We start from the raw sequence: 130792 nt of genomic DNA on the forward strand, positions 1-130792 counted from the left end.
TTTGGATCCTTCCTTCATAGCGATGTGCTGAAGATTGCATGTCTTGTGCGGGAGTTGTCTATGCATGTTGTAGAGTGTTATTACGTGACAGCGTTAAGCTCCTGTTCAGCGAAGAAACCGTCGTAGTTGTTGGCGTTGGCGTAAGCGTTGGCATTGGGATGTCGAGAAAATCCCAATGGGTCGAGAAGGTTGTGACGTTATACGTTGAGCCGTGGAATGTGATTGATTAAAACTTGAATATCTTTACCAAGTAAACATATTAAAACTTTCGTTTGGCGCTTTGTGGCCTTAGTTGCCTATGTGCGATAAACCCCAACACAACAAAAAAATTGAGTTAAATTTTAAATCCGAGGTCCCAACATGACTAAAATGTCCTTATGACATGTAAGGATGTAAAGTAAATTAATTACGTTGAGAAGAAAACTGTTATAATTGTTTGGGAATCGCACCCATGACGTTCAGGTTGCGAGTCAAACACGCTGTCCATTGGCTATTGGTCAAAGGGAGACGTTGTGTGTCTTGTGGTTTATCACGTGGTTTAGTATGCCTGCTGATGCATGCAAATTAATTTTTGTAATTAGAAGGAGGTACTAATTGGGAAAGAAAGCGGCAAATAATCATTAACGCTGTCGCGTCATACACATAAGGCGGAGCTTAAGTGTCTTCCTTACTTTATTTACATGTAGTTCATACTGTTTGATTTTCTTGCGGTTAATATCTTAATTTTAGTCAGTAATTAATATATTAAATCAATAGCATACATATTATACGCTCTATTAGGTCTGCAGCGCTAACGCAACGTGCGATGACACTACGAAGAGCTGTTTTGCAAACAATCTTATTGAAGCAACCAATTCAAAGTGGCAGAAATGGGGGATTTTTTTTCGTGTCACATCTTTGCTTCGCTTTATTTTTTATTTCCCTGTTATGTGCGGGTCAGCCCCATTAAATACGCAAATGTCCTTTTTTTTGCGCGCGCTGAGCCACCGAATGTGCAGTAGCATCTCAGCAGCTATCATCGATAACAACCACAGGGATGTTGATGTGAGCGGTTTTACCTCACTTCGAAGCAAAACACGTGATACAGTTCCAGGTAAGGAGGTTGCTTCGAGCTCAGCAAACTAGCTGTTTACACGACGTCACAAAAATCGCTGCGGTTGGTATCAAGGAAAAAAAGATCCTTAATCGGTTTCTTTAAAAAAAAAACAATACAGCGTATCACACTGTTATCCTCCACGTTAAGAATACAGTGCCAGCCTCCGAACAGTACACTTCGTTCAAAAGACGGTGCCTCGTTTATCGGCATACTCCCATACCTCGAGCGAACACTGAATTTATATATAGAAGATGTACACCTCCTACAAACCGCACCTCGTGTTAATTCACGTTTGCAAACTAATTTTCTGAACATGACACCAGCGTACCGAAAGCAAACGAAGCAGGTGTTGAGTGAATATTAAAGAAAACTGTCCTCCCCGTGGCATACGTTTTCCTCCCATGTTTTGCATTTCGAAATTTCTCCGAAATTTCGCTCAACTTTTCTGTTTCGACAGTCGCTGTGCCACGGCACACGGACAAACAAGCAGTCCGCAGCACCTCTCAATCTTGTTGGCGTTCGACCTGCGCAGGCAAACTTCGCCGTTCTGGTGTTCACCATTCGCACCACGTGCCGCCTCTCCAAGCAGACAACGTCGGGTGTGCGACTCGAGACTGCAAGGCAAGCGAATCTCACCTGCGCCTAGCAAAAGATAAACATTTCCTAAGCATGCTGATGCAAAGTTCCCGCTGCATGCATGGATACCAGACGACGGAGGTGGCGGCGAATATGCGCACTCCGCTTGTCTGGATGGAAAGCTTCTTTATGCAAAAGCTTGGAAGCGAGGCGTCTCTTCTTTCAGCCCTGTTTATCTGCTCAGGCAAAGGCACGTGCCCAAGCTTTCTTGTCTACAGACTGATAAGAAAAAAATGAAATCAAACAAAAAGGGAGAACACCTCTTATGAAAATGGTCTAGGTATTTTCTATAGAATTCTTATAGACTATTGTCTTCCTATAGATATTTTCTTTTGTGTATTCACAGTCTACAGACTGTCTTTAGAAAAAGTCTACTAAAATATATCGCTATAATCTATTGACTGTCTATAAGTTTTGTATTGCCTATGGCTAGCCAACACTTATAAAATGGTCTGTAGACCATCAATAGACTTATTGTAGGATCTATTGCCTGCCTGCACATATTTCCTTTTGTCTATTCATAGTAAATATGCTGTCTACAGACAAAGATCTACTAAAGGTCTACGACCTAAATCTACAGATTGTCTATAGACTGTCTATAAGATTTGTATTGTCTATAACCCTCTCTATAGAAAGTGTATAGACTTTAGAGACAAAATGCATGCACAGTCTATAGACTAAAGTGTAAAGGTATAGGATGTCTTCAGAAAGTCGACGCCCGAACAGCAGTGTTCCAGGCTTTATAGACAAAAGTCTATGGACCTAAAGACTGTCTAAAGAAAGTTGTAAGGGATTGACTTGTAACGTTTCCTTCGACCCTCAGAACAGAAAACCGTCGTTGCTTGTAAATGCCTTTTTCTGGTGACTTGATAACATATCGTTTATCAATTATGCAACATTCGCGACGTCAACGACGAGCCCGAAGTTTGTGTTCGGGCACTTAGCTTCAGATATTAGAGAAACAGAATTTAGTGTTTCAGTACATTTAGCGTTCGCACTTCATGATGTATAGACGAGACGTTAAAACCCAGAGTACGATTACCTTCAGCGACTGGATTTGGCACGCCTTATTGTATCCCAAGTAAGGCGTGCGCTTGCACGAGCACAGCAAAATGGGGTCAAAGATAATCCCATTCTTGCAAAAACATGACAAATTAGCGTTTCAAATTCACTGGCACTGTTTTACCGTGCAAGGGAAATTTTCAGGAAAGTCCTAACGATCACGGCTGATTGCGATCATTGGCGACAGACGTTTTGAGCCGAAGAGTGCCAAAAATATGACTCACTAGAAAGCAAACTGCTGCTTCTCTTAATGGTTAGATCCAGGGCAGGTATAATGCTATGCGAGTCGGAAAAATTAAAAGCGATTCTTCATATCTCGGGTCAAATTGCTATGCGCCCCATGGTGACTATATAGTAACGCTTCTGTGTCATTAGGCTGCTCAGCATAAGTTCGCGATTTCGATCCCACCTCAGGCGGCTCAACGTGGATGGAGCAGAACGGAAAAACGTCACCGAATCGATATTTCATTGCAAGTTAAGGAGCAAAAGACATTACTGCGCGAAGCAAGCAGCTTAGATATTACAGACTTCAGCAGAATATATTGTCGGGCTCATATCCAAGAATTCTGGACAAAAGCATTTTTAAGCGGGAACCAGTTTATGAACGCATTTTTTTTTCATATATTGTAAGATTTCACAACAATCAATATATCCGCAGATCTCCCGTCGGCAGGCTTGCATCTTTTTTATTAGCGTTTTTGCTATTGTCAAAAGCATTCCCCATTGATTTTTTTGGCAGTCTTAATAGTTTGATTAGAGCTATGGAAACAATTCAAAAGTAAGATTATACTACACATCAGAAGAATAGACTATTACCTGAAATATTTCTATAACAGTAACGTACAACTTTCAAATATTGAAAATTTTGGTCCAAGAATGTTGGACATGAGTTGGTGTAATTCCTCGGACACGGTAAAGTTGAGCGAAAAGAACACACACAAGACGTCCCGTATGCTGCCTGGCGCGTGCTATTTTCGAGCAACTTTATTATGTCTGAAGAGATTATAGGCATTTATAGAGCGAGCTTTACACCCAAGGCTTAGGGAAGCAACTCTGTTTAGGCCCAAACTCTGGGAAGGAAAATAAATGTCGCAAGAGAAATAAAACGGTTTATTGGCATGTTGGATCACGTGTACATCCAAAACCAACCTCTCGAATGCATGTCGCTCGAATTACACCACCTCACGGAAACTGCCCGCATTCCCAGACGCTTCCTGGGACCCCTGGTGCAAGTGCAACTCGCGTCGGCGATCTTCACGCAATTCAATTACGTCGTTTACTCGGTCGGCCGTAAAGTGTCGCTCATGACTCTTATAGCAGAAACTCTCAGGCAGTCGTCGCACCTGCTTTCCTTTGGACGCCCAAGTTCACACGCGTTGCAGACTGGAACTTCACGGCCTTCCATTATCGTCCCGGGAATGCACATAATTTTTTTACGCTTCCCATAAACGCGGCTCTCGGCAGTTCTGAGTTGTGAAGACCACATGTATCGCGATGCCGTTCGTTGCATGTGTCCACACATACTGAAGGTCGATAAGAGAGGCTAAGAGAGAAATAAGAAGAAAAAAACGCAGTGCCTTCCAGAAACCCACGAGCGTAAGCGGCTTGTCGCACAGAAGAACGACTTATCGTCGCTTCTGCACAGCACTATGGCGGAGATCCGAACAGCGCCCACACAAAGCGCCCGTCAACATTCGTCGCCAGCCTCTCTTATCGGCTAGAGGTCGACATGTTTCTTTTTTTTTTACGGCGCGATCGGACAGCCTTTATTTTCTGTTTTCCTTAGCGAGCTATTCAGACGTACAAACAGTAAGGACGGGTGCCGTTGGCCGTTCAGGCGCGTCCATATCTTTCTATTGCCCGTGTGCTTTGCTTGCACTCGAAATCGCTACCCAGTGACTCCACCTAAGACCACACTGGCCGACAAACGCACAGTACTCTGGAGGACGTTATAGTTTGAATACGCCCTTACCATGGCGCCGTTCATTGGCCTTCGTAAGAAGAACTGATCTCTGACCGTTTGCTCAAGGGGCACTAAGGGTTGTGGTCAGCTCCCTGAACGCAAAACAGAGCACTCTGCGAGCCCCACTTTGCCAAGTGAGCTGTTGTCGTGCATGTTCGCTGAGCTCGTTAATCACCTGTGGGCGCTGTTTCTGCGATAATGCGATAACCGCCAACGTGATGAATCAGCTGTGGTGGTGGCTGTAATGTCTTGCTTTTCAAGCAACTAGCGTTGAGGCAGTGCTAAGCATAATAAACTGGCTTTTCATTCGAAAACCAATAGTATATGTCAAGCGCAAGAGCGGAACAAATACGTCCGGACTAGCGTGAGAACAGATTTCATCGCCATTTCCGCTCTTGCACAAAACTTTATTCGACAAAGCTGCGAGTGATTCCAAAAGTTTTGTTAAGATCTAATACACAAACTATTCCTCTGAAGACAAAGGTAATAAAGCCCTGCACAAAATGGCGAGTATTTGCCAAGAAACGCTGAAAATCACATTACTTGAATGTAGGGATCCCCTTTCTATGGAAGCGAAAGGCTTCAACGCCTATTTAAGTCTTGGTTTCGATTTGGAGATTTTGGCATGCGCTTCGGAACGCGAGATGGTCGAAGGAATTGCGAAACCCTCCGAGCTACGGCGTCTTCCAGAGCCTGCACTGCAAATACGGATCGTAAACATCGGTTGATTTCTTAGTGCACGTGGTCGAATAGAAGCCAATATGCAGGAGTATATTTATTCGCACCTGCCCAGGTAGCTTTAAATGCGGAGATCACAGGCGCGCGCCAATGATGTGGTCCCACCTTCTCTCAAACAGTTGTGTATACACTCAAGTGGCTGTTCAGTAAACTCCTTGCATACTATTGAGAAGGCGCTTGCGCTGCTGTATGCACGGCGAGTTGGGCGGTAAAGACAAAAAAAGCAGCAGCGCGATTTCACCTTTTTCGTGTAAAACAAGCCGGCACTGCCTCGTGATGTGGGCCAATAAAATCTGTTTAAGCTGGGTGATAAAAGTAGGCAGCGTAGAAATGTTTTACATGGTCGACACGTTATCGCGCGGGCTTCTATCGCTCCCCTTCCTCGCAGGCGTTGGATTAGGACGACGGTGATAATGCTGCCCCTGCTGGGACTCACGTGGCTGCCCGGATTTCTAATTCTGGACAGCAGGCCGGCATCCGTGGTCGCCGCGTACGCTTTCTGCATCCTGAACGCGTCACAGGCAAGTCTACAGACGGGCAGAGGAAGCGTGCAACCGCTTCTTTATCCATATGCCCTGCCAGCTGCATGTACTACTTTATTACAGCAGCTCCGTCACATCGCAAGCGAGTCGCGACTGTGCCGAGCTACTGTGCTACTTGCCAGTCAGATGCAAGCGCGGGGACTTCACTTCCGAGAACGGCGAAGTGGCGTAATCATTTGTGTCGCCGTCATGGCAGAGTACGACGAAGAAAACGAGAACTATATTTGCATAAAGTGGCTGCGTACGCAGAACTCGAGTCGAGAAAGCAGAACAGAAAGAAAAAAAAACTGTCTTGTCGTGTGTCTTCCTGACTGGCATGCTGAGTAGAAAAATAGCAGCATTTGTCCTCGTCGATAGCCGCGGTAATTTTCCAACGCCCCATGGCAGTTCCAGAAAACGATTCACGGAGCTTTTGGTTTGAACTGTGTCCGCTTTCGCATGCATTTATGTTTTTTGTCCAGTACACTTCGAATCAATTGTAACAAGTGGCACTGTTCCAGGGGTGCGCGTTATTTTTGTTCCACTGTGCCCTGAACCGGAGCGTCAGGCGAGTGGCGCTGAGGAAGCTCAAGTCAAGCCAGCTTTTCGACCGCTGCGTTCCAGTACGTCTTTCTCTACTCTCTCTCTCTTGTGGCATTCCTTGGGATTGTTGGTGCAGACTGCAATGTGCTTTAGTGTTAATTACGGATAGACTGCGCGCTGTAGGCCTCGTCAAGCAAAACAAAGAGGTCTGAAAACAGAAATAGACTAGTCTATTCCGTGGGCTAGAAACTTATCAGGTCTCACACCCACGGAATTAAACTGAATCAAGGTGTAGGCGCACGGAAAGCAGTGAAATGCATTACGAAAAATTCAAACAGCAGGGTAAGGCAAGAAATGATAGGACTGGGCACAAGACAAGAGCTTGTCTTGCCCAGCCGTGTCGTCCTTTGTCTTCTTCTGCGCTTGGAATTTTAATGAAACTTACGGGTTTTAGGAAGATCCAATTAATAATAATAATAATAATAATAATTGGTTTTTGGAGAACGGAAATGGCGCAGTGTCTGTCTCATATATCGTTGGACACCTGAACCGCGCCGTAAGGGAAGGGATAAAGGTGGGAGTGAAAGAAGAAAGGAAAAAAGAGGTGCCGTAGTGGAGGGCTCCGGAATAATTTCGACCACCTGGGGATCTTTAGCGTGCACTGACATCGCTCAGCACACGGGCGCATTAGTGTTTTGCCTCCATAAAAACGCAGCCGCCGGGGTCGGGTTCGAACCTGGGAACTCCGGATCAGTAGTCGAGCGCCCTAACCACTGAGCCACCACGGCGGGGGAAGATTCAATTGCATTGTCGGGATTTCGCGACGGTAGTCGTGGACCGGTCCGTTATCTCCTGTGAATTTTTCAAAAAAAAAACAAAAACAAACTTGCTTAGGTCTACTAGCCCCATGAAAGCTTACGTGACTGAAAGCCACGTAAGTCTGTGTTGTTTCTAAATTTCTACGCAACAAAATTTTAAAGAATCAAAGAGTGAGCGTAAAAAAAAAAAAAACACTTGCTCAAGATAAATACTCCGCGCTTCTTTCAGGCTATTTAGTGACTCGAGAAATACTAACTGAGTGCACTGTGTTTTGCCAGAAAATTCTGCACGGACAGGGGCTGCTGTTCTTCGCATGCCTGTACTTCCTGTGAAAGTGCAACTTCCCTCTTGAAGTTTAATTTTAAGCTGATGAGACTTTGTTTGCTGCTGCTTCTACTACTATGGCCTGCGCACACCTTCGTATTTCTCTGCCCGCAGGCACAATGGCGGCGAAACAGCAACGGGGAAGAACGATGCAGTTCGTCCACGGTGACGTCGGACAGCCGGGTGATCGCAACGATTTTCGGAAAACGCGGCAGCGCCTCATTCGCCTCCGGAGAAGCCGCAGTGCACGACCCCATGGCTGGGAAGTTCACGAGCACTATAAGCAGTTGTATAGGGAACGCGAACGGCGCTTACTGATTGCGAAATGCTCCGACAAGGCGCACTCAGGTCGGCTGCAGCCCCTCAGGGCTTCTCGCCAAATAAAAATGCGGTTCTATTGCGTTTGCGGAACTGTGTGAAAGAATATAAACAGGTGAAGTGCGGTAAACTGGCATAGCAATTAATCTTTTGCCGGGGTTCTGACTATGAGGAAACATACCGGCACTTGAGGCTTGAGGCGGGAGGTGACGACAGGAAAATAGTGAGCTGTCTGCTTGAGGTCTGACGCTTTTCCGGCGATTATGATGAAATTATAAAAAGGGATTCTAAGCAAGAAACTCCCTCTGCCCTTCCTGCACCTTAGATGGGATCAAATGACACAGAACGAGAACGGGATGATGTTTACAACGAGATGTTGGAGGCGACATATTTGCCTGCTGTATTTCACGAATAAAATGCAAATTCATGCAAACATTTCAGCTAAAAGGGGAGCCACAAACACACCTACGAAGAAAAAAGCAAAATTGTTTTCTTCATGTTACAAGGAAAAGCAAATACCAATGTTTAGATTTTGTTTTGTCTTCATCAACCACGGCACGCTTAGTACACAGTCTCCTTACTTTTAACAGAAATATCCTACACATTTACACCGCATTCAGCAGTGTCGTTATAGCTTGGTTTCACAGTAATTGGATGGCAGATGCAGGAGGACAGACTTCAGCAATAGGACAGCAGTCGGAATCTTGAGCGAGAAACTTCTCCCTGCCTCTACGCTCTGCGTGGCGTTCGCGTCCTTTCAGATTTATAAGAAAAAGATATATCTTTTACGCTTTAGCTGAGCTACAATCAGAAATTTCAGCAGACGACCTTGATAGAATCAGGCTTGTTTATTTGAAACAAACTGCTCTCATATATACTTAGCCAATAAACACCCAAGCGGCAGCGAAAATGTCCCACAGGAAGACTTTGAATCGCCTTATCAGTCGTCTCTTATTGGTCAACGAAACCCTAAGCCAAAGTAGTCTGTTGATTTCGCAGTAAACATGAAAGACAAAACCAATACGCGCAAATAAGTAGGTTTAGCAAGTATACACACTAGCTTCAATGCAGGCTAGGCAAACTGCTCCCAATACTGTCGCTCCTCGGAGAAAGTGTCACGGGAGTGTTCAGAGATGGCGCTTCATGCTCAGGTCCTGCTTTCGCTTCCAAGGCGCGCCGTTTTCGAATAGTAGGCCGTGTACCGACCATTCACATGGAACACCGCAAACTTGAGGACTGCTCGTATTTCTGGTCATTCAATCTATAAAGGTTTTAGTGTCTGCGCTTAATACGCCGTGTTATATACTTACGTTGTATATATGTTGTACGCACTTTCCAGGACCGATGCTATATAACTTATAAAAAACTGTCAGCCCTCACCAGTAGCAGCAGGCAGAAAATGTAACACATTTTTTTTTACCAAATAAAGAAATTAGGAACTACGGAAGTAAGCTGTTAGAAATGTTGATGAACTAGAGTCACTTGTTATAGGCACAGAATAAAATAGACTTTCTGTCTTTATTGCAACTCCTTGGCTCGTTTTTTTTATATATATTGCCTAAAGTGCACTACTTGATTAGTATCAGTAAGGATGGGGAGAACCAGGAATTAATTCTTTACTGTTCATTCTTTGTTAACCTTGTTAGATTGGAATACAGGTAGTAAACCCTCGTTTCCTCTGCCACCTTTTTTCGTCCGCAGCTGTTCTTCACAAACTACCTACATTATGCCTATGCATGTGCTTTTCTGTACAGGCTTCCCAAGAGTGACCCTGGATTTGTAGTGGTTGTTTGCTTGCCACAATCTATGAGATCATCAGAACTAGGGTACCAGTCACACAGCCCAGGAAAAGTGGTATGCCACAGAAGTCAATTGAAGCAAAAAAAAGGGAACTAGAAGAAGTTCACCACATTTGTAGCAAAAAAAAAGATCATGCTGAGCATTATCATGAACATTATCATTAACATTATCATTAAGATCATTAGGGTAAAGTCCGTTAATGCATTCGCTTCCATCTCAGGGTGCACAGGTAAATAAATACATGAGATGGATCAAGGCAGCAAATTTGGGTTGGTTGTCCGCCCTGTATTCGATGAATACAGTGCATACATACAACCACTGAACTGTCAACACTGATTAATTTTGAGCAGTTATAAGACTACTGTATCACAATGCAGGTTACAATGACTGCATTTTCTCTGAGACAAGTATGTTAAGCAAAGAAGGTCATCATATATTTTGTTCCTATCATAGAGAGCCTTGTATCTTTGTCATTTTGATTGTACATGTCACACCCTAAAGTGAACGAATTGAATAAATACCTGCGCGTTTTCTTATGCAATATGCTATAATTAGCAAAATCACCTCCTGGGTATATTATCTGGTGCGGCATCGCTTTCTGCCTGTCTCCACAGTGATACGTAGTTGAGGAGCAACAGGCAGCCTCTATTTTGAGTTCTTGGGCTGAAACTTCAAGATAACTGAATATATGCTGGAGTATAAGGTGACAGAGATATGGTAGGCAAATGCTTTGATAATGATGTAAACAGAGGCAGCAATCAGTTCCACGTGCATATAAAAATGGCACTCTTACTGCAGATTTAAAAAAAAAATGGCGCAGTAGAAGCATAAAAGCAGTTACATGTTTCATCAGCATTTTAATAAAAGCATAACATTAAAACAGTAATGGTATCCGGTTGAGTGCAATGCTGTTTTCGTACTGGGAGATTTATTTATGTTCGCAATGAAATATGTTACCCTTAAAATGTCAGCAGCGTACTGCTACATATGTACCGTATTCAATGTCATCTCAACATAACCAGTCGTGCATCAAATTCAAAAGTTATTTCTTCAGTTATATATCGGGCGTTTCAATTATACCAAAAGCTTATAAGTGCTGCACGTAGCCATCACTCTCAAAATCACCACAACCGCAGCTTTACTGGACTATATTACTTCCTCTTGGACTAACAGGTAGAACAAAGCACTTGCTTTGCTTTGCGGATATTTATTCCTGAACGTTTGCTCCCAAATATACTTTTTGATTTCATTTTAAAGTACAGAAGCCTTGACAGATTTTAACATCTCCTTATAACCCCAAGCTGTTAACACTTATTGTGCTCAAGGTTCATTCTACTCTTCATCGGCAAATGTAATTCCAATCAGTTACAATTGACATTTTTTTTTTACCGCGCAGCACCGAAAAAAATCTAAATGACACGCACTGTACAAAATTTCGCTGTTTGAAATAAATATGCCAGTGCGACAAGAGAGTAAGCGCCTAATATGGGGTGGGGGGGGGGGGGGGGGGGTTCCGTATTTCTTAGAGAGCACGAACAGTAAGCTCAACAATTTGACATCCTGTTGCATCGCGACTGCAGCACTGTGCACGTGTTGTTCCGGCAATGGCTAATTCTACGTTTAAGGTGCCATGTAGTGGAGCTCCCCGATTTCCCCCGGCATTGGTGGGAACCCCGATCAGAAAGCTTCCTTTTCTCCAGCGTGTGCAGTTCGGACTGCAATTTCGGCTTTGGACATCGATGAGTACAGAGTCAGTTTCAGAGCCATGTTCGGCGCGACTAGAGGATGGTATTCGACCGAGACTGTCGGGGAAATTGACAAAAAGCGTTCGCTGCTTAATAAAAAAGTCTATACCTAAGAAAAAAAAATGAATGAGTAAAATAAAAAAAATAATGATCCAAAAGGCAAATAAATGCCCGTGAAAGTTTCGCGGTACTCATCTGAAGGCACAAGAAACGAAGTCGTCCTGAGTACATCCTATCCTGAAGATGGAGCCACGAATAGTTTTTGGACCTCCAGAGTGCAAGCAGAGATAAAAGGTGCCCTTGGTCGTCGAGTAAAGCTTCGTAAGCTACCACACTTAATTGCAAAGCTCAGTGACAAGTCAGCTAGTATTGCCCTTCAAATACTTTCGAGCGTGTATCGCACTTGACGCCACAAACCAAGCCACGGTGACATCAGAATCACTCTACTTATTCAAACTGCATAAAATGCGATCCCTTCCATCGAGACTCCGCTCCCGGTGCATTGCAACCACACAAGATTTTGGTGCGCCGACTGCTTAATAAAAACACGAAACATTTTCCCGTGGTGTCAACGAGCGCTATACACTACTCTAAAGCAAAGCGTTCGCCGGGCTGCATACCGATGACGAGTGGAGTGCTTGCGAATTCTTGACCCAAGCGAAACATAAGGAATTAGAAGCTTTCATTTTGCTCCCGGCAACTATACCACCCAGTAAACCCAATAAACGGTACGAGAAGCATTTCGTGAATGGCATATACTTAAGTCAATCGATCTTCGAGATGGAGGTGAAAGTACTTCTATTCTTTGCATGAAGAATGAAGGAATGACAATGAAGGCTATTGCAAAAGGGTAATTAAAACCGTTTTGGGAGCACAGATGAAAGAATCTGAAGGATGAAAAATTACAGGATTGCACTTAAGTGTGCTGAAGAGCGGAAATGCGGAAGTCTTTCTCTTTCCTCTCTTTCTCCCTACATTTCTCTTTTATATTTTTATTTTTATTGCTTCAAATTTGTTTATATTTTTTTTATTTATTTGTTTTTATTTATTTTATTTTTATTTTATTTTCTTCTTTTTAGCTTATTTTACTTTTTATACTAAGTAAGCCTTCTGACGCATTTACATCGCTTTTCATCGAATTAGTCCCACAAAACCTGTTTCAAACAGCATTTGTTTTCACAAACTCATTTTAATTAACTAATAATAATCCATCAACAAAAATTTCCCATTTCAAGATATACTCACGCACTACCTAACACATTCAAAATTTTGCACATTTATCTCCACACGACGACATAATCGTGCGGACAAAATTTGCGGACACTTTTTGCTGACGTGACACAACTACTGTACAATGCTTTCGCATTAATAAGCCGGCTTTCAAATATGAGATTGCAGTAGCTGAGTTGGAGAATCACTTTTTTGCCTTAATTTAATCAGAAGCAAGACAGACGAAGGAATTTCCATAATTGTGAGGGTCGCATCGTACGAATATTTCGAAACGATTGAACAGGCTCGCCAATTCTGAATAAACTCGAAGACGCCAGTTAAAAGTTCGATACGTGTGCCATGTGAAATGTACGCAGCCAACCTTCGAGCCAAGCTGAAGTTTTGTGAAAAGTTAGTTTGAGCGAACTAGGCACTGATGAACGGTTGCCGTAAGTAACCAAGGATACAATTCGCTTGGTTATATATCTTATCGACATGCCACATTCGGCTACTGGCCAAATGAAGGCAAAGATAGTTCTGCCTACTAAAAACTGAAAGTACAATGTTGAGAAAAACTCGCTCGGGTTCTTGTTGCGAACTGAATGAAAGCGCGAATGTTCAAACGGTTGTTTACATGGAGTTGCCCCACACGTTGCTTACACTGAGCCAGCAAGGTTGCAACCTCCCAAAGAATAAAGCGCCCATGTTCCCTCGTACTCATATGGTTTTCATTGATCCTGTTGTCCAAAAATAAATTACTTTCCAGAATTCTGCATCCCGTAAGCGTTTGTTCATGAGTGTAGAGACATGGACAAACATTTTGCGGGATGCGGGCTCGGAGAAACAATATTCTGTGCGGTCAAGCGAAGCAGTTCAGTGAGAAGTACTGAATCAAAAGAGCACATGCGTGCTCAATTCACAGGAAAAACATCAGCTTCCCGACTAGCGAGGCCAGCCAGAAATAATTTTTTTCTAAGAATCCGCATCCGTGCAAACTTTTGTTCGTGACTGTACGTGTTGTGATTCAGTCCGCCTTTTTTTTGTGGGGCTGCAAAGGGGTCGTTGCGTTTCCTGGTGGAAGTATAGTGTCTCTGGCGTCATTGTTGTTGGTGCACTTTTCACTTCACCTCTCAAACTACAGCTACCACTCGGAAAACGGCCACAATTACGCAGCGGAAAGCCATTTTCGTACGTTGATGGTTACAACATGGAAGGCCCAATCTGTTGGGCGACTAAGTTGGACGACTAAGTTGATACTATAGGTTATACAGCTGTGCTGTTCTGCATAAGGCTTTGTGTGAAAAGAAGTTTGATAGGTTTAAAATACCGAAGAGTACCTTTTCCTGCATCCTGATTTTAATGTGCAACCAACGTTTGCTCAAGAGCTTAACCAATTACGATCAAGACGAAGCAAATAATATGGATGAATCGGTCCGAGTGCTAAGTTGGTCGAAATCCTTATCGCAGTTTGTTAACGCGCATTCATCGTCAAATAATCGGAAGTTAGATGGTAAAGCTTACAGCTGTCTTCTGGGGGCAATACCACGGTCGCTTCCACGGAGCTAGCTTGCAGAAAATAACACGTTGTTAAAGCACAAGCACCGCTGTTTTTCCGACGGCTTCTGCCCGCACTCAGCTTCTGCTCTCCCTTCTCGTTTTCTTTTTTTCTTGGGATGGGGGGGGGGGGGGGGGGGGAGGTTATCAGACCTTCCCCGGAAAAAAAGACTCAGTAGTACGATCGGCCGCCGGCAGTAGGTTGTTCGCTCGTAATCCCTCCTCCCAGCTGTCCAAAGAAGGAATTACTGCAGAAAGCAAGAAATTGCAAATTAAGGACAAGTAAACGTATTTAGCCTTGCCCCATAAGTGGCTTTATTCACCCGAGCAGAAGACGGGCGTCGAAGCCTATAAATACACATCGACGAAAAAGAAAGTGAGGGTGTCCCCTACGGTATCACAACAAAACAGATGAAGCTCAAATATATCGTAACCCGTTCCGTTCTTTAATGGAACCGTGTACGCTCCAGTTTCGCAACAGTTCCCATGCGGACGGGCTACAGAGGGAATAAAAATAAGAATAAAGAGGAGCGTCAGCAGGTTCGCAGTGCAGCGGCGTGTCGTTCTATTATAGCACTAAGGCAGTGGCACTGGACTGAAAGTGGGACGTTTAGAGCTCTGAGCGCTGATTTTCCGCTGGGATGGCGCGGTTAGCACGCAGTTAAGCGCTTCAATGAGCGCTCTGTGCTCCATTAGGTTCCCTATGATGCTCTACAATTTGGCGGAAATAGAGAAAAAAACATCGGCGTATCGAAGCCTCAGTGAAGCTTGGCTTGTGAACTCATCGCGTTCAACCTATAGATGTGCTTCTTAGCTTTCATCGCGTGGGGGCTCACATGCTGTTTATGGAGGCCTTAAGGCGACATTCTTCCATTCATATGTATCAGCAGCGCGAACACAAAAAGGAAGAAGACGGAGAAGATAGTACAGAGCGAAAGTACAGAGCGCTCTGTACTATCTTCTCCGTCTTCTTCCTTTTTGTGTTCGCGCTGCTGATACATATTGATCGCTTCCAACTAGCCCGGCAGATGGTGTTATTCTTCCATTGCGGCACTTTTGTTTTTTTGTCTGAGAGCGTTCATTCCTTTAGGCCTTACAACATGCAGAGTGCCGGAAGGGCAAGATAAGAGACAGTTCATGCAGTGTTCTCTGTCCGTGTTCTTGCAATGCGCATGCTGCATCTCGCCTTCGTCTGCATTCGGCCAGTAACTTAAGAAGGCGCTGTTACTCGTGTATTTTACAGCTAGAGCTTTTATACGAAGCCTTCCCCGGGCGGAGCTTCTGCGTGGCCCGGCGACACAGGTGCTGACAACAGACACCACAGTGAGGGTAACCCCACGGGGGGCAATCGCCCACAGGGCGGTGCAAAAGCGAGAGCGCAGAAAGCGCCATTGTGAGGCAACGTGAGCCAAGCTCGCATGACGTCAGAGGCCAGAAGGAGTGCGCAGAAGTTCTCGCACGCCGCCTCGTTCAACAGCGTGAATGCCATTGTTGTCGCAGATAAGAGCCTGCTGTGTGCGTTGCCAGCCCGTCGTCCGTTACAAAATGGTCTATAGACAGTCTATGCACTTCTTATACACTCTATTGCTTTCCTATAGATATTTTTGTCTGTTGATAGTCTATAGATTGCCTATCGACAAAAGTATGCTAGAATTGTAGGGTCATAAATCTCTAGATTGTCTGTAGAGAGTCTATAGGATTTGTATTGCCTATAGACTGTTCTCCAGGGATTGTCTATAGAAAGTCAATAGCCTTTATAGACTTTGTAAAGAAGTTTTTGTAAGGGGTGCTCACGCGGTGCGGGCTGGACAGTTTTATTTTTTTTAATCTTGCCCATTCTAGTTGTGGACACGACGAAGCATGGTGCATGAATGACGCTTTATTGAAGAAGGCGAGCGGTTATATAGGCAAGCGGTTAGATAACAGAAATGGGGGCTGCTTCTGTCCGGCTAGGCGCGTGTGCATGACTTGCACTACGTCACATCTCCTCTCTCTCTCTCTCTCTCTTTTTTTTTTAATCGTCGAATCAAGTAGAGTTTCAGAACTCAGGCGCCGGGTATCTTCGTGGTGGTTGGCGCTTCCGTTCACTCCTGCGGAGTTGTGTAGATTCGAATGTCCCTGTAGTGTCTGGGACTCTCACAGCTGGCAGCGGCGCGGGAGTCTTGTGGTCTGGAGACGAGGGAGGAGGAGCCGGATTGAGGTGTTCTCTTGTGCGCTGAAACTGTTGACACTCTTCCGTTTTGACGATGTAGGCACGAGGAGTCTCAGCCCGCTGTACGACCGTGACAGGGGACCATGATCTTGAGGGCACATTGTACATAGTTGCGGTCGAGCCAGTGCGAAGCTCTGGAAGAGGCCGTGTACCTCTGTTGTAGAAGCAGCGTTGCTTGCTCCTGATGTCTTCTAGCCTTCGTCGCACGGTCTTGGGTGGCACTGTTTGTGGCTGTAGGTGGCTGGTTGGTACAGGAAGCAGCATTCTTGTCTGTCGGCCCATGAGCCTCTGCACAGGGTACTTCAGAGAAGAGTCCCGAGGTGAATTTCGACACTCAAGCAATGCGGCACAAAACTCAGTGCTGCCGAAACGGAACCGCCTTAACAGCTTCTTAGCTTCCTGTACTGCTCTTTCTGCCATTCCATTCGAGCGGGGATAGTGCGGACTAGACCGGACGTGTTGCAGGCCAATCTTATCGGCGTAATCCTTGAACTGTTGGCTACTGAAGGGTGGTCCGTTGTCTGTGCAAAGTCGCCTTGGGAAGCCATGTGTTGCGAAGATGTCATTGCATGCTGCAATAACCTTGTTGGCTGACGGCGCTTGCACAAGCCTGATTTCAAAAAAGAAAGAGTAGAAGTCAACAACGACTAAGTACTCGGCACCGTTGTGATGACAAATATCAGCTCCTACTGACTCCCAGGGCAGAGTTGGTATCTCGTGACTTAACAGCGGTAGTCGCGCATTTCTTGATTTGTACTTTTGGCATGTTTGACAGCGTTGAGCGACTTCGTCAATATCGCTGTTTATACTTGGCCAGAAGACAACGGTTCGGGCGCGTGCCTTCATTTTTTCTGCTCCTGTGTGCGCAGCATGAAGAGAAGCCAGTACCTCACTGCGCAGTCTGGCAGGAATGATAAGGCGATTGCTCCGGAACACAAGGCCGGATTCAGTATGCAGCTCGTCGCGGAAGCTCCAGTAGCTGCGTAGCTCGGTAGTGACGTCAGCCTTGTCAATGGGCCACGCTGTGCTTGCATACTGGCGAAGTTTCCCCATGCTTGGGTCGCGGTCCGTCTCCCGCAGAACTTGCTCCAGGCGCCTGTCTGAAGCTTGAAGACAAGCGATAGTGTTAACGTGGAAATGCGCTCAATGTTCTACGAGCCGTGCTTTATTAGGAAAACGTGATAACGCGTCAGCGATGAACAGTTGTTTTCCCGGAGTATACTTGACATTTATATGGTATTTTTGTAGGTTTAGACGCATACGCTGCAGGCGGAGAGGGCACTGGCATAATGGCTTCTTGAAAATCATTTCGAGCGGCTTGTGATCAGATTCCACAATGACTTCTGGCTGCCCGAAAATGTAGTCGTTGAATTTTTCACAGCCGTGGACGATTGCTAGCATCTCTTTCTCTATCTGCGCGTACCTTTGCTGTGCTTCTGTCAGCGAGCGAGATGAGTAAGCTAAGGGGTGTCCATCCTGCATTATCACAGCGCCAATTCCGTTTTGGCTGGCGGCTACAGATAGGGTGATTGGTTTGCCCTTCTGGTAATATGCCAATATAGGAGCCGTTGCTAGTGCTTCGCGCAGTGCTTCAAAGCTTTTTTGATGTCTGTCTTCCCAAACCCATGCAGCATTCTTTTTTAAAAGTTCTCGGAGCGATGCTGTGAGCGTTGACATATTAGGAATGAAGCGGGAAACGAAGTTCACCATACCCAAGAATGTCTGTAGCTCTTTCCGGTTGCAAGGGGCCTGCACGTGGAAAATATCTTCCAGTCTCCCTGGATCCAGGCTCAACCCGTCGCGCGTCAACACGTGGCCTAGGTACTTGACGGATTCCTGCAAGAAGTTACACTTTGTTTTGTTCAATTTCAAGTTGTGCTCCTGACATCTTGTCAGCACATTGACAAGATTTGCGTCATGCTCTTCTTTAGTGCGACCCCAGACTAGAATGTCGTCCATTACGACTGCTGTGCCAGTGAGACCTTCTAGTACTTTGTGCATGGCGCGCTGAAATATTTCGGGAGCCGAAGAAATGCCGAAAGGCATACGTAGGAACCTGTAACGACCGTACGGAGTGCTCATTGTGCAAATTCTGGAGCTTTCCTCATCCAGTTTTATCTGCCAAAATCCCGTAGCGGCATCCAAAGTCGAAAAGTATTGTGCTCCACACAGAGACGGTGCAATGTCTTCTAGCGTTGGCATAGGATAATGTTCCCTCAGCAGCGCTTTGTTCAAATCAGATGGATCGAGACATATGCGTACCTTGTCGTTCTTTATGACGGTAACCATGTGGCTGGACCACTCGGTTGGCTCGGTCACCTTGGAAACTACTCCGGCTGCTTCCGTGCGGTCCAGTTCCGCTTTTACTCTGTCCTCGAGTGCGAACGGAATCCGGCGTGCTGCTTTGACCACTCCTTGGGAACCTGGCTTGAGCTTCAAGTGGTAGACGACACCCTTGAGCTCGCCTAATCCGGAGAAGACGTCTTCATACGGCTTGACTACGTCGTACAGCTCTTGGTGCTCCAGTGAAGCAATTCGGCGAATCAAGCCTAGCTTCTCGGCAACTGAGCCGCTAAGAGTCACGGGTATGTCGTCTTCCATTACGAAGAATGTCGTTTCAAATGTTCCCTCGGGTCCGGTCACATGAAGGTGACTACGTTTCGTTGCTTTTTTCTGAAAGCCAAAAAATGTGTTCAGCACGACAGCGCAGTTTTCGGGTTGCTTTTGAGTTATCTTCTGCAGCTGGCTGCGTGATATGACCGAGCAATTGGCTCCTGTATCAAGCTTGCAGGCAACGGGCGTTTCTTCTATTTTCACGATTGCAGTCCAGCGGTCGTCTTTCTTGCTGCTTGGCGATAAAGTTTGCAACCAGAAATTATCTGCCTGTCCGTCTGAATTTGCTTCCAGTGACGCCACTTTTTGCTCTTTCACGCAGAGGTTAGCGCTCTTCGTTTTGCACGCAGCTGCAAAATGATTTCTTTTGCCACATTTTAAGCACGTGCGTCCCTTTGCAGGGCATGTTTCACTGTTGTGAACACAAGCACATTTGTTACAGCGACTTTTCATTTGGAGGACCGCATTGACCTCCACTTGACAGTTCTTGCTGGAGTGTATTTCTTCACTTTGCTCTTTGCCGTGTTCCCCAGCTCGACACATTTCAACAGTTTTGGCCAAGGAAGCATTTTCAGAAAGAAGCGTTTCTTGAAGCTTCTTGTCTCTCATTCCCAGAATGATTCTGCTTCTTAGCATGCGTTCTTCCAGCTCACCGAATTCACAGCTTTTTGCTAGTACACGCAGCTCCGTTAACCAATCGTTAAAATGTTCGTCTTCCTTCTGGTCACGCTTTCCAAATCGAAACTCGTGATAAGCTAGGTTTAGTGCTGGTTTGTAGAACGCTTCAAACTTTCGCTTCAGTACAGCAATGTCGCTTTTATCCTCTCCAGCATCAAATACGAAAGTGCTGTACGTTTTGCGTGCGTCTTCTCCAATACTGATGAGAAAAGTGGCTGCCTGTACCTCTTTCGGTTGTTGGTCCAGGTAGGTTGCAGTTGAGAATAGCTCGAACTCTTGCTTCCATGCTTCCCAGCTATGCCAGACATCTCCCGTTGTATCCAGGGCCTTCGGTGGTGGCAGCAGCGAAGTGACGGGGGCGGCAGGCTGGGCGCGGTGCTGCTCGGCGTCTGTCATGGTTCTGGTCCGATGAAATTACCCGGGCCTCCGGGATTGCCGTGCTTCTGCCGTCGGTTACGTTGCCCGGTTGCGTTGCGCGATCGCTAACCGGCCACTCCTGACACCAGTCTTTGTGGGCATTGCCGAACAGGAAGCCGATCGACGATGAATCCAGACCGAGCACCGCCGGCAGACGAAGAGTGCGTATGAACGCAAATGAGTAAGTGACAGCGAGAGGAGGCGGCCTTGGCCATACCTGGGCCGTCGATGGCCCACTTGGGTGACTTGGACTGCACAGCGCGCAATTTAACAGCTCTCGCTGAAAAATGGGCTAAGCAGCTAGCTTAGCGGTGCTGAATTTTTTTTAGTGCGCTGTCCGCTCTCCTACTGCAACGAGACGAGATAACGGTAGCATTTTATATTTAACTGAGCAGAAAAATTCACCTCTGCTCAGCACCTGTCAGAAAAGATTGTGTAGGATTACACTAGGCATTGGTAGCTTTCGATCAGAGAATTCGGAAGCGCATTTAGTAGTTTGTCACATATTATGCGATATCCACGTCCTTAGTTTATAATTTGGCAGTTTCAAGTTCATAATCAGGGTACAGTCACAGAGCGAAAAGCACAGCGTGCACGTACCCAAAAACCAGACGCACACTGCGCTATCAACTGTTGAGTTTATTCAAGTCGTCATCAATTTATAGAATAATCACTGCATGACAAAGCCAAATCATGGTGGGGACAACGTACAAGATGGCCACCAGTTCACATGAAAACAAGAGATGTACAATCTATTTGATAGCTATTAAATTTCTATGTTTAAAAAAAAAGTAACGGATTGCAGCGGTGGCCTAGTCGTTTTAGCATCCGCCTCTCATGCGGGAGGTGCGGGGTTCGATCCCCAGTGCCGCCGGTTACCCACCGGTGATACAATGTAAGCTTTCATCTGTCTGGTGCTCTTCTTCTTTAGGGCGAGATGCTTGAGAAAAAGAAACAATAAAACATTGTGCCATAGCACTCATCGGACACACATTCATGAAATTCATCAAAAAAAAATATCTGACGGTTCACCGACACATGTATCATAGTGCATTGCAATATAGTAGGCTTCTTTTATCTCCTTCAGACATGGTAGTTGCGCGCAACACACACACACACACACACACACACACACACACACACACACACACACACACACACACACACACACACACACACACACACACACACACACACACACACACACACACACACACACACACACACACACACACACACACACACACACACACACACACACACACACACACATACACACACACACACACACACACACACACAAGACAGGGTACGGGACTAGCGCACCCTGTCTTTGTGTGTGTGCCTTGCGTACCCTGTCTTGTGTGTGTGCGTTTCGCGCAACTACCATGTCTGAAGTATTGAACCAACTAGCCCGACAACACGTTCTACTTAGTCATATTTCTTTTATCTCTATTGTATCCCGATAGATCTCAAATCTCGCGCATCTATGTAATTTCGTGACCTTTCTGTGTGTTCTCTTCATCATGATTTGATTTTGTCATGCAGTGATTGTAGTATAAATTGCCGACGTCTTGAATAAACTTATGAGTTGATAGTCAATGTTCTGTGCGTCCGTGTCTCGTGTCCGCGCTGTGACTACTTTTATTGTGAACAATAAACTGGCCCGAACGTGTACCCAAGTGTAAGGCCGGCACGGTTCCTTATTAATAATTTGCGGTGTTTTGCTTTACTCGAGTTGAAGGCTACACCCCAGTTTACGGTTGCGGAATATTTAACGCCAGCCAATACCGATATTAATTATGCACATAATTTTCTTTGGGAAAAGCCTACTCTGCATTTCATGTAACCGTACTCATCCAGCTCCTTGAGTTAACCCTTATAAAAATGGTCTATAGACAGTCTAGAGACTTGTTATAGACCGTATTGCCTTCCTGTAGATATTTCTTTTTATCTACTCATAGTCTTAGAATGTTTACAGACAAAAGTCTAATAAAAGTGTATGGCCATAAATCTATAGATCGTCTATAGAATGTCTATAGGATTCGTATTGCCTATAGACTGCTTTCTAGGGTTCGTTTATAAAGAGCGTATCGACTTTATAGACATAAGTTTATGGACAGTCTATAGACTGTCTAAAGAAGTTTTTGTAAGGGTTGACTCATTGAAGTCATGGTAAGCGTACATATATCACCCAGGTTTGCACGAAAAATTGCGCAGGTTAAAAAAGAAAGCAAGAAACAAACCTCAAAAGCCGTGATCTATGACAGGTATCGAAGGTAAAGCAAAGACGAGTTGACATTGAATTCAAGTACTCAGTGAATGAAAGCGGAAAAATGACTTCCCTCTTGCTTTCATGGCATCTCTTCAGCGCACATTTGTTTACTTCGTAAAAGGCGCGGATGCTTTCGAGGTTCAGACGGGGTATTTTGAGATATCTGGTGGTATCAATTTCGGGCGGGCACGAACAGCCTGGGGCGGAGACCGCAGCTACAGAACCGGTCGGACTCACTCCGGCATGCAGTTTCTTGCGCTACTGACCGCAAGCGCGGTTTCCGGTTCCATGGGCACCACTGAGGACCACTGAGTGTGTTGTGCATCGGCCCACACTGGACGTGCAGCGCACAACCGAGCTCCTGCATGCGGGAAAAAACGGCTGAGCTACAGACCACACATGAGCTGCGCTGGGTGGCGCTAGCCAGCTGTGGAACGTATCGCATGTGAAAGAATGTACTTAGTGGTCTTTCCCTTTTGGTTTCTCCTTGTGAGCGGCGAGTTAATTGCTAGCTATGTCTATGGCTGATTCCCACACGAAGATCAACGAGATAAGCGCGAGAAGTGGACAGTGTATCCGCCCTTGCCTTCCTGAAGGGCAGTGGAATAAAGCAGAGAATTAAATTTTCCTTTTCGAAGGTATGCCTTGGAGGCAAGTTCGCTGTGCGAAAAGCTAACGAGCTCTTGAGCGCCTGCATTAATGAAATGTCTCGTTTGCATCTCAGATAATGCTTACCTCTGTCAAAGTGTTAAAGCATGTTAAACTGGCGCCCATAGACAATGTTACACCGTCAGACTGCTATCCTTTTTTCAGTTAACATAATTTTTACTCGCCGCCATGAGGCTCTTATGGGGCGGTACATGTGTGGGGGCGGGAGTCGGCCGAGACGGGCTCGCATAAATCACTAAATACTAGTCCGCGATCTTTGTCTTTCGTTCCTTCTTTGTCGCCGCGTCTTTTACGCGTAATGGTTCTTGTAAGCCATCATCTAGATTCGATAGATAAAAACCACTGCATCAGGCAGATAAATTTCTTCTTTTACTCTGCCTACATGTTGTTCTCTCATTCATACGGTCACGGTCAGCGGTACGAATGAAATAAGGTCGCCCTTAAATTGTCCAACGGGCCACACGTCGCGCCGAACGGGCGATGGCGTTCCGTGTACTCCTCGACAACGCTGCGACACGCTATCGTATCTCACTCTTAAAGACGAAGCTTAAGCGTCCTTCAATCTTTTTATCATTTAGTTTGGATGTAGAAAATATTCAAAACGGTTGTTTACGTGTCACCCGCCTCGGTGGCTCAGTGGTTAGGGCGCTCGGCTACTGATCCGGAGTTCCCGGGCTCGAACCCGACCGCGGTGGCTGCGTTTTTATGGAGGCAAAACGCTAAGGCTCCCGTGTGCTGTGCGATGTCAGTGCACGTTAAAGATCCCCAGGTGGTCGAAATTATTCCGGAGCCCTCCACTACGGCACCTCTCTCTTCGTTTCGTCTTTCACTCCCTCCTTTATCCCTTCCCTTACGGCGCGGTTCAGGTGTCCAACGATATATGAGTCAGATACTGCGCCATTGCCTTTCCCCCAAGACCAATTATTATTATTATTGTTTACGTGCCCTTTAGAAGCAGCTCGTCAACGTCTCTGGCAAAGGACATTTCTTTCCTTGCTATGGAATTATTCAGCAGTAAGATGTACGCAGCTGTCAGCAGCGAGCTCTAGCGGCACCGTTCATATATATTTGTACGTTAGAACTTTGTCACATTCTTGTGATGTTCACAGTAATCGTCGCACTCCCAGCGTCGACAGATCTTCCACGAAGGCGCACTCGACACGATCGAAAGTGTGCCCACTGAAGCCACACGTCGTGGAGGGCTTCGGCTAACCTGCAGTATCGCTATCTGCATCGCTCACATTTGAATGCCGGACATGCCGGCGCTCGCCCTCCAAACGAAACCAGCGCGCGACACGTAACGCGCTCTACGGCTACGCATGCAGGCGGAGGGACGCCGAGGGGAAGGGGGAAAGGTGACGGCAACCTCGTGCGGGCGACGGCAACGACGGCGAAGACCCGCAAGAAGCGGGCGCCGCCGCATCGGCATCGAGGTGCACGTTGTTGGTCGGCCGACCGGCGCGCTGCCTACGGAGGAGAGCATCGGCAATGGCAGAGTGGGCCAGTCCTTCGGGAGATTGAGACTTCCGACGGCTGGGTCACGGGAACAGCCGGGGAAAGGACGTGGAGGTGCGGCCAGGTGTAGACGATGGGGCTGCGAGGAGGAGACACGGAGGAGAGAGAGAAGGAAAGAAAAGGGCGGCGGGCAGCCACCTCATTCCATAGGCTTTGAAGCGATCGCCTATGCACCGCTTGCAAAAGAGCTTCGAGGAAACTCAACATACGGCCGCGCCGGTCGGGCTTTTAGCACGGGCGAGCTGCGCTCCAGCTGCGCCTCTGGTAGACACGCACAAGAAACTTGCCGCACCTTGCGTTGAAGCCATGCTACCGTGTAGCTCAGGAACAGGCAGAATGTTTTGGGAAAACGATTAATTTCGGCGTGCGCCGCCCCGTTAGCCCGCCGGAGCCCGCGGTTCAGTCCAGGAAAAGGCCAGCCAGGACCTTCCCCGTGGTTCTGGATAGCGCGAACCGTCGACGTAATACGTGACATCACAGCGTCCGGAAGGCGTATACAGCTCGATTAAACGAAAATAACTCGAAGCAGGTCGCACACAGCGAAGCGCCTAGGGAGCCTTTTATGTGTCTTGCATTGGAAGCGAGAAAGGAACAGATTGCGGGCCGCGATAGTAGCAGGGCCAGGCGCTGGTCGGTGATTCCCTTTTTTCCGTGATGGGCGTTTGTGTTCCTTGGATCGGTTGCATAAGATACTTACGTGCGCTGGTGTGCTAGTTTCCGCAGTGCTTACAAGGGAGGACCGGGAGCGATGTAGTTACCAGACAGGTCATCTACTAAACTTGGCCCCACCTACTGTTCACGATAGAGAGCCTCAGCGGATAGACGTAGTTCCACAAGAAGCGTTGAAGCGATAAATTCCTATCTTGTGCCGGGCGTCAGTGCCCTTTGACATACGTCTTGCTTTTTGCAGCGAGAGTTTCATACAAAGAACGCCTCGGAGATTGTTTAACAGTACTGAGGATCGGCCTCAATTATATTATGAAGTTGAATTGTTTTCTGGCATGAATATGTAGCCTACGGAATTCCCCAAAATCAATGGGCTGTAGCGCATTGTGTTCGACAGGGAGGTGGTCTTGCGTGTTTCTGCGTGAGGTCCTGGCGCATGCACTATTTCGGTGACAACACGTCGATGCACTACAAGCATGTTATTGACTGCTTATGCAGTATAGTACATAGCCCTGTTGCCTAAAAGATGCGCCCCGTCCCCTTCCTTTGCATACTACAGAACATTCAAGCAAAAGTGTTTTGCGCAGGCCTTCCGCGCCGTGCGTCAACTACCCGTTAAGTAACAAAAACCCGCGCTTTCCTAACTGATGCATGCACAACACCCCTTTGTTCCTTCCAGATACTTACCCTGAGTGCTGGTTCTCAAGCACCATAGCAACTGTTTTTATCCCCCAGGCCTTGCTTCCACCGTCATATCTGTTGTCTCTCAAGCGCAGGAGATTTGTACGAGCCCTTTTAGTTTACACGGCTGCCACCATGTGCAGCGTGGCGCTGATTCTCAAAATCAGAGCAGGAATTTTGAATGCTCGGAACATCCCATTAATTTTCTATGGCCATCGGAAATGGTTGGTGTGAGTGCATGTAGGAAGCATTTTATAGGTCCGATTTGGCAGCGACAAGGATGAATCGGGCGTAATATTCACTGTGTTAGCGCAGAATCGCTCGGGACTCTCTAGTTTGCTCAAAATTACAAATTTAACATATTCGCATTCAGTTACGTGGTGTAGGCCACTGGAGGCCAACAGATGACGCTAGTTGATGAATGTCCGGAATGCTGGTTATGCCTTGAGAAATGCATAGACCATGGTGAGAATTAAAACAACGGGCGCTGAGAAGCCGCATATTTTACGCCTGGGTTCAAGCAGGTCATACTCGTGTTTTCCGATAATTCCACCACATCATCAGCCCCAACAACGGCTTTCGTAGTTTATGACACCGGTTTAGATTGACCTATATACAGACACCAGCGACTGCAGAACTTCGGAAGGCCATTGATTTCATGTGAACTAAGCCTACTGCATGTGAACGGTTTTCTCCCATTCCAAAACAGCGTTGTAAATCACAAAGAACAAAGCGGCTCCAATTATTTCCTAGCTCAAGTCACCACGGAGCTTCTTAGTCGTCCACACGGAAACGGCCATGAAATTTTTCTCCACTACCGCTTCCCGAGAGTATCAGAGCAGTGCTGCCTTGACTAGCAAATAACTTTAAAAGATGCGAAGGAGGCCTTGCTTAACCTCACTGAAGTGTGCATTTCGTTTATTAAACCAGACACAAAACCTTCGTCCTTTTTGACATGGGAAGTGCAACAAACTATTCGCCTCAGTGGGGCCATGCGAAGCTGCGCCTGCACGGGCTTGGCCTTGAAAGAAAGTTCAGGATACCAGGCAATGCAAAACCCAGTAAAGTAAGTTTGCTACGCAGGAAGTTCGTCTTGATGTAGTGTTAAATCGGCGGTGCGAACACTTCCTCGGTCACCTCCATGAATACAGATGTTGCCAGATGTTGTCAGGTGAGCTAGACCGCATAACTTGCACCATGCCCTACAAAAAACGTTAAGGAGGACACTTAAAAATACTTACGTGCTATGAATGCGAAAACAATGTTTTTTTATTATATTTCCTTTTAGTTCTATTATTTATTCATTTTTATTTTCATATTTAACATTCTCGAACAAAAATTCTGAAAATTGTAAAATTTTAAGACACTGTTATGAAAATATTTAAGGTAATGGTCTAGTCTTCTTATATGTAGCTAAATCTTTCTTTTAAAGTGTCTTCATAGATCGCATCAAACAGTTAAGAGTGCCATCGAAAACTAATGAGGAACGCTTTTAAAATATCAAAAATGTTAATAAAAAGAAGTACAAGACTGCCGTCGGGTGGCCTGCGGATATATTGATTGTTAAAGTGAAATCTTACATTACATGAAAAAATTGCATTCACAAACGGTTTCCCGCTCAAAAATGCCTTTGTCCAGAATTGTTGGGCATATTTTATCTGCTATTCTAATGACTGACCTACTCATTAGCATACAGTCGTAAGGCAACGCATATACCAGATTCACCTTTTTTCGCCAAGAAGCAACATGGTTTTGTGGCCTATGGCTTGAGTGCTCGGCTAACTATCTGAGGCTTCTGGGCTCAATTCTCCGCACCTTACCTCACCTAGTCTTAATCGTCTCGGTGACGTCCTCTGGCATTTTTCGGACCAGCGTTGCTGATCAACACCGACGCCATATAATGCTTTCGAATTAATATTTAGCACAGGCAGCACTTCCACTCTTCCCAGAATCACCCTCAATATACAAGGCAAGAAATAAGAGCCTTGCTGGGGTTTCTAAAGGACATTGTAATCGACTTGTGGCCTTTGAGGTACACCTGCGTTTTCTTAGCGTACATACTTACCTCACCACCTCACCTACCAGTCTTAATCGTCAGTCTTCATTTAATTACTTCTGACCACGTGGGCTCAGACGAACTTCCCTTATCTTTTCAATAAATTATCTCTTTCTTTCTCTTTTGGAAGAATAATCCTCAGTAAGTTAGTAAGTGACATTTGTGAAAATTGCAAACTAGCACAGCCGGACCAGAACGAGTTGCTTAGCGGTAAGCCCCCAGCCGCCATTTGACCCGAGCGAATAAATGCCAAAGCATTCGGCATTTGATCCGAGCGAATAAATGTTAAAGCATTCGGGCACACGTGAATGAAGATTCCCGACCGAAAAGAAACATTTTTGCGGCATATTTAAACACTGGACACAGCGCAAACAGAATGAATAAATTAACCACCAGTCGTTTTGCTCCTGTCTCCTGGGGCAAATCCACCGAGTTCCGACTACTATCAACTCTTATCCATTATTATCTCCACTGTTTCGTTCGCTAGTCATCAGTAATCAGTAATCATTTTCGTGGAACTTGTAGAAGCATAAAACGCACTTCAAAATGCACTTCCTCCTAGACGCTATAAGCTTTACAATGGTTCTGTCGGCAGGCGGTTTCATTGCCAGCAGACCCACTGTAACCCTTCTGTACATAAACTCTATACCACCACTACCACCGAACGCTGAAGGCACTGTTCTTGAACCACTTTGCTGTACTAAATATAAGTAACAACATTGTACGCTCTCCTTCATGGGACCGTCACGGCCGGCGTTATTCTCCGCATCTGCCTCGCAGTCAGCGTTAATTAAGGAGGTGAAAGCAGCGAGCCCGACAAGGCTGCACCCAGGTGCCCCGTGCAGCCCATTCCTTACCCGGGCCTCGCAAAAGCTTCACGACTTTGCGCAGCGCGCGGTAAGAGTCAGCTGCTGGCATATCAAAAAAGAAAGAGAACAGAAGGGGCCGAAACGTGCGAGGGCCGACTAGACGGCGACGTGCGTTGCGGTGCACACTAAATATAGAATCTTTGCGCAAGCACCGAACCGTGTTTCCTTGACGGCGGTATAGTGAAGGGAGGCTGCACAGCAAAAACAATGCGGTTACCTTCAGGCCGCTCTGCTGATATGCGACGGTCAAACTTCGCCTGCTTTGTTCCCACCCCGTAGCAACAAGAACGGAAAGCGTCCAGGACCACAATTAGCTCCTGAGACCGAAATTCGTTCTTGGGGGAAGAAATGTGTTTCAAAAGACTCCCTACAGACGTATCAGAAAATGGCAAGAATTCAGAGGAGGTTGCGTTCCCTTCGCGGGTTTATAAATGTGCGGTTCGCTTCCAAAACCCTAGAGACAGGCAGTTGTTGTCAAGTGGTGGGCTGCGCTATATATGTCGGACTTTACGGCTCAGCACAGATTGCTACTGAAGTGAAAAACGCAGTCGCAAGGCCGTAGCATAAAGCTCAGTGCACGTGATCAGATTTAGTTTCACTCGGAAAAAGGCAGCCGTTAAAGCTTAGCTTGCTCTTCTAGTCTCAATGTCCTTTCCTTAAAAAGGTAGCCCAGAACGCGACTCAGGAGTTCGACGTGTTTATTAAAGAACTGCCAGATTCTGCCTTTCTTTTTCCCACTTCCCGAAGCAAGATAATGAACGTGAGAAACGTGTTGGAGGCAGCCTGAGAAAGCCATGCGCTCCAAATGGGCGTATTCGTTTCGCGTAGCACTGAGTAACGCGGTACGAACTTATGTGCCTCGCTGTGTGGGCAAACGCGAAAAGATCGCGAGCAACGTGCTGTTCCAAAGGCAAATGCATGTTTCGTTTTGTTACCAGGAAATGACATACTTCGTACGAACTCACTCACAGTACGGAAATAGCTTTTGAAGGAACACGTGTTTTCGGAACCTTGAAAAACCTGGCCACCTGACTGTACAGCCTAGCGGCTGCATGGGAACATTGGACGTGCAGTTTTCAGACATATAATACAAGAAGGAAGACTAGCCATTACTGCAAATCAGAGTACACAATAGGTGGAATGTGCAAACGAAAAAAAAATAGCAGATGATTTAGCATGACTTAGCGCGGAATATCGTGCACTAGCACTAGTTAGAGTGAGTCCTTACGATCGGTACGTGCTGAAAAGATTTGACCTAAAGTCCTGCTACCTAATAGCCTTTACCCTAAAGGCCTTTTAGTAAAGACCTAGGTAAAGGCCTAAAGGCCTTCACCCATGTGAAGGCCCGCCATTTGCGCACACCTGATAGGTCCCGAAGCTGTTTACCATGAAAGTTTTCATCCTAAAGGCGTGCCAGGTGTGCACTCCTGGGTAGTTTACCCACAACCCGATGAGTAGATGGGCCGTCTGCCACAAAGCAAGCTTCAGTGCCGTACACACAGTCGCGAGTAAAAAAGGTTAGCCCTAGTGACGTGCCAGGGGAGCGGCAGACAGCAACGCTTGGCGCTGCGGTTACGAACACGCCGATAACAAAAGTGCGAGGTGCGAGGTATGTTCACACACAAATTACGGCGCCGTGTCAGCCGCGCGATGCGATTTTCACCACTCCGGTGGCGTCGTTGTGCTAATCGTTTTTACTCGCGGCTGCACGTACGCCCGAAATCGGAAAACCCACCTAGTAGTGCTACGGCGCTAATAGGCACACGAGCGAAGAGTAAAAGCCTCTTATTTGCCACCCGGGGCTCTGAGAACTTACGGGTATTTTATATCTTTGCTTCTAATCATGTCAACAGAACGCAAAAAAGAATTATGTTTAACAGTGACCTGATATTGTAGAGATTTAATAAATACCAACAACAACTAATTCTCGTTTCTACTGAATATATGTAAAAAAAAAAACAGAACTGTCTCTATGGCTGTAAATCTATGAGTGGAGATTTCCATATTTGACCAGAAGATACGTCAGTGGATGGAATTTAAAAAAAAATTAGAACTAATCACGAGATCACTATACAAGAAGATTTATTACCAAAGTTAGATTACTTGTATCCAGCACGCGTTTTTTAATGAATTCCTTATCTGAAATAATTTGTACATTCGACTGCCGCTGTCAAAGCTTGAAGCGACAGCGGTTCTGTGCTTTCACGTCTAGAAACAGAGTGTTCTTATTGGCTAGCCGGCATAACATAAATGTTGACTCTTCCTGCTACTTCTGTATGGAGTGATTCTATTTCTCGCATTTTAAGCTATAGGACTTGCATAGAGCGCCCCAATCGTCCACCGCGCATTGATGAGGTGGCGTCTATCCGCGCCTTAAGGGACTATGCCATGAATAAAAAGTCACTTGTAAATGTTTTCAATGCTTAGAAATTATGCTAAGAAGCATTCACACCAAGTATGAGTCTTCGGAACTGAGCCGACAATATATTATGAATTTGTGTGTTTTTTTTTAAATTCGCGGACCGATTGCTGTGCTCGTATTGACCGATTTTGGAACTAAAATCGTGAAAAAAGACGTCACTGTACCTATGACGTCGCCAGGCCACCACACGCTGTCATTCGCTGGAGCCACGGCAGCCTCGACGTCACGGGCACACTTCCGGTAGCCGCGAAAATCGTCTGCTCATGCCGCCGCGCGACCCTCTCGGGAAAGCGCGAGCCAGGGCATTGCCTTCGCGCATATGGTTTCAATTTTCCTCTGCCGGGAGTTCCGGAGCCACCCGCAGTGGCTCGCCGAGTCGCTACTGTCGTCGCTGGCGTTCAGCCGGTACGGCATGAACGCATAGGGGGCTCGATGCCCATCGCGGCCGTAAGAGCGAGCAGTCGCGCCTCGAGGTCCGGGTCCATTACTGCTAACTATAACAGACGACAAGCAAAGAAACCTGACTCGCGCCGCAGTCATGCCGCCGACGCTGCTGCGGGGTGCTAGGAGCGACAACCGGAAGTTGCAAAAGGAACATCAGCGGGTGAGGTATTCATAGGCGGGGCCCAGTCCCAGAGCTGTTTTCTTTATTTTTGTCTGGTGTCTCGCGTGTACGAGTTGAGGGGGGAGAGGAGGAGCGTAATTTTAAATCGTATATATCTTCGCTGTTATTGATGCTAGCTTAAAAATTCTTGCGTTGGGGTGACTAGTGATGAAATGCCTATCTCTCGTCTGCTTTACGTAAACTAAATTAATTTATTGCATAGTCCCCTTAATGTTCTAGGTCATGCGAGCACTGGACCACTGCTCCTGGGCGTGGGAACGCTTGGCTACAGTGAGAAGCTGACACGAGCACTGCCACGAGTCAACACGTTGGAGCAAATCAGGAGCGCACCGCCCGCAAGTGCAGGCAAGTGTTATACAGGCTTAACTAATGATTCCAATGACAACATGCCTTCATTGGACACACCGTGTTCACCAGTAACAGCTGCATTTTACGCCCCTCACTCCCCTTACGCCCCTTACGCCCCTCATGCCCTTCACACCCCTCACGCCCAAGGCAAGCTATGCTTAAGTCTACAGTCTGATATATCTAGCAGTCATTAAAGCCTTCTCTCTGCTCCCTTGGCTTGCCGCGAGCACAAGAAACAAAAGGAAAGTTGCTGCTTGATTTACAGCGATCATCAGGGGTCTCCATCCTATCATTAGAAGCGACTTCCTCCTCCTATAGAGAGACGCCGCGTAGTTCAGAGGGGCACTATCTTGCAATCATGCCGCGGTATACGACGAAGCCCGTACAGCCAACGTGAATTTTCACCCCGCGTAAGATGTGACCGCATAGGAAAGGAGCGCATACCGCCGCATTATTGCGCGGGCAATAACGAGCAAGGAAGAAATTAGTCCCTACTATATACGGCAAGTGCGAAGTAATCGCCACAGTGACCTGTTACGCACGATGACACGGAAGTTCATAGGCCACTGCTAGAAGAAAAAAAAAAGGCTCACCAATGCATGTCGGTCAGCTAGCACGCTCCGGAAGCGTGACAGTGCGACTGATTGTGTACGACGTGTCCGCCGAGCGTAATTTTCCTCTAAGAACAGGCTGCTCCATTGCGCGCAGACACAGAGCTCAAAGTTATCAGCATGCTTATGCCTTACTGCCTTATATAGAGCACAGAGCCTATGCTGGTGACGAGGGACAAGGTGGCGGCGGAGGACAACGAGATCCTGGAACAGGGAAGACCGACCACTGAAGCTCGAAATTTCTCTCTCCCCCACCCCCTACGCCTTACGTCTTCTCTTTCGAACTAAATGTTTTGACTACTGCGACTACTATATAAAACAAAAAATCAGCACAGACTCGGTTACCGCGACTCATCGCATTCACGACCTGCTAACCACTGTTTTACGTTTCAAGATACGTTCAGCAGAGTTACATGCGGCTCAATATTAAATTTCAAGTACATTTCGTTTTCATACTTACTTAAACACGCCATCTTTGTGCAAGTGTCTCGCTGCGTTCTACTGATGATATTACCTAGGAATCTTGTGAGATTGCCTGGCGAAGCAAGAACATTTAAGACAAAGAATTGGGCTAAGCTAGGCTTGGCCCATTGTTGTTGTTGGTCTCTGGTGGAGTGGCACATACCCTTATTCAGCGATGGCTGCTCTTGCATGTTTTGTAGCGATAGCAGCGATAGCTACGTTACGGTAGCTTTTCGAGCCTTCAGCGTGGCGGCGCCGCCACGCTGTCACGTGGTCGGTCACGTGGTATGGAGCAGCTTCCGGCGGCGCGGCGCCATGGCTGATCACGTGGTTCGTCACGTGGTTGGCCATGGGACCAGTTACGTGGTGCGGAGCGGCTGAAGCGCCGGCGAAACCGAGCTGCAACAGCTGTGCGCATGCGCCGTGTCAAGTGGGACGAAGATGAAGAAGGAACTCCCAGCGAAACGGAGTGGCGAAAAACTGACTTTGCAATTCAACTCAGCAAGTTCGACTTGTCTAGCTGTAGCTATCGCGTCACTCCAGGTTTAACGAGAGCTAAACCACCGCCACTTTTTTGTTCTTTTTCTACTTCTTTCTTTCTGCTTCTTCTAACTGAGGAACATGTTTTACCTCAGTTATGCTGGCTTCAGTGAGACGCATGGAAAATGTCACGTAAACAGCTTTTGTTGTAATACAAAATATTCACTGCAATAAAGACATTTGCATAATATGAGGTGGACGATTGAAAACGAACTTATTGCACTCTGTCTAGACACACCAGTTTGGTCTTCCTTGCTGCTTTAGGCCCCTAGTTGCGTTATTTTTTCTGCTTTTTTGCGTGGTAGCGTGACATTTGCCACCCATCGATGTGTTTATGGAATATCAGTTCATATTTTGTTGTCCAGAAGCCAACATGAAAACAGATGCTTTACCGTGGGCCGTTTCTTTTATTCTTTTGTTGCGCCCTCCTATACAGGCCGAGTAAAAGCAGTGGAAGCAGCGCATTTCGAGGAAATATTTTATTCTGCTAGGAAACATGTCACCAGCGATGGGCTGTGAAGAAGGGACAAGACAGAAAGTGAGCTGTATGTAGCGCGCAGAGGTGCACCCTTCGTCAAAAGTTCAGAGACCAGGAGGTTTTGCTCCTGCGCCACACCCTGTGGCTTGTAATGCATTCTTAGTGATCAAAATCTGTGGAAGGGCAGAAGATTTTTAGTCCTGTCCCCTTCAACAGGTAGGACTTCCACGAATGCAACAGAAGCCCACTACACTGCTTACAAGCAAACCCCACGAGCTCCAAACTTCTTGCGAAGATTGTACATAAGTCCTTATTAAAAGGCGTGTCATAACAAAGCGTATGCGTCGATACGATCCCGCAGTGACGCAAGCACAACGACATCGTTATGTGGGTTAACACGACAGGACCGAATCATCATAAAATTTATTCGTGCGTTGCTTGCTTTATTCAGCACTGGGCGGCACTCCCCCACTTCCCAGATTCTCTTATCACGCACCATTCCAAAGCAAAATAAGCAGAAAACGTCACGCGTTGCACTTGATCCAGAATTGCCACTGACCGCTCCTAATAACGACGTCGAATAAACAGCAGGAAACAGAGACAGCGAAGCACGAATTAATCAGGTACATCTGTCGCAATCCACGCTGGACCGTGGTTGGTAGAAGCGGATGATAACCAATAAATGGAGTGCTGGGTAGCAATCTACGCTCTGAACAGAAATGATTAAAATGAGTAAGCTGCCCTCTCACGCACTACCCTTTTATAAAAGGGAGTTTGCTAGAGGACAGTTTACTCCCTTTTAACTCCCATTTAGGTGTTTTCGTGATAAGAGGTTAGAGTTCTGCTCGCATGCACCTCGTCCCTTCCAGCGACACATATCTGCATTCAGGTTGGAGAATTACTGCAGTGGGGGTTGACATTTCTGGAACCATAACTCAGTACAAAAGAAAGATTTCATAGGTAACGCATGACACGTGGTAGTGGAGCAATGGATGGCTCCGGATTAATTTAGATCACCGAGGGTTGTTCGAAGGCTTCGAAATTCGCGAACATATCTGATCAGAAAAGAAAAGAAAACAAGAAAAAGATACGAGTGCAAATGTTTGCTTTGCATCAGCACGTCGACCAATTCTATTTGGGAGAGGGGCAAATTTGTGCTTAAATAACTTTCTCTTAAAGAATTCTGAGGATGCAACTTGATTATTTAATTTAACTCCTCCTCATAGTTGCCTACAGTACGGTGGCAGGACACAAGTCAAGAATGCTGGACATGAATTTTATTTCTGAATCAACTGCGGAATATTGCAAGGTACTCTTATGGAAATATGGAAGATAATAATATAATCTTCCGATGCTTAGCAAAACTTTTCTTTTCAAGTTTGTCCCTCGATCCCATTGAATAGTTATGACTGCCATAGAAAACCAAATATCTTTGACGATTGCAAAAACCTTAGTAGCAAAAAAAAAGGAAGCCTACCGAGATGAGATCTGTTGATATATTGATTATTAAAGTGGAATCAAACGATATATGAAATAGAATGCGCTTATAAACAATTTTCTAATGAAAATTGCATTCATCCAGAATTTCTTGGTATGCGTTTTTCTTAGCTACAGAGAATGTGGTCGCGTTTTAAGGAACGAGAAGCAAGTGTGAAAAGCAAGAAAAAAAGCAGGTTGTCCGAAACCGGTTACATATTCGTACGGTACCTTTCAAAACAAACTGCCACTGCCTGTGGCCGTTTCACGATTGGCACTGGAGTGGCAAGAACATTTCCACTGCGTTCTCTCACATCTAAACGCCCAAACGCGTGATCCCGAAAAGTAGGTAAAATAAAGAAACACGCGCTGCCCGAAGAAGCTTCATCCATTCACGCGTCCCGTGCGTGTTTAGGCATCATATAGATAGATACAAGCGATTGTCGTTATCGTTCTTTCTTCTCCGGTCACCGCCCGGTCGTTTCACGAAGGCAACCGGTCCCAACTGTGGAAGCGAGACAAGCGCGATGCACTTTTATGTGCGTGCGTGCGTGTTTCGTAACTCCGGGGCCCCTCTAGCAGGCAGGCGGCGGACCGTTCGGTAACTGTCCACCTTGGCTCCTTACGCCGTGAGGATCGCGCGCCGATATCAATATCGAGGTCAGCGAATAGCTTAGCTCGGCGGCAGCCGCTATTTCGGGATCCCCTTTTGAGCTCAGCCTTTCCCTGTCGTCGCCGTTGTCGCTGCCGCAGGAACTGGCGACAAAATTCGCTCTGCCGGCGGAGCCGCTGTTTTCCGCCAGCGGATGCACGGAACGCCGAGACGTCGCGTCGCCAACCGCGTGCGTCCTCGAGCTGGGAGCGCCATTCTCCGTTCTCGTCAGCGGACTCGGAACAAGCCGTAGTCTTCCGCACACTGTCGGTAGGCCGTCTGGTCTGCCAGTCGAGACGCACGCGAGGCACTCGAAGTTCTGAAGACGCGGAAGATATTGCACGTGCTTTTTCCGGCGTCAAGGCGAAATGTTCCAGGCCTCTGTCGGCAGCCCGGCGCGTCTATATGCACGTGAGGCGTCCGCAGTTCTGACCACACGGAACAGTACTTCACGCGCTCTTCCGGCGTTGACGGCGCTTCTCTCCATGTCACCGCGCACTGCTCGAGGACGTCCTCGTATGGGCGATCTCGGATCTCAGTGCAGACAGCCGCGAGTATACCGTGAGGCGTGAGCCAGACTTCCCTTCTATCCACCGCAGTGGGCTTTGGGGCCTCGAAGCCAACCCGAAGCCCTGTCCGGTGGTAGGCGAGCAACGCGCATGTTCGCGTGGCCGCCGTGTGATGAGCTTTCACTCATATCTTGCGGAACAGGTAAAGGAGAGAGCGTGAGCCTTTGCGACACTTTTCCGCTGCCCAGCAACGTGAAGAGAAGCGCGGAGGTACCGTACGTTATCGCCTTTCGATGATCTGACGTGCTCGAATGAGATGAATTGCGGAGGAGTTAGCGACAGTGCCGATCCATCTGCAGAGCACGAGAGGCGCTGACGCGGCTAATATGGAGAACAAAATTTCATGCGTTAGGACAATTGCAATCATGCTCTCTAAAGAATGAAATTTATTGGTGGTGGAATCAAGACAGGGCAGAGCGCAAAGCTTTCGGCGATGGCGATTAATGTTACTGTTTCCACGCTGCTGAAACCCTGTGCCATAACTACCTGACGGATTTAAGAAAGTTATGAAAGAGTTAATTTTAGTGGAAATCTCTTGAAGGGATAACGAGCTCAAAGTAGAAATTATATATATATATATATATATATATATATATATATATATATATATATATATATATATATATATATATATATATATATATATATATATATATATAGAGAGAGAGAGAGAGGAAAGAGCCCCGTTTTATAAAGATGCTGATCAGCTTAGTTATTTTATGGGCTCGTATAATGCATGCCAGGGATAATGCTGTTGTTTAAATAGGTAGGTTTAATCTATAGTTTCATATATATATATATATATATATATATATATATATATATATATATATATATATATATATATATATATATATATATATATATATATATATATATATATATATATATATATATATATATATATATATATAAGAGCCCCGTTTTATAAAGATGCTGATCAGCTTAGTTATTTTATGGGCTGGTATAATGCATGCCAGGGATAATGCTGTTGTTTAAATAGGTAGGTTTCATCTATAGCTGGTACGAGTGCACGGTTTTATCAACGAATTTCCCGTTAATATTTGTAGACATATATCATCGATCTATTATTGTGCAGGCGAGTCTGTGCCTATCCACTTAATCGGACGATGGCTGCATTCATAAATCATCTACATCAAACAGAAAACGATTGCCGTAAAACTGACAAGGAGACTGATATACAGACAGCGATGTAAGGGCACTTACCACTTCGGCCAAAAAGTGGACCAGCAGAATGCGGAGATAAACACGAAACGTAATTTCTTGAACAGTTATTTGACATCATATCTGCCCCAAAAACCGTTAAGCGCAGGCATTCAATTTGAAAGCAGGAAACTAAGCGACGTCAGCACTGCAAAACGTTCCACCTGTAACCAATGGCTCGAGAATATCTCAAGACAATGGGTCAAAGATGATCAGCAGGCTAGTGGCGCCAATGTCGCCTCCCTGATACGAGGTCTAAAACTCGCTTCGACGCCCAGGTTCATGCCCTGACACCCCACTTGTTCACGGTGGTGCGTTCTTTCTACTATTGCTACGGCTTTATTCACGCCCTACTTGTTGTCAGGGCAACACAACTCTCTCTCTTCCCATAATTTTCTCTTTCGCGCAGATCCCCGCCACTATCATGGCGAAAGCGAGCAAAGCTTTCGAGATCATTCGCAGCTGGGTCAGCCCGTTTGCATGCGTTTCAAAACAAAAGCCACTCCTCTTCTATCTGCTCGATTTTCTCAACACGGTTAATTCGGCGCGAGAGAGTGAACCCACGGGGGCCGCTCGACCGCCTTCCAGCGGCCTGAATCCGAAAGGGTTCGTCGCCTTCGAAGCGCCAAACCGCTGGCGCAACCAACGAGGGCCGCCGAATACACACACGCCGACAGCACGCTGGCGCAACCGAGGCGGACACCCATCGCCGAAGCACGCGTGCGAAACTCAAGGCCAGAGGATTCGACCGACGAGCTGCCACCGCCTCGGAAGCACTTTTCCTCGTTACCACGAAGCCGAGGGAGGCTAAGGAGGGAGGAGGAAGAGGAGTTAGAAGGAGGGGCAGGTATCGCTCGTTTTTGTCGCTTAGTTTCATATCCTGCACCGCGAACCCCACGCAAGGCGCTGGCGAACGTTGTGAAAGGAGCAGTCGCCACAGCAGCAGAAGCCTGTGGCACACTTCCGTTGCGCGGTCGTTGAACGGGGTCAGTGGTTCTTTGTACTCGACGCCGGCGAACGGCCTTCACACGAGCACGGGACGGCGGAACAAGTTCCGTCGGCAGCGTCGGCGAACCCGCCGCGTGCGCTGACCGCTCGCTATGCGTGTGCGAGTCCGGGGGGACTCGTTTCTCGCCCGCCGGGCTTGGTCGCTGCTGCACAAGCGATGCCGCGCCGTTCACTTCCGATGTAGAGCAGCGGTGGCAAGGAAAGGGGGCCGCCCGCCACGGACGCCTCGGGCACCGGCGAATTGCCCCGCAAACCCCGAGTCGCTGCCGCTGAACTGCAGCCCGAGATATACTTGCGTCCCCGTCGTCTAAGCGGCTTCTGATCGACTCGGTGCGAGGCATCTCGTGGTATAGACACACGGGTCCACTAAATCGATGGTTGCGCCATCTTTATCCGCGCGGAACGACTTGCTGGTTAAGAAATTCACCAGCGCACGAACTGGATCGCGATGTTTTGCGACACTTCAGTTAATGTGGCTGGCTCTGGTATTAGGTATATTGGTGCCGCGCGATGTGAACTTCATTCCCAAGCGGTTGTGTTTCCCTCCGATACAAAACGTTGAATTAGCGGCGGACTAAATCTTCCAGGCCGGGTTGTGTGCACGGCGAAGAAGCGAAAGCACACATGTGGAAGTCGAAAGTCGAGAGCAGAGTGTTTAAACATCGGTAATGCCCTTGCAGCTCGATAACATTAATCAAGCGGGACGACAGCAGCGTATAGCACCTCCTTGCCTGTTTTCCTTCAGCTAAAATGAAATTCGGAAAGGAAACCCAACGACGAAACTAAGCCACTGCACTGCAAGCACTGCATTCGTGATCCCCATCCGGGAAGTACACATGCAATGGAGAGAACCTTTGTTCACTTGCGTTGCGAGTATTGCTAGAAAAAAATTCCCATCTGAAACTGGTGCGTAAAAGGAAGTTCTGAGCGTTTTTAGGTAACGATTTAGTGTTATTTTAGTTTAATTAACACAATGAAGCTTAAAACATTTTAAATTTTATCCAAGAGGGAAAACATGCTATGGACTGTTCTCGTGCAACTCCAAATAAGAATGGCTTTACAGCCATTTATTTATTCTTAAATCCATGCGGTCATTGGAACCGCTGCTGAGGCGTCGGTGTCATATCGTTCGTTTCGAAACTGCAATGGGTAATTACTTAATTTCATTTGAATTATTCGGGTCCATTTAAAAGCAAATGTAGGAGACCAAAGCAAAAGCCGCTAATTCACAGGTTGAGTAGCCCCTGGTCCCTTGTACATGCAGCAATGAATCGTACACAACCCCGAAGGCATTGCACTCGTTAAACACTGTACAATTTCTCCGGAGTGCTCTGTTTCAGACCTTTTTTATTTGTTATAGACACGAACCGTGAACACAGAGATATGTTCAGTTTCAATTACCGGATCCGCAGAACTGCGTTGCATAAGATTCAGGGCTAGACTGGGCAGTAGCGATGCTTGCTACGATAGCGATGCTTGTTCCTCGCGATTCAATGCACGAATAGTAAAAGGAGAAATTTATTAACTAGCTTCAAGGCAAGGCCGGGCATGATACATGAAAAAAAAAAGTATTTTCGATACCGTTAGCCGTAACCTCAGCAATTCTATTCCCGGTACCGATACAAGCTAACGAGCCAGAATTCATTGCATACACGGACACTTGATACAGTATCGTCGATACTTCGATGCACCAATGAAATTGTCATTATTAATAAAACCGGTAATATGATTTGCTAAGTGAAGAACTTTCTCCATGGCTTCTGGAATTTTTAATGTATTTGATACAGCGCATTTTTTTTTAAATACTTAAACGAATCCGGCCGCACGGATTTCTTAAATCTCCGCTGACGGCGCAGCTGGCTTCGTTAAAACTTTGGCATTGGAATGAAGACGATGACGCTGAAACCATCACTTCCATAAGCAGCCTATCAAAATCAATTTTTCAAGCTAATTTTCTTCATGCGAACCGGTTTGCGAGCACTTGACTACATACGAACACACGTTAAGCTGTTTCTGATGCTCTTCGTTTGCTACTACAGTATTTACCAGTTGCCTCAGCATCTGCTCTGTGCTAAAAGGTGCAAGCTCCGTGTGCTTGGAAAATCCGAACAATTATTTCCCCAGCGCTACATTTAAAAGACGTTTGAACTTGAACATCATCATCAGCCTGACTACGTCCACTGTACTCAAGTAACACTTGTCACCGGGCTAGTTGGTGCATAGTTCTATGTGCAAACGTTAGCGCAAAATAAGACACGTTCACAAGAAAGGTGGACAAGACAAGGTGTCTTGACCACCTTTCTTGTGAACGTGTCTTATTTTGCGCTAACGTTTGTACATATAACGTTCACTGTACGACAACTGCCTCTCCCACACCCCTCCAATTAACCCTGTCATTTGCCAGCCGCGGCTACTTCAGTCTAGCAAACATCTTAATCTCATCCGCCCACCTAGCTTTCTGCTGCCCCCTTCTACGCTTGCCTTCTATTGGTATCCACTCCGTCACCCTTAACGACCTGCGGTTATCTTGCCTTCGCATTACATGCTCTGCCAGAGCCTATTTCTTCCCCTTGATTTTGACTAGGATGTCATTACGACGAGTTTGTTCCCTGACCCACTCTACCCTCTTCTTGTGTCTTAACATTACACCTATCATTTTCTTTTCCATAGCTAGCTGCATTAACCCTAACTTAAGTTCGACCGTTTTCGTTAGCATCCACGTTTCTGCCCCGTAGGTGAGTACCGGTGAGATATAGCTGTTATATACTTTTCTCTTGAGGGTTATTGAACTTGAACATCATTCACTGAAGGCTAGAGGGAGAACAGGAAAGAATAAATGGGCTAAAAGTTATCATTAGGCATAATATATCATGCTAATCTCTGTTATTTAGATCTTTTTTTATTTAACGGTAGTAACAGTATTTCTATCAACCACCGGTCCGAAAGAGCCCCGCGATGTGACCGTGCTTTAAGTGAAGCAAACGGCGAAAAAAAAAAGCCTGTATACAGGAGCACACGATCATTGTGCCAGGTTATTTAATGAATGTGCCTTTTATCAATAGAGCAGAGACATGTCGACTCGAGGATCTTCGTGATGTATAGTTAAGAAAATCAGTTTTCACTGGCGCCCTTTGAGGACGGCGTCTCGTTGTAGCATTGTTCCCCCAAATTCAAGAGATGCATCAGCTGATGCATTTTACGCTGCCGGCGCTGATGACTCCATTGACCCGCGTGTGGAAGCCTGCGTGACCTTTGTTGGGATTACAAAGTAAGCAAAAATTGTCCTGTTATCCTTGAGCATGAAGGCAAAACTCTTTCTTGTTTTGTTAACAACAATCGCGATTAGAAATGACGGTAAAGCGAGTATTGTTCGGGTGGGCCTCCCTCTGGTCCCTTCTGTCACCTAGTGTACAGAAGTGCAACATATTCACCGTCCATCTGTATCAAACAAAGAACGTAAGAGAAAGACGACTGACCGAGCCAACGGCATTTTCATTGTCTCTTCTTAATTATTTTCTTTATTAATTATTCTCTACCACCTGAGTGAGCACCGCCGGCGCAATGCCTGACTCATCGCAGCCTCAAAATCATGCTGCACGTGTTATTATTATTTGATTGCTGAGTATAGTAATATACACAAAATACTGTATTTTCGATAACGACACTCCGATACATCCTTTCTGGCAAATGGTACCTAATATTTATGCGCAAAATGCAGCGAGAGATAGTACCAAAGATACATGTATCTTCGATAATGCCCATATTAATTTCCTTCTTTAAGGATAGCAAGTTTCTTACAAGAATGGTTTTATTAAATGAGGTTAAGATGCAGCCTCCACCTGCACCACTGAGGTTTCGCAAGTTGACAGAAAGAGTGCAAAGCCGCAACATATGTAAAGTGGTCAAAGTGCTTAATAAAACAGCCTGAAAACTGCACATATAGGACCACAACAAAATTATAGCCCTAACCTACAAAGCTATACACAGGGAAGAAGATACTTTCCATAATAAAATTCTACCTGATTTCTATTTGTTAAGTCTATGTTAGGGTGCCCTAGCTCTATTGTGGCGTCGATAGAAGATCTTTGCTTTTCGCATTCATAGTGCAACATCTTAAGTAATGCCTACTCAAGCGGGGATTTTCCTCTATAGGAGGGATTATATGGCTCCTGCAGAAGAAATAGTTGACAATTATTTTTCTCGGGGACAAAACGACCTACATACCAGCGTTTCTCGCCACAAAACCATTCCAGCATTATTTTCCTACGGGCGTTTGGAATTACGAAAGTTCTTCGGTTGGAACCGGAAAGTCGAAAGCTATGTAAATCGCGTCTGGAATGCGATCGCGACGCTGCAGCTTTGCGAACACTCGCCAGAGAAACGTTTGCTTCTACTCAACGGCACCAAATCCGCACACGCTGTCCCCAGTAGGGCCTCGCTTCCAGTTCCTTATACTTTTAAAATACTGTGACGCACGTGTTGCATTTGTACGGAAATAACAGCTCATGGTACGCTCATCGCCGGCTAGCTCTCTTGAGACCCGTACGGGCAGAAAGAAATTGCTTTCGATTGAATAGCTCGCCACTCCACCATGCCTGGAAACGAGCGAACTGAGCGGATTGCAGTCGCGACCCACAACAACAGCACCGTACCGAGCACTTCTAGACAAAAGCCTTTTTTAACGGGAAAGAGTTTATTACTGCAATTTTTTCACATACTGTAAGATTTCACTATAGCAATCAATATACCTGGAGGTCACCTCTCGGCAGGTTTCCAATTTGTGGCTATGAACGTTCTCGCTGTCCTCAAAGACGTTCCCCATTGGTTTTCTATGGCAATCTTAAATACTCCAGGCGAGTGATGGAAAAAGTTTAAAAGAAATATATTGTTACAGATCGGAAGATTGGACCATTACCTTTAATGTTTTTATGCCAGTATACTTAAATATTCTAATATTAAAAATTTTTATCCAAGAAAGCTCGATATGATGTAGGTCACGCATACCGACAGTGCACTCCATCATCGCTTATTTGGATTTAGCATCTCTTAATTGGAAATCGAAACGCATGCTAAACCCTAACTCCAAAAATTGGCTCAGGAAATCCCGAGCGCCACACACCTAAAAAAAAAAACGGCTAAAAGTCGGCACTTTTGTTCACCATTGATCCACATTTAACATTCGCATCTACTCCTCATCTGGGACGTCTAGGGCGACTAATTCACTACTCTAATTTCTCCCATAGAATGAATTCCACAGATACTGCAACTTGCGCAAACGAATGCGACACAGAGGATGTCGTCCGTGCTTTTTGGTGAATGTTCCCGATACGAGAGGGAAAAAGTAATTGTGCGTGAGTTTCGCTGCAACTTCATACCCCTTTCACAGTAACACTTGGACCTCTACGGACAAAGGCTACAAAAGAAAATGAAGGTGATGGTGTGCACAATCCCCTGTGACCCGAAATTAAGAGCAAATGTTCAGAGCATACGTTCGGAACAAAAATTAGTTTAAAAGTTCCTCGCTAATATTTAGTTTAGCCCTTGCACTATTTTTCATTTCCCACTATTTTTGCCCCCTGAATTCTGGTACGCACAGTGGGCTTGCATATTTTGAACTTTTGTTCAGTAATTGGGTCCACAGACAACAGCCGCTGACGCAGGTAACGGCGGGCTTAATGCCTTGCGCATTAAACTCTACGGATAAAGAATAAAAATGGATCTAAAAGCTATTTTTAACAGGTTCCCCCTCCCCACAACCACATCACTTTTTTTTCTTTCCAAGCTATTTTTCTTTTTTTCTGACGCCGCCCGTCGGCTCTCGGAGCAAATGGTCGGACTCAACCTTTCTGCCCTGCGGCACCGCATCGCTTTCCGAGTCTCGCTGTCTGGATGCATGAGCTAACCCGGCCCTTTTCAATTTACCTGGCCACGCAATGCCGGCGCCTCTCGAAATGGAAGGAAGCTCTCCGTTCAGCCATCCCAGACCCGACACGCTTCCGGAAGCGCTGACTCAGTTCCGGCTTCCTGTTCCCGTTGCACAGTTTAGAGGTGATTCACCAGGCAAGTAGGTCTGGAGCAGGACCCGTCAAGAAAGCGAGTGCCCGTGTAAGCGTGTAGCGTGCGTGTAAAAAAGCGCTCTTTGTTGAGTGGCCTCTGTTGTAACGCGCGAGCGCGAACGGTGCTGCTGCGCAACCCGGTCGGGTCAGCCGCTGTCAGCGTGGCCAGAGAAAAAGGCACGGTCAGTTTTCTGAGTTCTTCCGCGGCCCAGCGACCTCGCTGCCTCGTCGCAGGTCAGCGGCACAGTGATGTGACAGTGACCTTCAGCGAAAGCACTGCATAATGTGTGCCTCGCAGTCAAAACGTCCATCTGCGAATGGGGCTGAGACATCTTTGGGAAAGCTAGTTTGGATCGTAACAGGCACTACGGCAAGGCCATTTTTTTTTTCACAAATGTAGTGCGTGGGGAACATTATCAGGGTAAACAGCCGCTGTCGGCGTAGTATTTCATAATAATAATAAAAAACTCCCTCGTGCAATCGCTGGTAACAGATAGTGTTAACGAGTTGAAGCCGGAAGTCGCCCTTCTTGATCGTGTGCCCTGCATGTGTACCCGTCTGGTCACGCGACTCAATCGAATAAAGCTGTGCTCCAGAAAAAAAGGGGAAATATCTGAAAACCTTTCATAATGAAGAGCATTTTTTTGTACAGCAATATTTCACAGTGATGTTGTATCGCACACGTGCGAGTGTGGTACTTACGCTGTAAGCCACTCTTAGTGCGTGCGATGATGCATGGGTGTTAGTCGCAAACGGGTACATGAAACGGTGTTAATTAGAGGTCTGACTAAGCTAGAAATAATTGTCGCCCTTCTTACAAGGAAGATAATGTTGCAAGTACAGCGGTGATCTATACGGGTACGAAAACAAGGTGATTCTGGCCTTGACAAACTTATGAGTCTAACAAAAAAGCATTTTAAAGCCGAGTATCATGTTCTACTGGAAGTTCCTGTGTTGTTTAGGTAGCATGGATTAGAACTGAAGTAGGAGGAGTGTCTAGAATCTCTTCATATGTCGCAAATCCCCGGGAACGTCAAAAGCGTATTCAGTAAGACCGAACCTTTTCGCCACAAACACTGCAATCGTGAAAACTAGGCTATTTCTTGGCTATTTCAGTGCAGCTACCTAGGCGAATAAACATCTCGTGCAAGTACATTAAAAACGTGGTGACTGACTTCTTTCCATACATGCAGTAACGTCTTCAGTGGGAGGCCAGCTGGTACAATATATATCTCTTCCGGGAAAGGGTTGTAGCGGCCAGAAGGACAACACATAGCAAGCGAGAGCAAGCTTACTGTGTTGCCCTTTTCAGCGCTACAACCCTTTTCTGGAAACATTCACCAACTAGCCTCCTAACAAGTATTACTTTTTTACAAGATAGCTCGTGGTCGCCCCATTCCCATGTCAGCCAATGTCAGTTAATCACTCCCTTTATTATTATTCTTAAAATTTTAAAATCAAAACACTCATCCCTTTTCTGTTCATGACGAAAAATTCACCGGTGTTATGCTCCCACGTGCTTTTCCTTTTTGTTAACTGCGTTCAGGTGAATAGCCACCCGATTCTTGGCCGATCCCCCAGTGTGGGTATGTGCCATCTTTTGATAGGCTAACAACAACAACAACAACAACAATGTCAGTCAACTGAAAACTGAGGCACGCACGCTCACCCTATGCTGTAGCTGTCACCTGAAACAGCCTGACAAACCTATGACAAGCCTGACAACCCTCTTCAGTATACAGTGAAGCACATCTCTATGTTTGTTTGGTTTTATGGGGTTTAACGTCCCAAAGCGACTCAGGCTTTGATGGACGCCGAAAGGGAGGGCTACGGATAATCTCGACCTCCTGGGGTTCTTTAACGTGCACGTACATCGCACAGCACACGGGCCTCCAGCATTCCGCCTCCATCGAAATTCGAGCGTCCCGGCTGCTATCGAACCCTTTTCTTTGGGGTCAGCAGCCGAGCACCATAATCACCGAGCCACGGCGGCGGCTTCTCTACGTACGTCTAAAACAGGCGAATCATGGTCTAGACTTCGAAGTACGACTATATCCGTCCGGCAAACATGCAACATGTGGACAGCATTATGAGCAATGCTTGCATGTTTATTGGAATCTGTCCCTGCTCTTGCGTCATAGTTCTACAGTTTCGCCCCGTAACTTTCGCAAGAGAAGCTCAGTGATCAAACCAGTCTGGTGTTCAGCCGAAAACTGTAACGTCTTGATCGCCCAAAAAGAAAACAGAACTTTTGCACCAAACATCGCGACCGCACGCGCTGCCTTCCACAGTCAGCGACCTATAAAGTTCATTGCACAACACCTTTCGGCGTTTCTTGACTGAATCTTACCAGAGCCAGAGGCCGCATAGCTGCTATCTCCTAAGACCCGCCGTGGCATACGATAAAGGAGTATACGGCGACCTCTCGCAATGAGCGGTGCTTGAGCGGCATTTCGTTCCGGCCGGACAGTGACGTAAACGGTTGCTGCACAGCGCACTTCGTATCTGAGTCAAGGCCTGGCCTCCTCTGATGACGACAGCGGGGCATGGGAGCACGCCGCATTGCTTGGGCGTACACGTATACCTGCGCCGTCCGCTATCACACGCGTATTGTTTGCGCTTGCCACCTGATGGAGATAATGACTGTTCGTAATCAACAACGTGACGACATGTTTGCATGCAGATGAGGAAGTGAAACATGCGAATTAAAATAAGCCAGCTTTGTTCATTTCTAACTGTGCAACATAGTGAACTCTGTCAACAGTTGTAATCGTCGCGGTGGGTATAGTACGAGTACTTATCTACCTCAACACCCGTGAGTACCGAGGCCGCAGATGGGGGCTCGAAATTTGCGTTGCATGAAGTGATGGCATTATGCAATAATTGAACGCATCAGCTGGTATATGAAATCAACTCAGCAACAATAAGATTTTAATATCTGTTCACTGCTACAATTCCAATATGTAATGGTTTACACTTTACTGTAAGAGACCGCAAATTTTTTACAGGCAGCGTGTGCCCGCATTACGTAAAGCAAGAACCAGAAGAAAATGGGCGGATGAGATTAATGTTAAACAATCCTGCCTGCCTAATGTTAAAAAGCGAAAAACTAAATGTCCTGCTTTCGAAAAAAAAAACTAGCTACAGCAAACAATTCACTTTATTTCTTTTCGGAACTCGCTTCCCGGATTCATAAAAAAATCCCGTGTAGAAAAATTGTTCAATACAAGGTTGAGGAAGATACGTGTTTGCTAACTATCAAGAATTGCCATTTCCTTGAGTCGTGTATGTCATGTGTGGTGCTTTTTGCTTGTGCTCTGGTTTTCGCTTGTATGCTTGTATATACTAGGGTTCTTGTTATCAACTTTTTTTAAAATTCTTTTTTTTTCTGATATTCAATATGCGCCGAGTCAAGAAACACAACATAAAAGTTTCTGTCGTCACAACAAATTTTCTGCAATGTTTTTGACCAAAAACGTGTAGTAACAACAGAATTTTGTGCAGTTACAACAAAAAAGTAGAGGAGAAAAATAACGGCCCACAGGAAAATACTACAAAACAACCGAAAAATCATTCCTTACCGCAAAACTACAAAACAGTTTGTCGCATTTGGACACGGTTATGTCGTTCTGTTATCTCAGCAATTTGTTTAATGCACTAATCATCCGCCATAATTTCTCGCATTCAGTACTTGCACTTAACAACAGGAAGTTCCGATGGAAGGTTTCACTCTGGGACCTGATTGTGTACTAATGAATTTCACCTTTATCATACCTGTGATATTCAGTTCGTGAACATAGAACCTGGAGTTACAGACGAGGAGAGAGGACCTTTGTAAATGTTTCGTGAATCTTCATTACACAAGGAAATATTGGAAGATACCCTTGGAAAGTTCTGCTCTTCGGAATTCGTATTTTGTTCCCGGTATAGAGAGGAGGCGAAAAGCCCACACCATAAGCAGTACTGAAAATTTCTAACAAGGCAATTCCCGTTTCAATATATCCTAAAGAGCCGCACATAATTGTCAAAACAGCGCCAAAAATACCACGGGTGTCACTGTGAGTATTAGCTCAGGACTGAATCTCCAATACTTCTTTGGAGCGAGCTGCCTGCCTTTCGTCACTAAACGTCCGGTTATATGGTTGTTTAGTGAAGAACCTGTGGGTCCGAGACTTAATTAAGGCACCGTGGTACTTGTCTGCGCTAAACTGTTGTAACTGCGTTTATTATTGATGATGTGGAGAACATCCGCTCCTGGGCCAATTCTTCCCAGCTCCTGCAGCTCATTTAGGATGCGCTCCAGCTCAGGAATGTGAAGGCATTTTTATAAATGTGATTTGCGATGATGCTTAAACAGCCAAATTTTTATCCTCCTATTTCGCACCCTCTCAATATGTGCATTCTAATTTTTTTTTCTAGGTTAGAAGGCGGCCTAGGAGGCATTAACGCCTCCCCAAGCCCGAAGAAAAGCAGGGGAACGCCATGGCGCGCTAAGCAACGAAAGCAACGAGGGAAGTCGAGTGATCTGCCAGGGGCGAGGAAGATAAGCAGCTGTACTCGGCAGCGCGCAAAGCATCAAAATCGGCAAGGGGCACGTACTGCGCTGTTCAGCTGGAATACAAGCGTATTATGGCGGCGGCTCCTCAAGCTGCGAAAGCAGCCATGAAGTTCATGCGCGCTGCCCATGTCGAGGAACAAAAACGGGTTAATGCAGCGGCCCGTCAAGCAGCTGAAAGGCTTGTGCACCCGAGTGCAGCTACCATCTATGAGACGTCCTAAAATCAGATTTGCATTTCTTAGTTCGTGTTTCATGCTTACACCTTCTTTTGAAGAGTCTACAGGCTGCATTTTTTCTCTGCCTCCTTGCGCAAAAAAAAAAAACGTCACAACTAAGCGTGCCTTTTCTGGAAAGCCCATGCTACAGTGCATTATATGCTCTCTGAGCTGTAGACAACACATCCTTGGGTAAATATAAAAGAGAAAAAGAAATTAATTTAATGGAAGAATACCAACAACCGAGACGAATCTAAATTCACTGTTATTTTTGCAAAAGCGAGCACTATGGGCAGCAAGTAATGTTCCTTTCCTGGATAGTATTTTTTCATACTTCACCTGCTGTAACATACTGTCGATAAAGAAGTTATTAAAAAACACACTCAATAGAAACCCCTACGCCAACACACAATAAATCGAACGCCGTTTTAAGAACAATAGCCTGCAAAGCAACTCCTTAAGAACTACGACAAAATGAAATAGTTGGATCCCGATCACGTACAAATTACGACTTTAAAGATTACCATCACGAATACCAGAACTCCTGAACGAATACCCCGACATATTGAGTTTACTGCAGAATACATTTCTCATACCACAATTTAAGCATCAAGTCAGGGCAATATTTTTTTCTTCGTTTCTGGCTTAGAAATTACTGTCTGTGCCTACATTCTGACGTCAGTCTGGTGCACTGTGTATTTCATTAATGTTCATTTAGCTCAAGATGTATGTTTGACTGTACAAATTGTGATACATGTGTAATAGGTTTTTGTTTTTGTTTACTGGTATATTCCACCGCTGCTTTTTTGTCTTCTCTCCTGGAAAATTAGATACTTTAAATAAGCACTGATTCTTGTAGCTGTCTTTGTCTTCACATATTGTATTTCGTCTGAATGCTGTGAAATGGTATACCAGAGAATGCATTTGCTGCGAGTGCCTTCAGGGTCGTATAGCCATGTCAGACACTTTTCGGGCCTTTTGCTATACTACCTGAGGCAAATGTACGAAAATGTCTCGAATAGAGGTAGTAAGAAAAGATGCCGGATAGCAGACAGGCATAATACGTTCAGCCTAGTCATAGAGCTTATATAATCATGCACCGTAGCTATAGTCAACTCGTCACTCTAGAGTCGCATCCTGCGGCAGTAACTCACCTACAATACTTATCCATTAATCGCTATAGTCATCAAGCTATGTGGACGTACCAAACACATGTCCAACTTTCTTGGACAATAATTTTGAGCAAATTAAACTTTTAAGGCACCGTTCTGTACATATTGAAGTTAATGGTTCATTCTTCCGATGCGTAGCAAAATCTTTCTTTAAACGTGTTTCCATCGGTCGCATCGAGCAATTAAGACTGCCATAGAAAACCAATGGGGAACACTTTTGACGATAATAAAAACGTGAATAGCAAAAAAATTGAAGCCTGCCGACGGGAGATCTGAGGATAAATAGATTCTTAGAGTGAAATGTTACCATATATGAAAACATTGCGTTCATAAACTCTTTCCCGTTTGTCCAGAATTGTTGGGCATGAGCAATATACATCAGAATTATACAAACTACTGCACCGTAATCACAAACAATAATTCAGAGTTATAAGCTACTCGCCAGTTTACGCCTGCGCCCTTTGGTACCTTGTTAGTTCACTTTCAACAGACTGGCTGCAGACAGTATGTCAATTGATAAGCTAAATGCACGGAGTTGGAAAGAGTGCACCTGCGAAAAATCCAAAGTGCTTCCTATGAGCTGACGTTTTGCAGCTTATCTCTCTCTCTCTCTCTCTCTACGCAAGTGTGATAGAAAAAAAAAATGTGTGTGTGTGGAAGGGGGGGGGGGGGGTGGCGAGAGGGAGGAAATGGACGCGAAATGGTGCGACAGTGGGTATTTAAACCAGGTGTATCAATGAAAAGGAACAATCAAACCGATCCGCGTCAAAAAAAAAAAAAGCCTTCACCGTGTTCTTCGCGGCTTCATACCAGAAACAGAAAGTATAGGTGTTTTTTTTTTAATTTTCGGCAGGCACCGAGTCCGCCATTCAATAACGCTTTTTGTCCCCTCGGTAATACTGACACAGCTTCGCTGGCGAGGTGACCGAACCTGTTTAGTGAAAGCGTTCGGTCAAATAACTTCAGTGTTTACCGCAGCGCGCACTACCTGGGAGGTAAAGTCGCCCGCAGCGGAGGAATCGCGAGGGATACGTCGAGAAAGTGCCCGCGAACCAGGTCGGCCGTTTCACCTTCCTGGTGCGCTCGGAAACGTTCCACAGCTTGGGCCGATGACTCATCACTCATCGGGAGGGCTATCTTTAACCAAGGTGCCCCAAAAGAGTGCGGCTCAGCTCAGCTTTTGTAGCGGCAAGGAAAGGTGAATGAATGAACAGCTAGGTGACAACAGGAAAGGTCAGGACCGCTCACAAACTTCTGCTGGCCAAGAAAATTTCGATTATTGTGGTAGTATCTTTCCTATTTGCTACAATAAAGTTCATTCTCGACCCCCCCCCCCCCCCCCATCTTCCAATTTTGCTCTCTCTTTTATCCATTCTTTATCCTTCGCTTTTACAGCAGCTGCATTAGGGCTTTCTCGGATCTATGCAATGCGGCGCATTCGGGATCGTAGTATAGCCTAAGCAAAAACTTCAGTTCTCACTGCTGCCCAAAGACAACGCGGCTCAAATTATCTTGAAATCAAGATTGCAAATAAAAGATATGCGACAGATGCGTGGTCATGAGATTCCTGTAGATTGGGCCAATGTGCGTCTTGGAGTGGACGCTGTCGCTGGACGCAAGACACTCGGGAAGCAATCGACAAGTCGGAGTACGTTCAGCCATTCATCTCTGCCTCGAATGATAACGTATACCTCGGCTGCAACCAGAATGGCAGGAGACAGCGTAGTGAATGATGCGGGCAGCAGAGGACAACAGTAAGGACTATGCTTTCCATCAACCGGAATTCAGTTCTTCTGGGTGAAATTAAATTGTACCTTCGAACTGTGAACGGTGCTAGAGGTGAGTAGTTACCAGCAAAATATGAGCACTGGCTCTGGGCAGTCCGCTCATGCAGGCACTATTTGGTATCGCCACCAAGCAATTTTTACTTGAGGTTTGCGGTAACGTGTCATTCATGAAAGCTTTCCGTAGCTAAGAAACAGCCTGAACTGAAGCTCGCTTCGGGAAGCTTGGCACTAAAAAAGTTAATAGAGCAAGAATATGAGAAGTTTGTGAAGGTTGAAGAGCAGGAGTGAATGAACTACAGTCGAACCTCATTATAACATAATGGTTTACAACGAAATAATGGATATAACGAAGGAACGACGATTCTCCTTGAAATCTCGGTCAACACGGGCTATAAAGATATTACGGCTATAACGAAGCAATCGCCGGACCCCTTCAGCTTCGTTATAAAGAGGTTCAACTGTACTATGCGTGAATTTGCAAGCTCGTGGCCGACATTGAAAGGGCATGCCCGAACTTGGTCGACGTAAAATATCTCTCAAGGTCCGAATGACTGTACGAGCTCGTCAACAGCGTTCACACAACAGAGTTCAGGCGTATATGTTTGGCAATAGAACGCAAAAAAGAGACGAAGACAGCACTCGTGCGTGTGATACTGCTTTTCGTCCTTGTCTTTTTCTCGGACTGTATTTGCCAAACATGCATCCACTCCAACTCGCCCAGTTCAGTATCCTCGAACAGCGTTCAGGCCATCCCACACACAGGGATGGCCTACTCACACAAGAACCGGTTGGGTTGACCGTGGGTCATTATTCTTGACTTCAGAGCTTGTGAAATACTGTGGGAAGACGGGACTGCTCATGACAGTACTCCAGCTCTGTCCTATAATTTGGACATAGAATGAAAGGGAGGTGATCGCGTCCTTTTGAAATTAAAGTCCGATGACATGTTTCAGGACGTTCATATGCTGTTCGAAATATATTTTACATTCTTTTTAAAAAATTTCGAATGAAGCGGGCGCAGTTCTGAGGACATGTGCGTACAAGTCCTAGAAACTGAGTTAATCTGCTCTCTTGCTCTGTCTTAAGTGCATAAGCACCAACTATTTTAGAGTTCGCGTTCACTCTTACAGCGGAAATTTCGTTGGCCGGGGTGGCACATGACACCAGGCTTGAACGGTCCCTTCTACGTGTACGCAAAAGGAAAATCTTTGTAGTTACGCGAGCAGTTATGCTAAGTGGTTCTAGATTTTAAGCACTCCGTGGCGCTCTCTCTCTCTCTCTCTCTCTCTCTCACACACACACACACACACACACACACACACACACACACACACACACACACACACACACACACACACACACACACACACACACACACACACACACACACACACACACACACACACACACACACACACACACACACACACACACACACACACACACACACACACACACACACACACACACACACACAGAGAGAGAGAGAGAGAGAGAGAAGAAAATGAATGTAGGTGAGCAAAACAAAAATTGCAGCGAATAGAGCTGCCAGAGTGTAGGCCTGCGCTGGTAACCTTTCCTTTTCATTTTTTTTCTCTCTTTTCCGGAACGTGACAAGGACGATTCCTGTGACCGTGCTCGTTCCGCCCGGAGTGGCCGAGGCTGACATTGTTTTTCGCAAGCATTCACGACTCTTCTTGAGCGTGACTCTCGTGACACTCCGTGACGGACGCAAGCTCACTTAGCTGATTGCCACGGGACCGGTCCGGCCCCCGGGGATGCCAACGCTGTGCCCTCACGAAGGTTGTCCTGTGCTACTATGAGAATGACGACACCTTGTTTGCGGGTTGCATAGATGCAACCTTTGCACGGATTAAGCTCTCGACAGGAGTTGCGTGAGCCTGAGGAAAATATTTGTCACGGGAAACAACCGTTGTTCAGCGCAGTGGCGTAGGAAATTCAGCGAATTATGCACATATGGACTCGGAAGTCCCCATATGTAGCGTGTCTGTCCGTACAACGTCGATTAACTCAGCGCTTACATTACATGCTTAGGCGAAACGTTCCAAAGGGCGACATGGCTTTCGCAGAGTGCGCTAGAACGTCCTCTGACAGTCTCAACGGTATGCCTTATTACTTCCTGCCGCTGCAACCTCTGCGATCTTTCTGATCTGGTCCTCCTCCTTGTCATTTGTTTACACGATCTACCAGACTCTGACGCGTGTATTTCTGCTATCTTCTTTTCTGGACCACAGTATACTTCATGTGCAAACCGCTCGGAGAAGCGGCAGTTGTTGACATCTGTAGACATGGTTCGTACTCGCGACAGAAGATTGGCCATGGTTTACTGGCCAAAGTTTGGTGCTGATCGAGGTAGGGCACTCACGGTACCCGTGGCAGCTCATCCTCGCTGCCATTAAACGCCACTACATCGACTATTATCAGTTATGTAGCCATGCAATGGTTTTTACTGCACTGCACGTTGTTACATATTGCGAGCAGGAAAGAAAAAAAAAGACAGATCTCTCTATTTATAAAGAACTGTGCGGAAACTATAATTTTCTGTACCATGAAGTCACCTCTCACCACCACACCACCTGCCAACTCCCTTGATATTTCTCGGCGTTTTTTTTTTTATTAAACTACCACGCGCTCTTAGAGCCCGTCCAGTTCTGTTCCTGCCGTGTGTCAACGACTCACCTCTTTTCACGCACTTTGCATACGTCTAAAGTGCAGCGTCGGTTTTAAAAGTCTAAACAGGCAGAGCACGCGTCAGCCAACTTCCGCTCGCGCATCTGCCTCCTTGCAAGCGTGAGTCTATCGGCACCTTTCTCAACTTGCGAGGTCTCTGAACTTAAACGCTGACGCTGCAAAGTCCAGGTCATCGGTGTCATCCTCTTCCTACCTAAGCGCTAGCCTTTGCCGCACCACCGTGCTTTTCTCCAGCACTGCAGCAGAATTCACTGCACGTGACCAAGCCCGCGGCAGGCATATCGTGGCGGCTCAGCCCAACGTACCCGTAATGATGACGTCAGGAAAGGGTGCTGTGGCGAGCACCGGTAGGCAGGCCGCCGCAGCAGCGAAAGGGAAAGGGTCGCCTGCGGGGACGAGGGCGAAGAGAGGCGTGCCGGTGAGCGCTGCCGGTGGCGGAGGTGGTGGGGGGAGATTCTGATCTGGGTCAACGAGGAGAGTGATTTTTCGGCCCCCTTTTTTCCGGGACACGCAGTGCACAACCTTTCCAGTCGGGCCCGGATCGGAAGATCGTCGTCGCCCGCGTCCCCTTCAGCACGCTCCGCAGCCGCCGCTCTCGGCGGAAGTTCCGACGTCCCGCCGCCCACCTACCTCACCGCTTCTCATCGCGCGGATCGCGCCGCGCGCCGTTCTTCGCCGCCCGCTTCCGTCGTTCTGCGCGCCGCTATCAACCGGCGGCGGTCAAGAGCACACGGCGCTCGCTGCTCGTCAGCCAGCGTTCCTGTCCGTGCCGACTGTTTCAATCTTTTCCGCCATTTTCATCCGCGCAAGCCGCGTAGAAAAAATAGTCCACAAATCTTTTATATAATTCTCGAGTTTTTCGTCTCAAAAACTGCTCAGTCAGAGACGGTACAGCGGCCTTTTGGTGAGAACCAGACGTGGTCAACGCCGTAGTGCAATCAAAGAGACTTTCGCGCTGAAACACGGGTCGGATCACCAAGCGTCTGTTCTGGAAGAAAGTGCCTCTTGGGTGCCTTCGTCGTCGGACCACTGCGTGCAAACAGTGACGACTTCTGGATTTCCGCTCTTACCGTTGGAAAAGAGACCCCCTGCTTGAAAGTCCCGCCTTGCTTTGAAGGAACCGGAGGTAAGTGAAACTACGACTGTCTTTCAGGTTACCTCGTTATGCTTAGTCCTAAGCTGCGAAAGTACATTTAATAATTCTCTAATAACTTGGAGCAAGGAACAGCATAACAGCTTTCGGATAACCAAAGCAAAATGAAAAAAGAAATTCGTGAGGAATGTTTCGCCTCAATTCGTTATTTCGTTGCATGGTTAGCAGTTCTTCCGCACCGTCCGCACCTTGTCTGCCCCAGCAAACGTTTTAGCCACATCTCTACTACCGCAGTAACATCTCTCCGTAAACCCCTGAAGGCTGAAGTTTCACCGAGGCGATCTCTGCTTACTCCCACCATAACAAAAAAGAGCAAGAGTGCAACAAAGAAATCAAGAAGTGCGGAATAACTGAAAGAAGCCTTCTTGGTTCATACCATTCTGCCGGCACAGCATTCTTACTGGGTACTGCGGCTGCTTTCGTGTGACAGGAAAGAGATTCGACAGCTTTCAGGTTGCAAGCGTAGCCAAATTTGCTTCAGATTTTTTTCCTCCTGGGTTAATGTTTTTCTCTCCGTTCATTTGCGAAGTCAACCTGACCATCAGAATCACAGTTTTATTGCTGAAGCACTACGTGTTATGGACGGCGGAAATTTTTCAGTTACCGAGGGCCAAATAGTCATACGCACAGGGAAGCATACCGCGACACGGAAGGATGTTCGCGGGGGGTTTGAAGCAGGTCAGTGAACATTGCGACCCTTTTGAGCCAACGTGAAGCGCTGTTACCATGGTCCGCACATCAAGCAGTACCGATTAGAGCCCTGCTTTTTTGCGTATGTACAAGTTCCCTTCTGGGTGGTTCTACCTCTCGTCCCTCGAAGCAGAGTAGTGTCTAGGGCGACTCAGCGGCTTGGCACCACCCGCAACCGCTACCTTACTGCGACCTTACTACCATGCTGCTTTCCCTTTAGATACTTGTTCGCAACTGACCGTCTTTTACAACCAGTCTTCATAAACTATCAGATGTGCCGCCAGCGAGCAAGGCGCACCTTCTTCGACAAATATTGCGACAACGTCGTGCAAATTCGAAGGCGCGTTGGTCAACTCGCGAACATGTTGACCTAACCCATCGGCGTGTGCTTTTATTTATTTTGTGACGTGAAGCTGAGAGGATTTTGGCGTCTGTCATGTGTAAACAGCTCTGCTGCTTCGCACTGTGTGACATACTTGATTCTAGGCGTTGGCAACAAGAAATGTTGAGAGGAAAGGCTGAAGGAGCATGCTGTGAGCGGAAAGAAAGTCAGAAGGTGTATGTGAACAATACAGATACATGACAAAAGTGTTTTCGCTTTTTCATTAACTCTAGGGATATAGCTTTCGTACCACAGTAGAAGTATGAATTAAGAATGAACACTACACCTATTTTCATTTTGTGGTCTCTTAGGCACGGCATCGGGCACATGGATGTGCATGCAACTGCCTCTGAGCAGCGAGGCTAAGTACATTGCCAGCGATTTTAAGAGAGCGTGAGATGTATTGCAAATGGCGCTAATCATATGAGATACTTTGTCAATCTCTCTCTCTCTCTCTCTTTGATATTATGAGAGATAAATATTGCAAAAACGTAGTAATAATTGGTTTTTTGGGGAAGGAAATGGCGCAGTATCTGTCTCATAATATCGTTGGACACCTGAACCGCGCTGTATGGGAAGGGATAAAGGAGGGAGTGAAAGAAGAAAGAAATAAAGAAAGAGGTGGCGTAGTGGAGGGCTCCGGAATAATTGCGACCACCTGGGGATCTTTAACGTGCACTGAAATCGCACAGCACACGGGCGCCTTAGCGTTTTTCCTCCATAAAAACGCAGCCGCCGCGGTCGGGTTCGAACCCGGGAACTCCGGATCAGTAGTCGAGCGCCCTAACCACTGAGCCACCGCTGCGGGTAAAAGCCCAAACTTCTTTTCAATATGTGATACAGGCGCCAAAAATGTCAGAATAACGTGGGGATACTTAAGACATCACATGGTAGCCGTGCAAATTAATTTCTCTTATTAAGTTACTAAGAGGATTAACTTCAACGCTGAAAAACCCGGATAGAGCCGCCGCGGTGGCAGAGGGGTAATGGCGCTCGGTTGCTGGCCCGAAAGACGCGGGTTCGATCCCGGCCGCGGTGGTCGAATTTCGATGGAGGCGAAATTCTAGAGGCCCGTGTGCTGTGCGATGTCAGTGCACGTTAAAGAACTCCAGGGGGTCGAAATTTCCCGAGCCCTTCACTACGGCGTCTCTCACAGCCTGAATCGCTTTTGGACGTTAAACTCCCATAAACCAAACCAACCAACCAACCCAGATCACAGTGCCTTCATTAAAGTCCACCAAGGCCTGTAGGGTTAAATCTTCTTACTTCAAACATATCTAGGTCAGTAGGTGACAACGTTGCGTAACTGGGAAAAATAGCACATGTAATAACCTCTATTTTTCTGAAAAGAATCATTTTCATATCACCTCCCATGTGCCATTTTTTAAAGGAAACAAAAATAATAAATATCTCGCACTGACCTAAACCTTGCTGTGTATGTACACGTTACAAATTGACTCCGCTACCCGCTGCACCAGATTAGGCGTTCCGCAGCTGGGGATGGCGTTATACTGCTTGTCTCCACTGAGCGAGTCCAAACTGCATTCATCTCTGTCACTAGCAAATTTTGCACAAGTCAGGCGTTCCGTGAAATAGTTATGTTCTTTACAGTGACTGAACAATACACGGATTTGCTTGTCCCCAGTTGTCTTGTTCATTTGACATAGGTGCGTATGTTATGTTCGAGAAAGTCAACGCCGTTAATGCGGCTTGGCTGGATGCTGTCAATATTAAGGTAGAAATTATCTCACAACCCAACTATCAAGAGGGGCTAGAAGTGCTCATGGTGTGGGTACGAACAATCTTCAGTTCAATTTCGCCTGACATGTTGTCACTTAAGTTGAATGCTCAAGACAGGGAGCAGCAGCTGCGATGGATCTTTAGATCTGAGACATCTCTACAGAAAACACTGGCAGAAAGAACTTGGGTAACACATAGGCCAGACGGTATAGTGGAAGCCTCTGCTGTGATGACGTGCAGTTTATGGCGTGATTAATTGCTAGCTTAATTAGGTCAAATAGTGGACATGCTACCACAAGAAGCTGCACAGAGTAAGCACCGAATGATAACACAGAAAAAGAAGAAAAATTTGCAGCAGCCGTTATCAGGATTCATTATCCTTATTACGTCTCCCCGAATATTTCGGTCAAAAATTTCTGGTAACATGTCCCATGAGACAGTTGTTCATTCCCCCTCCCCCAATTGTGCGTGCGGGGGAGGCGGGGAGGGAGTAAGGGCGTTTTTGTTGTTGTTGATGGCTTACTGAACATTACACAATACGAAAATTGCAAACTAAATGGCACTAATACTTTGTATCCATGTCCATTGTGGCCGTTGCGTGCAGAAAGCTGTTGCTGCCAATGTCAACTCCTTCCCCCTTTCCAGCCTTAATACATAGTTTAACGTCTTCAAAAACGCTTGCGCCAAAATTGAGTGAATTGCAATGGCAGCGAATTAGTGTCGCTTATGAGACATCCGATTATTCGCTTAACAGCACACTGAAAAGGAAGGGCAATTCAGAGAAGTCATTCGGGAAGACGCGTGATACAGGTTGTAGCAACCAAGTAATACTAATCGAACGGGCAAGAATAAGTGAGCAGCTCGAAAAAAAGCTCCAGGCAAGTCCATTACGCGCACTTGTTGGATTCCTGCGCTTGAAAGTCACAATAACTGGCGCTGCGGAGACCTTTGTGCGGCCGACTTTTTTTTTTTTTTTGAAGCGATTTTTATTGCCTCAGGGCATAAAAACTATGAAATGAGATATGAGTAAGGTGCTTAAATAAATGAAGAAAGGTGGGCTGATCTGGTGAAATCAAGAAGTGAACGATGATATGGACCATGTGTCCAGGCAATATCGGAATCCGGGTTGTCCGGTGAGAGACCCACTGCCGCCAGGTGCCGAATTCTCGTCGGCTTCGCATTCAGCGGCCGCATTCCCTGTAAATTTAGTTCCGACGTTGCAAAGGCTATAAGTCGCTCCGTTCCAATGGCGCACAGTGAAAACAATGTCGCATGCAGAGAGTGTGTGGGGTTTTCCAGCACGCTGATGGCGAATTCCGTCTCGCTCCTTCTGCGAAGCTCCTTTTTCTTTTGTTTGTTTTGTTTTTCGGCAGGTTCTTCGCCGCTAAAGCTATTTTTAGTGACCCGACGTTGGTGAAAGCTGGTAATCGACCTCACAGGCCGCCGGAATGCAGGCCCAGGAAATGCACAAAAAGCTTCCCAGCGACCAGGAAAAAGACTCCGCCCTTTTTTTTTCTTTTTCCTGGCGCTAAAGAATAAAGAAACATCGTCGTAATGCTTCTTCTGCCCTGCGTGCATACACGGCTGGACGTTAGCTCCGCGAAAGCTCTTGCACGGTCTTTCTTCCCACGCCCTCTCTGGTCCAAATGATGCAGCCTCTTCTTGAGGCGCGTGGTCACCAAATTATAGGAACCGGTACTTCCAAACTTGATGGCCTAAATATTCATTCCGCGGATAGGATATAATAGGGCGTGTCCAATGTAACGGCATCCAATGACTTAACGAGAACTAGCGCGAGTAGCCTGCCTCAGTTCTTGCATGAAAACGCCTTGCATGATTTTTCCTTTAGTACACAGCGAACCCAAATTATGCCTTTATGGCAAGTGTGTGAAGTAAAAAAAAAAACTGGAATGTGACAGAAGCAGATAGGCGCTGGTCGCTTAAATTAGAGGGGCATACTTTACTTCTTGTAATCTAGCGAACAATTTGCATGAAAAGCCTGATTTAAAAGAAAATGTAGATCGTAGAAACAGTTCAGAAATGAAAGCACAGTGTGTAATCCGGACAACCAGTACGTTAGCCCCCTTCGTATTCGCTCCGACTCAGTTTAATCGACGTCCTAGTGTGCCAAGCAGTTTTTACCATGTAAGGAATCTAACATGCGCCAAAATCTAAGTGCACAGGCGTCCGAACCCGCGATTTTGTGCAAAGTAGCAAAACATCACACTCACTGAGCCGCTGCGATGAGCATCTGTGTCCTGCATGGAGCTGCCTTTCAAACGGCACTCTTTGTGTCTTTTTACTGGTATAATCATTTTATGGAATAATTGTCACTCATAACTAGGGGTATATAGCAAAAGATGCTCCTGTTTTTTCTTAACAACCACAAACGATATTGCTACGATGTTGCTTTGGCCCCACTGCAGCAACACGTAGCATTTTGTTTTAATTCTTAGGGCACGTTACGTGGGAGTCTTTTTGTTAAGAGTAAAAAATTCGGTCGTGCTGCTTGCAGCTCACCAGGACGTCTAAAGAGGGAGTCGAAAACTGAGGTTAATTAGCGACATAAGTAAACGAGCGCGAAACAGCGCGGTCGGGAGAGGTTCGATGAAAATATCTCGAAAATCATCGAACTTTCGCATTTGAATTTAAAAAAAAGAAAAAAGGAAGGTGAGAGAACCTAGCATTGTTCGATGCTAATATCCGGCTTTTCTCTTATCCTACGAAAGCCGCTCTGCCATCTAATCCCGACCAATGTTTTCACCCACAATCGTACTCTCACAGGGGAGCCTTTAGGGGTGATTTTGTGAGGGTGTGGTTAAGGTAAGTGGGAGGTCCTATTTACGCTATGCTTTTCGTGGACTTTCTCTGTCAAAGAAATGCAATTGTTCGTGGTTTTCCCGCAGAATATTTTTCGCTGCGGAAGAGCGGCGCCCGCCCTCCAGTCCTTTCTTCTCACCTCCCCCCCCCCCCCCCCCCCCATAAATCTGTCCTGCACTTTCATCCAACATAGTATAGAGAGGGAAGATACGATTTGTGTAGCCATATACGTACTAGTTGTGATCGACCACCGTTCAGGGATTAGGTCCCATCCTAGTAGCCCCCTATTCTGTCGAACCTGCAGGTACACTCCTGTCCATTCACATTTATTGAGGACAACAAATATAGCCGATTGCCAAGACGGGTGATACCCTGAAGTGCGGCAGTAGTCTACTTCGGAAAGAGCAGTAACCTGTGTTGGTCGTGGTCGCAGCAACGGAGGCTAAGGAGACGCACATGCAATCAGCGTGAACACGAGCGTCATACCTTCTTGTTCGGTCTCGCCCGCGCTGAATCTTACCATTCGCAGTATTGACCACTGTTCATCGAAAATAGACTTTCAGTCGGTCCCACACCTCTGCCAGTTATAAGGACAAGGCTTCGGGACAGTGTAGTACTCAGGAGCATCCCCACCACGTGCAGCGATTTTTAGCTTTCATCCGGCCGCGAAAAGCCGCTGCAATCATCACGACGTGGGCCATAGAACGAGCAGCCCTCGCGAAAACTGCACTGGCAGCGCCCACCTATCTGATGACGTATCGCTGCTCCTGCTGTCAGAAAGCTTCGTCATCCGTAGAGCGGGCCACTTTCCTCGAAGAACAAAAGAAGATAGCGAAGAATAACCGGGCGAGGGAAAGGAGGGGGGGAGGTGGAGGATGAACTGCAGGATCTGCGCACTCTGGCGGACAGGATCCGCTTCTCCCTCATCCATGTCGGCCAGAAAACTAAGCCTCCTTTCGACATCCACTATGGCGGCCTCTGAACCCCCTCTGCGCCTTGTGACCCACTTGCTGCAAAAGGCGAGGCGGCCAAGGAGTCGCGAGAGAGGCACTCAGCGGCGAAAACGAGACGGGTGGCTGCTGTGGGCGACGCGCCGTCGTTATTGAACGCCGTAAAGACGAAGGGCCGCAAGCAGCCGCCTTGCCTCACACACCACTCCTGTCGCCCTTCCTTGTTGGGGCTACGGCTGTAGCAAGACAAGACAACGCAAAACGAAAGGAGTGAACTTGAGAGGGAGTAAAAATAAAAAAAAAGGAGTGACGAGGGGGCGGAGAGACGTCGTTGAGGTGGACAGATATAGACCCCCACCGTAAGAAGGCCTCCGTGCACACACATATGCAAGCGCGCATGCATACCCAGGCGGCGTGTGCTTTTCTCATCTGAGCAGCGCGCGTATGCACAGAGGACTGTCAGACTGCACCCCCCCCCCCCATTCTTCTGAAACAAAGCCACGTGTGCCCACACATTAGCGCCACCTGCGCGAAAGTTAAATATAGTGATGGCTCGCGGTAGACTTGCAGCTATAGCCACTCCTTAGTGACTCAAGGCGCCAAGCACGACTCCGGCCGAAAAACGCGGAAACGAAAGGGTTGCTGCTCTGCGCGGTGTAAGTCGGACAGATCGTGCGGCATATATGCGCTGCGGTGCCCGCTCAACACCAGTCACGTATACCGTGGTGCGCCACGTGACCGGAGCACGCAGCACACCTCCCTCATGATAAGACCCCCCCGAACATCCTTCAAAACAAATACAAAGAAACGAAAGGAGCTTAGTGCACTGCAAACGGAAGCAATGAATTAAAACATGCACTTGACACTTGAAGACAATTTTATTGCCCTGAAACCACTGTAAATTAGCGCTTTGCAGCCGCTAGCGAAGGTGCAATTGACACGCATTCCAAGACAGCGGTTGATGTTTCACTGAATGTACCTCATCTGCTCTTATGAACGAAACGTTCCGAGGCCGAGCGCAGAACGGCTTCGTGCACAGCGTGAACCCAAACGCATCTACAGAGCTTTTGTTTATTAAATTTTAATCTCCCTTCTTTGTCAGAAGCCACTTTGTGCAGCGCACCTCTGTGTGTCGCCGGTAGGCAAGCAGAGACGGAGTTAGATAGGCGTGCAGGCGACTCTCAAGCGGCTATTTCTAGCGACGGCTCCTTACAGATCACCGGCTTCCTGTCGAAGAGTGGTGTGTCTCGAGCACTGCTGTGGCGTTTCTGGTTGGAACAAAGCCCCCTTCCGCCAAGTCAGGCCGTTCCTTATTGTAACCGTTACGTAAAGAAAACATACGGCAACCTCGATGCGAGGCCGCGGAAACGCTTCTGCGCACAAGTGAACGCGGACGACAGAAAATAGTAACGGCACCGGCGGAGCCCCGGTATTATTACACACGCGTGTCCAGTGGAGGCTCCCGAAAGGCTGCCCGCTCTTCACGCTTGCTGCTATGGGGTTCTTGCGCTGAAGTTTGCGGTGCCGATTGCAGCGTCATAACACACTGCCTAGCGAGAAGAGCAAGCAGTTTTTGGTGGTACTATTAGTACTTTTCCGCGCCACCTTCAGGCGCTTATTGGCGTGAGCCTCCGCGCTCTGTCGAAGGCGCAAGTGCCGTGCGTCAGCTATCTGGGCTACGCCGAGAGAAGCTAGGCAGTGAATGCTGTCAGCCAAACGCGGGTATCTAATCGCGCAGAATTTGTTCTCCCGTTTGCAGCTGCCCAAGCGGCTGACAAAAGCAGTATTGAGTCACCGAATGGAACAATTGCAGTGCCACCTTGGCAGCGCAGGTTCCCCATATGCGCCTGAAGAAATACGAGCCAGAGAACCAACATGGCTAACAATGGCTCCGGGACAAACAGCGCGTTTATACCGGGTGCGGCATGTTATTCGATTCATATTTCCTTTCCGTGAAGATTCTGTAATATATGCAGATCACAGCTAACGATGCTAGTATCGAGAAGGACGAGGACGACAGGAAGAGTGCTGGTGCAATGGTTAGGGTGGATGTTGATGATTGGATGTTTGGGCGAATGCTAATTACTCTTTTGGGTGGGTTTAATTACTGCTAATCTTGGGATGGATGTTTGGGTGGACGTAATTACTCTTTTATAACGACAGGAAGAAATAGGACACAACACAAGCGCTTCCTGTCATGCTCGTCCTTCGGGCTACTGCCATCATGAATGCAATTCAACTACCCACCTTTCCACCTTACTGGAGATCACTGCTTTTGGCACGTTTACTGGTCAGCCGGGTGTCTTGTTCATATACATTTTTGTAAACCTTAATCGTGCAGCAACTTAACATCGTCTACTTAAGATTCGGTTATTTCCTCGCTTCGCACCAAATCTGCAGTTAATAACTTGAAACACCCAGTATAACGACCACGATACTAGCTCGTGAAGCATTTTTTTTCTCCCAAATTCTGACGTCATTCACAAAGCGCTACAGTCCATGGGTCCTTTTTTTCTTCTCGATTACACCTTTCGTTTCTTCCTTTTTCTTCGCCTTCTTTCACGAGGAAAGTGTTCCTGCCCAGGGGCTTGCGTAATCTGTCAATGAAAAACGTGGCGATAACGGGAGCAGAGGGCGCACAAATCGGGAAAGGACAATAGCTAAAGGCCCACGCGCAGGAACCGAGCGGAGAGATGGAGTAACACGTGCCGCGGGGAAGGCAACAAAGAGGTAGGGGAAGCAGTGAGAGAGGGAGAGAGACAGCGGATGCCGAGAGCGGCGGCGTAATAGGAAGCGGTCAGCGATAATTTCCACTCCCGCTGCCGCTTTTCCCAGGAAGCGGACCGAGTGGTGGCCCGTGCGTACGCCCTGGCGCGCTCCGGGCACTCGTCTTTCCTTCTTCCTTGTGCGAAGTGCGCTGAACGCGTGGAAAGCCTCCGCGGCGTTCCTCTGCAAATGTGGACGAAGTGTTCCTGCGTTTCCTACGGCTTTGGCTCCCTGCAGCTGTCAGGATTGCGCACTGAAATCATGAGCACGTCGAAGTTGGTTCCTTTGTGGTTAGGGTTCGCGCATGGAGCAGTTTCCGGGTTTCTTCAAGAAGTTTCCAAACCGTCGGCTTCCCCTGCACTGTCGCTGTCCATACAGCTCCGTACGTTGTGTACCGAAACTTAATCTCGAAGAGGTGATCAGAAAGCTGCTGTAGGGAGGCGCCAAACACTCCTCCAAACCAAAATATCTAAAACGTCGGGCCATGGGCGCTTTTGCATCTCGTTGTCATTAAAATGCAGCCGCAGATGTGGCGTATGTAGGTAACGAACCCGCGACCTGGTGCTCTCGCGCACGACGCCACAGCTGCAGTGCCACATCTAAAACATGCAGCTGTAAACCAGTGAAGTCGTGTTATATGCTACGTTCTGTTGAGCTACTGCATTTTACCAAGGCCTTATGGTGATGAGCCGTAGCGTCAACACTCAGTCTTGGAACAGGACTTCAGCCGCAAACGCCTCACCATTTGAGTAACAGGCGGCGTCATCTACCGGCACACTCGCAAGCATGCAGCCCCCACCTTTGTTCCACCTCGAGGCCATTTTAACGATCATATCTGTAATATCACAGAAAACGCCGCCAAGCCTTCAGTTCTGCGCCACTAGATACCCTTATCCCAAGAATCTTCTGTCTCGTCGCCTTCCGCAAGACAGCGCGGTGGGCCGTGACGTAATAGGTGTCAGTAAGACGACGCAACACGAGGGAAGCCTTCTCTGGGAGAACAATGCGGACAAGGCGCCATTATATAGGCGTGACCACAGTCGCTGAAGGACGATCATTTTTTTTTTCACCGCCACGTGTATAAAACTTCTACAATGACCGGCAGTAAAAAAAAAAAAAAGCATCTGGAGAGAACGAATACAAAGAGCGTCATTCCCTCAGGAGGAGCGTATACGAAAGAATAGAAAAGGGCGAGCGTATAAACAGGAAACGGGCGCCTCCGTTATATAAAAGCGGTTGGACTCGAATCCAATGTCGCTCGCGGAAGTCGGAAGCGCACCATTTCCGGACACCGGGGGGGATTTCTCTTGCTCCGTGCACAGAGAAAGCCGGGCGAAGCAAGCGTTCACGCTTATGGGCCTCGGCATAGCCTCGGCACGTACACATATAGACCCGTTCCGAGGAGGGGGGGGGGGGGGGGGTTAATTCGTTTTTGGCCGGTAGCCCCGAGCTTGCTCCTGCTGCATATAGACGGTCGCTTCCTGCTACGGTATCGAGAGGAAAGAAAGCGGCTACAGCTGGCGAAGAACACATTCATGGCAATGGCTGCTGCGGTGGTGGCGATAAGATCCGATGCGTGTGGCACGTGCGCTATTTCCTTTCCTGCCTCCTAAACAAGGCGTATGACGTATTTTGTCTGTGTGGCGGAGCTTGGCTGCCGGTATTGCGAAATATTGCGCAATGAAGGGGGAAACGCGGGAGGAACCGAACAGGAAGGTCGCTCCGTTGCGTAACTGAACCTGCATTCAGCCTCGCCTCGTTCAGACTGAAAGTAAACCATGCTGTGGTTCTGTAGGGAATCTTCTCTTATTCGTTACTCTCTAGGCGTGTACGCTTAAAGGCACTTTTCCTGTGCCTTGCACAAACGGCAGTGAGGCGAGCACAGGCATTTTGACTGGCAGCAAAGGTGATGGAGAGCAGTTGTGTCCTCACTCTGACGCCGCCATTAAATCAAATAGGTTGCATACCTCGGCCACTGTCACGCGGTTGTGCGACCCTGTTCCAACTGCAAAGGCACTTACTAGAGACCCCTGGCGAGGATGAACTATGGCTGTAAACACAGCGCGGCAGGTCGACATGTGCACGGTATGTCACGTCCCTAGAAGGCAGTAAAGTCTGGACCAGGAGGAAGGCAAGCTAGAGAGCACTCGTGGCTAGGGAATACATAAGAGAACGAGTTGCCGTGATTCGAAGGTTATTTCGTAAGTGGCCAACTGGACGGGTACCCTCCAAAGAAGGGATGCCTGGGGAAAAGTACTCTGAGCCAGGCATCAAGCAATACGGATGGTAACGCATCGCGCTAGGAAAAAAAAAACGAAAAAATGGCCCCGGCTAAAATCAGCGCGTGGCATCTGTGGTGCAATGCGAAGCTTAGCTCTAATGATCGATAAAAAGAAAAAAAATTTGGCGTCAGGAGCTCATGTGATAAGGGGGTTATTACGCATTGACATCCACCCGAGCGTAGTCATACGGCTACAAAGGAAAGCAATACAGCTTTCTCAGAAACTTCGTAGTTAAAAAAAAAATCGTCCTGGTCTGGGGTACGAACCCGGGACGATCGCTTCACCGGAGCAGTCCCTCTACCAAGTAAGCTAACCGAGACGGCAAGCTTATAGTAGGGCGAGAGTGCATTGATGAATAACTCGAAGTGGGAGCTACCTTGGGGGATTCCCGTAAACATTTGACCAACACTGAGCACTTCCGATCTGGCGAGGGCCGCGTAATGCGTCATTAAGATCAACAGCGACAACAACCCTTGCCTATTTTGTGGGAGGAAAAGTTGTCACTTGAGCCGAAACGGGAAAAGACATTAGCCGTACGAAGACCGTATGATGTTGAAGAAATACAGCACAGAAGGCCAGAAGGAAAGACGTCGAACGCTGTCGCATTCACGGTTGTCGCTGAGCCCTTACTAAAATTTCTAGTCTTTCTAGACCTAGTCTAGACCTAGTCTTTTGGCTATAAGTCCGTATATTTTCTATGGGCAGATCATATAGACTAGTGTAACAAAATCCTGTACACGGTTTATAAACAGTCTAAGTTTGTGACCATACACGTTTAGTAGGCTTTTGTTTATAGACTATGAATAGTCAAAAGGAAATATCTATAGGAAGGTAACAGAGTCTATAAAAAGTCTATAAACAGTGTATAGACCATTCTTATAGGGATGTAGAAATAGAGAGAGATAGAGAGAGAAAAAAGAGGAAAAACCACGGTGCTTAACAATTGAAGAGTGCTATGGCATGGTTTATGGTTAATGAGGGTTTAACGTCCCAAAGCGACTCAGGCTATGAGAGACGCCGTATGGTGAAGGGCTCCGGAAATTTCGACCACCTGGGGTTCTTTTTGCGTGTACTGACATCGCACAGCACACGGGACTCTAGAATTTCGCCTCCATCGAAATTCGACCGCCGCGGCCGGGATCGCACCCGCGTCTTTCGGGCCGCAGCCGAGCGCCATAACCACTGAGCCACTGCGGCGGCCGTGTTAAGGCATGGCTACTCTGCGCTGGGGAAAGAGGTAAAGGGATGAGAGCGGGAGAGAGAAAAGGGGAGGACTAGAGTAAGATGTAAGGACGTCAGGTGAGAACGTGCGCGCTAGACAGTCACACTTTTCCGCAAAGGCACGACAGAGGCTTTGCAATTACAGTAGAAAGCTGTTCCTGAAGCACGATCATCGAAAAGAATTCGGCACCATCACTACGTACTAAATGTTTCGCTTGGATACAGCACACTCGTGTTGTATTGTTATAATTGCTTGGGAGCACAATCCGTAGCTTGAGTCTACTGCGTATGAATGCATAATTTTTATCCGCCAAAGACATTCCCCTGCCACTTGCTGCAATTGCCACCACAATACAAAAGCCTTCGTGTCAACGTTGTACGTTCTCCATTTCACACCTTTCCGCGATGGAGTGTGGAAGTCACCAAAGCAGTGCGATAGCTTCCACAAGCGTGTTACTTTTACACAATTCTCAGCCACTCACATAGTCTGGGAAGCGGAAGCTATCGCCCCGCCCAAGAAGCCTCGACACCTATGCAAGATGTTGTGAAATTCAGTAAATTAACCCCATTTAAAAAACATCGAGATATCATGAGCTCTTCTGTCACTTACTTTTAAATCTTTTTAAGCGTTATCTCCACACACTAACAATGTGAAAACGATCTTGGTGGCAGCTAATCCTTCCCCTCCGTGACAACTAACCCCCATTTCACTTTCTAATAAAATGACATTGGCACCAGCTTCTTTCGTAGTGTATTTCAACGTTGTTTTTATATCTGTCACATAGCTATCTCCCCCCCCCCCCCCCCCTACCAGCCCCGCATTCGTGGTCTCCTCTTGAACGTATGCGCAACTCAAGAATGCGCAAGTTCTAGTTTTCGTCTGTTGCAGTTTCGTAATGGTGCTCTCGGATAGGCTTTGCCAAGTTTTGCTGCCGTGGCACTAATAATGATATGTCCAAAAAGGAAACTGAGTGATGTCACAGCATCGGGATCGCATGACCACATGCTGACGAATGAGACTTGGGCAACGTTGCGTTCAGCTACTGTTCAAATGGGATGTCTCATCTTTGTTTATGTGGTACAAGGTTCACCTTCAGGAGCAATGGCCGTAGATAGTACCCATAGCAGCCGTCACCCTGCGCTTATTTAACTTTTCATATTTTTTTTGGAAGGGGAGGGGGGAGGCGGCAGGGAAGATGTAAAGCTGCTGGTTTTCCGGGGTGAAACCGACAAGTGGAATTTTCTACACTGCCTCGTTCACTTGCAACGGCACGGGGACCGAGGTGCCATATGCGTCGGCGACTGGGACAGGATGCGTCGCACTGAGAGTAACATCCGTCTCACGCGAGAAACCTCCTTTTTCAGCGGCGTGACACCATGCCTTTTGCGAATCACGATGCGCAAGCATGCCAGACTGTAGGCAGAGCGAGGATACTGCCGGCTAGGAAGACGAGCGCGCATTCTTGCGGCATGCATCGGCCAAGCTCGGCAGCAGTGGTTAGAAGGGATGCAGAGGTGCTGAGGTGCTGAGTGAGTGTCCTCCCGGACGAAGACGTGCAGACCGGTGAGCGCGGCTACAGTGACCTGCTCCGTTTGTCGTGCTGGCGTGGACGGGGTTGGGATTCAGACGTGTGATGTGTTGCGTGCTACTGATGTGAACCCGCGTGCCGCTCTGCGTACCTCCGCGTTGCTGCGTTATCTCCCGAGAGGAGTGCGCCGTGTGCTGGTCCTTGGTTCAGCGTATCTCGCTCCACATCGGAGGACTTATCACAACGCGTCTGGCCCAAAACGACAAGGATGGGTTACTCTCAAACTGCGAGCACTCACTTCCTGCTAAGCTCCTGCTCGGATTCACGGGGGTAAGAGCGTCTCTCAATGACACACTACGGAAAGCTTGGACTTTGAATGTGGTGGTAGGAGAGCTACACAATAGCTCTTCAGGGCGGCCGTTATGTGCTCTTCAGATGGCGAGAACAATCAAGAACAAATGCTTGTAACGTCCCGTGCAACGCTACGTTCAGCTTAAGCTAAAACACCGCCCCTAAAATCAGTCTCTATATTATTTTCCTGTCGCTGCTCAGTACTTCTACCCCGCTAGTCCTAATGTCTGACCCCCGCCAGGAAAGAGCCTTCGCATTGTAAATTACGATAGCGAACAACACCACCCGCGGTGTAACTTGAGACAAGCGGTATATAACCCCTTGCGCGGCGCGCATAACGGGCGTATTAATAATGAATCCTTCCATTAGCGATGAGCACGCAAGCGAGCATAGGTCCGTGTCACGGCCGCACAACTTCTACGCGCACTGTCGGCGAGACAAGGTGCACACGCCTCTGCTTAATGACGCAAGGTGAAAGCAGCGAGACGAGATAAGAAATTGTCGCGACAACTCCCTTCATTCCTCGGCAATAGGGCAAGGTTGGCGAATGCGGAGAAGTCAACGTACGTCGCGCGTTACATAACCTGCACAGTCGAGGTAATCGCATCTTAGCAGCTCTTGTGTGTCAAGGTCTAAAAACGCCGTCGCCGACTGCTCGGCCTTTTCTGTTTGGGCGGCAGTGGGAGTGGAAGTGCGCTTTGTTTGTATTCAGCGCATTCAGCGCCAAGTGCAACTGTCGCTGCGTTCGAAGCGCATTCAGTTCAAGGCGAGCGTTAAGCGGATACGGGGCGTAATGAAGCGGCGCGCGCACACACGCAGCTCTTTCTGATGACGCTGCTCCGCCCACACTGACGAGCTTCCGTAGGTAGCTAAGGCATTTTGAAACAAACGAATGTCTTTGCTTTCACGTTGTCTGCGCCGCTGCGTTTCTCAAGGTTGTTGTCATGCCTGTCAAAAGCTCGAAAGCAGTGTTAGCAGATTACATAACATCCAGCGGTTCATGACCTAGAGTGTTGATTTATTCTAATTCAAAGGCTGCGGTCGTTGTACTTGCGCTAACGATGTCTTTATTGGGGCGCCATTGCAACTTCTCCTTTGCGCCGTTTGCAGCGATAGCGGCATGTGACACTTTCTGTACGGTCAACGCCTTCGGTGTCGTACGCCATGGCCAGAAACTCTTGCTGCAGTACAGTCCTCACAACAGATATGCCAATGCGTAAATACATTCCTGCCCTTCACTTTGCATTTTCGCCACCTCGTCCATTGGTTCGTTGCTGCAAGGGTGTTTGAATGTCCGCACACCTGGCGGCATCTAGGTTGATGCGATTTCGCTTCTCAGACGCAGTTCTATGGCGCTGCGATATTGCTGCAGGTGGCGACAGTTTTGCATATGCTCACCAAGTCTTCATACGGTGTGCTGCTGCAAGGCGTGGAAGTCTTAGTGAAGGTAAAAACTTAGGAACTCCGGGTCCCCACTGCAATGCCAAATGCTTCGAAAAGACTCTTGAATTCTGTGCGCGCATCTGTGTTTGTAGTATGCGTGTGTGAGGGGGGCGAGAGGTTATAAGTACATTAAAGGAAAGACGCGGCAGCAGTCTTACAGTTTGTGGATACTTTCACCGTAACAAAAGGCTTATGGGGAAGAATGGACAGATATTAAAAGAAGGAACAGGACCATTTACGCTTGCTCTTCGCGAAGCATCGCGAAATCTCGCCCAAAATGTCGCCGCGCTGAATTTCCGCATCAGTAGGCTTGAGCACAGCGAAGACGTAGCGCATTTTAGGTTCATGGAATCTTTTTTCCGTCACTGACGCGTTTTCATCACATTTTATCAACTACATGAAAACATGAAGAGAAGCACTCGCAGGCATTTGTCTTGGCAGTGCGTCGTATGGAAGGCCCGACACTTCTCAGGGCGTAGAATTAATTTAAGCCTCTTCGATCAAAGACAGTTTGAGGTGCATGCATTGAAAAATTCAAGGCAAGGCTTCAGGATGGTCGCAATGATACAGGTATTAACACGGCCACTCGGTCTTTTCACATCGAATTCATGGCGCCTACAGCTCGACACCAGCTTATTGCACTGTGCGGCAAGAAGACGTGGTATAGCCGTGAGCATAGCTTTAAGAAAAAAAAAACAGCGCGAACAAGACACTGACATAAGAGAGAGACACCACCTGTCTTTGTCGAGTCCTTTTCTTTTTGCGTTGTTTGCTGCAAGTCATTTCTGCCCGAAATCGTAAAAAAAGGCAGCTTAACGAGATTCGAAAGCACGCTCGTTTTGTTCGCATGCATATGGATACAACGACCGAGAAACGCTGAAAGAGCTCTCCGCGTTGAGTCGCCCACGCGGAAGGTTCTTCTCGACCCCGATCGCGCCAGTGCGGGGGTGCTCGCCAAACACTGTCGGCGACCTGTGCGCAGCGAACGCCTATGCGAACAGACTGCGCACTCACGTCTCATAGCTCACAGTGTTCGCTCCTACCGCCATCTGCAGATGCTTCTGACAAGTTTGTTTTATTCCCTTCAGCAATTTTTTTCTTTCATCAGCACACCGTCCGCGGAAAGACACATTTTCTATACAGCGACACTCATGTCACTGGAGCCACTGCTCATGGCAGTTCGAACTGCGCAAGAATGAACGTATTTCTTTGCCTGCGTCTGTTTCTGCCCACTTTCTAGTCGGTGCAATAACGAACCAGCTGGCCCACGCTGCCTTGTTTTGCCCACCAGTCATACCCAGCAATTCTGGACAAAAGCATTTTTGAGCTGGAAACCGTTTATGAACGCAATTCTTTCATATAATGCAAGATTCACTAAACAATCAATATGTCCGCAGATAACCCGACGGCAGTTTTGTATTTTTTTCTATTCACCTTGATGCTATCGTCAAAAGTTCTCCCCTTTTATTTTCTAAGGCAGTCTTATCTGTTCGATGCGATCGCTGGAACAACTTTATAAGAAATGTTTTGGTACATATCAGAATTATGTACCATTGCCTTCAATATTGCCGTAACAATGTCTTACAACTTTCCAATTTTCAAAATTTTTGCTCGAGAAAGCTGAACTTGTTTTTCCTGATATTTTACACCCTGTACTGCCTCCGCTGGTGAGTGCGCCGTCGTTAAGTAAAAAATAATATCGTAGTTATAAGATCACTTTCAGCACAAGGACGATTCGCGCCGAAACTGCAAGCGAAATTAGTTCATATAATGTAAGAGCAGCAAGTTGCTTGAGGTCGGTAACTCTGCGCCTTAGTAACAGGTACACGCCAGACTATCCGTAGCCTTCTTGGAGATTTTGAGCCTAGTTGTAGGGTAGGATTACCGTTCCTCTCGACACTGAGAGATTTGCAACGCTGACGATGCCACATTTCGGGCTTAATTTATTTCACGCTAAGACATATCAACTATTGCTTTTGCATTTTATCCGAGCTTCTTCCTCCAAAGCTAGTAGTAAGATTAAAAATTTTTAAACTGCCGATAAATCCCCGTATTAGTGTCTGTAGATACACATCTGCCGTCTTTAATATTTCCACTTTAGTCTTTTAGTAATGAGAATCAGAATCTTGTTTCAAGTATTTACACCGATAATGGGTCCTGCATGCAACTGATGGCATTACTACAAATGCGTGTTCAAGAAGACAATAAGTTAGTGCATTTCTATCCTAATTTCTCCTCGTTAGTTCGCCTTTATTCGTCAGGGTCTCAAAAGCAGTCATCGTATCTGAACACCCCACCCCAATGCCCCCACAGTACGCCAGCGCTGTATGCAAAGCAGCGCCTTCTTGCTATAAGGCAAGAGTTATTTAAAACACATATTGTTATTCTGGTATATTACATGGTCGCATAACTGACTGCCGGTGTTTCCAACTGCCTTTCCTTTGCAGTCCCCCGCCTTTGCTGTTCACTCTCACCTGTAGCTTGAACCTTTCGCTATGCAAAGAACACCTTGCGGTGTTCATAGGTATTAAGTTTACAACAAAGCGCAGTTCAAAACATGAACAGTCAGTACAAAAGCGCGCACGTACGAGCGTGCGCACAAAGCACCTAGTTAAGCGCACACATTCCTGCGTGCGCGCCGCTCACGGCGCCACGCAATTCCTGTTCACCTCCCGACTTGCCGCATACAGTGTTGCGTGCGCACGCAACAAGTGCGGAAAACAGGACCGGTTCCTCCTCGTGCTCGAAATGGCCGCCGGAAAGCCATATATTATATATCATTCCGAACATACCTCTCTTGAATAAATACAAACACAGAATGACAGAGCACACCGGAAGTATGCCCGAGTACTCCAGCACTGCGACCGCGCTAAGTATTCGCATGGGAGCAGGCGCGGCCAGCGGAATAATTGGCTACGATAGGTGGGAACTGCCCAGCGCCATCCAGTTTGCCCGCCCTATATTGCGTGATCCTGCAACGATCGCCCGTTGAAAGGGAAAACCCATGAATATGCCTGTAGGTGTCTTCCATTCTACCCTAATATTGAGGGGCAGTAAAATTTAGTATGGACCTTGATGGTGATGCGATGAAATTTTGGACGTTAACAAACTCTTTATCAGCACTAACAAAATAAGCAAGGAGGCACCACTAAAGGAGGCATACAGAACAACGCGTAGCTGCCTCAGTTCATGCTTAGTAACTGGCGGTATACCAGCAGATTCGGGGAATGAAGTGAAGAAAGCGCTACCACGATCTGAATCGCCGATCTGAGCGTCCCCAAGTTTTTCTTTGTTTTATTTAAATTTGCGAAAAACCTAAAACCACCTGCTTTGGTTGCGTTCTCAATATTGGTCATGCCTTAAACTTTGACTGCATACTTTTACCCGTTATTTGCTCCGGTAAAACTACAAAACCGTCGATAAGCTGACGTTGGCTGGAACAGGTACTTTATGCATGCACCATAGACTCAGCTGCGCTATAAGTTTTCTCAATCCGATATTTCATTTCATTTATTTACTCTCAGAGTCGATTGGTGTTACAGAGAAGAGTGGATCATTAACAAAAAATACATGTGTAGTCTATAGGAAGATGGTTGTATACAGCAGACTTAAAGGCTTCGGGGGCAGTGATGGACGCGACGGAGGCGGGAAGGTGGTTCCACTCCGGGCTCGTACAATCAACTAGTACAATCTCGAACATAGTAGAAGCAGCTGCTTGTGGTTACGGTCATTCTTGATAAACCTGGCCGCATCTGGCGTCAAAAACTAAGCGATCAAGCTGCGTGCTGGCGTCTTTGAGCATAAGCAGGCATTACAAAGCTTCGCGCCCTTGCCCCCTTCTTAAATACACATATATTCGAGGCTTAAACAGAAAATGAAACATAGCAACAAAAAAAAACGACGAAAATGCAAATACTAGAGTAAATAGGTGAGATTAATAAAATAATCAAAACACACGCTGAAAATGCGAATAGTATAGTGTCCATTACCGCACGTAACGGGGTTTCAGGCGCCACGACATGCAAGAATTCTGGGCGCTCGCGACACCGCTGCGATGCTGTCGCTCCATCGGAAACGACTTCGTAGTTCAGTTCACGCATTCGTCGAAGTGTTTCACAAGGTCCTAAATAACGCTGCGAAATTTATCTTTAAGTCCTCGGCTACGGATTCGTGTCCACACCCAGACTCTTGTCTCCTTTCTTGTACTCTGCGTCGCGTCGTCGTAGGTTGTCGGGCGACGGTGCGCTGCCGGTTCTCGATCCGTAGCCGGGCAAGCTGTCGGGCTTCTGCATGCTGAAAATAGGAGGCGACGTCGAAGTTCTCTTCTTCATCGACGTTTAAGAACAAGGCGCCGAGCCAACACCCTCTAGACAATGGTCGAGCGTGGTGTTTGCCTCCCTGCCATGAACGACCCGAAAAGGCGCCCTCTGGGTGGTCTCCTGCTCTGCGGTGTTGTAGGCGAAGAATACGTAGGGGAATATGAGGTCCCAGATCTTGCGTTCCACGTCGACATATATGAAAATCATGTCTACGATCGTCTTCTTCAAGCGCTCAGTCCGACAAGCTTCAAGCCTGTACAGAAGTGGTCCCACTGTAGGAAGTGTCCGATAACTTCCATAGGGTTTGGGCCTGTCAGAAGAATCCTTCCCTTCCCCCAAACCCTTCCCCGTCCCTAGAGGCATGAAGGAGGGGGGGGGGGGGCAGCCCTGCTCAACTGCTCGGGGCTGGAGTCTCAAAGGGCCCGGGTAGCGGCTTCGTCCACCGGGGTCCCGGACTAAGGGCTCCACCTATGCAAAGGCCCATTTTTGGCACGCAGGCTCTCTTCACCGGATAAAATTTTCTCCACCACCACCACCTACTCCCCCTCCCGCATGCAAGGGTAGACTACGGCATTCTAAAGACAAATTGGCTACCCCCATTGGAAACGGAGCTTCCATAAACAAGAGAAGGTCAAACTATGGAATACTTCCATAACCACCATCGGTTATTTTTAAAGCTAACTGCAGTGAAATCAAGGCAGTTTAGCGCTCGGATCCGTGAGACTGTAGGACGCACCGCCATTCTCTTCCAAACGGTGATTCTCGGTGTTGACATCAAGGGTTTCAATCGAGTGGCGAGGGAAAAAAGTCATTTTTAGACCCAGCTTTCTCGGCAATAAAAGCACTTCTGCTGCCGAACAAACATCAGCACAGCCAGAAAGAGCCACAGAATTCACTTACATTAAGAAGAAAAATTTGATCGAGTTACCTTCAGTTTCCCTTTAAAAAAAAACACTCAAGGCAGAGGCCGTGCCATGGGCGGCGTGAACGAGCTATGCATAGCGCGGTCCTGACGGAAGACAAACAATCGCTCAGGTAAAACTGACCACTTCCCGCGCGTTTCCGCCGGTTCCCCTCGGTAAGTTCACCGCCTCGCCTTTAGGCAAACACGTGAGCTTCGTGTCTAGGTGTCCGTGAAAAGGTGACGCGCCGTGGCGGCTCCCTTATCGGCCGGGCACGTAAGACGTGCCGTAACTCCGGCCGTCCGTGGCCGCCGCTCGTCGGTACCCCTCGTTTTTCCTGACACCAATGCGAATGGGAGCGTGAGCGTTTTTTCGAGCAGGCTTCTCGCCGCGACTGCTTTTCCTCCAGCTTGGGATGCTTTGTAGCCGCTTCCTCTTGTGCCTGTTTCTCTATTATTTACGGGCAGGAAATGCTCGCACCTACACCGTCATTACTGAACAATCTACTTTCGCGCTGGCGACGCAATGCAGCTAATTAGGAAAGGGTTCTCTCATCTGTGATGCCGTATGAATCTCTGAATTGGTGTATTGTAATGCAGGCTGAGCGCTGCGGTGGCTTTGACTCGGCCGAGGTGATTGCGGAGAGAGATATTCATGTGCCCCTCACCTCATGGCACCTTGAGAAGCATGATAACAGTAATAAATGCTGCAGTGCATTGCATAACACTTCGTTCACTGTATAGTTCAATTTGTAATCCATTCTATGTATAAGAATGAAGAAATTATATATATATATATATATATATATATATATATATATATATATATATATATATATATATATATATATATATATATATATATATATATATATATATATATATATATATATATATATATATATATATATATATATATATATATATATATATATATATATTCTCGGTTCTGGCAGTCTTGTTGCCATAGGTAGTATAAGAGGGCTCTCGCACAGTTTCCACCCTCGCCGTTAGATGACGTTCTACGTCACACTCGCGGTAAAACAGGACGTGCTACGTCCACCGCTATGGTCGAGGGTGGCGCTGGTGAACACTCTCAAGGTTCGCTTACACGCAGTAAACATAAATACCCACGAAAGCAGCAGATTGGACGGCCGTCGCCGTAGCTCAGTTGGTAAGAGCACCGGACGCGATATTCTGAGGTCGTGGGTTCGGATCCCACCGGCGGCTTGGTTGTTTTTTCTGCTGCTTTATCAGTAATTTTCTTTAAACCGATTGATTGGCACTACAAATAAAAAAAAGATTAGAAACATTCCCCTATGCCCCTTGGTTTCCGTGACTGTTGGCTTCCTTAATATATATATATATATATATATATATAGGCCTGGCTTCTAAAGGTGATCACAGCTTGTTGGCTACTAGTGGCGTCATGAAACCTAGAGAGGAGAAATACTTTGCCTTACATTACTAACTGTCCTCGTTGGCACGCAGTCAGGCGTGAAGTTACGTCTTGTCACACAGCAGAGTTCATAGTTTTTACCTTACGTATGCACCGACTTGGTAGCAAGCCGCAGCTATGTGTACTTACATGCAGGAAGCTTGTAGCTTGGTTTCAGTCGACAACCTTCTGTTCACCTACGTAACAGAAATCCCGTGCAATGTTTTTCGAAATTTTCTCAGCGGACACAGCGTTCCTCTACTTGTGCTATGCCGCAGGTTAGGTCCCTAGCTGGTCGCCGCGGTGGCACTTAATTGCGCTCTTTACCCTTTACCCTTCACATAGCGCCTTTCATTATCCTCACTAAAGGGCAGCCAACCGTTGCTCTCTTGTGGTTAACCTCTCGCCTTTCCTTCTGTGTCCTTTACGACACATCTGGCAGCCAAAACCCACACCGTGGCCTCACTTATAACCTTGCGATAGCGATGCGACTTGAAAAACGAGCATTTCTGATCGCGAATGCTTGCGGTCACGCTCCAAACCGTTACTTTTCTCATTCCCATGGGAAATTGACGAACGAATTTAGGGCAGCTAGCTCAAGAAAGATAGTTGCTGGTCTAGCTGGTTAATTTTTATTCTTGTCTATCTGTGTCTATTGTCTATCTGTGTCTACCTATATATGTGTCTATCTGTCTATTTGTCTATCTGTGTGCCCCTCCTTCTTCAGCGCATTAGAACATTACCTTTAAAGTTAGATCAACTTACTCGCGGTTCGCGACCTTGCATAGGAGGCAGAGAGACTATAGGATGGAAAAAGAAAGGCAAATGGCAGAGTATGGGCGTTCATACGCACAGAACCATTAGAAGGCCGCATAAATGGTTCCCAACTAATCTCTGCATCCAAATTATATAAAACACTGGTGCCTGAGTCACTAACAAATCTACTTCCAATTTTCAAAAACATTTGATATCATGCTTCACTCACGTGCATTAGAGTAAGAAGCAATGTTAATCTGAGAATTTTGAAAAGCTCGGGCATCTGAGAGCGACAAACATCCGCACGCTGTGGCAAAATTTGAGTGGAACGGGTCCTGAAAAGCGGTTTTCTGGCACTATAAACAGGCCGTCTAACAGAGGGATGTTCAAACGATTCAGCCAGAGGGCCGCGCATGAGCAGCTACGCGGGTCGTAGTTTGGAGATCCCTGACCCAACATGAAGCTATTATGTCACGTACTGTTTTCCATCAAAATCAATGTAATCAGTGTATCTTGAAGAAAAGTGAAGGCACGGACAAAAGACCGTGCAAAATTGTAAAGGTGAACTGAAAAGTATTTCAAAACGCCGTAATTTTTCACTGAATAAAGTCGATTACGTCATAATGCTGTGAGCCGCATTAACGAACGTATGAAGTGCTCATGGAAGGGTTCGCATGGAAAGCAGCCCGCGTCTTCATCAGTCCCGTTACATTTTTAGGAGCAGGGACACTAATTTCACTCCGTCTCAGATGGGCTAACGTCTAGTCTACCGGATTTTAGCTGGATCAGCATGTACGCTAACCCATCCAAACGGAAACAAAATTTCGTGGGCGTTTATCATCGGCAGTCCTGATTCTCATACGGCAGATTTTCGTTCAAACGTACTGCCGTTTTTTTTTTTTTTCGGACGACACCGGAGGTAAGAGTAGAATGCGACAATCTATGGATGGTTCAAATAAAAAATTGCATGCAAGCAATCCTTTGCGCATGACAAGGCGTGGGGCTCGAATGCGGACGAGCGACTACAAATACTACAGCACCACTCTAGAGTGCTGTTCTTTGTTATATACTTTGTTCGGATTGACGTCACACGAAATCCAGAGGCCAATTGGCTCAGCGTGATTTGTTGGATAGCGTACTACGTAGCTTGGCGCGCAGAAGGTGCCCTGTGCTTTATTCCTGTTGTCTATGGTAAACACGGAGGGACTATCCAGCATTCTTTTCTGCGCTGCAAAGACAATCTATGGACAGGATGAGGAAACGCTATTGTAAACGTCAGACTGGTACAGTGTACTTAGCAGGATGCTTCATATCAGGGTGACGAGGATGAAGTGATACTCTCCCGCATGAAAAGGTCATGCGTGCGTACACATACGAACAAAAATTTATCAGGGTTCTTATAAATTCCACATGTCCCTCAGAAATATTGTGCCTTAGCTAAGTTTCCTTTACTCTAGCGTCCAAGAACTTTTATCAGGTTGAGGATATAGTGTTCTGATCTAGTCTTTGCACAGTGCTGTGTGTTGTGCTAGAGCTGCAAATGAAATGCTCAACGTGTTCACATGCCCAGCAGTGAACGGAAACGCTTCATTGCGGAAATATCCGGGGACCGTTCTAACATCAAGGCTCCAAAAACAGGATGGATATAGTGTTATTTAATCCTGCAAGGTTTTGTTTGGATCGGCAGAGCGTCCTCGTGGCTTGTACTATGGCAGGAAGTGTTCGTCGGCGGATCGAGATTGTGGTCCGCCGGATGACCGGTCGACCCGTGGGGCATCGACTACGCAGCCCTTCTTGACCCGTGGTCTCTTTGGCGCTTCGTGGCCTCTTGACCGGTGTCTCGTCGGGTACCCTCTGCGGGAGATCTATGCGTGAACTCGCTCAGTGATTCGCTGCCGGAACTCTGTCGAATTCGGTCCAACTGTCCAACTACTTCGTGGCTCTTGTGTTTACTTTTTTTATACCGGCGGCTGGAGGGTCTGTTCTCTTGCCTCCTACTCTCTCGAGTATCATCGAAGTCCGAACTCAGCTCTTCCTTCCTCTCGTCCCAACAAGACGACGCTCGGCTGACCCTCACTCGATCTTGTGTCGTCTATTGCGCTTGATCACGTGACGCAACATCCGTTTCACTTGCTTTCTGGCTGGTGGCGTGGCTGCTGCGGCGTGACCAAATGAGGAGGTGCTGGAACCACCGCGTGATGCGCGACGTTGAGTCAGAAGGTATACTGATGCGGTGAAGCCGCTGTGCAGGCAAGTGGCTGGCGAACGAATGGGGATGCCATGCATGTCGAGCTGACAGAAAGTGAACGATCGAAACACGTGAGTCGTGACTGTTTACTGGGTAGCGAAGGGAAAGGAAAAGAGGGGCTCGTTATGGCATGCATGGCGGAAGCCAACAGCCACCGAAACCAAAAAGATGCATAGTGGATTTTTCCTTCTTTTTTTTTCAATTTGTTGTGTTCACCAATTGGAGATTAATAGGGTAATTATTTTAAAGATAATTGATTAGAAAGCAGAAGAAAAAACAACCACAAGCAGCCGGTGGGATCCGAACCCATGTCCTCCGAATTTCACAGTCTTGATGCCATAGGTAGCACAAGAGGGTTCTAGCAAAGCTTCCACCCTCATGTCACATTCCTACATGGTGCTTGCGGTAATACAGGACTTACTACGTCCGCCGCTATGAACGAGGATGGCGCCGGTGAATACTCTGAAGGTTCGGTTACACTATATATAAATACCGCCGAAGCAAAACATTGGACAACCGCGCCCTAGCTCAGTTGGTAGAGCATCGGACTCAAAATTCGGAGGACGTCTGTTCGGGTCCCACCGGTGGCATGTGGTTGTTTTCCCTCTGCTTTCTAATGAATTATTTTTTAAATAATTACCATATTGATATCCCCTTGATGAACACCACAAATTAAAAAAAATCCCCTATGCTTATTTTTGGTTTCGGTGACTGCTGGCATCCGTCATTTGCGTTCCCTGGGCAGAAAGACGACGAACTTTCCGTGACACACAACCAGCGCTTCTTACGCCATCCTCAAACGTTACGGGTTCGTTCACCGACCACCATCGGCGCAAAGCAACAGACCGCGTCACCCTCGTCATCCAGCCATCCCGCGCCGCATACGCTCCCTTCTCGTCAGCGGCAAGGAATCCGAAACACTTCGCTGGGGCTCCTTTCCCTCGCTTCCGCATTATTATCGTTAGGGCGAGCGCGCGGGCGCGGGTTGCAACAGTGCGCGGTCAAGCGCATGCACGCTGGCGCCGCCACCGCCGCCTGGCGGGACGCTCACTTCCCGGTCGTCGCCGCCGTGTGCGCCGCCCTTTTCGCTGCAGCCTCCGTATGCACCGGACCTCCGCTTCCTTCCTTCCGTCCTTCCTTCCTCATCGCTTCCTTCCGAAGGAGTCGCGCTAGCCCGTGCGGCCCCCCTTTTCCGAGGGACTACCGCTGGCCCATTGAAAGTACGCAGAGACAAAAGGCAGCGGCAGCCAAAGACAAGCGGATCGGCCGGCCAAACGACACCAGCCCCCTCTCAGCTTCCTTCCCTCCTCTTCCACTACTCTCGGCACGACTTGCGCACTATGCATTGTGTGTCCGGTGGCGGTACGCATACGTGCTGGGCAGCACGCGGAGCGGGCTGAGGAGTGAGCCCAGCGGATGAAAATAGCCGAGCGGCCAAGCAGGCTGCGTTTTCCCTGCCGACTTTTCGTTCACTTCTTCTCTGCTATATCCGCGAGACTTCGCTGCTCTACTGCGAGAGGCAGAGAGAAAATAAAAAAATAACAAAGAAAATAAAAAGAGAGAGTGAGAAACAAAAACAGGAAGAGCGATGCTATAGAAGGCGAGCGGGGGGTGCGTGAAATGCGCCCATTTAGGGAACGAACGCAAGACTTGGCGTAAACGCCGTGGAAACGCTCGCGCATTTATTTATAGTAGTCGAGCCATCGCGAGAAAATGAATGGGTATGCAGCTCGTTCGTGCTCCTGTAGCTGTTGTATAGAGACAGCTAGCTGCATGCGGTCGAACAGGGGAGGGGGAGGGGGGGGGGGTGCTTCCGCGGCCAGCAAAAATCGTTGCGGACTCGCACGGTGCCTCCTCCTGATGCGGCTCTTCATGCACCGACCGCGGACAGCCTATACACAGAGCACCAATGAGTGACGATAATTGCGGGTTCCGTTTCCTCGCATGAGTGACGGAAACGGTACAGCGCGCCTTTCCATATTCGCGCGCACTCACAGCGGTCACCGGTTTGTGTATATAGGTTTAGCACGCGCCGATTATTTGGCCACCACTGGTAGGTAACAGCGGGGTCATGTAGACGAGCGGGGCGGGACCGGAGTATGAATTGAGGAAAGCGGCCGGCTTCCCGCTTACAGACATTCGCACACCTGTTTAGAGTGCTCCTAGGACACGCTTCTGCATACGTTTGTGGCATATATCGCTGTTTTTCTAGGCTGCATTTAGCTTTTAAGAAGCGTGGCTTGCTGGACCTTTTGGTGCCTATTTAGTAAGACAAAAAAAAAACTCTGGGAAAAAGAACTTGTGCACAAGAAGAGGATAACACGAGGACGACACAAGGACAAGACAAGAAGCGTCGTCCCTGTGCTGACTTGCTGTGCACATGTTCCTTCTCCTGTCGTTTTTCTTTTCTTTTTTTTTTGAGCACAAAGAGGAAGATAGAGAGGAAGAGGGGTGTTTTGGTTGGCTACCCTGCACTGGGGAAGAGGGGTGACGGGATTGAGAAAGGAAAGAAAGAAGGGGCGAGGGGCACCGACACAACTGGTGCCTCAAGCCAATCGCTTTCAGGAAGCACAACAGTGCCTTGTATGCCCTGAGGGCAGTCGATTGCTGTGGTTACGATGCCACGATATTATCCTCTGTGAAAGGGCGAGGATCGAGGCGGTCCAGAGCACAACGCAGCGTATATCTTTGGTCGAAAAGGCAGGACACTCACACAAGAGATGTACAATTGTTTTTTTTTTGTTTTCGAAACGTAGCGCTTAAAGATGGGGACACAGGAGAAGGCAACGACACAAACATTTTTGTACCCCCAATTGTCTCCTCGCAGCCACATCTTTCAGAAGAAGGGCTATCGGCCATTCCAATCCAGAATGTGTATTGCTTTGCAAATGCAACACCGAGCCATAGATGGCACAGCAATCTTGCTTCTCGACGCGGTATAGGCGCTCATTCCTGGCTTTAGCAGCGTCGTACGTCGTCTTCTATACGAATATGAGGGAGTTTCCGAATTCAACCCTCCTATATGTGGCTTCCAAAACCTATCCAAAAAGAACCAGACGGTAGCCGATCTGTTATGCCCCATTACCCCCACCCCCCGCCCCCGCACTCTAGGAAGCAGCTGAATCGGTCACGTCTTCAAAGGTATAGAGTTAACCCGTTCTGGCGCCGGTCGCCATTTCTTGAAAAAAACCAGTCACAAAAGACAAGGGACAAGAGAAGGAGTGTACACGCCACAACGACTGGTGTTGTGGCGTGTACACTCCTTCTCTTGTCCCCTGTCTTTTGTGACTGGTTTTTTTTTCAAGTTACTATGAACCAACTGGCCCGCATTTCAACCCTTCGCCATTTCTGTTCAAAACAATTATTTATTTGCTTAAACTATACGCTCAGGCCTCCCGAAAGTAAGTTTGTCACTTTCCCAACGCCAGTGGCGGGGCCATGGAGGAAAAATTGCGGGGCCAAGCGCCAAATGCGTAATCCCGACCGCATGCTACACTGCCTCTTGTAGTACACACAACCCCCGAGGAATCGTCGAATAATCTTGTGTTTAAAAAGATGCATATAGCGTTACAAACAGAAAAGAAAGAAACAATAGTGTTAGCTGTGACAACACCTGTCTGCATGAAAATTCAGTGGACGTGCTACCAAGCTCATTGTTTTGTTAAATAATATTTACTGCGCTCGATAGTTAACATTAAAGAGCACCCCATTCGCGATATAAATGCTGCTAAATTCTCATTAAATGACGAATTTACTACTAAGTGTGGCACACTTCCGGAAAAATCTGAAAGTTCGCTATGTAGACAGCACTATGTACATACATGACGCCTGAAAGGGTTAATAAGAACATCGAGCACATACATGTCCGACATTCTCGGACAAAAATTTGAATGTTAGCAAATTGTAAGATACTGTTAAGGAAATGTCAAAGGCAATGATCCATTCTTACGACGTGCAGCAAAATGTTTCATTCGAAGTTTTTCCATCCCTCGCATCGAACAGTTGAGACTGCCATAGAAACCCAATTGGGAACGCTTTTGACGACAGCAAAAACGCTAATAGCAAAAAAAAATGCAAGCCTGCCGACGGGAGATCTGAGGATATATTGATTGTTATAGTGAAATCTTACAGTGTATGAAAAAAAAACATTTATACGCTCTTTCCCGTTAAAAATACCTTTGTCCAGAATTGTTGGGTATGAGTATCCAGTGAGCGCTCACAAGGCCGTCATAGTTACGCTTGAGAGGTTCCCCCATTTCCTCAGCTTCTCGGCCACCCCTCCTCCCTCTCTCCCAGTGCCCTCACTTTCCTCCTAACCATGTAGTAAGGAGAAAAAGGCAGAGAGGAGGATAGGAGAGAGAGAGAGTGAAATTGGCCAGATTTGAGGCCAGACGAGGAGCAGGGTAACGGAGACGAGCATAGGAGAGCGTGAAAGTTGTCGGATTGGAGGCCAGTCACAGCTCGAAAACCAACAGCTGAGCTTCCAATTCCCGCCATTGTAACAAGTGTAACCGTCCTGTCAGTTTTTACGGTGAGAGCCCTGGGCCTTCCCGTGAGTGAAGTCAGTAGAATCAGGCAGGTGCCTGAGGTGAACTCACAGAAGCGTGCTCCGGAAGAGGCACATTCCGGCCCGGAGGGTGCCCGGAAGTTCCCCCATTCCGCTGCGATCCGCTAGGGGCGCCATCTTCAGAATTTGGCAGGTGGCCGGAAGTTGCCCTCATCCCCCCCCCCCCCCCCCCCTCAGACACACACGTAGACCACGCCTACTTCGACGAAGGGAGCGGACCTTGAACTGCCATCTCGGATGACGTTGGTGCTAGGAAGGACGTGCAGCAGTGAGTGTGTACTAAGCGTCAGCGCTAAGCCTCTTGGAGAATCTTTTAACTAGGCCGTAGCCTAGTTTAGCCGATAATATTTTTTCTCTACTAAAAATAGTTTTTTTCAGGCATGAGAACGAAGTACAATATATATGAAAGTGCATGCCATTTAACACATTGTTTCCAGCGAATGGCTTCTAAACAAGATCGGAATAGTCTGCAGTGTGCCATTCGCACACTCTAGACGAGTGTATGAAACGTTGTACGGGTGTCTTATTCTGCGAAATCGGGTGAAACAGTAAAAAAAAGTAAATGCGAAGAAAATATCGAAAATTGCATGGACGTGCAAAATGAAGCAGTTTTCGATTGCAACTTTCACAAACATGTGATGTGACGTTAGTGGGGTGGGAGACAAGAGGTATGAGGAGACAAGAGGCCGTGAGAAGGGACTGAAACGCGGCTGGCATGAGCACGGCACCGTTCGGCATGCTCACCACACATCCTTAGTACTATTTACGGCTAAACTGGAATTGAATTAAGTGCCTGCTCCAACAGTAGGTTTTTTGTTTGGCTCTGCGGACATCAAGAGAGTGATAAAACGGGGGGAATGCAGTACGACTTCTAAAATTCAGCACGATTGCTAAAATTAACGATCTTACCCATCAGTACTGCCTTAAACAAAGGCGAAAAAATTGGCAGAAACTCCATTGCTCTATCATAAATGTGTGAATGCCACGCCAGTACGGCTAGTAAACCATAGCTCCTCTAACCGCGGCCAAACACCACAATCGCTTTTGGAACTAAAAGCTGTAGTCCTCCCAAGCTGAGCCTGAAGGTCATCTGGCTCTTGGATTTGACCTCTAACGGGAGGCGCGCCGCCAGTGCAAATGCGCGCATGGCAGGTGCCTCGATCTTCACCTTCACCTTCGTCGCCACAGCTGCGCGCTTAGCATTCACGTCCGCCGCTGCGCTGGCTGCTGCTCGGCCGCTCCTGCTCGCCAGTTGTGGCATATGTGATGTGTCACGTGATTCGCTCTTGCGTTTGGCGTCACGTGATGTCTCACGTGATTTCCTCTAACTGAAACAATTTGCTCTCTCTGAAGTCTTGAAAAAATAAAGATGAACCAAAGCTAAACCGTGTGCAAGCATGCTTAACAGAGCTTTCGCTCTGTATATCCTGGCTCAGCTGAGTTGAGCCAGAGCGACTTTTTTCGTCAGGTCCACATTTCAGTGACAGTTCCGCAATATCTCCTGTAAAACTATAAACCGCGCGGTTATCCCCCACACTTACACTGCAGACAAGCAAGTATAAGGACACATAGTCTTTAATTATACGTCGTTACGGGATGTTAACTGGTGTCTAAGCGTCACGTAATGCACCCAGGTCCATTTTAATTCGCTAATTTAATAGTTTTTAATGTTTCCTGATAAATAACACTGAATTATTCAAGCAAATATTAATTATTGACACTACTGATTATTAATATTGTCCGTTGAATATTAATGTATTAGAAAAAGAAGACAAGAGAAAAGGTTCAAAGAGAAACTTCCATACAGTGAAGTGAAGAGTTAAATATTGCATTTTCGGAAAGGCATTGTGGTACATTATTTTACGCGTGATCCTAACCGTTACGGCGGCTGCGCTAACACGTCGGGCGCGGAATACACACAGCAGGCGCTACTACCGCAGTCAAATTTCAACGGGCATAATTTTAAGCGTTAGTTACCACTATACTCTTGTGGAGTTCGCTGACCATTCCGCGAACTCGTTGGTCTTGTGTTCGCAAGGAAGGCCGCTCCAGCAGGGTCGGAAGTCCCCAACAAAGGGGCCCGTCCGGTCCCTGCATCCCCTTTGTGCAGCGGACGTCCTCGTTTACGCCGCGCCGTCACGGGGATGACCCGCCGGGAAAAACGCGAACCAAGTACAGCTGACGACATGTGGTTGTTAAGGGGTGGACGAGGTTTCGGGGGCGCACGAGATATTAGCCGAGTGACCGGAAACCCACTATTCCTGTAACGACTGTCTACTTCCCTTAACGACTGTGTTCTCTTTGTTGCTGTCAACAACCTGAGTCATCGCCTCGTCGGCACATGTTTCTAGCGTCTGTGGTGCCGTGGGTGCCGTGGGGAACGGAAGTCGCATTTGTGTTGTTTGTCTATTTGATTGCAACCTCTCCTTTCCCAAATGTTTAATCAGTACTTTTTCCCCAATCTCTGATCAGTGGGCGGACCTTGTTTTCCTTTCCCTAACCACTGATTGGCGAGATGGGTCGTTTGTTATCTTATTGGTTGCATTCCCCGCTAAGGGCGGAGACAGAGGGTTTAAAACCAAGCGCTCTGGGTTGAGCGGGGGCTGAATTCGTCTGATCCACGATTTAGTCATGTAAATAGTTTTCTCCTTGCTTTGTTTCTTCTCGTTTTTGTACCTATGTTGTAAATAAATAGTTAACCTTCTCCTTTCCTTGAGTAATGTGAATGTTTGCGAGTAGAACCACCGGGTCATCAAGAAACCCCGATTTCATCATCAAGTAGTTTCCTCTCATCGCCACCTGAAGGCGGAAATTCAACTGGCGCAGTCGAGACAGGATCGCAACTACTCTATTCAAAACTGCCTTCACAAAATTATTGTTTTAGGGGCTCCTTGGGCCGACCAGCAACTTTTTGGCTGAAGCTTCTAGCGCATTTAATTCGATTATCCTTATTCTTCGCCGACTGTTCAGCCCATTAAAGAAAAGAACAATGCTGTGTGCTCCAAATCACCGCTAACAATAGTACCTGAAGTGGGGAACTTCGGAGGAGGGTGGACTATTACTTTCAAAAATTCGGTGCAGGGTATGAACAGTACCACGTTCTTTATAAAAGACATTGTGTGCCCAGCACTATCGGTGTCACTTCAGCACTTTTTGAAGCTTCAGTTTTCAGACGTATACATGTATGAGGCAAACAATCTGCGAATACCCTGCTGGTCCCACGCAGCGGTATACCATTTAGGGAAACTGCTTGCCGGGCGTATATGACGCCAACCGCGCAGGAACGATGTCGTCGTTACACTGCGTGGAATTACTTCCAAGTTTCGCCGAGAACAGAACATGTTTAACCTTCGGCCGCTTAATGATAAGAGGCACTTCGGTGCATTATAAGTTTTTGTCATTCAGGAGACGTACCAGCGGAGACGTACCGGACGCCTCTTCCGCACGCGCAGTGGCCCCGCCTGGCCGCACCCATGTCACTGCGCATGCGCGGTGGGGGCGTCCGGTAAACCTGTATACGTCTCCGCTAGTACGCTTCCGTTATGCTAAAACATCTATTATCCGCGACCACTGCGCTTTGAAGAGGCAATGTGTAGGCTCTCCCGAATTGGCTGTGACGGTGACTGTATGCGTTGTGCTGCTAACTGCCAGTAGCGTGTTGCCTGAGATGTAGAGATGCAATACCTGCATTGTGGGTCCATCTGTGCGCTTCAGGCTGGCTGTTTCAGAGGATATCGATCGTCGAAAAGGGGCAAACGAGAATGCATCGATAATTAGGTGACGAGTGGGGCAAAACGCTGAATTGGGCAACGCTCGACATTTTCTTACCGGTATCTAACATTTAAATATGGGATAAAATTAGTTGGTTATTTAGCTGAAATGGCCTTCCACGTGTGCACTGCTACTCAACCTAATGCTGACGAGATTGATTCTTCTCAAAAAGAGCAAAAAAAAAATTGCGAAGTGAGGCTTTGTGAACGAGAAGGCGGTTGAAGAGGAGTGACTTTCTGTGTGAAACGTATTTCGGTACACTGTGCCGCATCACCGAGCAAGCGTCCAGTTTAAACTTCAGCGTTTATTTAATAAACTTAGTTAATTGCTTTAAGTAAGAAAAGTTAAAGTGGCTGTGCTCGTCGCATTCTTGCGGGAAAATTATTTGATCAGCAGTATGTGTTGTATCGAACCTAAAGTAGAGATATTAATTTTATTACTTGCTCCAAAGCTTTATTATTGTTTTAGCACATTCCTGGATCGTCCGAAAATACAGACAGAAAACTTTGATTGCCGGATGACGCAAAGACGCCACGAAGAAAGCTCTGGAGAGCATCCAGCATGAACTGTGCCACACTACGTTTTGCGAGCCTGAAGACGCCCACCATAGAATATTAAGTCAAATGGTGAAACTTGAAGGGAGGGACCTACACAAGGTTTCTTTTTAACTTACCCAGCTCGGTCTGACCTACAATCACGTGTCCATGGGCACCGACACATCCTTTTTGTAGGTGCCCAACGCGTTCACATTCTGCGAACTGTACCAAACTACATGCTCATTCGGCAAGGACGAAGAGAAAAAAGTACAGCTATAACATTAAAACAGATAAAATGTTGCGAAAGCAGGAAATTCAAAACTGTCGCCTAACCACGTCAAGCCTGGCTGTTGAACTGCCTAGTCTGTAGCGGGTCATAGAATAAAACAGTGCTTTGCTCTGTATATGTTTACTATGTTTGCCATGAGGATAGAACCACATTATGTAGGGGACCATGGAGCCAACCTTGTGTGAATTGATTCAAGAGACTGAGCAAAGCATCGATTTTTGAAGGAAGCCTCATTTTGTCTTGTGGAATGTCTTATTCTGGTCCGGGTATCGGGCCAGAATTGCGAAAGTTTGAACTTTCTAACACAAAATTTTAATGTGTTTTCCTTCAGATGTCCTCTTCATATTTACTGAGTGAGGCAGGGTGGTAGCAAATGATTCTGCAGTGTTTGCTTCTTGGAACTTGAGAATAATAAATCCAAAGCAGTGATAGCGCTTTGCCCCATTCTTTCGTATCGTAATAGCGAGACCAGGCATCAGTACCGGAGCTTATTGCTGTAACACCACTTTGCATTCATATGCTACATGTACCCTCTTTGCCGAAAGTAACAAAGCAAGGGGCTTTGCTAGTCTGCTGTGTAGTAGGGTCCTTACGGCACCTGTAAGGACCAAAAGGTCTCTAAAGACGAAAGCAAGGGTTCCTCTTCCTTACTCAGATTTCGAGCTTAAGGGATACCATAACTTTTCCGTTACATGGCTAAGAAACAAATTAGTTTGCTTGGTTACGTTTGACGAAGACGCTACTCTAACGCCTTGTGTGACAATTTCGTCCTAGTGTGTCTCCAAAGTTCTCAACTTAACGAGTAAAATATGTCTTTAATGTTCCCTGCGTTACATGCTCAAGAAAGCTGTCATCAATGTTTTTCGTTCATTTTCTGCTCCTGCTTCCGTAAGCAGCCGATAGCCTAGTCGTAGTTTAAGGGTGAATAACAATACGAATACTTACATTTACCGCAGTGCTTACTGCGAGCTTAAGTTCCGATTGCGAAGAGAACCGAGCGCGTCACGGCGTCAGCGCACGCAGCCGCAAACCCATCGGTGACTACTTGAGCTCATAAATCTGTGGCGTCAAACCTAAGTCTGACACGCCCACTATTCGCTCGACGTCCCAGCAGCTCGCGTGAGACACGAAGTGATGAAGCCTTCGTAATGCCGTTGATGCTCGTATCACAGCTGGAATTGGGCTTACAAGCTATCAGCCCGCACTATTACTAATGTTAAAATAAATTAATTTTTCAGCTACGTTTTTATTATTAGTGTGTGGAAGGTATACTTATATGTGCACAAATCGAACAGCAAGAAAATATCCTTTTCTTATTAATCTGTCAAGATTTTCTGAGAAAAAAAATTGTTTAACAGTGAAGGGTGAATAGAGTATATAGGAACGAAATAAACAGTACAGCCCGTATCAGTTACGATTATTCGCTGCAAAGAAGAGCACGCCGAAACAAGAGTACTTTCAACTACAGCAGTTACAGACCAGGAGTAATGAGTGGATTAATTACGGCTGAAATTGCTAAAGGTATTTTCAAGCATCCTCCGCCACCTGGTGTTTTTTTACACGCACTGCAGTCTCACTAAACAAGCAGCGGATGTTTTGCATTTCGTCTGTATAGTGGCCGGACGTTGAGACTTCGGTCTCATTAATGCTTAAATGAGCTGAATTCGGTGCTGCATAAATTCAAAAAAGCTGGGCAGCTGAAGTTGAGAGCAGCACGATTTTTCAAATCTTTCATATCAAATCAGTCTTTATTCAGTATTCTTCCGTTATATTCAGTACTTGCAATGTTCAGCGTTGTGAAACTTACACACTACGATCCCGCGTGCTCGCGAGCGTAGCACCCGGGGCCACGGGGTGACACCAGCGAAATCACTGCAGCGAAACGCACCCCGCTGTCAGACACCGTTTCATCCACCACCGCACCATGCATACCAAATATTATACCGTGTGTGCCGGCATGCGGCACGCATGTATACGTAACGGCGTTTCCTCAAAAGCACCCCGTCTGCGCATCACTTGTACGCGCATCAAACCGACGCGCGTGCACTCATGCAAACACGATGCATCCGTTGGGCAAGAGTAAAAATAAGAGGAGGAAAACATATAAAAAAGAAAAGCGCGCGCTGTGCGACGCTTCCTGGATGAGGATGCACGCACGCAAAGCTGATTTCCTAATGAGTATCTCTGCAAATAGCCGCGAGTGTATGATCAAACACGAGGGAAGAAGGCGGTGAGGGGAAACGCGCAGACCCGCGCGCACGCGACCATGTCCGCCGAAAAGAAAAAGAAGAAAGACTTTGGCTCTAAATGAAACGACAAAATCATCATCATATGTAGCACTCGCGGCAACACGGGAAGCGAGCGCTTTCACCAATCCGCTTCGCCCGGACGTTTCCTCGGCGTGTGTCCCTCCATGCAGGAAGGGCGAGGGTATCGGGCGCCGGAGGATGCGGTATGTCGCTGGGCTGATCCTGCACACCCGTTCACAGCGTGGTCTGCGATGCGTTTGTCACGGTATACGCACGGCGTTCGCGAGGTACTCGATCGGCACACCAGGGGGAGCAGCAAGCAGTATACGCGGCGAAATGCAACGGGCATTAAGGCAACACGCGGAAACGCCGTCATGGCGCGTCCGTATGGTAGTGGGACCTCGGTGGAAGTTCCACTACCGGGAAAGACAAAAGCTGCGCGCGCTCGGCTCGCTCCGTAGCTAACGATTAGGCGCGGTCGCTTTCACGTGTTAGGGCGCCATGAAGGGAAAGCGCGCACGTATACCTCCTCCCTCCTCCTTGCGGAGGGCAGCACGAGTTTGCCACGTGTTCGCAAATGGGAGACATACAGGTCAATGTATCTGCCGCGTGAGTAACAGAACACGCTGTTGTTGGAAACGGGGAAAATTCCCCGTTAGGTCACGATCAGGGAAGGGGCGGTTTTGTGTGTTGGCCCCCGTTGTGCTCAGCGCCTCGTTGTGTCGACGTCCTATCCACTCAATGGAAACTGTCGCTGTATCAACAGAGTAAAAGCAGTCGCCGCGGTGGCTCAGTGGTTATGGCGCTCGGCTGCTGGCCCGAAAGACGTGGGTTCGATCCCGGCCGCGGCGGTCGAATTTCGATGGAGGCGAAAATCTAGAGGCCCGTGTGCTGTGCGATGTCAGTGCACGTTAAAGAACCCCAGGTGGTCGAAATTCCCGGAGCCCTTCACTACGGCGTCCCTCATAGCCTGGGTCGCTTTGGGACGTTAAACCCATGTAAACCAAACCAAACCAAACCAATAGAGTAAAAGTAAATGACCGCAGATTAAGCGAGTAACAGTTCAGAGAGAAAGGTCGCTTCAGTTTCTCTTGTACGCAACCATCGGTCAGTCACGCCCAATCAGTCATATCATGTTCGCGGATGTCGTGAGTCGAAAGGAACGTCGCACTCCCCTAACAGTCAGCTAGGTTTCTTTAAAAACTGTCACCCTCTAAAGCTGAAGGAAAAAAAGTAGCGAAGGCCCCTAGCGACTCTTCGTTAAGTCAAACTGTTCGGCAAGGCTGTTTTAAAAACACCTCCATAAGCGGTGCTATCAATGTTCAGGCGCCCGCAGGCAACGCCAAACACTCGTGACGTGCTTCTATAGGTGTATTTTGCGCGTGCAACACATGGATCATAGATGGCCAGCATCAGATATATGGGGAAGGTAATGACCATCCAGCTGCAGCTAGTGCACCAGCAGTAAAAAATTTTCGGAGAGCAATCTCAACGCCGTCCTTTCGTGCATCCTGAAAAGGATACATGCAACCTAATTGTTAGTGGGCCAATTAACGGTGCGCCAATTAACCTCAAGCAGTACGCCGTGAATTCAAAGAAACTTATTTTTTCGAAGTTTCCTTCTATATAGCTTCGACGGCGAGTGCACATCGCACTCTCACAAAAAAAACCAAAGAAACTCCAGTTTCGACCACTGCAGAAGCGAAAGGCCGGCCTAATACGCGTTCTCGTTGCGCGTGTGTCTGACTGTATACACGTAGCAAAGGCAGAGATGTCACTAAGGTTTTTGTGGCCCACTGTATGAACAGCATTACGTATCCGATGTCATCAGCGTTTATGGAGTCCAGTTCGTCATGCACACGTCATTTTCAATGGGCAAGAAAACACGGCCGTCAATATTTCTCTCCCCATCTCCACCGCGCTCTGCCCCCGTGCATGCATCCGCGAACCGACCAACGTCACGCAGGGGGACACGGTGCGACAAACCGTGGAAAAACAAAAATGTTGCGACAGCGCTGCACGGCGGTTGGTGAGCGTGATGAAAAGTGAGAAGCTGTCCGGCTGTTCAGAGTGGAAGGATGCTGGACACGATTAAAAAAAAAAAAACGCGAACGCATACACACGCGAGAAAGCAGGTCGCAGCGCCCATGCAAGAGGAGCCAGCGGCCGGAGAGCAATGGTGGCACGAAAGGGGAGACCAGCATTGCCTTCCTCCTCTTGCACTAAGGGGCGCTGCGCGCATCGCTTGCTCGCTTCCTGGAGTCGGTGCAAGAGTGCGTGCGTGCGTAGTGAGGGCACCGTGGCAGGTCGCGTCATCAGGGTCGAAGAAAGCGAAAACTGACCAGACCAGGTAGATGGCGAGATTCACGACCGCGTGACCAGTGGACCACCGGCCCCGTGGCCGTCACGGATACGGGAGGCACTGCGCACGCTAGCGGATCGCGCTGAATGGGCGGTGGAAAGAGAGAAAGGACAACACGTGTATGGCTAACAGTCTTCTACGCAGTACGGAGTAGGTGCTATGCCACGTCTCTCATACGTTCAGGCTCCGCTGCAATTTTGTGCGTTGTGCACGCAGATTCCCAATATATATCGAGAAACTTGGAACAGGCCTTCCACAACAAAAATAGCGCTGCTGGCTCCCTCCTCACTACCACATTGTCGTATCGCATAGAACCGAGATTAGAATGGCCCATTTTAGTTACGCAAAAAAAAAATGTAAAGACAAGTCATGTTTTTACCTATCAGCCCCTTTTCTCGTTGAGTGGAAAATAAGGTTTCATTTGATTTGAGTTTGATTTCAACTTAAACACTTCAAGTTGTAGAGCTAGGCTTGCCAACTGAGCGCATGAATCAGAGGAAGCTGTTATAGCTTTGGCTTAGCCAGATAGCCCCGCATTCTGCCGCGGAACCACCCTCAGGTTTAGCAGTCTTCCGCCTTCGTCATAATCTCCGCCTTCCACGGTAGCCACCCTCCGTGTTCTTTCCGTGCAGCCACCTTCTGGTTACGCATTACTCCGCAGTCGTCATAACCTACCAAGCCACTGTATAGTCGGATACAGCTAACTCTGCGGTGAAGCTCCGCCCCCATTCAGGACCGCCACGCGCAATCATCCCAGGGCAAAAACGTAGTCCGTTGTTGAAGTTTTTCTTATTACCTAATAAAAGAAACTAACCACAGAAAAAATGATAAACTCAAGAATTTTGATGCTTCTTGCTTGTTCAAAATGGGCAAACATTAAAAAGCTTGTTTCCTTTACTGTTGTAATTGGTGAGCAGAGTAACGTATGACGCCGCGTACCATGACGCACTGTTACCAACTGCTGTTTTTTTTTTTAATCTTAAGTTGTATCCTGCTATAGGCCACTCACCGCCTCCCACTCTCTCTCTCACTTCTCCCTCGCACTGGCCCTCTCCCTCCTCTCTCCTAAACATGTAGAGGGGAATTTCACTTTCTCCATTTTACCACCTGCCAATCGAGAAAGGTGGCGGCCATTCAATTTAGTTTAAAATTGAGTTTAATAAATTCACTGAATAATTGATGTCTTACGGCTGACACTGCATATTCCACGGTAGAATGCGGAGCTATATGGCTAAACCAAATATATAACAGATGTCGCTGTAAAACAACACGAGCGTTTACATTGCTACGACAGCAAAAACGACTTTACTGAGGTTAAGTGTACTTACGTACACCAGCAGAAAAAACTTTTATGAAAGCCAATATTGGCCCAAAAGTTTAATTTCATCGCCGCCTTTCCACGCAGCTCACAATGACATATGCAGCCTAATACGGAGCGTCCGAATTTCACTGCGCCCTGGATGCATGGTTTCGCCAAAGGCGGGCACCAAATGAAGCGTACCTCGGCCTACATTTATTTATAACTTTTAAAACAAGAATCTATCACCCCCCCCCCTTTTCTTTTTGTTAACCGTTGTGTCTATATACGTTAACAAAGCGCCCGCAAAGCGGCGATTCTGCATGTCCTTCTACACTCTGGCTAAACAGTAGCGGCGATGTGGAGGAAGTGTTTAACTCCCAAGAGCAGCCTATAAAACCTCTCAAGAGCAGTCATAACAGCTCAGCCCTGACCATCCTTTGTTCTCAAGATTAATCGGGGACAGGCTATTTTAACCCACAGAGTGCCAAAAGACGCAACCCTTTGGTCCCTGGACTGACCTAGACAGCCTTAGTCATCGCAGCCTGCACTGTGCCACACGAAAATAACGCATTGTCCACAGTGGAAGCCGACTTGCGTGCCCCAGCCGGCACGAAGACCATCTCGCGAGAAAAGAAGCCAAGCAGGTTCGGAAAACATTTGTGATTACCACTGGCTTTTCACCGGACAAGGGTTCAGGCAGGAAAGGTCTGGGGCGCGGTGGCCGTGCGTAGTAAACGCCCCGGATAGCAGGTTCCGCGTGTGTTCCCCGCATCTCGGCGAGCGACTATTTCTGTCGGTCACAGCACGCTAGGGGGCGTTCGCGGAGACTGCTGGCCCCGAGAAAAGCGGGGGGCGGAAAACGGAGCAAGCGGAAGGTTGGCCGTTTTATGCAGCTGCATCAAAGAGGGGGTGATAACGGCTGACAATGCACTAATGGCGGTTGCTGTCAGTGCCCTCTTCCTTATTAGAATGGCTTTCTCACTATTGTTCTTTCCGTCCTAGCACCGGTTCACGCAACTGCGGAGCACTTTTTCTCGTTCTGTTTACTTTACACAATGCATCATAAGACGTCGTTGAAGGCTCGTAGAGCGGTGTTGAAGGCAAACATCATTTCTTCCTTTCATTCGCGAGACCCGAATTTTTGAAAAAAGTCAGTCGATTTGGGTAATTAGGCTACATGCGGATATGGGCGCTAGCATGATGTCATTCGTCGGTTGGAGCTACGACCTACTAGGTGGTACCATGGCTACTAACTAGCTAGTGACCAGCCCAACTTATTCTTCCGTTTAGTTACTGTGCAAACATCATTTAAATCACGTTCGCCTCCTAACCGGTGCTGGTCATTCCTCCTAGCTCGGTGCGCTTAGGGGCAGTGCCGCCTAATTAGCGCCCCAGGTTCTCGCATGGGTACCACCGGCTACACCTTAGCAAGTAAGCCACCCGGTGGGCAGGTGAACAGTGGTGCAGTGGGACAAGGCAGGTGCTATGGCAGGTATTGCCATCGGTGGGACTTGGGTTGGGATGCGACCCGGGTTGCTCTTCCCGAGAAGCCCCTCACGATTAAATTGGCTGCCACCTGACATGGGGGCCAGGTTGCCCACCACCCGGTGGGCAGGTGAGCAGCCTGCCACACAACCGGCTTCAGACAGAGAGACAAACACAGAACGGCCATATTCAGGGAATGGTCACTATAAGTGCTAGAGCACTAAAGGTGACATTTATAATAGCAGCGTTGGAGAACGGGCGGCTACGAGAAAATGTAGGACAAGACGAATCCAGCTGGCCTATGTCACTCAATATTTTCGCCCCGTTTGTTGGATCGGAATGCGCATCTCTCGTAGTGTCGCCTCATTTCTGTGCTGGCTGTAACCGGCCGAGTTATGAACACTAATATTAAATGTAATAATCTGTGATAATTTCCACAACTATTTTGTATTAAAACGAAACGAAAGACAGATTATTGAGGACAGCGTTGTGGCAGCACGGAGACATGCTACTGCATATGGCTGGTCAACTAGTGAGCAGCGTAATCGATCAAGAGCAGAAGTGCATGTTAACGAGGCTTAAGTAAATGCTTATAAATGCTTCTTATGGTTCTCCTCACCGTACACATCTTCCTGGCATACCGGCAGGTAACCGCAGCATACATTCAAGACAGCATGAGTGTGTCTTAGTTAAGGTGGTTTCACGGCTTTGCAATCGCTTTGCTTCTCTTTCGTGTATATTAATCTGGTTTACGCATGTACCCCTGACGCAGGGTCATCGTCGAGGGCCGGAACAGCAGCACCAGCATGCAGAACAATGTGAACGCGGCCGAGTCGGCGGAGGAGGCCCGCCGCCGGGCCAAGAAGGACAAGCAGCTCATCAAGAAGTTCGAGAAGGAGAAGGAGCGCATGCGCAAGCAGCTTGCCCTGGAAGACGAGTACGCAGACCCCATCAAGGAGTTCCTGCCGCCGGAGGAGGAGGAGAACGACGACCTTCGCATGAAGGCCATCCAGGCCCTGAGGGAGTGGGTCCTGCAGCAGCCCCACTTCGTCAACTGCAGGACAGGTGCGTAAGACAGGTACTACAACATGCACACATCGTCAACGACCGACCCGAAACGAATGCAGCACCTGTGGTGACTTAGGTTGCTGATTTTTTCAAGCGGTTCGCATACCGAAGGGCACCGGTAGTAAACACAACAGTGATGATCGTGTAACAGAAATGCGTATTCATTGTTAAGAGCAGCAACAGTGATCGAATAATGGAGTCAAAACGCCATCACGATATGTGTCCAGCCAATGCCCCCTAGATAGAGGAGGCCTGGTCACTATTTTTATGACGAAAATAGGGTAGTCGGGGCAAATCGAGCCATGGCGAGGGAACGACCAGCCTATACAGCTTGGCAGTATAGCTGCCGGCTGTGTCGTTTCGTGCACGTACGCTCTTATTCGGTGCTTTTTTTTTTATGCTGGAAAGTCTTGTCTGCTGAAACTCCTGTTGTTGTCATCGAGAAATAAGTTCCCAGTGCACCTTTTAAGGGCTACCTGTTCGGAAATAAGGGCACGCACTTCATGACAGCAAGCGTCGAAGCGATCTGTAATTAGGCCTACTGCACGCCAGCCGACGCCAGCGGTGTTGTGTGTGAGTGAATGGTTATGAAAGCGCAGAAAGAAAGTGAAATATGGGCCGCTGGGCATTACTTCTTTCTGTCGACGACATAAGCATTTCACGTTCCAGGCAAGTACTTCAGAATGGAGGTAAAAACAGCCCGACTGCACCGGCGTCTTCCCGCCGGCTTGGACTGCTGTCGGCCGCGTAATTCACAGAATTGTTCGAAACAAGTTTATCGACTAATTATGAAATTGTGAATGATGTTACGTGCATTCGCCGTTAACGTACATTGTGGGCAGTGCCTGTGGCTTCGAAACTGTCCTGGAGTATTTTCCAAGTATGAGACGAGCTTCAACACTCCGCAGTGTTCGTCCGTGCGTTTTTTAGGCACTCGTGCTTTGCGTTGCGTTGGGATATGCGAAACTCTTGTGTTTTCTCTCTTCTGTGTCATAAATCTGTGAAAATGATTGTCCCTTCAATAACTAACATTAACGCATATTTCCTTCCTTTTTTCGTTTGTCGCCCGAGTCATGCCAATGTTAAGCAGTGAGAGGATTGTTTACAACCTGGTTCGGGAGTGCTGCTCTTGGGAATTTTGTTCCCTTGCGCTCTGCACGTCCATCACAATGTGCATACCTTCGAAAAGGACATGCAAAGTGGCAGTAACGAAAAGACTCTTCGTTGTAGTGCTTCCTGTGAAACAGTAGTGCTTCCTGTGAAACAGAGGTTGTATTTCCTATGTAGGTCCTGAAAAACGCTTCTACCTGCTTTCTAATGACGCTCCTATTTGTCACAGAACGCGTTAGTTGCATATCCTTTGACTTAAGCGTACTTGTTGAGTTGTGGCTTACCTTCCAAATCATTAAGGAATGCGGAAGGAGGTATTTAATTCTGTCACGTGCCATGTTGCTATGTTGTGTTTGAAAGCAGACAAGCATGAAGTGATTCTTGAGTTTAATTTCGCAGTTGGTATTAGCCGGAGCTTTTCGGCGCAGATGGCCGAACGGGTTTGTTCGACATATCTTTTTGAGAGATCGTAAGAAGGCACAAGTAATGAGGTGTGTGTATGCAGGCGATAAGTAAGCACGGAATCTGCACGCTTTCATCGAGAACGGTGGCATGGAAATACAGGAGAGAAGCAGTGTGAAAGTTTCTAACTTTCCTGGTTGTGCTTGGTGTCCATCCACAAAAACGAGGATGTGCGTTTCTTTTTTTTTTTCGGAGTATGTGACCACAATCCACCAAATAAGCTGTTGCCTATTGAAACATTCGAAGGTGTGTCATTTGAAAATCAGCAAAAAAGACCAGTGACATCGGTACATCGCGGAAAAACAAGTGTCGTGGAAGGTGATAGCACCTGACTGGCCCAGTTAGTATGTTTTGTTTTTCGTGTTGCTGATTAGTCGTTTAAGTTCACCAAGGAGACCAAGAAGCCAGGACGAAACATTTTCAGTTTTATGCCTTAAGTCAAATGTATATCGACAGTGATCAAATGTGATCAAATGCTTGCGTGTATCGACAGTACACAGATGTGATCAAATGTGTACGTGTATCGACAGTACTCAAAGCGTTTGTCTGGATGATTCCTGGCGTGAGGGATATTATTTCCTGCATATTGTCCCCATTTAGGTTCTTAGAACATATTCCTTCGCATGTCATTTCTAAATAAATAATAAAATAAATAAATAAATAAGTATCCAACTAAAACCTGCGTTCGCATGCGTGAGTTTAGCTCACAACAGGAGATAGGTGTAAACTGCAACATGTGCGCTGGCAGTTGTCAGCATTGGTGCTTACCTTTGAGGACTGCGATGGTATATGTATCCCTTGCGAGGAAGAGCCCGAAGCCACTTGTCTCGTCGTTCGACGTCTGGCGGAAAACCGAAAACCCTTGCTTTGGGGCCATCGGGGTAATTTGCGCGGCACCATGGAACACAGCAGTGCAATGGCATTTCCGCACATCTTCAGCCGTCCCGTCTCGTTTGACGTACCGAGGAGGAATGAGAGCCCGACAATTGTCGGCGAAAGCGACCGACGATGTTGCAACAAGTGGCTATGTCCATGTTCCGCATCAAGCGATATGGCGATAAAACCGAGACCCGAGAAGCGCCTCGTCAGAGCAACGGTCGGCCTTCTTGTTTCGCATGACACGGCGCAAAAAGCGGCTCAGGTAGTTTCAATCGCCAGATGCGCGATAACCATCTGCGGAAGCCGTCGTCTTTAAATTGGTTGACGGTGAAGCCGCGAAAACCACCCGCGTCAGCCACCACAGGCACCGGCCACCTCTGCTACATCAGCCGCGTGGAGAGGAGGATATGATCAGGCCTTCTCTATCTAGGGGGCAGCCGAGGGCATTCAGCGGTCCCGACCCGTTGGCGGCAATTCCGGCATATGCATATGCCTACTACACGGTCGCGTGCATGGGATGTAACTGTAGTCAAACAGTGCCCTAGTTCCTACTTTAAAACTCCTAAGCAATGCGAGCTTAGGCACGTATTTCTAATGCGTTCGTACTCCTTTATCAACAGCCAGAACGCCCGGATATCGAACGAGTCGAACGCCTTTGTTCCGAAAAGTTGTATCCGGTCCAAAAGGGGGCTCTCTGTTGTGACGTCATTTAGCACGACACTTATGCCATTCCTGCAGCTCAAAATCTCCTGAACTTGAGCAGACCTCTTTTCCTTACCCGCGCGGAGCTCTGGACCTTCGGATTCGCCGTACAGTTAATCCCGATATACTGCTCACAGCGAACCGTGTGGGTCGGACACTTTTGACGAAGGCTGGCATGTTTCAGGAGAATGCCAGTAGACTTGCCATTACACTAAAGAGGCACCAAAGCTGCCGCTATAATGTGCCGCACGTTTTGCCGGCGAACCTTCAGTCAAAGGGTCTACTTGCCTCCTCGTTGTGTTCTTGCTCTGTTTTGTTCAAAGGAGCATGAAAGGGCGGAAGAAGAAACCGGTAGCAGCAAGGTGACAGCAGTCTTTCTCAAACAAGTGATCGTCTACACCATCCTGAAAGACTACTTCCGCGTCGCTCAAGCTAGAAGTGTCGTTGGCTTGAGGCGAAACGACACTGTTGCCCAATACGCACAGTATACACGTAGTAATGTTGCGCGCGTCTGCAGGTTCAGATCGTCCACGTCCTCACGATCATCTGCCGGTTCGTCACGCCAAGCGTTTCGCAAAGCAGCAGCATCTTTCCAGCGAAGGTCATTGCCCCGATTTCTCCGGCTGCTATGCAGGCCGTTCTGAGGCTGCTCTCTCGCTTTCAAGTGGAACTAATTTTGATCCGTTTCCGTTGCTGCGCTAGCCGGAAGAGAGAACGAGCGAACTTCCGTGCATTTAAACATTGCAGCCAGACAGGATGCTTACCGTTTACCGTTCAACTTGCAAATTCATATAAATGCATTACATAAGCACTATGAGTGCTGGGTAATAGCTTCTCTTCCCTTATTTGTAGCCTTTTTCTTTCTTTCGTTTCTTCATTATTTCTTTCTCCTGCATAGCACTTCTTTCTTCTTTCTAACTCTCTTTCTTTGGTTTTCATTCCTTTTATATCTCGTTTTCCGACACGCTCTTGAGTACAGGATAATCGTGGCGTGCAGCTATATAACGTCATTTCCTGCAGCCTTTACCGGCTATATGCATCCTTGCGTTCCAGTTTAAAATGAAGCGCCTTCAAGTCTGACCCCATTCGTCCATTTTCTCTCGCTCGTTAACCTTTCAGCCGCATCCTTGGTTGCACAACTGCGACACACCAAGCACGCTGCCGCTGTAACACAAGCAAGCCCCGCAGCTGTCACTGCGTTACGGCTTGCGCGGTAAGCCCAAGGCGGCACTCGGTTTTCAGCCGTTGGGTACTTGCTCAGCCTCTACGGAAAGAGGCTACACAGGCCCGGAAGTTGGCGCCGTACTTCCGGCACTCACGTGGCACAGGAAAGTGTTTTTTTTTTCGCTTGCGCCACACGGAGATCTTCGAACTCGAAGCGTGAACGCTCACTGCGGTGGCGAGATGTACGCAGAGGTCCACATACTGTGCCGCGGCGCTTGTCAGAGGAGGAAATGAACACGCACTGAAAGGCGATTGCTTTCAGGTGCCAGCTGTGTTATGCAGTGTGCGATAACAGCATAACCCACTTGTGGTTGTGTAACGTTCACGGTCATATAACGATTCATGTCTAGGTAAGTACACAGCAATTGGCCGCACTTTAATACTAACGGAGCTCATAAATACCTCACTTGGCATCATTAGTTCTTGCTTGTTCCTCCTCCACATGATCCTCTAACCCCCCCCCCCCCTTTTTCTCGCGTTTTGTCACCTACTATCTAAAACACGCGATTACGTTGCGCATAGCTGGCTATCTATAATTTATTGCCAGTCACGCACAGCAATAATTTCCTTCTCGATCGCATTACAGTACTGAGCTCGTAAATTACCGTTCATGATGCTCTTGTTGTAGTGCGATCACATAATAACAAATGGTCGCAAATGCCGCTCAAGCTCAAAGGGGGAAAAAAGCGAACACCTAACTACACCAGCTCTAATACAAGACGCACCTAAGTAACGTTTCTCTGCATATGTTTGCTTCATTATATTCCTGGCACTGTAGGCTTGTATTACTCGGCCCTCTCTCAGTTCCCAACTTCCCATTGCATACGCATTCCGACTATCTCAGCACACACACACACACACACACACACACACTCACAGACACACACACACGCAGGAAAAGAAAGAACAGAGCGTATGTTTCTATGTTTGGCCACTTGGACTTCTCGGTCGCATAGCTAGCACCGGCGGCGCTAAACAGGCGAGCTGATAAATAAACATCGTAATTCCTATTTCGGTACACCTTCGCGTTCAAGGTGCGTGGTCGCGTGCGCAGAAAGCAAAATGGCACCGCTATTTTTTGCTGCGATTCACGGTCTCGCCTCTCTCGAAGCCGCGCCCCATCTTAGCAGCAGCGAGCTGAAAGGCGCCCAGTGGACTCGCATAATTACACGGCTTCAAAGTGCCGCCCATGTACCGGACCTTTTACAGTGGCCGTGCCCTTTTCCTCAGTCTGCTTTTTGGTGCTGGTGTCCGCTGCCCGTGGTGGACCGTAAACCGCACTCGTGCATACTCGCTTCTAGGGCAGCCAGTCAGTTGTACACTCATCAGGGTCAAGTGTGCGCCGGCGTGAAATGTGAGGGTCACGGTGGAGGAAGGCCTCTGTGCCGGACGAAGGCCGCTCATTGGCCACCACCCCGTGCCTCGAATATAGAAATCACGACGAGCTGCATTCGTCGTCGGGATCGTCCTGGAGGTAACCTCGTATACAAAGGCTTCCTCATTGCGGGGGCGGATTCGACTCCTTCTTTACGCACTCAAAATATAGAAGGCGACACATAGTTCCATGCAATACAGCTAGATACGTGCGAATGACCACCGCGTGTGGACGACGCATAGCTCGCACAGCTCGCCGGAGTTCAGTTCAGTGTACAAGTGCGGTCAAAAGTAAACGGAGCACGCAATTTTCTTAAAATATTCTTCACTCGCTGCCTAATTGAAATTTCCGGCAAATATATAAGCATGGTGGTAGTTGACGTTGGGGCGCTTTCTTATGGACAAACAACGTTAATTCATTTGCAGTTGGTAAGTCGTGATTGAAATTAGAACAAAACAGCGTGCTTAGTTTACTTACATCCGCACCTGTACTTGTCACAAGGCACTTTGGAAGCTAACCCTGCAGGTTCTTCCAAGATATCATAGGAAACGGACAGTGGAATCAGCGGCAGACATTGTGGGAAACTGAAACTAACGAGTTCTTTCGCTGAACACTTTCTAGGCCTATAAAATGCACTGTAAAAAAACAACAGAATCTTCCAAATAAGCAGAGCAGCCTTTCCTATCGCGGATATTAAGGAGTAATTTTACCCAAGACCGCTTTTCGCCTTTTCATACTGGAAGATGAAGGAAGATAAAGATAGGTTCGTATTTGCCCTGTTGTCAACGGACTGCTATGCTGTGAATACTGTCGGTGTACCCCATGGAGGCTCTAGGACTTTCGCTATGACGCAGTGCCCGTCCCTCCCACCGCCTTGACGCCTGAGAAGGCACGAATTTGCGGCTTATAAAAGATGCTGGGGTCTCGCCCGGGAACAAGGCTGTGTACCATAAGTCGCGAATTGTGAAATACTTAGTTATTTCGGCGGTTTTTGCATTGATCGAATGCATGCTCACGTGCCAATCCTTGGCCGAAAACAACCAACCACAGGTTTTTGCAAGTAGTGAAAACAAACTTATAAGGTGAATTCCTCAGTGTATGGCCTAAACAACTTCTCTGCTCCAAACAATCTGCTTTCGTCTGCAGGCGCATGCTCTGAAAAAAAAAAAAAAATTCGCATCCATGCGCCAGACGTTCCAAGACACTTAGATAAGTGCTTTAAAATAGAGCGGATCATTTGATGCAAATAAAGGTGTCATATTCTTTGGCTGATAACACTTTAACGAACCTTTCAACATGCTTCAAGCTGTGAATTAGTCCAGAGCAATTAATAATAGTCTTGTCTGGAGAATACAATGTTCAGTTATAACAAACAGCCGCTTAAGGAAAAATTTATTGAAACGTAATGGTTATTTATAAGCGCTGGCCAGGACCATGTCTTATTGAAATAGCAGTTAAATGGCTGTATCTACTATCGCAGGCACATGTGTAGTGAAGATATCACGCAAAATTTTCACACAAGTTCACTATCCTGAACCTGTGTTTGGTTGAACGCAGCTCCACGATACTGAACCTGTGTTCGATTGAACGCAGGTCGGCGATCACAACCACTTGAACGCTTGTAGGCGGACGCATCTGAGTGAGCCTCTACGCATTTTTTTTTCTCATTGAAGTCAATGCATATTAAGCTGCCGACATCACGTAAAAATGTGATGAGTGTCTTGCCGAAGATGCTTTTTTTTTGAAGAGCGCACAGCGAGTCTATTTAATAATAAGCAATTTTAGAAACAATATCTTTGCTCAAAACTGTTTTTTTTTTTGCCCTCAAGTATACCTCACATAGGAAAAAAAAATAATAATAAGTTGATTTTTATGGGTGTGTGTCCTTCAGAAATCTGAAGATAGCACTTTATCTGCGTACAAAAAGATTAAACATTTTGTTCAGATCGTTCGCGTTACTATACGGTAGCTTATGCGACTGCACGAATAACACTGGCGGCCCTTTGCAAAGTGTTTTTTCTTTACTTCGAGTTCTTTCCGGCTCCTAACAATGAGTAGAGGTTGGGCACACAGTGCAATGGTGAAGCTGTTGGCTGCATGCCGCAAAAGTAGCTCTAAGGTTTTTAGCGGTCAAGAAGTTATGCCCGTTAGTCCAGTGTTTTAGCGGAATCCCCCAAAGTGGAGTAGATGCGTAATAAGGGAGTAATTGCTCATTAGCATTTGGGTGTAACGCGCAAGTGCAAGTGGCTGCTCTTGGATGTATGCTAATCAGAAATTACTACCTTATTATAAGCTATGCCTGATATCGAATACACAGCTATCTAATTTCGGTACCAGCCGAAAACAAAAATATTCCAACGCAGGTAGTTCTGTGCGCGGAGAGTTCATAAACCCGAGGCAATATAATAAAGCATAGTTTCCTAGACAACGGCGCGAATAGCTCAGGTTGTTGAGCTGTGGTGTCTATGTCACAGTGCCCTTCAGTAGCAACGTGCTACCAGAGGACAATGTGCTTTCAGGCACTTTTAAATTTAGTTATTGCGCGCCCTTTCTGAACGTTTTGCGACATCAGCCAACTCAAGAGCCTCCCACTTCCGTATGCATAAAACCGACTAGTGAATGTTCCTCATCAGGTGGCAGCCCACAAGCAGCCTGATGTTTTCGCATGCTTGCTATCTCTTTGAGCTGTGCATCTGTATGACGTCTGTTCTTGCCGCATACGAATTATTCTAAGGTACAGCGACTGTGCTCGAACTTTCGGCGTCATTCCGGTAAAACGTTGTTATCTGCTTAGCTCCGCTATGCTATTTTTAGCTGCTAGCCGTCGAGGTGGCTCAGCGGTTATGGTGATCGGCTGTTGATACGTACGAAATATGCGGGTTTGATACCTACCGCGGCGGTCGCATTACTTTGGAGGCGAAGTGCTAGATGCCCGTGTACTGTGCGATGTCAGTGCACGATAAAGGATCCCAGGTGGTCGAAATTGTCCAGAGCCGTTCACTACGGCGCCCCTTTTAGCCTGAGTGACTTCGGGACGTTAGGCACCATGAACCAAACCAAACAATTTTGGCCGCTCTTTTGTGCTTGCTTCGGTCACTGAACTCGCTTCGATGCTTTCTTTTTGTGTGTCTATTGCAGATGACAAATTCCTGCTCAGGTTCTTGCGGGCTCGCAAGTACTGCATGAGCTCTGCCCAAGAGACTCTGGACAAGTACCTGACCGTCAGAACGCAGTATCCCATCTTCTTCAAGCGCCCAGACATCTACGATGAGTCGCTGCGTGATCTTTTGGCTAAGGGGTGAGTTCTTTAGCAGCAAGCACTAGCCTGTAGAGACTTCCGCTCACAGAAACCTTGGATTAGTGAGCTCTAAGCATCTAGTATTTCATCGATAACCGCAGAAACTTACACCCGCAGTCAAAAGTTTGTGGAACGCAATATTAGCGAAAAAAAACTAATCTCTTCGCCTTCTATGCACGGAGACCGGAACAAATATACACCTGAGCCAAATCCTGAGCGTGCGAATTACACAGGGCACCACTGAAAATCAAGGAATGCGCCATGGATGCAAAGACGTTGCATTTCTTGTCCGAAGTATAGCCTTACGTAAACTTGTTACGGCGGGTGTACGGGTTCGGTTGTCGCCAAAAGCTCGCTGCAACAGACCGTCGCGTACCGTAAATAGGCATAGATTATCGCCCGATACCCTACACTTCAAAGCTGACGAAGGTAATGTTAACGCATCCGCGGAGTACCCGGTAGTAAAAAAGAAAACTGGTGAATTGGCGGCGGAATGCAGGAAATCGACGTAAGAGAAGGTCGTAGAAGTCATATTCACTATAACCTAAGTGCTGTAGAAATTAACTTTTGAAAAGAGGATGAGTTTAAAGGCGTGTAATTGTCAAAACTAAGACGAATTATTTTAAAAATAACAATAATAATCGCTAACACCGCATTTTATAGGGGCGCTCTTGCCACGCTTTCATCCATCGTATTCTTAGAGATGTGAAGATTCCGTACAAAGTGTAAGAGCCGCCCAGTAGGTAATGTAAGAACGTTGTTTGCGCCAGGAGTTGGAGAATATTTCAATGTATATCGTACACGTGCTAGTCTGCGTTCTTCGCGCTCACCTGTTGCCAAAACGAGTTTTCCAGGATCCTTAAAGTCAGGAAGAACCGCATATTTTTTTCTAACGGTATCCGCCATGTGATCTGTACAACATGCAGCATTACTGGAGACTGCGTGAAATGCACTGTTGTCGGCAGGCGCGATCTTAATTATGCTTGCTGTTTGAATAAACCTATTCCTGCTGATAGGATAGGGTCACAATCAAGTAGCAACTCCTATCGCTGTTTTATGTTTCAAGCTGTGAGCACTGCGTGGCTTTGATGCATTTAGCGAGCACCTTGCCGACGCGCAGGATGCGTTAAGAGTTTTATGTCTTAAGGTTTGTGAAGCGACATTGAAATATGACACTCATATCCTCGCATATTGATGTGTAGCCAGGCGCCGACGAAACGCAGTTTTCTCTCCGATCTTCGGCAAATGTAGTGGTGTAAACATGCCATAGAAGTTTCGCCGGGTGCATGAAGATGTCACTCATATGCTCGGCCTATAGATGACTCGACATCTACGGCTTAGTTAAGAACCTTTCCTAACACATAATTTCTTAATATTCTTAACTGCATGAGTAGTTCTGGATTCAGTGAAAAAAAAAGATGTGACAATGTATGTTTTGACAGCGCAATTAATTATTGGTTCTTTATTAATTCTTTCAGGTACTTCTTCCCGCTGTATGAGAAAGACGGCGATGGCCGCACAGTCGTGTTTGGACTAGCAGGTGCGTCTACTCTGCCCAAATGTAAAAAAACACATTATTCTTGTTAGCATTGCAGTCACAGGAGTAATTAACAGTTATCATATGACTTTACGTCGTACATCTCCACACAAAAATAAACTGAACGCCGTGCTCCCTTTTAACCGCAGTAACGCGCAATGATAGCGAGGATTTGTGTGGTTCAACCTGCTCATGTGCAAGCGTAGCAACGTTACGTTCATGCATGAGCACAACACGCCTTACGAACTGCTCAGCGCCCATAAGTATTACAACGACTTTTTACGTTGAGCTTAAATTCCATGTTGCGGTTTTCAAAGACCAGAGGTTGCGTTTGTCAGTTCGTCAAATATTAAAGCCTTACGACGAGGATACGTGTCTGGTCTTACCTGTTGGCGCCACGACAAATAAGGGGCAGTTTCAGCACATAGCGAAACGCGTCTTAATGAAGGAAAAAAACATCGCAGAAGCGTTAAATGTCTGAAGGATATGTAGAAAATTTTCCCTGAAGTGGAACCATCGCTGTTGCGGCGGCGACCACTCAGGTGAACTGCGGCTGCATCACTGTTGCCCTCGGCAAGTGCGAAAAAGCAGTAAAAGAGTTATGTCTCATGCAGCGCACGATGAACCATAACAAAACAAGACTTGTAAAAAAATTTCAGGGTTCACTAAAAGCTACTCGAAGTAAAAGTCCTTTAAGCGCGGAGAAGAAAACAAATCGTCAGATATTCCTTTCTATTGCCTCAACGCAACAGGCAATTTAGCACCACAAGTGTCTTTATGACCGCGCGGCTCCGCGGTTTGCTGAGAGGAAGGGGAGAAGGGAAAACTTTATTGGTTCCAAAAAAAAAAATGAAAACAAAACTTGACGACGCCAGCTGATCAAAAGACCTTTCTTCGTGATGACCTCTGTGGCTCACTCGAGGGCCCGGCGTTGCACAACCGGCTCCGTGCTGAGCCGTGGGGCCCCCCACAGCTCAAAAGTACTGCGTTTCAGCTCTGGTTTAGAGAGATCTCAGTGGGGCAAGCCCACATGATATGGGCTCTACCTACGCATCGACGACAGAGGTGCAGTCGAGGCTATAGCTACCGGGAAGCATGGCGGCATAACGGGCCTGCGTAAGGAGAGACAGCGTTTGAAGCTGTCGCCGAAGCACTGTTTCAGATTTTGTGAGGCGTGGAAACCGGGGTCGTTCGAGTTGGAAACGCACTGTGATGTCGTGGTACGAGTTGAACCGGTCCTTCGCGGAAAATACTGCGTGGGAGTCGGCCAACGGCCCAGCTCGGTGGGTGAGACCTCGAGCGGCGTCGTGTGCGGCCCTTTTTCCCGGTGCGTGTGTGTGCAGTGTGAGCGGGGGACTGTCGCGCATTTCTCTGCCGCTTCCGGGGTGCGGGTAAGAACTGTCACGTATGCAAGAAGGGACCCAGTGGGGATTACAGCTGTCGTAGCAGAAGCTGCCTGCCGAGTATATTCAGCGGCGTCGACGTGTGGGGTGTGCTCACGATCCTGGTAATTTTTTAGGAGAGCCCTGGCGCGTGCATCTCGCCGGCCAATGTAGTGAACCGAATGCATGTTCTTGGTTATAGGAGGAATTGATAGCCTGCTGTCAATATGCCCGGGAAGTGAAGCCTTGTCTGTGAAATCCAATTCGTACGTGATGTGCAGTGTGGAAATAATGTGGCTACCAGTAGAGTTGTATGCATGCGTCCATACTGTGCTGTCATATGCGCTTCTACTAACTCATCTAGCGTCTTGTGAGGACCCAACGCGAGGACACACTCCATTGGCGTTCGAGTACGGAGACCTATAGCCATTTTGCAGGCTGAGCGCGCGGATGAGGATATCTACTTCATTTCTTTCTGCCTGTAAAGATGTAGTAAACTGTAAATTCTCGCTAAAGGTACACAGAGAGCGTGACTGCGGCGCCCTGCACCGTATAGCCTAGCAGCGCAGGCGGAATGACGAAGCCTCTCCCGTTGACGAAGGGGAGGGGCTGACGCAGGCGCCCTGGACCCTCGCATCCACAAGACGATCGACATCTACCGTGCGTTCTCCATGAGCTTCGAGGCACTGCTGGAGGACGAGGAGAACCAAAAGAACGGCATCACGTACATACTTGACGAGAGCGGATTCAGGCTAAGTCACTTGGCGCACGTCAACCTTAGGGACGTCCAGCGAGTCATGATCAACGGAGAGGCAAGTGCTCGCGAACTCATTGTCTTGTGAGAACGCATTATTCCCTGGTTTGTTGGCGCCCAGAGAGAATCAAAATTAATGCGAATAATTAAGGTATCAGCAGCCTATGATATGTGCTGCACAAACTTGACGGTCGGGCATCAAAAGCTCTCCGTGTTGGTGCTTCGTATAGACTGAGGAGTGTCCTTAGCTGCTAGATGATTACACAACTCATCGAAGCTTTGTACTGCGAATCTAACTGATTTGATTATGCTGCACTTCATGCGCAAAGGATCATGCTGCACGACAGTGAACTTGGATTTGTGAGATGCGCGAATAATTACAAGAGAAGGCAAGCGTAGGAGGGAGAAAAAGAAAGTTTGGTAGGCGGGCGAGATTAAGAAGTTTGCGGTTGGCGCGGCTGGCACATGACACGGTTAATTGGAGAGTTGTGAAAGAGGCCTTTATCCGGCAGTGGCCGTAGTCAGGCTGATGATGATGATGGTTATAATATTTAACTATAAGGAAAGGGCAGGTACACGAAAGGCTGGGCTTTTAATAATTTCAGTTGTGCGTTTGTTTATCCGTAAGAAGTTAAAAGTGGCACTTTTTAATATATTTAATATATACTTAATATACTCATTTAATATGTTACCTCCTTGGTGATTAAAAATGCTCCTATTTTTTGTATTTATGCGAAGGAGAGAAAAACGTGAGCATAGAGCTTTCTTTCTTTTCAAACACCCCTATTTTCTGCGCTTGAGGGTATTCTTGTGTAACTTATCATTTTATTCTGTTCTCAGAAACAAAATTATGCTGCGTGTTTTCTGGATTTAATATATTCCTCGAGCTACTTGAGAAGTTGACTTATAAGTGCCCTAAGTTACTTGATAATTTAAAAAATGGAGCACGCGACATTTCTACATTTCGTTTTTCAGTAAAGTGGCCTTTCTTTAGGATGGCACTCCTCAGGGAATCGTAAGTACTTTACATTCTCGACACATAAGCGAACAAGAGCACACTTGTTTTACACCCACTGCTACTTTTGATGTGCCACATTGCAAAGAACTAAGCTTTTCACACAAACTATCATCGTTGGCGGCGTTCAAAACATATTCAGCTCTTGATAACAATATGAGCGATTTCGTTAATTAACAAATCGTCTGCAACATGCTGAACAGCTTTTGATTACGCCTACCTTCAGCACAAAAAAAAAAGCATATGTCAAAGCTCCCCTTCACTGCTAAGTATAAAGGAGGACAAGAATCTCCGGTCAAGAATACTTCGTCACTTTTTCTTTGTCGTAAAATATTCGCGCTCCCTCGAAACAAGATTCACTTCAGTGCCTTCTAAAACTGCTCGTGTTCGACATAAAATAATCGAACAATTCTTGTCATGAAATGTATCGACCTGCCGTAGCTCCGAAGCATCAGCCGCGGCTATTATTTCGGACGCTGCATTAAAGCGACGCCAGGCAACCTTTGGTCGACGCTGTCGGGGATTTGTCTCCGTTCATACCCTTTCTTCTGTGCATTGCTAAAGCATGCTGGAAAGTTTAAAGGCACGGCCGGTGAAACCCGTAGGATGCTAATCATAGGTCGCAATTCTCGGTTTCTTTTTCTATCTTTTTTTACGCTTACAATGGTGTGATAGAAGTAAAGCACACAAGAATTAGGCGCGAAGAAAACGATACACACTGGCGCCCGCGGATATTGTTTTCTTTGTGCCTGACTGTTGACTCAGCGTCTTCGTTCGCGCAATTTTAAGTTCAAGGAAGAATGCACTAACTGCACCTTTAACAAGTTTTTATCTGTTGACTACACGCTTATTAACGCACTTTTCTTGCCTCTCACAAAGGAAAAGGCAACTAAACGGGCCATTTCATGTTTTTTTTCTAAATACAACAGACGCCAGGAAGAGTGGTGAAGCGTTGATAACACAGCAAAGAGAGGGTTCCGTTAACTACTTCGGTTAGCCTTCAAGTTCCTGTTTCGTTTTAATGCTCCTGTGCGTACGCACTATATGAGCCACAGAAATTAACAAAAAGACAGAGCTGATAGCTAACAAAATACCTGGATAGTTAAGGGCACTGCACATACATAATTTCTTTCTTATATCACAGAGCGTTTTTGCGGCCCGTAAAAGGTTTGATAGACGCTCCGAATGAACGCTAAAACTACTACCTTTTTAAACTTTAACACCACCCCCTAACTCATCACATCCTGTCTTCAACATGAAACTTGTGGTTAGCGGTAAACAATGGAACCACGACAGGTTAACATTATCGTTTAACCTATCAATACACTTACATTAACAACGTGAATTAATGACAATAAGGCGGCTCTTTCGGTGGAGGATAACATACAATTTCTATTTGCGCACCAGTGGTGAAAGAACCGATGCGTGTTTTGGCCTGATGGCAATGTTTGCGACAAGGGACACATACTTGAGATTTTTTGCAGAAGCGACATCTCTTTAGATACGGAGCTGAAGAAGGATGGATGAAAAGAAAAGAATGTTGTAAGTACTACACACTGCTCAAGGACCGACACCCAGGATATCCGCGCAGCTCAAAACCCTCAAATGTAATGATTTTGTCCTCGAACGACAGCGGCTACAGTAAGTGCCGGTGACGAGAGTGCGGTTCCAGACACGTCGGAGGCCAATTCATCGGACTACAAGCTCAGCTTTTTAAACTACTCGGCTGTCACGCCGATCAGGTGTTAAATTTGCGATTGTAAAATGCCGGAGTGCTGCCTGACGTCCTGCTATATTTAGACAACAAAAAAAAAATAGGGAGAAAACGAGCTCAATGCTAAACATTTTTGCATCATGTACGCACTATTCCAATTGAGCTTCCTTGCCGAGATGGTTCCGATGCAGTCTACAGATTTCCACAATCAAACTGAGCGTTGAGGCTTAATTTCTACCTCACCGCGACATTATAATCCTTAAATCGAAGCTGTACTGAAATTCACTCTTGAGCTGGTCTTGCACTGGCTGCGGTAAAACTTGAACATACTAGTGATGGTTAGCACAATTATAATAATGCACTACCGGCAAATACATCCAGCACCATTTGCATTTGATATGACAGCACAAATTGCCAGAATTTAGAGGTAGTTCTGCGCTGTGCAGTTGTTAATCGACACACTACACAGCTAGCCATGATGTGTAACATTCGTATTTTGCTGCGTGCTGTCGTAGAGTCTGCTAGCAATACTGAAAAAAAAATGAAAACATTGAAATGTTCGTCCGTACGAGTCTAAAGCTAACAAAACGATCATAGAAAGACAAAGAGAAAAGCGAGCGAGTCAAGCCCACAGCATTCAACGGCGCTCATTGTAACCAGCATGTTACAACAGCGTTAACCAAAAGGGCGTACCAGCAACGAGCAACTCGCAGCGCTATTTGTAGCAGGTGCGATTAGAGCAAACAAAGAACATTGTGTGTGTGTGCGAGTGACGACTGACGATAGCTGTTGCACTGCCTCCCAACGTTCCCGTCCCGCAGAAAGGCTGGCCCATGCGCCACAAAAACATCCACTGGGTGAACGTGCCGAGGTACATCTCGGCCATCTACGAGCTGGCGCTCAGCATGTTCAGCCGGAAGCTGCAGAGCAGGGTAAGAACTGCGGGCCGAGACTCGCCGAGGAAAACGCCCAGTTCCTGCTCATCACACGGCTCTCTTCCAGATGTTCGCCCACTTCGAGGTGTCCAGCCTGCACGAGCACATAGCAGCGGAGATCCTGCCCCTGGAGTTTGGCGGGAGCATCCCCATCAAAGAGATGGCAGGTGCGAAACTCAGTATACCTGCACACCTGCCGACCGCTAATACCTATATGGCAGACAAGGTGCTGGCTTCCGCCCGGGAATTTCTCGCATGAGACAAACAGGAAGGGAAAGAACCGCAGCACAGATCTCAAATAATGTTGATTTGTGATGTAGGTCTGCTTGAAGGATGTCTTTTAAACGTTTAGAGATTGACTGAGATGTCTGGACAACGTACCGTCAATATCGTCTGGATTAGAGCCTATAACGCACCCTTGTGGACATTTGGACTGCTCTGGACACCCACCATTATCATCAGCAGCAGCAGCAGCAGCGTGGCTACGCCATCCACAGAGCAAATGTTTCCCCCATATCTCTCCAATTAACCCTGTCATTTGACACCTGCGGCCATGGTGTTCCCGCAAACTTCTTAATCTCATCCCCCCCCCCCCCCCCCCCCCGCTTACCCTTAACTTTCTGCCGCCGCCTGCTACGCTTGCCTTCTCCTGGAATCGAGTCCGTTAGTCTTGCCTTCGCATTACACGCCCCGCCCAATCCCACTTTTGATTTCAACTAGGGTATCTTTAACCCGCGTTTGATCCCTGAACCATTCTGCCGTCTTCCTGTATCGCAACTTTACGAGTATCATTTTTCTTTCCATAGCTCTCTGCCTTGTCCTTAAGTTGAACCCTTTCCGTTATCCTCCACGTTTGTGTTCCATGGGTGAGTACCGGTAAGATACAGCTGTTGTACACTTTTCTCTTGAGGAATACTGGTAAACTGCCGTTCATGATCTGAGAGAGCCTGCCATATGCCCTCCAGCCCATTCTTATCCTTCTAGTTATTTCCCTCTCATGATCCGAATCAGCGGTCAATACCTGCCCTAAGTAGACTCCCTTACCACTTCCAGCACCTCGCTACCAACTGTGAACTGCTGTTCCCCTTGCGATACTGTTGAACATTACTCTGGTTTTCCGCATGTTAATTTTTAGACCCACCTGCTCTGCCTGTCTAAATCATTAATCATGATCTGCAGTTCATCTCCTTAAGGTCTGAATTGTAGAATTCCTTAAACGTCCGCGGCATATGTTCACTGTTCGACGGCAGAAAGCAAAAAAAAAAACGTCCGTTTTTGATTTTACTGGGATGTGATAGAGTCTAGTGTCTCATTTTTTTTTTCCCAAAAGTAACATGGTTTACGGCAGTACGCAGTGTGCTGTCACTTTCTATAAAATTAATCCTGTAGTGGATGTCTAGACGAGAGTAAAAGGCCTCTTCAAAAAGCTAAGCATTGGTCAACTTACCCTACTTCCATTCCCAACAAATATCAGTCATCATAAACTCACAGATTAAGACCCTGAGTGTTTTACCTTTTGTTTATACACTGCGCCCAGCTGTAGCACACATTCTTTCAGCAGTTTCCAGTGCATGCAAAGGAGATTACTTTATTTTAAAGAAAAGTTCGACGACAGCGCAAAGCAGTGCTTTCCAAAAATGCGTTCCATCCACTCTAATATAGTTATTTAGCTACAGACACTTGAGCATGCGCGTGCACAAAATGTTCGGTGATGGCAATAACAGCAAAATGGGTCGGCTACGATGCCTAGTTTCCGGAACACAGGTTTTGTCACTTGTGCGTGCTTATTGACGGCCGTCCTATTACCAGGTAAGCACTACACTCGTCCCCATAAGTGCTTTGTACAGGGCGTATACTGTAACGCTAAACCTTCCCCGCTCTGCACCCAAGCTGCCTGGATCAAGACGCTCGAGGACAACCGGGACCTGCTGATGTCTCACGACCTGATGGGCGTCGATGAGAGCAAGCGGCCCAAGAAGGAGAAACGCCAGGGCTACGGCCTCATGAGGCTATGGAACAGCATCACGCGGTTAGAGGTCTACTGATCGCTGCCCCCCTGGACTGACTGACTTGACGCCGACCACACCTTCGCTGCGCCGCCACACCTGTGCTATAGAAACGTGGACACCCGCGTCCACGCTTTTTGTTATTCCTCATGCGCACCCCCTTTTTTCGGTTTTTGTTACGTCTTTCGACAATCTCGCGCAACTGCGGGACAGCCACTCAACAGACGCAAGAAAAAAATATATACACCTTGTTAATTACAAAATAATAAACGCACATATCTTTTTTTCACTCCGTACGACTTGGAGGGTACCGCCTTTCGTCGGCTTCAAACGGGCTCTTCGAACAGGAAATGTGGTAAGTACTGCATGCAAGCTATAAAAATAGTGCAGGCAACAGATTGTACGGTTGCTCATAACTCAAAGAAGAAAAGAAGACAAGTGTTCATCTGCGGTTCCGTCCGCAACACAGCCCTGGCATGATCAGATGCCTTATCTGTGAGCTTTCCACGCCCACATTCTATTTTCCCTATTCTTTAGCATGCGTGAGCATTTATTCAGTTGAATTACACTGGGAATGTACCCCATACAATAGCGTTTACGGCAGGCTGTACTGTATTGTGCAATACTCAGCAGAAGGGCCTAGACTGGGAAGCAAACAAAGCTTGCAAATTAGATAAAGGAAAGCGCAGCGAGCTTCGGAAAGCTAAAACGAGAGTTGGGTGGATTTGAAAACAAACGCGAGTTAATGGTGTTCCAACTAGAACAAAGATCATCAGGAAATTTACTTCGGTAGGGCATGTAATTATTGAGAAGGGATAACCTAAGGTATTTGGGCGTTGGGCGTGGTAACAAAGTAGACAGCAAGGGAAGGCCTATGCAGCCGGGATCGGCAGAGGCAGGCGAAGAAATGAAGTTAGGATATCTGCAGGGAGTGGCCGAACGCCGCAGGAGCAGTAGCCACCTAATTGAAGATTACCAGGATTTTCGCCCCATTGGGACATTTGCGCTGTAGTGGATGCACTAGCGAAAATTCAAATATAATAGCCTATTTACTTACCGACAACTATAAGGCTATTACATACCTTCTAGCAGTGAAGCGGCAGTGCGGGACAGCACCTTGAGAGAGTTTTGCTTTTGGAGTGCGCGTTCACTGACGCCTTTTTTGGAACAACGACATCACGAGGTCCAGCAGAGCATACAATCCTCTACGTTCACCGCAATCAAACCGGCAGCATTCATTAGGCTCAGTATAACACTATACCGAATGGTTCAGCCGCATGTGCTAGTGGCGAGTTGCCGGTGAGCGAAAATTTCTAGCAGCGAAGCTTCACATAAAAGAAGGCATCGAAGAACAGCATCTTCGGCGCGGCGGACGCCTCCGACTACACGCAACCTTAGCGGAGTCTGGCAAAGACGAGTGTCAATCATATAATGATCGCCCCTTACATATAAATTAATTTTGCTACATATTTGTTAGGCGTCCTTTCGAAATGAACAGGTTTACCACTGATGCCCTGGTAATTAAGGCTGCGATAATTGCTGATTTGAAATAACCTGAAGCTGTTCCTGTATCATGCTGCACGTGTCGCCCCTCGTAGAATATATATTTATTTATAGATTGTATCGGTTGCATCTGCAGGACCAATATCTCCCTTTATACGTGTGCGATACAGGATGTAATAATATGCACAGGCCATAAATTTTCTGGGAGAATAACGGGTCAAATACAGACAGATTATTTATAGTAGGAACTACGTCTGCAGTGCCCTGTGTATCTGTCATCGTAACTTCGCTATTATAATTTACAAAATTTTCTTCGTAGCTCGCTGGGGCAGCTTTAGTGATATCGTGAACGAAGGGTCAGAAAAAATCGGAAAAACGGTTTTCTTTAACTCGTTTAAGCAGCAACTTGCGCGTGTAACGCAGCCCTTTAGAGGAGAGCCCCCAGACTTTGGATGGCCGCCGCTCCATGCCGTTACCTGCAAATTTGTTTCGTGATCGCTGTTCTGGCAACATTGGGCCACGGTGACCATATTTCTGCCAAGCACGGTGGCGCGGGGAAAAGGAATGCGATACTCTAGCGGCGAGAAGAAACAGACAGCTCGTCTCTCCATAAGGCATTCTTGTCATTCTCCAGATCTCTACTGGCAGTCCGGGGTGCTGCTTCGTAGGCACGTGCTCATACCGCAAGAATCTCAGCGCTTGACGGTCTTCGAGACCGGCTAATATCTGAAGGAATTCTTTTTAGATGTCGGCGGTAATGCCGATGCGATGGATCCTGAAATTTAACACAATTTTAAGGAGAACAGGGTTCAAATTCGCCCCAGCCTCCAAAACCTGATTTGGAGAGGCCCCTCCTGGTTCGCTCGAAGATGCATCAAAGACAAATTTGAGCCCGATGAGTCATGTAACAAACATTTTTACGAGCTGTTGCCTACCTCCGCTTGGAATCTTTCTGCAGTTCCTTGACGGTGGTACTGACGTATCGCAGCAACATATTTAACATATTTGCTAATCATCTCTTCGTCCTTAATCAGCTTCTTTGTGAGGTTAAACAACAGCTTATCAGCCACTGCCTTCTTATCGTCTAGGTGGAGTTTAACCTGCTTGCATGGTAAAGCAACCTCGTAGTGCCTGTAAACGAGCTTGATGGATGATGCATACATATGCTCGGATAACGTCTTTATCCTCTTAGTTTTACTGAGCAATAGGCTCGACAAAGCCCATGCTTTCAAGCTCCCAAAATAACTTAAGGTCAGCAGAAAGGCACTAAGTCTCTTCCCACGCCGGCCCGCAGCACGGCCAAGGACTAACAACTGCAGGACAAACTACTGAAGAGAGTAGACCCTTGCAATGTTCAGCCCAATTCTGTCTTGAGCGCTACCAATGCGTTTTGCACTTTCCACACGTCGCCATATACGAGACTCCAATAATAATCAGCTCCAACAAGGATGCCGATCCAGTTTATCGTTAGGTAAGCTTGTGGTATACGTTTGCATCTGGAAGCTCTGCTATCATTAAAATTAAAGTACAGGTTTACAGCTGGTGTCGGCAATGCATTCGGCAGAGAAGTGATCGAAGCACCCTAGGCGGGGGCCACCGCTAGGATATAGCTAGTCAGGTTGGCTTCACTGCACGACACGACCGTGGCGTTGAAAATGAGTACAAGAGACCGAAGGCCTCTCTCAGGCACACCCCACATTTACCTCGTCGCACGATTTCGCGACGCTAGCACAGCCAGTAGGCGTCCAAGGCCGTGCAGCCGACCCGTCGAAGAGCACCGTTAGAAGCGCCACTTTCAGGGACGCAGCACGCAGTGCGATATGTCGAGTGTTCCGCTGAACACGAGTTTTATAAACGCGAATACTATAGTTTTGCATGCTATTTTCAATGGATGTTCTGACTGTTCGATATAAGCAATAATTCGATACATCCGGATTTGATATATCCCAGCTCGAATGCACAGGATCACAAACATGTCAACCGCATTTGAAATCTAAGAGAAGGTATTTTTGTATGCATACTTGTTGTTTAAAGTCAAAGAATCTACTGGAGATCTCTTGAATTTAAATTGTTTATTGTTTGTACACATCTATGAGCCAAAGTGACACATGTAGCGCTGCTGGTTGGGCGAGGTAATGAACTTGCGTATTGAACAGCATAGCAAAGGACGACACAGGAAGACACCGAACTAGGTCACTGATATGTCCATAGGTGTGAGCAGGGGGGGGTCGTGTGGCCTCTCTAATAGACATAGGGAAAGGGGGCAGAAGTTTTGTAGCGTGTTGGTCCCTGCTACTCAGAAGACGTGAAAAGGCACTACTAAGAACTACCCCCCCCCCCCCCCCCCCATTATGGAGAGACATGTGCACGCCTGTGCTTGTGACGATACCACCTTCTTTTTCATCACAGTATTGCGTTGCATTACTTCTATACTTTACCATCACTACGCGTGGCGTCAGTGAATACGCATATAAGCGCCCTGTTAAAGTTGTTTGAGAGTAAACAAAACTGCCGGCATACAAAATCGCGCTATGCATACCCTCAACTAAGCCTACAGATAGGTTGCTGGGGTTAGGAATACACAATACCATAGAGGAACTGATTGAGGCTCACAAAATCTCCCAGTTGGAAAGACTCGCTAACTCTAAAACCGGCCAAACAATCATTAGAATACTCAAAATTGGCTATGTCACTGAAAAATCCGAGAAGCATCGAATACCTAAGAATATTTACGCGATGCTTCAAGTTAAGCCGCTTCCAAAAAATATGAACCCCACGAGACATGAAGCTAGAACACTGGCTAGAGCTAAAACTCTCCATAAATATTACGGTGGCCAAAGGGAGGTAACCTACAGGGACGCGGCAAAGCATGAGGAGAGGAAAGGCCACGTGATAGCCGCTGTAAACCAGGATGACGAAACAACAGCTGCCACTCTCCCCACAAACAACATCCAGGAAGCAGAAGAGTCAGCAGTCGCCCTGGCGATAACACACAATGTAGAGGCATAATGAGCGACTCTAAAAGTGCCGTAAGGATCTTCGCACAAGGAAACCTCCACAAAATTGCACACCAAATCCTCGACAGGGCAAAAGATATTCAGATTCGCCAGATTAAATTGATCTGGGTCCCCGCACACTCCTTTCATCCAGGGAATGAAATGGCTCATGAAAAACCTCGAGGTCTCATTAACCGGGCCATGAGCTCTCATCCCTGGGAGATAGCTGAGGAGCACATGACTACATACCAGGAGATTACAAACTATTACAAAGAACAGAGATTAGTATACCCAGCCCCGCATAAATCACTAAATAAACAGAAACAGGTTGTTTGGAGGCAACTTCAAACAGGCACATTCCCTAGCCCACACAGAAGAACCCTAATGTACCCCGGTAACTTTAAACCACAGTGCCCCATGTGTAAGGATCCAAAAGAGAACCTTGCACATATGATCTACGGATGCCCCAGGCTTAGAACTAGGCGAGAATGGAATATTAGCAACAAAGAACAGTGGGAGACTGCGGTAACCAGCTCGGAACCTGAAGTTCAGAGGATGGTGGTGGATTGGGCACTGGGGGTCGCCTGCAGGCACGAAGCCGCGGCCATCGCCTCAAGCCTGGACCCAACACCGCATCCACGGCGGTGACAACGCAACCTTTTTGGTTAAATAAAGTTTTCAATGAAATGAATGAAATACCTCGACTTTTAATGATTACCGGCGTTCTTTACTTTGGTTCTTGGGGTCAGCAGTTTTCAAGTATACATTTTTCAACGTTTTAATAGCAATGCACACAGCCAACATTCACGGAAAATGTTCACCATGTGCACGCTGCTAAGTCGGATGGTTTAAAAGGCTGCTAAAGGGGCAAGGGCACAGCCAATTAGGCCGTGCTGCAAGGAATGGTAGCCAACTCTGTCCGTGGCCTACACGGAAAAGGAGGAACTCCAAATACCTTCAACAGCAGCATGCACGCAACACCTCCCGTCAGCCAAACTTTCAAAGCCACCTTTCCGCAACAAAATACAAAGAATATGGAATAGGACATCCAGACCTAGACTTGACTTTATTGGGCACGTTTTTAGCACAGCGGTATCATATACAGCGTGTTCCGCAATTAAGCGCGCGCCGTAGAACGCATCTCCCAGCTAAACCAGTGAACTGTTCGAGCTCAATATCACACAGACATAACATTTGGCTGGCAGAATCGCTTATACCACATTTGTTTCGGGGTACATGCCTGAATCAGTAAGAAACAGACGGATATTCTCATCGTCTGCGGCAACGACGAAGCGAAAACGGCCGCTCTCTCAGCGATTGCACCGGTGGCGCCATCTCGTTGGTCGACCATGGAGATTAGCCAAAGGAGGAGGTTTTTTTGCGAAAGCTTTGAAGTCTCCTCAGAAAATTTCTTTATCACTGCTAGCAAAAAGCTTAGTTTGGCTAAAACTGCACCAAGTTTGAGTGACTGATTGCAAAACATTTATTTCGTCAGAAAATGCAAATGCAGATGATCCGTGCTAAGTGACTATCAGTTCACGGCAGACAGCTACCTGAGTAGCCCATTAAACGGCCCTGGTTTGAACGCCCAGGTCGGAGCTGATCAACACGGCCTCCCATTGCTCGAGACTACGAACTTGTATTAGAGATTCCTGTGCCGGCTCCTCTGTACAGTTCCACAGTATATTTTCGTAAGGGGCTATTTCGCCACATAGTGTACATTCTGGGTCGTAATCAACGGGAGAGAATTTCAATGGTAAGTAACGAGTGATGAAGGATCTCGTCTGGAGCCGCATCCAGGTGGTCTCGTGCTCCTTATCTAAGGGTTTGTTTGGAGGGGGAAAGGCCCTCCTTTCTAGTTTAAAATAATTAGTAACGCCGTGATATGATGCTTGCCGTTCTTCGAGAAACTCTCAGTAACTACCGCGTCCCCTGCTCGGCTGACGAATGCTCGAGCTTTGATGTGCACCCTTTTTCGTGGTACAGCATATTCAAACCTCCCGCAAAACACTCCTTGGCCGAATCTCCCCGACCGACAAACGAGATGGCGCCACCGGTGCAATCGATGAGAAAGCGGCCCGTTTCGTTTCCTCGTCGCCGCTGACGTTGCGAATATCTGACTTCTTGATTGAATCAGACTAGCGCCCCAAATAAATGTGGTATAAAACAATTCTTCTGACCAAGTACCATTTCTATGCTAAATTTGAACTTGATCAATTCATTGGTTTAGCTTTGAGGAGCCTTCTACGGCACACGTTTAATTGCGGAAGCGTCTATAGTGCTCTAAAATACTATAGCTTTCAGTACAGTTAGAGTATAATACTGTCAAGTTCTTAAAAACCAATGGTAAAGAATAACGAAGGAAGAATTAGAAAATGAAGGACAGAACGAAAAGAAAGGTTCTGGAAGGAACAAACTCTGAAACCGAAACTGAAACAAACAGTCAAAGTTTTAGTGTCTGCGATTAAACACAGAGGGCGCAGAACGTCTACAGAATTCTACAGAATTCATAGCCGGTTTAGTGGCCGCAAATGATTTAACTGCGTGAAACTCTGATGTTCCGAAAAATCTATGCTTAGACTGCGCAGACCAGACCGACGTTAGGAGACGTAGACCCGACCATGTTTCTTCTAACTGCAGCCTAGAACAATGACCTAAACAGCTTTATAAATCTTTTTGTCACATCCCAGTAAAAAAAAAAAAGGTAATCGACTCCAACTGGGAAATTTAAAATTGGTACTAATTACACATTTCCAGTCGTAAATTAGTTAACAGTTAGACCAATTTGACAAACTGGAACATGACCAATAGCACCCATAAGATCCCGTCCAGGAAAATTTCACATTGCATCCAGGAAACATTCACAAATTATACCACCTAATTAATTAAGTTGCGCAATGTACACAGTGTGAGAGATATTACAGTTCGAAAGAGAAACTGATTTTCGAGGACTTCTGGAAAACATTCTACGTCGCTCGAAGTTTTAACAAAAGAATTGACATTATGACAAGCTGACAACTATACCTACGCGCTTTAGCGGAAATCAAGCCAAGCCCAACATATATTATTAATTCACATACCCCAGTAAAAAATAAAAAAGAACATTTGGAACCAATTGGATTTTCAACTGGTTCAGACTGAATGGGTTTCCAACTTGTTCCAATTTGAATGGTGTTCATACTGGATAGTCCAAAATTAAATGGACTGACAGTTGGACCATTTGAGTTTCCAACTGGTTCTAATTTTAATGGTGCTCCAATTGGACAGTAGAAATGGACTCCCGTCAGAACAATTGAGTTTTCAATCGGTTCCAATCGAAATTGTTGCTCCAATTGGACAGTCTAAGCAGAGAGCCACTTGGACACAGCAGTAGCAAAATTGGTAGTTCACGTCTCCATTGGATACTCAGTTTAATCAGGCTTTGCCAAATGGTGAGCCCGATTGGTCTTGCTAAGTTCACCCAATATGTTCTTGCGAACATTTGCATGTTTGAGAAACGCAGGAAAACGAATAATAAGAGCTATCTGCAGCTAAATCTTCTAAATTTTATACATCATTTGTGCTATCTCTGCAGTCGCAAATGAATTAAACAACTGCGCTTAACTGGCAAGCGCCACTATAGCCCCATTATGACAGTCCCAAATATGGAATATATAAGCGGGAGCAAAAGCGGGTTCTCTACATGTGGATATGTGTTGAGCTTATCTTAGGTGTGTAACTGTACTGTTTCTTAGGTGTAATGTGTGATCCTTTTGATTTCCGAAAAAGAATCTATGGTTGTCACAACTTCCATTCCTTTAAAAACTTGGTATGAGGTACAAAGTCTCTCTGTATGCAGTCCTCACAGATCAGATTTTTTTGTTTGCACCTTAACATCTCTCACATTGTGTACTTTCTGCAGCTTAATTAATTGCGGTGTATATTTTGTGAAAGTTTCCTGGATGCAATAATTGCCTGCATGGGACCTAAAGGAGGATATTAGTCACATTCCAGTGGGCCCAGTTCCTCAACTGGTTCAAGTGCGTACTAATTTACGACTAAAAATTGCACTTGGTACCAATTAATAATAATAATAATTGGTTTTGGAGGGAAAGGAAATGGCGCAGTATCTGTCTCATATATCGTTGGACACCTGAATTTCCCACTTGGAGTCAATTGTTTTTGTTTTTTCCTGGGACACGAGTTCTCATGAAGGGGATATAGTGGCGCTCGCTAGTTAAGAACAATTATTTATAATTTAATTTGGCTGCAGTAATAGCACAATTGTGCTATTACTGCAGTAAAATTATAAACGTCATTTAAATGATGTATATAATTTACCAAATAAAGTTACAGATAGTTTTTATTTAATTATTTCGAGCCATATATATATTAGTTTCGTTGCGTTCGTCAAGATGCAAATTTACATGGATACATTGGATGCAGTGGTACAAACCAAACGGATGCAATTGGCGGTACAAATTGGGCTCATGAGTTGGCAAAGATTGGTCCAACTGAGTATCCAATTGGAAGGTGTCGTCGTCATCAGCAGCAGCAGCCTGGCTACGCCCACTGAAGGGCAAAGGCATTTCCCATGTCTCTCCACTTAACCCTGTCATTTGACAGCTGCGGCCACTGTGTCCGCGCAAACTTCTTAATCTCATCCGCCCACCTAACTTTCTGCCGCACCCTGCTACACTTGCCTTCTCCTGGAATCCATTCAGCTAGTCTTCCCTTCGCATTACATGCCCTGTCCAAACCCATTTCTTCCTATTGTTTTCAACTAGGGTATCTTTAACCCGCGTTTGATCCTTGAACCATTCTGCCGTCTCCCTGTCTCTCAACGTTATGCGTATCATTTTTTCTTCTCATAGCTCGCTGCGCTGTACTCTACCTAATCTGAACTGCTTTCGTTTACCTCCTCGTTTCTGCCCCATAGGTGAATACCAGTAAGATACAGCTCTTGTACACTTTTCTCTTGAGGGATATTGGCAAACTGCTATTCATGATCTGAGAGAACCTGCCATATGCCCTCCACCCCATTCTTATCGTTCTAGTTAATTCCCTCTCATAATCCGAATCAGCGGTCACTACCTGCCCTAAGTAGACGTACTCCTTTACCACTTCCAGCACCTCGCTACCAATCGTGAACTGCTGTTCCCTTGCGACACTGTTGAACATTACTTTGGACTTCTGCACGTTAATTTTTAGGCCCACCGTTCTGCTCTGTCTAACTCATTGATCATGATTTGCAGTTCATCTCCTTAGTGACTCAACAAGGCAATGTCATCAGCGAATCGCAGATTATTTAGGTATTCTCCATTGACTCTTATCCCCAACTGTTCCCAAATCAAGCCTCGGAATATCTCCTGTAAACAGGCGGTGAATAGCAATGGCGAGATCGTGTCTCCTTGCCTGACGCCCTTCCTTATTAGAATTTTATTGCTCACTTTATGGAGGACTATGGTAGTTGTGCAGGTCTTATAGATATCTTTCAGTATTTTTACATAAGGCTCTTCTAAACCCTGATTCCGCAATGCCTGCATGACTGCTGGGGTTTCGACTGAGCCAAATGCTTTTTCGTAATCTATGAAGGCTTTATACAGGGGCTGGTTATACTCTGCACATTTCGCTATCACCTGATTGATAGTGTGTATATGGTCTATTGTCAAGTATCCTTTATGAGAGCCTGTCTGACCATTTGGTAGATTTAAGTCTAATGTTGTCCGGACTCTATTAGCGATTACATTAGTAAATATGTACCTTGCAGACAATGGACAGTTAGGTGATAGGCCTGTAATTTTTGAAGTCCTTGACGTCTCCTTTCCTATGGATTAAGACGATGTTAACGCTCTTCCAAGCTTCTGGTACGCTCGAGGCCATAAGGGATTGCGTATACAGGGTCGCAAGTTTTTTAGCACAATCTCACCTCCATCCTTCAAAAGATCTGCTGTTACCTGATCCTCACCAGCTGCTTTCCTCCTTTGCATTGCAAGCGATCCATAACCCTCCGAAGCCATAGACTGCCCCCCCCCCCCCGCTTCCCACCTTCCCCGTCCTCCTCTTTCGTCTTGAAACACCGCGGATGCACAGATGGAAAGAGCTACATATTAGCCTCGAAAGAGAGTTGACAGGAGTTCTCGGCTGAGGGGGAACAGCCAATTGGCACAAATGCGACCGGCCTTGAGCTGGGGTTGGATACTCGATATGTTATAAGCTGAGCGCCGAGGTTCTCTTACGAGGAAAATTAGCACAGGCGTTTCGAATTGGGCGCTGCATTCATTACGACACGTGACCAGCGGACGCTTCGCTTACGCCATGATTCCGGCGCTCCTCGTGCGCTCAGTTTCGGTCGCGTGCGGAAAAAAGCGTCGGATTTCTTCGCGCTGCAGGGCTCGAGAAATAGAGTTTTTCTTCGTTTCAAAAAATTGATATGACACCGTCTTGTTCATGGCATTAAACTCCCAATTGGGAATAACCACCCAGCTACGATAATTTTAAAGTTAATTAGTGGGCTTTTGTTAATTATTTGAATAATTAGAGGTGTTGTGCAGCATATAGTGTCCGCCGGGGCAGAGAGTGTGACCCGACACCCATCTTTTTACCACATTGAGCCCAATAATTTCAGGAATTTTTGAAAGTGTTCGCTGAACTACCTGGTATATCCGAGAAAGTCGCACGATAGAGTCTCAGCTTACAACATTCTGAACTGCAAGCTGTCACCATATGCCTTATGACCATCGCATGCCTTATGACCATCGTTCATGTTATGTATTACGGGCAGTAGCAGCAGTGATGGTTAGTTCTACTTCCGCGTATTACGGAAGCTGCTTTTAAACCCTACCGCAGACAGCGCATCAGTAAAGGAAAGCGAGTGCTTTTTCAACGAAACGAAGAAGGCTGCCCGATTGCGGGACTGACTATTTCAAGCGTTTCCCTGTGCGTGCAACAGGCCAAGCGATTCAGTAAGACTGACGAACGCGGGAATAAAGAAGAAATATGTTGCCTGTCCTTCACATCTTGCTGAAAGTGCCCTGTAGCCGTCCTGCACCGTCGACTTGACCTGAAAAGAATGAGGAACGGACCTTTTCACTTTTGCCTTCGCCGCCGGTGCGAGAAGCGAACACCCTGTAGGTTGCCCTCGTGAAATATGAAGAACGCAGCGCCGTTTGTCGAGGCTGGGCACATGTCCGAGGCGCCGGAAACGCATTTCCATTTTTCTTCGCGCTCAGACTATCAGTGCGGAAAAGAAGGCTAAACGGCCGGCCGGGAACGAACTTCCCGCGAGCCGCCGCGCTAGCTCGTGGGCTGGTCCGCTATCGATCACCCGTGCATAGCCATGGCAGCCGTAGTGCGAGCCAAAGGCAGAGCGTTACTGGGTCATGCGAAGTAAGCACGAACACCTGGACGT

General features: G+C 47.0%; 2 protein-coding genes across 2 annotated transcripts in view; both read left to right on the top strand.

Annotated features, from left to right (window-relative positions):
* LOC144124280 (adhesion G protein-coupled receptor E5-like) overlaps positions 1-8269 on the top strand; it is a 19927-nt gene extending 11658 nt beyond the window's left edge. The window contains exons 4-7 of the mRNA XM_077656918.1: positions 1629-1717; positions 5884-6016; positions 6538-6639; positions 7817-8269. Of these exons, the coding sequence (XP_077513044.1) occupies positions 1629-1717; positions 5884-6016; positions 6538-6639; positions 7817-8020 (528 nt within the window). The 3' untranslated portion in view covers positions 8021-8269. The remainder of the gene's footprint in view (positions 1-1628; positions 1718-5883; positions 6017-6537; positions 6640-7816) is intronic.
* A 47860-nt stretch (positions 8270-56129) lies between these two features.
* LOC144125510 (clavesin-2-like) lies at positions 56130-119192 on the top strand. Its single transcript, XM_077658970.1, has 8 exons — positions 56130-57020; positions 100215-100507; positions 109401-109560; positions 111039-111100; positions 113098-113295; positions 116788-116894; positions 116965-117064; positions 118788-119192. Exons 2-8 carry the CDS (start codon positions 100249-100251, stop codon positions 118940-118942), a joined length of 1041 nt encoding a protein of 346 aa, XP_077515096.1. The 5' UTR covers positions 56130-57020; positions 100215-100248; the 3' UTR covers positions 118943-119192.
* Positions 119193-130792: the final 11600 nt, after the last annotated feature.

This window comes from Amblyomma americanum, chromosome 3 (genome assembly GCF_052857255.1).
Source record: "Amblyomma americanum isolate KBUSLIRL-KWMA chromosome 3, ASM5285725v1, whole genome shotgun sequence".
Taxonomy (NCBI): Eukaryota; Metazoa; Arthropoda; class Arachnida; order Ixodida; family Ixodidae; genus Amblyomma; species Amblyomma americanum.

Excerpts from the sequence above, each read along its gene's own strand:
- LOC144125510 (XM_077658970.1), top strand. The coding sequence starts at position 100,249 with ATGCAGAACAATGTGAACGCGGCCGAGTCGGCGGAGGAGGCCCGCCGC. Across the intron at positions 100,508-109,400 it reads CTTCGTCAACTGCAGGACAG|ATGACAAATTCCTGCTCAGG; the intron begins GTGCGTAAGACA and ends TGTCTATTGCAG. Across the intron at positions 111,101-113,097 it reads AGTCGTGTTTGGACTAGCAG|GCGCCCTGGACCCTCGCATC; the intron begins GTGCGTCTACTC and ends GGGCTGACGCAG.